Source organism: Heterocephalus glaber, unplaced genomic scaffold, assembly GCF_053883595.1.
Source record: "Heterocephalus glaber isolate CG9 unplaced genomic scaffold, H.glaber_assembly_v1.0 deba00001472, whole genome shotgun sequence".
Lineage (NCBI taxonomy): Eukaryota > Metazoa > Chordata > Mammalia > Rodentia > Bathyergidae > Heterocephalus > Heterocephalus glaber.
The window spans coordinates 70653335-70797513 of record NW_028258315.1 but is presented as its reverse complement, the minus strand read 5'-3'; the positions used below and the strand labels follow the sequence as shown (position 1 = coordinate 70797513).

General features: G+C 38.0%; 1 long non-coding RNA gene across 1 annotated transcript; it reads right to left on the bottom strand.

Moving 5' to 3' along the window:
• Positions 1-63543: 63543 nt before the first annotated feature.
• LOC110344506 (uncharacterized) lies at positions 63544-122491 on the bottom strand. The gene is made up of 5 exons (XR_002387105.2): positions 122366-122491; positions 120086-120194; positions 92525-92694; positions 90362-90606; positions 63544-63851 (listed from the first exon to the last, which is right to left on the bottom strand). It is a non-coding gene; the product is annotated as an uncharacterized LOC110344506 (long non-coding RNA).
• Between the last annotated feature and the right edge of the window lie 21688 nt (positions 122492-144179).

The window sequence follows — 144179 nt, the reverse complement described above, 5'->3', positions numbered from 1 at the left end:
AGAGTTCTTAAAATGGCAGAACAAGATCTTACAGGTATTTTTCCTAGAAAAATTTTGGGTTTTACTGTGAAGTTTGGGAGCCATTAAAAAAACAATGGCATGTTCTTGCATTTCAGACAACACTATAGCTAACATATTACCTCCTGGAGGTGTAAAATGGAACCAGGTAACAGACAAACCAGGGGCAAGACAAGATAGGAATCTGTAATTCATTATAAAGATTCCAGATGTTAGACTGTAAGAGAGAAAAACCTTCCAGAGAGTTTTGAGCAAAGGTGTAATATAATCAGACTCATTTTAAAAGGAGCACTCTGGTTGCATGGAAAAAATTCTGTGTGGGAATGAGAGGCAAACACAGAAACAAAAGAAAACAGCCTTCAAATGCTAGCAGAAAAGTTCTAGCTCCTTTCCCTGTCCAACTCTGTATGGCTTGTGTTTAGATGGACCAGATAGGTGAGAAAATGACGTTTTCTTTCTCTGGGCCTGTAAATATTAGTAAAAATAAGTTGGCAAATTTCCTCTTTGTTTCATCTTGGCTTCACTGGACCACATAGAAGCTTCTTTTGCCCAGAGAAAAATTGGATTACTTGACCCTTGGACTTTAAGGAAGAATGAAATCTCCCAGACAGTCTCTACCAGATTCTAAAGTTGTCTCTAACCATTCTTGGGGATGATTTGTTAGCCTTGCTGAGGAGAGCGATCTACACATGAGGCTTTTTAAAGAAGCAAAACCTTGGAAGTGCTCCCTGTTATCATTTGTTCCTTTGTCATGAATTTTTTTCAACAGCATTGTTCATTAATGTCTGATCCTAAAGAAAAGAATTATATTTGCTCTAGACAGACACCTTGACATGATTCAAAGGTTTGAGGTTTCTGAAATAAGGACAGAATCCAAACCACAAAAGACTTCATCAATTCTGATTCAAAGAAGATGGAAACTCATGACCAAGCGAAGTATCAGATTCCTTAAGGATTCCTTTCAAGGACTTAAAAAGATTTTCTTTGGTTTAACAGTCAATTTTGAGAAATGAAATCCAAATCTATCATCTTTTTGTTACATTACTTACTTCGACTTAGTCGTTATCATTTTTTGAGGGCTGAACTTGGTTAGCAGTGATTGGAGTTTTATGCCTCAACATGCATTTATCACAACTCAGGAATAAAGCATGATGGGAGTATCCACAGACAGGCACATAGCGCAGATGACAGGAGGACCCAACTCTTGAATTACACACCAGAGAAAGGCGAGTATTCAAAGGAAAGGCCTGGATTCAGAACAAACTCCAGACGTGAACAGAGATGGTGATTCTAGCAGTGATGGTGAACCTTTTAGAGCTTTCAATGATACAGCCTGGTGTGGCATGCACACTATGGGTTCACCACCACTGGTCTAGAGGAATAGTTTGGCTAAAAGCGCTCAGATAGACACAGGGGTTATAATCGAGCCCTATAAATCCCCACCTAATTTTCTAATTTTATCATCACTGTTTGACAAGGCCTTCTTACCACCTCCCTTTTGGATGCCTTTGCTGATCTTTAAAGCCTATCTCTGATACCCCCTCTGCCACCATGACACCTCTCAGATGCACTTAGTCCTTCCCTTGGCCCTTTCCTTAAGGTCTGATCTTTAAAAATACATAGTCTTCCCTTGTTACCAGCAAGCTATCAAGTTTCTCCCTAAGACCCAGCTTTATTATCTGTGAAATAGTGAGGCCATCTGTGTTGCTGCTTTCACAAACTGTACTAAAATGAATGATAGATGTGGAAACACTGTGAAAACTGAAAGATGCTTTGCAAATCAGATGAGGACATTTACAGGAACTTCTGTGCCTTCTAACCATAGCCAGGTGAGATTTTATTTTAAGTTTTTAAACTCTGAAAATATGACTATGCTTTCCAAATATAAAAAATCTATAAAAATAAAACTAATAGTCAAGTATAATACAAGTAGTAAGCATAAGTAAAGTTGGAGGATGACTAACTCGATGTTTTATTTCTTTTTTTTTTGAAAAATCAGATTTTTTTATTTGCCTTTTCAGTTTGTTTTGCATCTTGGCTTTACTGTTTCCCTAAGTGCAGTGGTTATTTAGGGCTGTATTTTATTCCATTTACTACATCAGTTTTCCTTGAAGCCTCTGTCTCAGCTAGCTCATAGCCAGTGTTCAATAAATATTTGCCAAATTAAATTCCTCTTCTTGACACTTAGCAGTATTGCATCTTCTATGTAAGCAGGAATGTGCCACAAATAACAGGAAGCATAAAAGGCTCTGAGCAGCTGTACCTCAATCACTCCACAGGAAATTATCAAAAGCAAAATATAAGTATAATCCAGAACTTAATGAAAAATATTTTTAAATGAAAGTAGTCCTTAACCTCAAAAACTTAAAGGAGTGGAGGGACTAGAAAATGATAGAGTCAGAGGAAGAAGTAATTGAAACATAACTGGGGGAGGGGATAGAAAATAAAGAAATTTTCCAGTTATAAAGTTAGAATTAAGTTGAAATGAATCTTAGATGATATTTTACCTAACCCACCCAAACTTTAGCTTTTATCCACATTCAACAAAAGGGCATAGAGTCAGCACGTGATGTATCATGGTCTCCAAGGAGTCCCTCACTTGGTTTTCAGGGGTTGGTCTTTGCTTTCTGTCTGTATTGCTCCTCATTTCTGGAGAGGAAGTCATGACTCAGAGCTGTTTTATGGTTATATTCTGTTCTAGGAATCCATGGCATTTTGCTTTCCAGAGGGATACACATGAAAATTCTCAGTGCCATAATTTCTCCCTCATTTCTTTCACTTCTTTCAATTTCCTTTCACCTCTGGTCCTTCCATCATCTGTATTTTATATTTTATCTCTCCAACATGGTTCTTTTATAGTTTTCCCTAGGCTGTCCAGGCTTTTAACAAAATGCATTCTCCTGAGGTTTACAATCTCCAGGGAATCATACTCGTCTGCTAGGAGTTTTCCAGAGCTACTCTATCATAGATAAATGAATTTAGTTTTAAAAAATAATAAAATAAAATGAAATCAACTTCCAACCAAAGAATTACATTACAAAAACTTTATGGCACTTCTTTCGACTTTACATTTGCATGATCTCTTTGATTTTTTACTGGAGGCAGCAATTAATGAGTGTAGTAGTTGCCATAAAAGGAAACTCCACTGCTTTCTAGCTGTGGACTCTGAGGAAACCACTCCACCCTCCCAGCTTTAGATTTCTCTTCTGTAAAATGGGACTGACAGTGAAATACTCCAGAAAAACACTGAGCCAGATGCCAGGCCATTTTGAACTTCCCTGCTTCCCTAATGTTGTTTTCGTTCTCTCCCCAAATAAACTAGTTTTTCTTGAATTCTTGTCTCACCATCTGTTCCTGGTGTAAAGAGAGACTGGCGACCCAGAAGGAAGCTCTCTGCCTCTATCCCAGGCTCCCAGGGCAGTGAAGCTCAGCCGGACCGAGCACCCGGAAGGAAGCTTCCCCGCTGCCACCCCAGGCTCCTAGGGCCAAGAAGGTGAGCTGGTCCCAGCACCTGAAGGGAAGCTCCCCAGCCTCCATGCCAGGCTCCTAGGGCAGTGAAGCTCAGCCAGTCCCAGCACCCAGAAGGAAAATCCCCCCGCTGCCATCCCAAGCTCCTAGGGCAGAGAAGGTGAGCCGCGTGGGGGCCAGAAGCATCCCACCCCCCGTGGAAATGAGAAAACACATAAACAAGCCTCAAAAACAGACTTCCAGATTACCTACAGCACCCGCAAAGGGAAACGAGATGGAACAATCTGATAACCACCTGGAATCTCTGAACTGGCAACAAAAGAGGATCTGGGAAAAATGAAATCAGAAACAATTACTCAGATAACAGCAAAGATTGTGCTCATGGTGCAAGACATGATTAATAAATCTAGAGAGGACACAGATAAAAAAATAGAGGATCTGAGATACATGATGCAATCCCAACATAGGAAACAAGTGGAATCCATAAAACAGATACAAACAGATTTCTAAGAGATTAAAAACTCCATCAAAAATCTGTGCAGCAGAATGAACCAATGTGAGGATAGAATGTCACATATAGAAGATAAGATTGCAATTAGTGACCAGAAAAGGAAAAATTGCTTTGAAATTCTAAGGGAACACAAGAAATCAATCCAGCAGCTGCTAGACAATGCAAAGAAGAATAACATAAGACTGATTGGAGTCAATAAAGAAACAGGAGAGAGTGCAGATGACATAAAAAAAAACTCTTCACAGAAGTGATGGCAGAAAACTTCCCAAGGAGGGGAAAAGAACTTGTCATACAGATAAGTGAGGCATATAGGACTCCAGCTAGCCTTAATCAAAAAAAATCTACACATAAGCATATAATAGTTAGGATTCCAGAAATCCAACAGAAGAACAAAATTCTACAAGCAGTGAGAGAAAAGAAACAAATCACATACAAAGGAAAGCCCATCAGGATCACAGCAGACTTCTCAATGCAAACCCTCAAGGCAAGAAGAGCTTGGAGCGATGTATTCCAAGCCCTAAAGAAAAACAGCCTCCAACCCAGATTGATGTACCCTGCAAAACTATCTTTCAAAATGGATGGAGAAATTAGATACTTTCATGATAAAGAGCACCTCAGGAACTTCATGAATATCAAACTGGCACTCCAAAAAATTTTAGACAATACCCCGGGAAAAGTCAATGAGGATCACAACCCCAGGAAACCCAGCAGAATGAATCCATTGGGTGTGACAAATTAAATGCAAAGGGGGAGAATCCAACAAAAAGAAAAAGTCATGACAAGGCTTTTAAAACTTTTGACTTCATCTCCCTAATGAGTGTATAATTCAATCTTGTTATTGTACTGATTAGTATTTTTCTGATTCTAGAGTTGCACACCTTTCCTTGTGCTATACTGGCTATTTATCATCTTCTTATGTCTACATTTTAATTGGATTGTCTATTAATGAGCTCTAATTCTTTATATATTCTGCTCATAGGTTATATGCATTGTAAATATGGTCTGTTTAAGGACTACTTTTCATTTTAATGATGTCATTTAAAGTTCTAAATTTTGATGGAATCTCATTTATCAGTTTTTTTCTTTTATACATCATGTTTTCTGTACCCTAGGTAGTTCTTGCCTACCCTGAATTCATAAATATTTTCCCTTATAATTTCTTCTTAAAGTTTTATACTTTTAGGCTTTCTTATTTAGGTTCATAGATCCCTTCAAGTTATTTTCATGTATGGAAAAAAAGGGTTGAGGTTAATTTTTTATATGCAGATACCAGGTGTTCTAGTGCCATTTGGTGAAAACACTATCTCTTCCTTGGCTCTTGAATTGAGTTTATATTCTATAAAATGCTAATGTTCTATAATCTTTCAAAACTCAGTGGACCATATATGTGTGGTTCTATTTCTAGATTCTCTGTTTTATTCGAATGATCTATATGTCTTTCCTTACACCAACACTGCCTTGATTACTGTAGCTTTAGAAGAAGTCTTAAAATTAGGTACTAAACGTCTTCCAACACTGTTTTTGGTTTTGTTTTTAACTTTTCTAGGTCCTTTGTACTCCTACATAACTTTTAAATTTCAATATCCAATTCTTCATTTATAGCAAGATCATTATAACAGATCTGAATTTTTATATATACCTTGTGTTTTCTAATCCTGCTAAATTCAAGTACAAGTTCTAGGGGATCCTAGAGATTTCTTAGTATTTTCTCTGTAGATGATCATTTCATCTACATACAAAGATTTTGCTTCTGCCGTGCCAATCATATCCTAGTTGTGTCATTTTATTGCCAGACTATTTTGGTGGGGACTAGGTTTCAAAGTTTAATGGACAGATAAAGAGTAAGCATATCTGCCCTTGTTCTCCACCTTAAGGTGAAAGCATTCATTGTATCTTCTCCGTTTATATAAGGCGGTCTCGCTGGAAGTATGGAGTACATGTCTTTAATCTGTTGAGAAGTTTCTGTTCTACTTCTAGTCTCCTGATAGCTTTTACCATGAAGAGCTGTAGAATTTAGTCCAATACTTTTTCTCTAAATAGTGACAGGATCATATGGCTTTTTCCTTTCCTCTGTTTAAATGATGACTTTTGGGGGTGGATCTTCCAATGCTGAACCAACACTGCCATCCCTGTAACAAAACCACTTTCTACATACGGCCAGATCTGACTTCTAATAGTTTGTTTTGTTAAACAAATTTTTATCTATGTTCATACTTTTTTCTTCTATTATCTTTATCCAGTTTTAGGATTCGCACAATGTTGAGTTCCTAAAATGAGGGGAGAAGTGCTCCTTCTTTTTTCTGCTTTAATTGTTTGACATAATTTATCAGTTAAAATGTTTATGAGCCTGCTGTTGTCATATAGGTAGGTTTTCAAGCTAGGAATATACTTTCTTTAATAGGTGCTATTCAAATTTTATATTTCCACCAGAGTTAGTTTCATTAATTTGTCTTCCAAGGTACTTCTTAGAAGTTGTCAAATTTATTTCAAAAAAGATTTTTGAAATATGCTTTCTATATCCTTTTAAATTCTGTGAAATCTGTGGTAATGTCTCCTAGATCTTAATATTGTAATTTAGAAAATGTATAACTGATATTGTGTAACAGGAAGAAAAGGTCTAAAAGAGCAGGGGAATTGGGAGGGGTAGGAGAAGGGAAGAAAGGGAAAGGAAAAAATATGAGAAGAGGAAAAAAAATGGAAACAAGGTATTTGCAAATGGGGAAGGGTGGAGGGGGTGAAGGGAGGGCAAGGGAAGGGGAAAAAAAAATAAGAACCAAGACACTCATGTAATGATACAAGATCCCAATGATGAATGTGATTGTATTTTATACCTAAAATGTACCAATAAACTTAATGGGGAAAAAAAAGAGAGCCTGGCATTAGCAGGACACATTGGAGCAGGGCCTGGTGGCACACACCTGTAATCTCAGAGCACTGGAAGGCTGAGGCAGGAGGATTGTAGCCATGGTAATTTAGGAACTTAGTGAGACTCAGCCTCAGGCAGTTGAAAGGTTTTACTTTATGGGCCTCTCCCCACACCAGACTTGGAGCACAGTTAGGAGGGAGCTATAGTCAAGGACTCAGAGCCAGACATGCTTTCTTGGGTCTGTATTCCCAGCCCAGGACCCTGCATTCAAAGATCTCACTAGGGAGCTCTCCATTACGGTCTTTCTTGAGTACCTCTGCCAAGATCACCTTGTCTAGTGTGACTTTAAGACACTTTTCTGACTCGATATTCAATACTTTTCCAACCCTACCCCTCCTGCTTTTCCCCACCAAGCCATCTGGTCCATAGTCCAGCAGGTGACTCTTTGTTACAATCCCCACATCTATGCTGGTTTACCTAACCCTCAACAATCTACACTGCTCAAATGGTACACAGCAGGGTCTGGAGCGTTTTGCAACTTAGCTCCCTGTTCACACTGTGGCAGTAAAGGCTTGACTGTGACCTTCATCTTGTTACTTTAATTAATCAACTCAACACCTAGCATCTCAGTGCTTCCTCACTCTATGCCTGACCTAGAGAAAGGTCATAATGGAACTTTCTGAGGTCCAACACATACAGGCCTCTTTTTATTCAGAGGTGGTCAACACAGACTATTTTGCATGAACTCTTGGTCTTCAGAAGATGAAAAGAAACAGATTCCAACCACTGCTTCAAGTCTGCCAGGATTGGTCAGAGTAGTCCTACCTGTGACATTCAGGTGCAAATGGCCACCAATACTCCAAAGAGGAAATCAGCAGGACTGGACTCATGACGTCTGGACTAGTGATCCAAGATTAAATAAAAGTCAAAGGGTCTTGGGAGAGGACTAAAATCTGGACCAGCAACATTCCAAGTCTCTTGGGATCCAGGCAGACAGCATGCTTTGGAGACCAATGCCTGAGCAGGCAAGAACCAGCAGACCTGTAATTTAGGAGTTCAAGCAGACACTGACACTGGGCAGATTTTACTAAAGATAGGGAACACTCCAACAGCAGGCCCATATGTATCAGATAGTGCAGAATTCAGGTTCAACAACTGAGATAATGGTGCTCATGAACTGACACACTTTCCTCTGTATGGACATATGTTTGCAAACATGCACATGAGCATGAATATGTGTATGTATGCATGTGAGTTTTCTGTCTGTTCTCATGATCAAGTCCTGAAAGAGAATTCTGCTGATTCTAAATGCAGTGCCCTCTCCATTCCATACACTGCTTTCCAGGAAAGGCAACAACCATTACCAAGTTTTAGGACACATCTAGATTTGGTCCAATTAACTACAAAGCCAAGAATTCTGTTCTGTTCCTTCTCTCTCTCTCTCTCCTCTCTCTTCTCTTTCTCTCTCTTTCTCTCTCTCTCTCTCTCTCTCTCTCCCCCTCTCCCTCTCCCTCTCCCTCTCCCTCTCTCATTATTATTTACCTTTATTCCTTAGAACAAAAAGTAATATATCTTCATCACACAGATTCTATGGAAAGCAAGAAAAACATAATAAAGTTATTGATAATGCCACTATGCATAGGAAAAACACTGGTGCCACTTTTAAGTAATTATTTTCAGTATTTTCTTTTTTCCATAAAATTCAGGTCACAATATGTACCTAAAATTATAATGTGCTGTGTTAGTTAGAGTCCCAGCAAGAACACAAGGTATGCTTAAATTAAAATAAATTAAGGATAGTCTAATAAAAGGGTATTTGCATAGATATGAGCAAGGTATCAAAAACCACAAGGGATAGTGCAGGGCCTAAGGGCTAATTACAGCAAGAAGCTGTTATCCCTGGGCCTGAAGGTGAAGGCTGGAATGAGTAACAGAACCCAAAGGCAGGGAGTGCTGATTGAAGAGGGGCTCCAGAGAGCAGCTCCTGAGAAGAGCTTAGATATTTTAATCCAGAAACAGAACCATCCTTTGACAGTCACATAAGGAGGCAATTAGTGGTAAAAAGCCCCTATATCCCTTTTCCCTATCCCTCCTCCAGTTTCCTGCCATGATCCCCAGAGATGAACCCAATAGAAACCCAGAGGGCAAAAGAGCCAGTGATATAGACCAGCAGATGGCAAACATTTCTGTAAAAGAAGAGATAACAAATAGTTTGAGCTTCTAGGCTACATAGTTTCTGTTACAAATCCTCAAATCTGCTGGTGTAGCATAAAATAGCCATAGACAATACTTAAAAGCATGTGATTGGATTTCACACCATGGGCCATATTCGGCCTTTAAGTTATAGTTTGCCAACCTCTATTATAGACCATATGAGTCAGTCTCTCAGCCACAGAGCAAGGTAGAAAACATAGAGAATAGATCTAGAATGCTTAAGGAAAGCTACCCAGTATCTTGCTTTATTAGTTTAGCATATTATAAACATTTACTATATTCAAATTTTTGTTAACTTTGTAATAAGATAACTTAATTGGAAACAGGAGCAAATAAGTTAGCAAACATTATAAAAGTAATATCTATATATTACTATATATATTGATAGAAGATAGATAGATAAGATAGATAGATAGATAGATAGATAGATAGATACATAGATCCCACTTTTATCTCCAAGGATTATGTTACAAGACCCCTAGTGGATGCCTGAAATCTATGATAGTACCAAAAATTATATACAGTATGGTTTTTCCTATGCATGCATACCTGTAGTAAACAGTAATCTTTTCACTTAAAGGAATAATTTTATGGCTTTTCTTTGTCTTATCTGAATTGCCAGCATCATTACTCTTGTACTTTGTGGCCATTATTAAACTAAAAAATGAGTAACTTGAACATAAGCACTATAATGTTATGACAATCAATCTCATAATGGAGACAGCTGATAAGTAAATAATGGATGGGTAACATATGCATGATGGATACACTAGACAAAGGGATGATGTGCTAGGCAACAGAGGATAATGCAAGATTTCATCATACTACTTAGAACACCACACAACTTAAAACTTATGAGTAGTTTATTTCTAGAATTTTTCTTTAGTATTTTTTGAATCACAGGTAATCCAGGGTAACTGAAACCACAAAAAGCAAAACCATATATAAAGGGAAACTACTGTGGATAAAAATGATCCTATTCTTTATATTTTACTTATTTGTATATCATAATGTTATGAAAACATTTTAAAGAAGTTAAGTGTGCAATATAAGCTGAAATTAAATATGAAATAAACAAAAAAGTTATAGGAATTTACCCTGTAGATACAATCATTTATGTCCACAGGACTTTATATAGTCAATGAGTTCAAATTTAATTAAAAATAAATGAATGAGTTTGTAGGAATTTACCCAATAGATATAAGCATGTATGTGCACAAGGATATATGCAAAGGATATTTATTACAGCACTGCTCCTAAAGACAAAAAACAAAATGGAAATTATTTAAATCACTTGGGAGATGATTCAGTAAATTAAAGCAGATTCACAGAATGTATACTTTTTCAGCCACTACAAAGAATTCGACAGGAACTCATGTGGAATGATTGCTAGGATGTGGTGTTAAACCTTTTTAAATACAAAAAATTATAAAGCTACACTATTCTTTGTATATTATAGAGATATATATTATAAAGATATTTATGTACATATGCATGTGCATATTATTCATACCTTTTTCTTTAAGACATTATTGATGGATAGATAGACAAAAAAATTGGGACTAGTAGTTGTCCCTAAGAAGGTGAAACTAAATGAGTAGGGAATAAAGTAGCAACACTTTTAACTATAAATTATCTTGTACATTCTAAATTTTTTTGCTGCATACCTCTGTTAACTATTCAAACTAAGTCATTCATTCATTTAAATTTTTTAAATGGATAAGAAAAGATCATTGGTGGTATGTATATATTATATGCACAGCAGTATATATTCTCTGGATTGCACTAATTTTCCTGCTCATTATCCAGTCTGAGGGCCTTGAGTATCCAGGCTTTCTAGAGTACCATCCTCAGCCCCTAGATTGATAATGTCTTGCCAATTGAACCTGTACCTTCTACTCCGAAAGAGCCTTAGTAAGATATACGCATATCTAAGGATGAAAGACAAACTCCACTGAGCCAGGGGCCTATCTGTAAAGTGATGTCCCTGGAGGTACAATGATCTGGAGAATGGTGATATATTTTCTTTACAGTGAAATATAAATTGTTATATTTCATGCAACTCATCACTGAGAAGGTCCAATGATTGTTGGGCCTCTTTGAATTTGGGAAGCAATAAACAGCATGTTCCATTTATCAATGGAAGAAAAAAATTGACAATATTTATTGGGGCCCAAAGCAAGAGAAGACTATATAACAAGTCCAGGCTACGATGCAAAGTGAATTGCTATTTTGGCCTCAAAGTGCAGGAGTTACAATAGTATCCACAGTGTTGTGATAAATAGGGACAAGTAATAAAAGTTTTGTTACCCTCAAACAGGAAAATTAAAGGGATACCCTACAGAATGTGGTGTAACACCATGCCTTCTTTGGTCAGTAATTACCCTGATTCTGATAAATAGCTTTTAGTTACTATTATGTCTAAAACATCTGACTAGGGAATATCAAGTGACTATGTGGTCTGACCTTCTCATCATCTTCTGACACACAGACCATAAAGTTGAGCATACACAGAAGCAATCTATCTTTAAATGAAAATGGTGTGTCCAAGATCAGACTTAATCAGGTTCTAAAACCACATGTAAGTTGCATAGGATTAGACAGTCATACCAACACTTTTGCTCCATTGTCATTTATCCCTCAATTCATACCTACAACCTCAGGAAGTTTCTTAGGACCATTTGACTGAGGAAGATAAAACTCAGCTCTGATTTACAGAAGATCTGTTCACTATTCTGGCAAAAACCAGAATGTAGGGAACAGGGAAAGAAGGCATTACCAGAACCCCTGCAGTGAGTCCTGGTCATCTGTGAGCCATGACAGCACAAGGTAAATTAATGAATAAAGAAAAGAAATGGGACTTAGAAAAGCTGAGCTTTGAGCCTGATCAATGCTGCTCTGGGCAGCAAAGACAAAGGCACTCCAGCTTGCCACACCTTTATTCAGTACATCAGGAGTAACAGATGACTCAGAGGGTGGCAGTAACCCTAAGACAATGAGGAACTTATGCTGATGAAGATCCTAGGTTGATGAGGAACTTATATTGATTAGGAATTTGTCCCTTCCCAGGTGAAACCTTTCTCTTACTACTTGATTCTCAAGAAACCAAGATATCAGAAGACCTTATTCACCCCACTGCAGACAGGCAGGTCTGCCCATGCCCTATCTAGGTCCTGAGTAGCACAGAACACGCCAAATCAGCCCACTGCAGACAGGCAGGTCTGCCCACACCCTACCAAGGTCCCCAGTCACACGGAACACACACTGAATCAGCCTGCTGCAGACAGGCAGGTTTGTGCATGCCCTACCTAGGTCCTGAGTCATGCAGAAGACACTGAATCACCCTGCTGCAGACAGGCAGCCACCTGATTCCACACTACAAAGATGCAGAGGACACCAGACCACCAGACCAAGGTACTGAGTCCCACTGTTCCCGGCCCAGAGGTAGGGGCTTCTAAGCTGTCGTCTCACTGCTCCTGGTCCAGAGGAAGGGGCTTCCCGGTCACCATCCCTCCCGCTGCTCCCAGCCCAGAGGAAAGGGCTTTTGAGCCACCTTCTGTCCCGCTGCTCCTGGCCCAGAGGAAGGGGCTTCCAGGCCAACATCCCTCCCACTGCTCCCAGCCCAGAAGGAGGGGATTCTGAGCCACCATCCCACTGCTCCTGGTCCAGAGGAAGGGGTTTCCCGGCCACCATCCCTCTGGCTGCTCCCAGCCCACAGGAAAGGGCTTTTGGGTCACCATCCCTACTGCTGCTCCCGGTCCCTGTCCCACCTCACCCAGCTCAGAGGAGGTAATCCGTGCAGGCGCTAACAGATGCCCGCCCCAGTCAAAATGAGAAAACACGGAAATAAGTCTCAAAACCAGATTTCCAAATCACCTACAGCAACCCCAAAGGGAAATGAGATGGAACACTCTGATACTCAACCACCTGGACCCACTGAACTGGCAACAAAAGGGGATCTGGAAAAAATGAATTCAGAAATAATTTCTCAGATAACAGGAAAAATTGTGCCCCTAGTGCAAGACATGATTAATAAATCTAGAGAGGAGCTGAGGAACATGAGGGAATCCCAACATAAGAAACAAATGGAATCCATAAAACAGATGCAAATAGATTTCCAGGACATGAAAAACTCCATTGAAAGTCTACACAGCAGAATGAGCCAATGTGAGGACAGAATTTCAGATATAGAAGATAAGATTGCAATTAATGACCAGGAAAAGAAAAATTGCTTCAAAATTATAAGGGAACATGAGAAATCAATCCAGCAGCTGCTAGATGATGCAAAGAAGAATAACATAAGACTGATTGGGCTCAAAGAAGAAACAGGAGAGAGTGCAGATGACTTAAAAAATCTCTTCACAGAAATAATGGCAGAACACTTCCCAAGCAGGGGAAAAGAGCTTGACATACAGATAAGTGAGGCATATAGGACTCCAAATAGCCTTGATCAAAAAAAATCTACACATAGGCATATAATTGCTAAGATTCCAGAAACACAACAGAAGAACAAAGTTCTCCAAGCAGTCAGAGAAAAGAAACAAATCACATACAAAGGAAAGCCCATCAGAATCACAGCAGACTTCTCAACACAAAAGATCAAGGCAAGAAGAGCTTGGAGTGACATATTCCAAGCCCTAAAACAAAACAGCCTCTAACCCAGATTGATGTACCCTGCAAAACTATCTTTCAAAATGGATGGAGAAATAAGATACTTTCATGACAAAGAGCACCTTAGGAATTTCGTGAATACCAAACCAGCACTCCAAAGAATTTTACACAATATCCTAGGAACAGACATTGAGGATCACAACCCCAGGAAGCACAGCAGAATGAACCCATCTGGCATGACAAGAAATTAAATGAAAAGTGGGAGAACCCAACAAAAAGAAAAAGTCATGGCAATGACAAGTCAATATGTTTCAGTTATAACCATCAACATTAATGGTCTCAATTCACCAATCAAAAGAAATAGACTGGCAGAATGGGTCAAGAAGTAAAATCCAACAATATGCTGCATACAAGAAACACACTTAATTCAAAAGGAAACTCATAGACTGAAAGTAAAATGGTGGAAAACAATACTGCGTGTGACAGGAACCCAGAAAAAAGCAGGAGTAGCTATCTTCTTGGCAGATCAAGTAGATTTCAAAACAACACTGATTAAGAGAGACAAAGAAGGACACTACATCCTTGTAAAGGGAAGAATCCAAGAGGAAGAGATGACAATCATAAATATCTATGCACCAAACACTAGTGCACCCAACTATATAAAACAAATACTAATAGACATGAAAACTCATATATGCACTAATACAATTGTAGTGGGGGACCTCAACACCCCACTGTCACAAACAGATAGATCAACTAGACAGAAAATAAGTAATGAAATACTAGAACTCAATCAAACTCTTGAACAAATGAACTTAACAGATGTTTACAGAGTCTTCCACCCCACAAAATCAGAATACACATTCTTCTCAGCTGCACATGGGTCATTCTCAAAAATAGACCACATACTCACACACAGAACATGTTTAAATAAGTGCAAAGGAATTGAAGTTATCCCCTGTATATTATCAGACCATAGTGCAATGAAATTGGAGATCCATAGCAAAAGAAACTGCAAAGATTTCATAAACACGTGGAAATTGAACAACACACTTCTGAATAACCAATCGGTCACAGAGGAAATTAAAGAAGAAATCAGACAGTTCCTTCAATTAAATGACAATGACAATACAACATATTGGAATCTATGGGACACAATGAAAGCAATCTTACGAGGGAAATTCATAGCAGTGAATATGCATATTAGGAAAACAGAACGAGCCCAATTAAACAACCTGATGCTGAACCTCAAGCTTCTAGAAAAAGAAGAACAGGACAACCCCAAAGCTCATTCAAGGAAGGAAATTATAAAGATCAGAGCAGAACTCAATCCAATGGAGACTAAGAGAACAATACAAAAAAATCAATGAAGCCAAGAGTTGGTTCTTCGAAAGAATCAACAAAATTGACAAACCTTTAGCCAACCTTGTCAGAAAAAGGAAAGAAAAGGCCCAAATCCATGCAATTAGGAATGAAAAGGCTGAAATGACAACAGACCCAGCAGAAATCCAGATGATCATCAATACCTACTTCCAGAACCTATACACCAATAAGATGGACAACACAGAAGAAATGGACAGATTCCTAGACACATATGAATTATCACAGTTGAATGAAGAATCCCTAAAAATTCTGAACAACCCAATATCAACCAATGAAATTGAAAATGTAATCAAAAACTTATCAACTAAGAAAAGCTTGGGCCCTGGTGGCTTCACTGCTGAATTCTCCAAGACATTTAGAGAGGAACTATTACCATTACTGTTGAAGCTCTTCAATGAAATTGAAAGGGAAGCAATACTTCCAAATTCTTTCCTGGAAGCAAGCATCACCTTGATCCCCAAAGCAGAGACAGACCCAACTGAAAAGGAAAACTATAGGCCAATCACACTAATGAACATAGATGCAAAAATCCTTAATAAGGTACTGGCAAGCAGAATGCAGAAGATCATCAAGAAGATCATACACCCTGATCAAGTGGGATTCATCCCAGGGATGCAGGGATGGTTCAACATACACAAATCAATCAATGTAGTACACTACATCAATAGAGCCAAGGACAAACACTATATGATTATCTCCACAGATGCAGAAAAAGCATTTGAAAAAATCCAACATGCGTTCAAGATAAAAAAACCCTACAAAACATTGGAATAGATGGTCTCTACCTCAAACGCATAAAAGCCATCTATGAAAAAACAACAGCCAATATCATACTAAATGGTCAAAAACTGAAATCCTTCACACTAACATCAGGAACAAGACAAGGATGTCCACTATCACCACTCTTATTCAATATAGTTCTGGAAACATTAGCCATGGCAATTAGACAAGAGAAAGAAATAAAAGGAATAAAGATAGGTAATGAAGAAGTCAAATTGTCATTATTTGCAGATGACATGATACTCTATACAGAAGACCTCAAGAACTCCACCAAAAGTCTTCTAAACTTAATAACCAAATTCAGTCAAGTAGCTGGTTACAAGGTCAACACACAAAGATCAATAGCTTTCCTCTACACCAATGACAGACTCACTGAGAGAGAAATAGGGCAAATAATTCCTTTCACAATAGCATCCAAAAAACTGAAATACCTAGGAGTCATCCTAATGAAAGAAATCAAAGACCTCTTCTCTGAAAACTATGGCACCCTGAGAAGAGAGATTGAAGATGATATCAGAAAATGGACAGACATCCCCTGCTTCTGGGTAGGAAGGATTAATACAGTGAAAATGGCCATACGTCCAAAACTCCTATATAGATTTACTGCAATTCCAATTGAGATCCCAGCAGCATACTTCATAGACCTCGAGAAAACAATCCCAAAATTCATTTGGAACAAGAAGAGACCCAGAATAGCAAAAGCAATTCTAGGTAACAGAGACATGGCAGGGAGTATCACAATCCCCAACCTGCAACTATACTACAAAGCTACTGTGATAAAAACAGCATGGTACTGGCAAAGAAACAGACTTGAGGACCAGTGGAACAGATTAGAAGATGCAGAAACAATGCCAGACACACTCAGCCATCTCATCTTCGACAAAGGAGCCAAACACCCTCACTGGAGGAAAGATAGCCTCTTTAATAAATGGTGCTGGAAAAATTGGGCTTCAACTTGCCAAAGATTAAAACTAGACCTATATCTCTCACCATCAACTAAACTAAAATCAAAATGGATGAAAGATCTAAATATTAAAATAGAAACTCTGAACCAGTTGGAACAGAGGTTAGGTAGAACCCTTGAAGACACCCGTGTAGGAAAGGATTTTATGAACAAAACCTCAGTTGTCCGTGAACTAGCACAAACAATCAACAAATGGGATCTCTTCTTATTAAAAAGCTTCTGAACAGCAAGAGTAACCACCAGCAGTGTGAAGAGACAACCCACAATGTGGGAAAAAATCTTCACCTGCTCTTCCTCAGACAAAAGTCCACTATCTAGAATCTATAAAGAACTTAAAAAGATCAGATCTCCCAAATTTAAAGACCCAATGCAAAAATGGGCAGCTGAAATGAACAGACATTTCTCACAGAAAGAAGTAGAAATAGCAAATAAATACATGAAAAAATGTTCAACGTCACTGGTCATTCAAGAGATGCAAATGAAAACAACACTGAGATTCCACTTCACTCCAGAAAGAATGGCTGCTATCATGAAATCAACCAATAACAAATGCTGACGGGGCTGTGGCGAAAGAGGAACCCTGCTCCACTGCTGGTGGGAGTGTAGACTGGTGCAACCACTGTGGAAATCAGTATGGAGATACCTCAAAGAACTAGGACTGGAAGTCCCATTTGACCCTGTTATTCCACTGCTGGGGATCTTCCCCAAAGAATTAAAAGAATCATACCACAGTGATATATGTGTGCCCATGTTCATAGCAGCACAGATTGTGATAGCTAAAACTTAGAAACAGCCCAAATGCCCATCAACTGGAGACTGGATAAAGAAAATGTGTTTTTTTTATAAAATGGAGTACTACTCGGACATAAAAAATGAGAAATTAATGACATTTATAAGTGTATGCACATTGAGGCGATACTCTTAAGTGAAATAAATAGGACACACACGTATAAATAATGAATAGTTTCTCTGGTGTGAGAAACTGAAAGTCTACATAAGGACTAAATGTATAATAGGTAATGTGAAATAGGAAGAAAAGGGGCAATGGGGAAGGAAGTGGGAGGGCTAGGGGAAAGGATAGAAGGGAATGGGATTAATATGAGAAAATGGAAAAATAGGAACAAAATCTTTATAAATAGGGAGAACTGGAGGGGTTGAAGGGAGGACTGGGCAAGGGTGAAAAATAAGAACCAAGAGAGACTATGTAAAGGTGCAAATTTCCAATGATGAATGTCATTATATTGTATACCTAAAATGTACCAATGATTAGAATGAATAATCGAAAATGTAAAATAGGAAGAAAAGGTGAAAAGGGGTAGGGGTAGTGGGAGGGGCAGGGGAAAGGAAAGAAGGGAAAGGAAAAATGCTGAGAAATGGAAAAAATGGAAATAAAGTCTTTGTAAATAGGGAAGGGTGGAGGGGGTGAAGGGAGGGCTAGGAATGGGGAAAAAATAAGAACCAAAATGCATTATATAAAGGCACAATTCCCAATGAGAAATGTAATTGTGTTGTATACCTACAATGTACCAATAAAAGAATTTAATACAAAAAAAAAAAAAAAAGAAACCAAGATGTCATCAGCTGATGTAATCCTGACCTGAAGTGGCCCAGCATCAGAGAACCATTGAAGTTTTAGCTGTGACCAGAGGCAAAAATGAAGTTATGTCTTGACATGCCATCGCCAGCTTGTAGGTAGGAAAACTAGGCCTAATCATAATTTAATTGTGAAATGATATTTCCCCAAAATTATGTAGAATTGCTCCTGACACCAGAAGAAAATATTTGTAACTCACTTTAAAGCATTTGTGAAAAATATTAAGAAGCACTTCCCTGGGAAAAACCTTAAGTAACACATTTCATTATCTACTTTGCCTAGACAGAGACATGGTGACAAAGGATGGTTCTTACCTGATTTGGGGGTAATGGTTAATGGTTTAGACACATGGTCCAAGAATTGGAAAAAACAGCCCTAGAAGTGGATTGAGACTTAAAGAAGAAATGCTAGCACATACATTTCAGCAAATACTGCAGTAGTGGAATCAAAAATATAAGTTGGAGAAGTGTCAGTGAGAATGGTGGATTAAGGACTCTAAAAATCTGCTTCTCCATAAAAGCAATAAAGGACATTTATAATTATAAAAATCAACTTTTTAACAACTCTGGAAATTAACCCATGACTTACAACCATCTAAGGAATATTTATTTAAAAGAGAGAACTGACTCTCAGTAGGAAAAGCCAAGCTAGTGATTTTTTTTAACTTGCTCTATTCCCATGTCCCATCTCAAAAAGCCACAGTAGCTCCATAGTAGGTTTGATAACCACCAATCAGTAATGACAGTATAAACTAGCAGTTTGGCAGTCACTGAAGCAGATCAGTGTTGGAGCTCCCCAAATTCACCACTCCAAAAATATGTCATTATTTGTCCTTTCTGGCATTTCCCTGGAAACTCTCACTACCAGGTCTTTTTGTGACCCAACTCAGACCTTGCTCAATGTGAGTAATCTTTTCCCTAGAAACATTTGTCAAAACCAATCAACAACAATTGTTTCATATCACAGCTGCCTGAGATGAAAATAATAGTGGTACAAATGAAAAGGTGATAAAGAAATTTGAAAAGTTAAGTCTATAAGGAATTTTGGAAAGCTCTGATATACTTATGGGAATCTAGAAGGTCATTCATATATGGAAGGATGTCCACATCCCCAGGGCTTCACACACATCTGGGAAAACCCAGAGAAGGTTTTAAGCTTTCACCCCTGGCTTACCTTGAGGCATTGCTGAAACATGAAGTGCAAGCTAATCGTAAACAGTCAGTATGAGCATTTAATGCACATCCCAACATGCATGCAGTCTTTCTGCAAAGGCTAGGAGACCTATTGGTTCAAAGCATTGACAGAAGTCTCTACATAATCATTAGCTAACCTCTAAGCTCTGTGAGCAGAGATTTCAGGGACTACACACAACAAAGAACACAGACTTTGCTAAATTAGTTCAGGAAAGTCACTAAATAAACAAATAGCATTTCCAACTACAGCCACAGCAACAAACTGCCACAGCTACAAATCCTAAGAAAGAAGGTAATCTGATTTCCAGAGTTGCCAGACAATATTTAAAATGTCCATTTTCAAAGCAACAACAAAATTATGACATACGTATGGAAATAGGAAAGTATCTTACGAGAAGAAAATAATTTCAATAAAAACTGTCCCTGAGGAATACAAGACATTGTACTTTCAAAGTACAAAGACTTTAAGTAAGTCTTTTTGGGGGAAAGGGGTTGAAGTGGGATTTTGCTATGTAGTTTAGGCTGGCCATTACTCACTATGTAGCCCAGGCTGGCCTCAAACTCATGGCAATCTTTCTGCCTCAGCTTCCAGAGTGCTAGGATTGCAAGCATGCACCACCATGCCCAGATTCTGACTTTAAGTAAGCTTTTAAAAATAAAGAACTAAAGGAAACCATGTGTAAAGAACTAAAAGAAAATATGTGTATGATATCTAGCCAGAGAATAGTGACAAAATTATGAGAAAGAACCAAATAAATATCTTAAAGATATTTACATTTTATAGATATAAAAAGTGCAATAACTGGAATTAATATTTCACTTGGAAGATCTCAACAGATTTGACCTGGCAGAAGAAACAGGTTAAAGATAGATCAATTAAATTATCTAGTCTAAGTAATAAACTTTTAAAAATATTTGAAGAAAAGAGGACTAAACTTCAGAGATCTGTGAGATACTATCAGACATACCAACAGACTCACACTAGGTGTTCCAGGTGGAAAAGAGAGAGGAAGAGGGCAGAAAGAATACTTGAAGAAATAGCATGATCCACTGGTTTTAATATGTTCCCCACTACCTAGAAGCAGCATGATAGAATGTTGACATGAGAGAAGAGTGACCTAAGAAGGAAAGAGAACTCACATACAAAAAAGAGAGAGAGAAAGAGAGAACTCACAAATTTTGGAAGCTATAATGTACCAAACAGTTATAGGGCTTATGTTATCTCCTTTAATTTTCACAATAATCCTTTGAGGCAGGTGATAGTTCCTACTCTGAAAATGAGAAAACAGTTTCAGAGAATTTCTGTAGTCACTTACAAACACATAAATGATTAAATGACAAAATTGGAACTTGAACCCAATTTTGTGTGACTCCTTTCCAAACCAAAATAACTATTCACAAAGTAAATAAAGTATAAATTAACATTTTAACTCTAAAACAAAATATTTAAAATTATTAATTTATGCAAATAATACTGAATACACTCTCATTTTAAAGAAATCATCTGACATAGAAAGTTCCATTGCCCCAAGTCTCTCTTACCTTCACAGAGGCAACTCTTATAATTTGTTTGGTGAATATTACACTGAGATATATATATGATAAGCCTTGAAGTTAATATTAAATATAGTGTTCTGAAACTTGACTTTTTTATTATATATGTCTGTTCTTACCTGTTCTTACATATTTACCATATTCATTTTACTGCTATATAATATACCATAAAATAAAAACCACTCCAAATTAATGGATTTGTTAGACTGTTTCCTGTTTTAATTTCTATTAATAATGATAATTTCTAATAATCTTATGCATTGTGCTTCTTTTTGTACATTAGGCAGATTGCTTAAAAATAGCTCTAAATGGAATGGCTAGTTAAAGGATATGCATAATTATTACAATGTAAATACTGCCATATTGCCTTCAAAAATGTTTTACTTCACTATACTTGAACCAACTTGGGAGGATATATCTTTTCTCTCACCTTCACAACTTTAATTTTAAACAAAACTAAAAGACTGATAACAACCAGTCAGATGAGAGAGAGAGAGAGAGAGAGAGAGAGAGAGCTCTCCACCCCCCTTCCTCCTCTCTCCCTGGTTTCTCCTAATACTTGGTGAAGTGATGTATGATTATCAGATAGTTGCTTTTTTTAACCTTTTAAATTTTCCTTACACTTAGCATCAATTTTTTCTATTATATCCTAAGTATTGTCTACATATCTGTGAGATACTTTTTAAACTTTACTATACCTCTTTAAACAGAGAAGTTTTTATGTATAACATAGTGAAATTTACCAATATTTTCCTTTGACACTTCTAGATTTCCATTGAGTTTTTTGTTACAAACAGAAAATGAATACCATTAGGTTTTTATCTGCATTGAGTTTTTATATCTTACATTTGGCTTTTTAATTTATTATTTCTTTTAAAGCAAAACATTTATTGATACATTTTAGATATATATAATATTTAAAGAACACTTACCATAGGGAATTTGCACCTGTAGGTGATATATCTTGCCTCTTTTTTTCCTTCCCCCCCTCAAACTCCCTTCCCTCCCTATATGAAAAAGATTTGTTTCCATTTTTTCATTCTATTTTCACTTTTTTTCTTGTCCTTTCCTTTCTCCATCCCTCCTCCTTTGTTTCCCTTTCCCATTTGAATATTTTCTTCCCATTCCCCTATATTTATTATTATTATTATTTTGGTTATGGTGCAAGCTAGAAAGATAGCTTTTATTTTCCAAATGAATAGCAAAATGTGCTTGCCTATACAACAGTATTTCCCCCAACATCTGCCCCTTTGACTAGTCTTCTAGGACACTGGGGGCCAGTTTAACTTTTGCATAAAAAAGCTTTGAAATCTGTAAGGAGAGTTCATTAAAATAACCACTCCAAAGCTCTATATTCTAAACTAAAAGTTTCCTCCCTGCTAGATTTACTTCCTTATTTTATGTCTAGCCATAGGGCCCAATATAGAGCGCCAAAAGTTACAAGATCAAATGACAATATAATAATATTTTATAATAACTGTCCAATAGTCAGGGTCGCATCAACAGGTTCAGTCTGGGTTTCATCCATTAGAATGAGAGCAGCTGCTTCCAGACTCCAAAGTTTTGTAGCGGAATCCAAATTCTTCATGCAGCTCTGTGTTAAAGAATCCCAAGGGCTAATTGAGTATAGGAGTTATTTCAACGTTAATCACACACCCCAACATTTAGAAAACTCTCTACCAAAGAAATTATTGTATCTATGATGATATTCCAAGAAGCCAGTATTTAGGCTTATTTTTACTCTTCTAATAATGATCAAAAAAATAGCACAGACTCAGTGTCATCTGAGGGCCTGACAAAAAAATCTTGGTCTTTTCATTGCCTGAATGACAGGCATTCTATTCCATTGTACAGAATCCATGAGCTGTGAGCCTACAATCAAATGAGGGGTATCACTCATGCATCAAAAAGATAACTAGTACACTGTACAGTATTTGTCTGAGGAGAAAGAGTCCACTTAAGCTCACTGTCTTCTTGGAGAGTAACCATGGCAACACTCCCAAACACTAGGTCTTAACAAAGGTAACTTCTTTTCCTTCTTGCATATTCAAACTCATCTTTTGCATCCCCTCTGTATCTTCTGTCACTGTCATCCAAGAGATACATTGAGTAGGGGCTTCTAGTAAAGACATAACCTTGATATTTTTGTTATCAGCTACTTACAATTCTTGTGACTAGTGTCCTGCTAAAGAAAGGCATAGACCCATAAAACCTGCTCCCTGGGTCCATTGTAGTGGTTAAGCCTGATTGTGTCAAACTGACTGTCTTGGAAACCCACCAGGGAATTAGTAAACCACACTTCTGAGTGTGCCTGAATGAGTCATGACCTTGGCATCTATATGTGGTCCACCACCTCCTCCTGTCGTGTTAGTTTTTTTCTCTGCTTCCCAACCATAATGAACTAAGTGTCTTTTGTTTAGCCATGTCAATTTACCGTGATGATTCTGCCTTAGAGCCACCAACCTTGAATTGAATCCCATGAAACTGTGACCCAAATTAAACCTCTTCTTTAAGTTATGGACATTGGGTATTTTGTACCAGTACCAGAAAGCTAACTTGTACAGAAAATTAGAACCAAGTAAGTGTAGTCATTGCTGTGACTACACCTGACTTTGAATTCAGAAACCTTTGAAACTGGTTTGCAGGAGGAGTTTGGAAGGCTTAGAGATGCAAGCTAGAGAAGCCTTAGAAATTGTAAGTAGAGCTTGATGGATGATTTTGTCCAAGCTCAAAGAACCAGAATGGTGATATGAGTATAGACAGTGAAGGCCAGGTTCACAAGGTTTCATTTGAGAATGAGTATTCTTTGGGGAGTTGTACTAGAGGCCACATATGCTCCACTCTGGAAAAATATGTCTACATTATTCCCAAGTCTTAAGAATGTATATAAGGCTGAGTTTAAGGGTTTTGAAGTAACTGATCTGGTGGAGGAAACTTCAAGATAGCCCAATATTCTGTACAGCTGGCTGCTTTCAGTCAAGTTTATAGTGAGACTCAGGTGTAAGAAGCAGATCAGAAAAAATTGAAAAACTTAAATTTGGGCCCAGAAGAAACCATGTCTAAAGTTGGGAACAAAGGAAGTGTGACTGTTGAATAGATTAGTATCATTAAAAAGAATCAAAGTACTCTGTGAAAAGAAGCAAAGTACTCTGTATCAGGAAAATAGGAAAGATGCCTTAAGGACATCTCAAAAATGGCCAAACCTTACCCATCACAAGCTTAAGGATGTAAAAAGGTAAACTCTCTTGAAAGACTTTGCTTTGATAAGAGAGCCCCAAGATACACTGCTCATTCAGGGCCGCCTAAAGAAGTATTTCTTTAAGTTCAGCCATCTAGGTACTCAGAAACTGTTACAGCAGTGATCCAAGGGGGCATGGCTACTGCCCAAACTGATAGTAGACCTTGGCATTGTTCACATGTTACTGCTTTTACTGGCACGAAGAATGGAAAAGTTGTGAAGTCAGGGAGCTTCCACTCAAATTTCAAAGAAAGCCTGGGAGACTAGGAAAGGATAATCACCTGAGAGGGCAGTGTGTGAAGCTGTGTGAATGAAGCCAAAGGTGAGTGGAGACCCCAGGAAGTCAAGAATATGGTACATAAGCTAAAGAAAGCTGCAATCAAAGCCAGCCCAAGAGAGGCCATGAGGATGCAACTAGCAAGACCACAAGGATGGGTCTGCCCAAGCCCTATAAATCTCACATCTCACCACCATGTGACCCAGATGCGGGATATGGAGCTACAGGACTTGATGTTTTCCCTGCTGGGTTTCAGTCTTACTTTGGTCTTTTCTTTTCTATCTCCCTATTCCTCTCTTTCAAAATGGGAATGTTTACCCTGTGCCATTATACCTTGGGATTATGTAACTTGTTGTTGGTTTGGTTTGGCTTGGATTTACAGAGGTTCATAGCTAAGAATTTCCTTTAAGTCTCAAAAGAGACTTGGACTTGAAAACTGCTGGAACTACTGAAACTGGTAGGGGTTATTGCATTCACAATTGTACGAAGTAGAATTGCAACATGTTAAGCAGGTTCTTGTGCTTATTCGGAAATTAACTGTGACTTAAGGTTTTAAATCAACAAGGATTGGAATATAGTGGTTAAACTTGATTGTATCAACTTGTTTGATTTGAAAGCCACCCAGGTGTGTTTGCTTGGGTCATGGAGGTATGGCCTTGGGTACTATCTTTGTTCCTTCATCTTTTCCTCTCTATCACTGTCCCTCTCCTCTGCTTCTCATACACCATGAACTAAGCCTATTTATTCACTATGTCCTTCTACCATGCTGTTTCTGCCTTGGAAACAGTCAACCATGGACTGGATCCCCTGAAGTTGTGAGTCAAATTAAACTTCTCCTTTAAATTGTAAGTTTTAAGTATTGTATCCAAGAGATGAGAAAGCTGACAAATTCATCCACTCTTGATAAATGAGTGTATAAATGAACAATGGCCAAACAATAAGCAATTATAGAATTTTGATCCACAACTTTTACAACAACCAGGCCAGGAAAGGAAACCAAAATACAACCTGTGCAGCAATCTATCAAGAATGACCAGGGCTTGGGATTTAGCTCAATGGTTCTGCCACCTGCCTCACAAGCACAAGGTCCCGAGTTGAATCCCCGCTACAAAAAAAAAAAGAATGACCAGGACTTGGTCAGTGACTGCTAGCTCCTAAATATTTTTGCCCTGGTTTCCAAGTTAGTACCAAAGCCCCACAAAGCAAGGATGTGCAATGCTCCAGTTCTGGTTAGCCTACCTCCAGGTTCCCCATGTCAGCAACATCTGCCAGGAGGACATATGAAGCCTTCCCAATGCTTCACTAATATTTTCCCATCTCCTGCTCACTTTTGAGTTTCTGTTAAACACAAATGACTAGACCTGATTCAATTGATATAGCAAACATGAAAAAAAGAGCCTCTGCTTTCACTCGAGTGATCTCTGTTTATTTGCACAACCTCAACACGTCAATGGTGTCTACCATTTTCATCTTTAGTATCTTCATAACTATTCATGGGTGGCCCTGAAGCCTGCAACCAGGTTTCTAGTGACAGAAAAAATCTTCATATCATGTTCCTAAATTCTATCCTTCTATTTCTGAAAGTTCTGGCCTTTAATATTTCCTTCTATCACACCTATCTTCTGCAGGATGTGAGAGGCCTCAAGTGTTTTGTGTCCTACTCCATCAGAAGTCTCAGCTGGGATTTCAGCTGTTTAACCTGTTCCTTATTATTTCCTATTGAGTAGGATGAAAATCATGTGTTGTTTTGTGGTGCCTTCCTTCCATTTGCTTACCTACTGCTTTTCTGGCCCACATATGTGTCATTCTAACTAATTCTAGATTTTGTCTTAAGGGCTTCTCCTGAGTATCCAAGTCAAGGAATGAATAGTTTTTCAAAGTATATAATTTTTAAACAAATCTTTTCTATTTTCACTTCCCTGAGTTGTTTAATCCCACATCAAGGGCATCATCTCATCAGATCAGTATCCAACTCAGGAATAACCTGAGTTAATTTTTTACCTTGCCTGACTCTCTCATAGTATGTTTTATTTGCCCCATACCTTCCTTTTGGAGATCCTAATTCCATAAATTTCACTGGCAGTTATTCTCAAGGCCCAGGAAACTCCTACTTCCCTATCTATGATAACTGCATCATTTTCCAACTCACAACTCAATCCCATTAGTATTTTATCCTGGCCTCGCAGGCTTCCTTGTTCACATCTGTCCAAATATAGTAGATGACTATCTTAGTCCTCAAGGGCTGCTTACCCAATTGTTCATATTAGGAAATGTCTATCTGTAGTTTTATGGGGATATTACTCAATAGTTTCCTAAATTCAGAAATCCTCTGTGGGGTCATTCCCATCTCCTCCCTGAGATCAGTTATCCTTTCTGATCTTAGAGCCTTTGTATAACAATCCCTTTGTTGTAAAGGAATGGATGTGATTCTACTGCTAATTCTCAGATACAGTCTAATCTGGCCTTCAATATCTTTTCCCCTTCTATGTCTGCTTAGACTATGTGTTAAGACTTCAGTTGTCTTTCTAAAGAAATGTTTCCCTTCTGTCTCTTAATATTTATCATCTGTCTTCCTTTATTTTTCTATCATTCTCCTACTTCCTCCTATCTTGATAGAAAGATCAACATATAATTTAACTAAATTCAATTTCTTCTTAATTTCCTGAGCAAAACTGATCACTAAACAAAGTGTTATCACTAAAAAAGGGGATATCGACCTTTGTAATTTTTTTCTTGTCTTTGAATGTATAATACTTCAGTTACTTCTTTTCTTTGACCCAAAAATTTATCCCATCATTATGTAATAAAAGCTCTTATCCAAATTTATGGTGTTCAGTGAAACAGATGACCCTTCTCCACATGATACTAAGGCCTAGGTTTCCGAAATATAAACTGAGATTGAACCCCATGTAATTAACAAAACAGACCCTCTCATATAAATCCCTGCCTCTCACCATGACCCTGAGGTTAGAAAAGAAACAGAAAAAGGTGGCTTAAGGCCCTTGCTATGTTTCTTCAATTACATTCCAGACTTGTAAAAAAGGACTTGAGTTTAGTCCAAGTTATGCCAGTACTGTCTGTATTGTTCCCATCTTTGGCACCCAGTCTTGCCCTGGCTCCTGTCTGGAGCCCCCACACCTTGACTGTTCCATTTTCACTTACCACTGATCTGCCTGGTGCAAACCAATATTATTGGTTTCCCAAACATGAAGGGAAACTTGACTGCACCAGACATCCACTCTAATACCATCTGCACGGTGACATCTACGCATTCCTGCACTGGCTGTGGGCAGGCTCTTTGCTTCTTTTACACTGCTTGCTCTAGGTTCCAATTCTGTCATGAAGCAAAATGGTGCAATAATAGGTGTATTACTCCTAAAATTAAACTATTATTATTATAACCAGTATAATTATATTATTACTATATATTAGTTATAAAATAGAGATTTTAAATAGAAATTGTTTTGCTATATGTTGCTTTTATGTGTTGAAGAAGTAATTGATTTAGAGCAGAGACTGCAGACAGAATTTGGGTTCAAATCTAGGTGCCACTATTTACTAGCTGTTTAAGCTTAGGTGAGTTAACCTCTCTAAACTTCAGTTTTCTCTCTGTAAAAATGAGGGTAATGTTAATGGATATAGTTGTGATGTGGTGTTAAGTAAGCCCGTACACATAAAGAGCTTGGTCATAGTGCTTAACCCGGAATAGGAGCCAAATTAATGCTGATCATTATTTTTCCAACTGAATAATGAACAACTCCTCCTGAATACCTCACAAGAGCATCTCAGCCTTCAGATGTCCAAAGTTGTTTTTAGTATCTAATTATCCACACATTTTCCAAATCTACAAAGTAAGGAATTCTCTTCATTTGCTCCCTATTCCCCAATTCTCCTATTCCTCTGTGGGCACATAAAGCATTAAGACAGATTGTTCTAACATGTCTCTCAACCAATTACCTTTTCTTAGCCCCACTGGCCAGGTCAATTTTCTGTGTCACCTATTATATGGATCAGCATGGTAAAGCCATCTCTCTCACACAGCCTTTGTCACATTGAGTAGATGTTGACTAACTGGCTTGCTCCCCTCCCTAAAAGACAAGCTTCTACCTTGTGTTATTCTTCCTTAAGTAAATTAACACACTACCCACCTTGTCTAGTTTCTAACAAATAATTTCTCAGAAAATAATGCTAAAAAATACTCTATAGTAGATACTACAAGATAACTGGCCCAGCTTCCATTTCTAACCTTATTGATCTATGTCTACCTCTACTGTTGAAGCTACAAAAGCCAAAGGCTGGATTTCTTAGCCTCTTCCTGTGGTTGGGAGTCCCCAAATAAAATAGTTGTATCCAATCAAGCAAAAGTAGAAAATAATTGGTCCCAACTCTTCCTTTTTGTTATGGTTTAAATCTAAAATGCCCCCCTCCAAGTCTCATGTGTTCATAGGTTGGGCTTTTCGAAGGTGAGTGGGTCACAAGGGAACTATATTCTTCATAATTAATCTATTGATGAATTCCTAGCTGAATGTGCTGGGGTTAGGGGGGGCTGGTTGCAGGAGGTGAGTCACTGAGGGTGTATCTTTGACTCTTTCTCATTCTGCTTCCAGCCACTATGAGGTGAACATCTTTCCTCTGTCAGACCCCTCCACCATGATATTTGTGCCTTAGAGCTGGCTTGCCATGGACTGAACCCACTGAAACCAAGCCAAAATAAACCTATCCTCCTTTGAGTTGAGGCTGTCAGGTGTTTCATCCCAGCAACAGAAAAGTGATAAATATACTTTTCTTCTTATGTAACACATGAATGAGGCCTGCAGGAACAATAATGAGATGAATTGAGAATCAAAGCAACATGTTAAGCATGGTGGAATAGATATAAAGACTATGTGTCTCTTATGGTATTGTTCAAACTGGAATTGCATAGGAAAAATAAACTTATTTGTTTAAGTCAGTATTAATTGGATTTCCTGTTTTAGTACCCAAACACATTCCATCTGGAACAGGGGCAACTGTGGAATGAAACTCAGTCCATCTTGACCTTGCCACTACCCAGGAGTCCCTGTGTCTTGATTGTATCGTGTATACAGTATTTGCCACTTACATGGCACAGAGAAAACCTTAAATCTAGAGAAAAATCTAGTTTTGTTTAAGCCAAAAGTAATAGCTGTATTCTTATCTGTTGTAATAGAACCTGCTTTGGACCCATTTCATTATTCTTTGCTAGCTGGCATGCCCCTTCCTTTGGTCCATAGTTTACCTAAATAACTTTGTCGGGGAAGTGTACTCAGCTGGAAAGAGTTAGCTGGCCAGGAAATGCCTAGAAATTTATACAACTAAGGGAGATACTGACAAACAGGGTCAAGAAAAAATTTTTTTAACTAAAAACGCCTGGCCCTTGCCTGAAAGTGAGGCAACTCTGTGGCAGTGTATGTGTCCAAGAGCCCACATGGGTGAAACTTAAGCTAGACCGAGATTGCTGCTTTGTTCCACTCCCTCTTTCCATCCTGCTTCTCTCACTTCCTAACAGCTATTCCTGAAGAGCACTCTTTCAATAAGTCACATGTACCCAAATCCCAGCCTGAGATTCTACCCCAAGGGACCTAAACTAAAGATGCTCATCTGAAAGTTGTCTATTTTAAGAGTATCTTTTCCTAAAAGGAAGAACAGATATGCCAATACCAAAATCCCCGTCCAGAATCTTAGGCCTCCCACTGGAGGTGCCTTTGTCTTCCTGCATGTTGTTGCTTTATATCAATGAGAAAGCCCATGGTCTAGTAGCACTAGCAGAAAGCTTGAAGGCAGAAATTGATTAATTTTTCACACCATCAAAGTTTAAGTCATCGGGGACCTCAGAATATAGCTAAGGGATTTTGAGATTAGATTCCAGTCTGTAAGCAAACATGGTAGGAAAATACTTATTTGCTTGATGTATAAAAAAAGGCATCTCTTTTGGTCCCCAAATCTCACTTGTATAGAACTGAGCTACAAAAGTTCATAGAATATTCCAGAAAACTCCAGGAAGTATGAATTTGAAGAAAATTTAGTGACAATGTTGAAATGTTTATATTTTAAAAGAAGGCCACTTTCTTTTATAAATATCCCATCAAGACCAAGTAATTGTAAGAAAAATAAAACCTTGGTAAATAATGTGTGATAAATAGTCCACTTCTTCAAGTGTGCATGACAGAAGCCATTTTATACAAATTAAACATAGATGTGGGTAATGTAAATACCAATTTTCAAAATATCAGAAACTGACAGGAAGCAGAAAAATAGAGAAGTAAGGTCATAGAGGAAAGGATATAAATAAAAGAAATTAAATAAGATTTGTTTTTTTCTAGAATACAAAATTAGACAAAGGAGTTTGTGGAAGTTACCATGACAGTTCCCCCAGAAAGAAAAATCAGGGGAAGAAGGTATCCACATCCAGGAACTTGAAAGGTGAGAACATGAGCTTAGAGCCTGGAAAGTGTCCCAGAAGAGCCACTTTTGTCCCAAAGAGAATGCCTAGAAAATGGCCCACAGCATCCTTGACTTTCATGTCCTAGTAGGACTTTCATGTCCCCAAGGTAAAGGGGAGAAAAAGTTTATAGACATAGAAGTTTGAGCTACCAAAAAAAGAGTAGAATAAAAAAGAAATGAACCAAATCTTTAAGTTCAACAAAACTAAATTCTGTAATTTTTCTGTGTACATTTAATTTGTGAAACCAAAATTTTTTACCGTTTGCTTATCCTATAGGTAAGCAGTATAGTACTATTGCTGAAACCACAAATTCTGTATTTGTCTGGTTCAAATCCAAGTCATGCCACTAATTAATCAGTGAAATCAAAGTGATTTAACCTTTCCAACTCAGTTCCATCATCTTATCTCATGAATAAGAATGTTAATAATGCCTCAGGAGGGGCCTTGGGAGGATGAGATGACTTAATCCACATCAAGTAGCTAGAGTGGATGCTGGCTCATGACAAGCACTCAGTTACATACTAGCAATGCACAGCAAGTGAGCTCCATCAAGTCATAGAGTGTGCACAATGGAATAAAAGAGCTGAGCTTCAGTCACAGAGTTGGCACTTGAGAAAGGGAAGATCTTGTTCTCTCAAGTGGTAGCAGGGGTAGAAAAGAATCTTCCATGTGTAGCCTTTGAAGCTGACCATGAGTGGAACTACCAGCTATAAACTGGTTAGTTCAGTTGGTTCCTTGTGCTCATATAGCCCAAACTGTCTATGATCTGATCTTCTAATGGGCTTTTTGCTATAGTTTGGGTGTTTAATGTTCTCTCAAAGGCCCCTGTGTTGAAGGCCTTGTCCCTAGGTCAGCATCTTGGGAAAGGCTTCACCTGTAGGAGGTGAAGCCTAGTGGGAGATCTTTGTCATTAGGAGTATCCCCTTGAAAGATATTGTTGGGACTTGGTCCCCTCATCACATTCTCTTTTGCAACCTCACCATGAAGTGAATGGTTTTGCTCCACCACATGCTGCTTTGCCACAGGCCCAAAGCAGTGAGGTAAGCCAATCACAGACTAAAACTGAACCAAAATAAATCCTTTCTCTTTACAAATTGATTAGCTCAGGTATTTATTACAATGGAAATCTTGCATACTTTTTTCCCTCTTCTCTGGAGCCACAGACTGCAACCAATTCCTGATAAGCTATTGTGCACATAATTATTTTCAGTTTAAGGGAATTGAACAATGTTTTTCAGAAAAACATTGGTTTCCCAGCATCCAACTCACATTTACTTGTGCCCCTATGAAGTGTCAGGCATACAGCAAGAAGCAAGCATGGCACTTTATGAGCACAACCTCATTTAATCTTCATGTCAATCTTACGATGTCATTAGCTCTATTTTAGATTTTAATGCCTTTCCAATTATAAACATGAACATACAGTCATTGTAGTAAAATTGGCACTTCTGCTGCACTCCTTTGGTTGAAGTACAGATCAAAGGTAGAAGACTACATGAATAAGTAGTCTACTTATTTAGGAATAAAGATACCTTGGAGGACACTGAGTAAGAGACTATCACAACCTGTTTCTGTGCTTTCTTCTAATTCTTTGGAGAATCAAATTCTGGAGATCCTGGACTTGGGGTCCATCCCAGACCAACCAATTGTGCCAAGTAAAGGAAAGGGTTATAGGACATCAATGTGACCTCAAAAGCCATTAGAGCAATGTGGTGAGGGGAGGGGAGCAAGGTGTCTTAGAAACAGACAAGAGCACAAAGCCTCAGTTTTGCTTTTCATATTTCCTTTGATATTGTATTAGCTCTCTATTGCTGCTGTAACAATTCACCATGAGCAAACAGAATAGAAACAAGATGAATTTCTCTTCCAGTTTTGTATATTAGAACTCTGGATGGGCTCAGCTGGTTCCTCTACCCTAAATCTCACAAGGTACAAGCCAAAAGAGCAGCTAGCCTGAAATTTTATTTGAATCCTCTCAGAAAGTCTCCTTTAAAGCTCACTCAGGTTTTTTAGTGTATCCAGTTCTTTGAGGATACAAAGTTAAGGTTTCATTTTATTTACTGGCCTTCATTGAACAGCCTCTCACAGCTCTCTTGCCACCTGACTATTTGTCATACTGCTCCCTGCATCTTCACGCCAGCAATGGGAAACTGAGTTCTTCTTATATTTCAGATTTCTCTGGCTTCCTTGCCACATTTATTCTGCCTCCAGCTGAAGAAAGTTCTCTGCTTTTATGGGTTCACATGATTAGATTGGGCCCATCCAGATAATCCAGGATGATCTCCCTATGTTAGGGTCTAAAGTTTAATGATACCCACAAAGTCCTTTGGCCAAATGTGATATTGTGAAATAAATATTTGATTTTCTTCTTGTTTCTGGCATATAGCTTCTAATATCCTTGACATTTTCCAAGTGATAAGTGTACTTTTGCATGCTAATGAGTTGATTCGCAGCTAGATATCTCTAGGTAGCTTTAGGATGGAGTGGGTCTTTTCACCAGAAAGACCAAGGCAGGATTAGAGGGTTGAGACTTACTGGCTCACCTCCAATCTCTAGATAGGGAAGATGCAGGTTAATTGATTACCAATGACATAATTATGCACACACAGTGAACCTTCATAAAAACCAGCAAGGAAAGGCTTTGGAGAGCTCCTGGACAGCTAAACACGTAGTTATTCCTGGAATGGATAACCCAAAAAAGAGCCACTTCCCTCAGATCTAGAGTTTTCCATCCTTTATCTCGTGTTCATTGATATCTTTCATAATAAACCAGTAAATGTAAATGACTGTTTTCCTGAGTTCTCTGAGCCACTCTAGCAGATTAATTGAACTTAAGGAGGGGATTATGGAAACCCTGATTTATAGCCAATTGGTAAAAAGTACAAATAAAACAAATTGGGGCTGTAATTGGCATCTACGGTGTGGGGGGCAATCACATGAGAGTGAGCCCTCAACATGTGAGATTTGATGATATTTTCAGGTAAATAGTGTCGTGATTGATTTTAATTAGAGCCATCCTCTCATGTCTGATGCAGAATTAATATCTTGCTTAGTATATGGAGAAAAAAAACCCTCAAACATTTGGCCACAGAAGTCTTTTGTGTTGATTAATAAGTGAAAAAATAGGATAAATCGGGTTTGTGGGATTTTCCCACATATCTTCAGACCATGTAACATGACATATTCACAGAAAGTAAGGTGAATCCCGCCACTCACAGCCCAGAGGTAGGGGCTTCTGAGCTGCCGTCCCACCACTCCCTGCCCAGAGGAAGGGGCTTCTGGACCACTGTCCATCCCGCCACTCCCAGCCCAGAGGAAGGGGCTTCTGAGCCACTGTCCCACCACTCCCAGCTCAGAGGAGGTGAGCCAACAACACAACCCCACCGCCAGGGCGAAATGAGAAGACACGTAAATAAATCTCAAAACCAGGCTTCCAGATCACCTAAAGCAACCCCAAAGGGCAATGAGATGGAACACTCTGATATTCAACCACCTGGACCCCCTGAACTGACAACAAAAGAGGATCTGGAAAAAATGAAATCAGAAATAATTTCTCCGATAACAGGAGAGAATGTGCTCATAATGCAAGACATGATTAATAAATCTAGAGAGGAGCTGAGGAACATGATGGAATCCCAACTTAGGAAACAAATGGAATCCATAAAGCAGATGCAAACAGATTTCCAGGAGATCAAAACTCCATTGAAAGTCTACACAACAGAATGAGCCAATGTGAGCACAGAATTTCAGATACAGAAGATAAGATTGCAATTAGTGACCAGGAATAGAAAAACTGCTACAAAAATGTAAAGGACCATGAGAAATCAATCCAGCAGCTGCTAGATGATGCAAAGAAGAATAACATAAGACTGATTGGAGTCAATGAAGAAACAGGAGAGAGTGCAGATGACATAAAAAAAACTCTTCACATAAGTAATGGCAGAAAACTTCCCAAGGAGGGGAAAAGAACTTGACATACAGATAAGTGAGGCATATAGGACTTCAAATAGCCTTGATCAAAAAAAAATCTACACATAGGCATATAATTGTTAAGTTCCAGAAACTCAACAGAAGAACAAAGTTCTACAAGCAGTCAGAGAAAAGAAACAAATCACATACAAAGGAAAGCCCATCAGAATCACAGCAGACTTCTCAACACAAACCATCAAGGCAAGAAGAGCTTGGAGTGACATATTCCAAGCCCTAAAAGAAAACAGCCTCCAACCCAGACTGATGTACCCTGCAAAACTATCTTTCAAAATGGTTGGAGAAATAAGATACTTTCATGATAAAGAGCACCTCAGGAATGGATGATCCAGCACCTCTCTTTAGCTGCATGTGCATTTACACTTTCATCTCAGCAGCAGCTCTGAAATAGAAAGGCATTCTGTAACACAAATGAAATTTTATTTCAGTAAATATCAAACAACTTTCACACTTTTATCAATACTATAATAGAAAACATAGTTCTTAGCAAAAAAAAAAAAACCTTTAAAGTTTTAATTGTGTGAAGTTGCTCATGCAAAATGCCTATTACAGTTTATGTTATGGTGGACTGGTTCATCAAATCAAAATAACAATCTACTACCTAGAGAGTATAATAAAATGGAAATAACTCATTCATAAGATTCTAATTTATAGATCAACTCCACTTACAAAATAGTATCCTAATAACTGTAATTCTATCAAGTTTCAATTTGAACAAATATACAATCACTTCAACAAGAGCTGATAAACTATAAAAGAATTCAAAATTATTTGAGAGGAATGACAGTGGCATTATTGTTCTAATTCAGATCTTCAAAAGGAGACTCTCTGGAAGGCTGACTCAGCCCTGGGTAATTCATTCCTTTACAGCAATAATGACATGGAAATTCCCTTAATGAACAGATGTTCCTCAGAGCCAATGCAGTATAAAAGGACAAGGAAAATCTTCTATAAAAAGCATATTGAACATCATACAGATTCCTTGAAATAGGAAGAGACAAAAGAGGTCCTTATTTCATAAAACACTTCCATGGATTCATTGCCAGAATGGAAACTTCAACTGGATGATGTGGTTGAGGAGTGAAGCTTACTTCAATTTCACTTTCAGGTAGTGAAGATGGATCAGAATTACCTAAATTACCAAAAGAACTTTCAGGATGTGTCCCAGCAGCCTCAATTTTCTAAGATGTGGAAAAATTGCTCCTTTAAAAGCAGGTCAGTTCAAACTTGTGAATCCTGCTCTTTCAGAATAATGACCAGTATCCAAAGCAGAAAATAAATCCTGTGTTATCCATGTGGAGAAAGAACTGGACCACAGTAAAGTTGGTCTGGTAAACACTATCATTTGGGAATCTAGATTCCATGGAGGTGATATCTACTGATACAGAGAAACACAGAACCTTGAATCCCCAAATCATCCCATTCTTCTATCTTGGTGATCTGGTGATCCAGAGTATTGCCAGGATCCTATGGCATTTTGTGGATCTTTTTGTAAAACTCTCAAATTTAGTGTCTTCTTTGTTTGCTTTTGGTCTTCATTGTACATTTTCTTCTCCTAGGTGGTAGATATTACTTTGACTAGCCTAAACTCTCACATGTAGTTTAAGTCTATTATCAAGAGCATTTATCTGGTTTTTCAAAAGACAAATAAGTCCTTTCATTTCGTATCCTAAAGCTTTGATCTGTTTTTTAATTTGTTTTTGTTTTTGCTATCTATATCTTTAGGACATAGCTGATGTTTATATCTGCTGTGGGACTGTCCCCTTAAATATCAAACTATCTCCCTCTCTGTAGAATAATTTCTTGGGAAGTTTATCACTATTGTGCTATGGTTTGAATATAGTTTGAGTGTTGCCCCCAAAGTTTCACGTGCTAGAATCTTGGTTCCCAGTGGGGTGCAATGGAGTGATGGAATATTAAGAGATGAGCCCAGAGGAATGTAGTTAGGTCTTCGGTGACATTGCCTTTGGAAGGGATTGATGTAGTTCTTGCAGGACCCTTGTTGCTTCCCTCAAGAGAAAGTTGTAAAGAGCAAGTGTGGCCCCTGAATCCCTCTGGCTTCCTGACTTACCATGTGATCACCCCCTCTTTCCAATACTCCCATGATAATCCTATCTATCATGCTGTGATATAGTCTACAGTTCCTCACCAGAGCTTTCACCATGCTCTTTAACATCCAAAACTGCAAGTTAAATAAACCCCTTTTCTGATCAAATTACCCAACCTAGGTGTTTTCCTATAGCAATAAAAATGGACTAATAATACATGTCTTGACACAGCTTAGCCTTTAAATTTATGCTGAAGTTTTTCATCTCATTTTAGTATTTGCATTTTCTGATTACAAAAATGTAGATTTTGTTGTTTTCTTTTCATAAAAACAAAGCAAAACTGCATAGTTTGTTAGTGGTTACTCTGTCTTCTCTATCTAGTTGAATATACATTTAATAACTTCTTATTTTAAAAGTTTATAAGGAAGCATTTAGCTTGGTAACATAAATCAGTTCCCTCAAAGTTCATACTGACTGATCAGTGAAATGTTATTCAATTCATGACTTTTTCATTATCTTCATTTCTTTTTAACCTTCATTTTTTCCAAGGATAGTAGTCAAAGATATTATCCTTTATAGGCAAATTAGTCAGATTTAGTCAGACTCTTGGTCTAATGTTTCTTCTGATATAGAACATTTTTGATTCATGTATTTGAGCACTCATTCTTTTTTTTTCCTTTTATTTTATCAGTACACATTTCCAGTACATGCATTTTATAATCATCTTGGGGAGTTGGTACATGTACAATAATACAGCTTATTTCTCTTTTGTAAATCCTCTTCCCTCCCCTCCCTCCTCTTCTACTTTCCTGTTGCCCCATTCATTCTTGTTGATATTATTAACCTTGTTAAGGCATATAGTGTCCACATTTATTGAGGTTATTAAGACCTTGTACATGGCATATCTTCATTCTACCTGTTTCTCCATTCCCTCCCCTTCACCTCTCATGCTTGGTCCCCTGGACCCCTTCCCAACTACAAGAGATCTATTCCCTGTTATCTTTCTATCCAGCTTTTATTTTTCACTTAGCTTGCATTTTGCCTTACTCAGAAGAGAGATACAATACAGTATTCAAGTTTATGTGTCTGAGTTATCTCACTCAACCTTATATTTTCTGGTTACATCCATTTTCTCTTAAATGTTTCAAATATGTCCTTCTTTATATCTGAGTAGTATTCCATTATATGAGTGTTATGGCTTGTATCTGGATGTTCCCCCAAAGCCTCATGTGGTCCTAGGTGGGGCTTTTCAGAGGTGACTGGATCTAGGGTATTTGATGCTGGGATCAAGGATGTGATGCTGGGACTGATTCATGGTGTGATGCTATGATTATGACTACCTCACCCTGGATGTGAGTGCTACCTGCCCTAAGGGTGGGTAAACTGGATAAGATATAAGGGACAAAAAGAGGGTCACTGTTTTTCACTTGTCACTTGCATCTTTGCTTCTTCAGTACTTTGCTGCTTTGTTGCCTTCTGCCCACCATGAACTGTTTCTTCTCTGTGATGCCTTGCTGCCATGCCACACTGCCTTGGAGCTAGCCAACTATAAACTAAAAGCTTTAAAACTATGAGCTAAATAAACCTTTTCTCCTTTAACTTTACATGTCAAGTATTTTGCCTCAACAATGAGAAAAATGGCTAAGACATATAGATATCACATTTTCTTTACCCAATCATCTGTTGTCGGGTATACAGTCTGTTTCCAGGATTTTGCTGTTATGAATTGTACTGCTATAAATATTGGTATGCATATATCACTGTAGTATGATGTCCTAAGCTCTTTGGGGAAGATACCTAGCAGAAAGACAGCTGGGTCATATTGAATTTCTAATTTTAGTTGTTTGAGAAACCTCCATACTGATTTCCATAATGATTGTACTAGTTTACATTTCCACCAACAATGTAGGAGGGTTCCCTTTTTGCCACACCCACACCAGCATTTGAATTCATGATGATTACCATTCTTTCTGGAGTAAGATGGAATCTTAGTGTTGTTTTAATTTGCATCTCTCTAATGGCCAGATATATTAAACATTTTTTCATACATTTGTTGGTCATTTGTACATCTTCCTCTGGGAATTGTGTCTGTTCATTTCACTTGCCCATTTCTTAACTAGGTCTTTAATTTTAGGTGATCTAATTTTTTTTTGAGTTCTTTATATATTCTTGATATGAGTTATCAAGGAGGAGGAGCTCACAAAATTTTTTCCCATTCTGTAGGTTGCCTGTTCACTCTAATTGATTATTTTCCTGTACAGAAGCTTTTTAGTCTGATACAATCCCATTTTTTGATTCTTACTGTTATCTAGCATGCATTTAAGATTCTGTTTAGAAAATCCTTTCCTACACCTATGTCTTTAAGTGTTTTACCTATTTTATCTCAAAGTAGTTTAATGTTTTCATTTTAATGTTTAGATTTTTGTTAATTTAGTACTCAGTGAGAAATATGGGTCCAGTTTCAATCTTCTGCAAACAGATATCCAGTTTTCCCAGTGCTATTTGTTGAATAGGCTGTCTTTCCTCCGACATATGCTTTTGACCCCTTTGTCAATCAATATCAAATGGGTAAATGTGTCTAGGAATATTTCTATATCTTTTATTCTGTTCCATTGATCCACATGTCTGTTTTTTTCATTGCCATCCTGTTTTTATCACTATTGCTTTGTCATATAGCTTGAAGTCTGGTATTTTAATGCCTCCTACTTTACTCTTTTTGCCCAAAATTGCTTTTGCTCTTCTGGATCTCCTCTGGTTCCATATGAATTTTATGATAGTTTTCTCTAGTTCTGTAAAAGTATGCTGTTAGTATTTTGATTGACACTGCATTAAATCTGCATAAAAGTTTTGGAAGTAAGGTCATTTTGACAATATTGGTTCTGCCTATCCAGGAACAAGGGACAACTTTCCATTTTCTAATGTCCTCTTCAATCTCCTTCTTCAGAGTACTGCAGTTTTCTTTGTACAGATCCTTCACTTCTTTAGTTAGGTTAATTCCTAGGTATTCCATTTTTTCTTGAAGATACTGAGAATGGTATTGTTTTCATAATTTCCTTCTCATCAAATTCATTATTGGTGTACACAAATGATTTTCCTATGTTGATCTTGTGTCTTACAATGTAGCTGAAATTCATTATTAGTTTTATGAGTTTTTTGGTGGAGTTCATTGGGTCTTTTAGGAAGAGCATCATGTCATCTGCAAATAATGATAATGTGAGTTCTGCCCTTTCTATGTGTAACCCTTTTATTTAGCTGCAGTGGTACCTCAGTTCATGAATTTAATTCTGGTTCTTTGATTCTGATTGCAAACCAAATTGGTCACAACTGAATCAAATTACCCCATAAGGTTCAATGTAAATGAAGTTAATCTGCTCTGCACCATATGTATTTTTTAACAATGAGAATACAAAACAAAGCACAGTAAAGTATAGTATGAAGAAAGAGAACATTAATCGTGCTTGAAGTGAAGACAGGAAGGTGGGTGGGGAGGTTATTTTTTGAAGGGAGAGTCCCCCTCCATAAGCACATCGGGAGATCTCTTTCATGAGTTTCCTCTCTTCTGTCTCTTAGTTGCAGGGTCAGTTTTGATGAAAACTCTGTCTAATGTCACCTGTTTTTTCCTGCTCTGCATAACCCTCCAGAAATGAGAGACCACGCTATCATTCATCAGATTCAGCACTCTGTTCATTACAGTTATGTTGGGGTGGTGCTTGCAAAGAAATCCTGCCACTAATTCCATTTTTCCATGATGGATTTTATCACAACACTGCTAACCTCCTCCCTGTTTTCCTCTTTCTCAGTGGAATTCTGCTCAACAAGCACCTTCTGTTGCTCACTCTGGAGTTCAGCAAATTCTTTTGTCATCATCTCCCCCAGTATGGTCTCAACAAGCTCCTCTATGTCTGCACCATCAACATCCAGACTCATACTCTTGCCCTTGGACACAATCTCCTCCCTACCTGTGCATCAGACCCTTCAAAGTCACATTCAGTAACACATTCTGTCCACAGTTTCTTCCAGGATGAGTTTAAGGTCCAGTAAATGACATCTTCCTGGGCTTTGTCAATGAGGTTGATGAATGGAAGACATTGAAATGTTTCTTCCAGAACTCTCTCAGAGTCAAGAATGTCTCTTCAGTGACATTAAAATACCAAGTGAAGAGCTCCTTTGCGTACAGCTTCTTGAAGTTGCAGATCACTCGCCAGTCCAGGGGCTGCTGAAGAGGTGTCATGTTGGGGAGAGCTGACCTTTATAAAGTCATAATCAGCAGCCATATCATCCACCAAGGCTTGAGAGTCTGCTGAGGCATTGTCCATCAGAAGAAGGCACCTTTCAGGCAGTTGGTTGCCAGAAAGATATTTCTTAATGGTGGATATGAACACCTCATGTAGGGATTCCATGAACATTTTCCTTGAGACACAAGCTTTTTCACAGGGTCTCCACATGACAGACAGTCTGGCCTTTTCACATTGTGTTTCTTGAACACATGAGGGATCTGAGAATGGTATACCAGTAATGGCTTAATCTTCAGATCGGTGTTTGTTCAAACACAGCAAAAGGGTCAATCTGCTCTTCATGGGCTTATGCTCCTGCAGAGTCTTTTCCTCCTGCATGATATAAGTTCTGTTTGATATCTTCTTCCAGGAGAGCCCTGTTTAATCATTTGTTAACCATGTGAACGGTTGTTGAGTGATGTGTTCTTCTGCCTTCATGAATTCTGCAAATTCTTTCTTGTAGGCTTCTGCAGCAGCCTTGTCAGAACTGGAAGCCTCGTGATGTCTTACCACACTGTGGATGCCACTTCTCTTGTGAAGTTTATCAAATCACCCTCTACAGGCTCTAAATTCATCACTTATTACATCTGTATAGGGATTTTCTTATAGTGCAATTTCCTGGCTTTTTCACAGATCATAGCTTCACTAACTCTTATCACCTATCAGCTGTATCTCATTCAACCACACTAATAAAAGTATTTTCACCTCTTCCACCACTTGTGTCCTCTGCTTGATTAACATCATTACTCCTTTTGCCATATCTGCTCCTTTGATGGCATCTTAATTCTTCAAAATAGTTAAGATTATCAACTTCTCTATCTTGTATTCCAAGGCCAGATCAGTCACACCAATACCATGTTTTTTACAATTTTCTTCTTCAATGCAATGCTTGTTTTCTTCAAAACCTTCTTCTTACCATTCTTGCTTTGCATAGTGTTGTTACCTCCGTTATTGTTCTGCATATTTTGGTCACCTTCATTACCACTCTGCATGTTATTGTCACTTTCATTACTGTTCTGCCCTTTTTTTTTACCACCATACTTGTTCTGCCCTTTCTTTGGAGCTATGTTGGACTGTATAATACTGTAGAGTACTGTATGCACTAGAAATGACACAAAAAACTTCACAGAAAGTGTGCACCGATCTGTATCCAAGCCATGATCTCAACTAGAGCCACAAAAATAAGTCAGAGTGGAGAAGATGGCCATGTTCATGTTCATGCAAAGAAGATGGTGGTGGTCATGTTCATCACCCAATGCAGAGTTTGTGAATGGAAGCAAGATTTTGCTGAACTGAATTGTTTGCAGAAAGAAGTATTCATAAACTGAAGTATTACTGTATCTGAGACATTCTCAAAATGGCTATTCCTGGAGTTGGTGAGGGTGGAGACCCTGCGGGCCAGCCCTGTTGGAATGCTTCTCCTCTTTTTAATTCCTATGCATATGGGGTTTTTTTTATCTACAAGTCTCTTCTTTCAAATTGGTTTTTGTGTCAGGGTGTATGTCCCTCCTCTTTCACCAATTACCTGTGTTTTTAGTTGACCTTCTCTGACATGACTCCTCTCTAAGTGTACTTCATAGGTCATTTGTGGGGTTCCCAAAACTCTCTCGGTAGACAGAATTTCCTTTATCTCAGTTGACAGTTGTATGAGGTAATATGAAAACCTTGATGGGTAAAACTTATGACACTTAGGTATGAATAAGGTAGAAGTGGCAGCTGGTACTAATAGTCATATTCTTCTCCATGCAAACTCAGTTTTTTTCTAAGCCAGCTTTTTGTCCTCAATGGAGAAGAAAAAGAAACAACTAATTTTATTCAACCTTAATCCCTAGATATAAGTTGCTCTAATATCTTGAACAACAAAATGAGAAGTCCATATAAAATATTTCTGTTTCATCCTTAGGCATAATGGTTGTCAGGAGGGAAAGTATGTGGGCAATTGATTGAGTTGCAAGCTAAACTAGCCACATTTTTATAGAAAACTGTTTCCACTTGAAAGAAAAACTGACAAATTACAGATTTAGATATTGGCAGACATTTTCATAAAAATAAAATAAGTCTGTCACTTAAGCAAAAACTGATAGTATGTCTTTGCCAATGATAAAATTCAACTTTTGAAGTAAATGTTGATGTTGAAATGAATTTTTATGTTGGGAAAAATTCTCTCTCCAAGAGCTTGACATGTTCCCTATACTTGAAGACTTTTTGATTAAATCAATGGTGTTGTTAACACATATAATATTTTGATATTTTATAATGAAATATGTCAACATTTGGAAGACTGGAATAAATCAGTGGTCTAATATTTTTAAATGGCTAATATATGATGTTTAAAATCATATAAAAGAAAAAGATTCATTCAAAGTGCATGATAGTACAGTGAATTTCAATGTAATAAAATATGAAAGTGTCATTGATATAATGTCAGATTCCACACTGTAACTATCCTTTGATAATTTTCAATAGATAATTTTCAAGTAGTAGTAAAGAATACTCATAATTATTTTAAAAACTCAATAATTATAAAGACTCTTAACATTATCCTCTCTTTTTCAAGTACATATTTGTGTGAGATACATATTTCTTTATATACCTGAACTAAAACCTCATACTGGAACATAACAAGTTCCAGTATGTCCTGTATATTCTGTTCTATACTGGAACAAGTATAAGAATACAGCTATCTTCTATTAAACTAGACTTTCAAAAACTTTGCACAACTATAGAACACATAATATTGTTTGGGGGAAATTTGGTGATGTTTCATTAAAATTTTCTACTCATTTCAAAATTCATAGTGTTTATAATAATAAATAAAGGTAAATAATTATATAAATATTTTGATAAAAACAATGAATATTTTCTTCAAATTTCTCCATTTTAATTTCTAATATAAAAAAAGCAATAGATAAAATCCACATAAACAAAAATCCTCAATAATTTTTAAAGTTATAAAGGGATCTTGACCTGAAAAAGTTTGAGAATAACTGCTTTAAAGTCCTCAAACTTTTTTTCCTGTTCATTTTCTCATTCTTTACAAACTCATCCTCTTATGAAAGTAGTTTTGAGATTTCTTGAAGATGCCATAGTTTAGATCTTGAATGTGCCCCAAAGGCCCATGTGTTAAAAGCTTGGTCTCCAAGGTGGCAGAATTGGGAGGTTGTGGAATCTTTAGGAGGTGGGGTGCATTGCAAGGTTCTCAGTGCATTGGAAACATCCTTGGAAGAGATTATTGAACCACCACCCCCCCTCCTCTCCCTTTTCCCTTCCTACTGAGGATATGAGTACTCACTCCAAAATGATCTCCCACCATAATGTGCCACCATCACAAGAGGCCCAAACCAATGGGCACCATCCAATCTTCGACTTGAACCTTCAGAACTGTGACCCAAAAGAAAACTATCTACTTTTTAAGTAGCCTGTGTCAGAAAATTCATTATAGTGATTTGAATTTGACTAACATATTCACCTACTCCTTTCTCTAATACAATGATCAGTTGCTCTTCACTTTTCTAATATAATTTTAAAGATGTTTTTGTTCCAGCCACATAGGACTGAATCTAGTGACTGTGAATCCTTGGGATATAAGGCCTTGGGACTCACAATTTAGACATCTAGATTTTTCTTGCCTCAATTCTATCCTGACAAGTCTATTTTAACCTCAACAAGGTTCTCTTCAGTTTAATATTCTTTGCCTCCAGGTTCAGCATTTCTTTTGTTTTTTTTTTTTACTGTAAATAAAATATTTTTACTTTTACCGTTACCTTCAAATGGGGGTGCAGTACAGTACAACTGTAAATAAACTATTTTTACTTTTATAGTTACCTTCAAATGGTGGTACAGTATTTCCATGATTTGTTCACAGCTATGAATGTTCATAATCAAGGTCTGTTCATATCTGTAAAAGTTTGCAACTCGAATGTTCACAAATCAGGGACTTAACATATAGCTGGTTTATAGCATTGATGAAATCCTTCATTTGCTTATAGATCTTCAATCTAGTTGTACTATCCACTATTGAAAATGTCATATTGAAGTCTCCAACCATTATTGTAGAACTATGTATTTTTCTATTAATTCTGCCAGATTTTACTTCTTACCTTTGGGGGTTCTCATGTTTATAATATTCACATATTCCTGATGAACTATCTCCTTATCAGTACATAATGGGTTTTTTTGTAACTTGTAAGTTTTTTATTTAAAATTAAAATGTGTTTTGTCTGATAGTATAGCCATTCTTACTTTCAATTAGTATTTGCTTGTATGTTTTTCTATCTTTCACTATGGTTCTATAGTTAATCTTTTGTAGATAACTTAAACATAGGTCATGACTTTTTATCCATTCTGGCAATTTGAGACATTCAAGTGGATAGTTTCAAAGAATTATTCATTAGGAAGGACTTCTGCCATTTTGATCTTTATGTTTTCTTTTTATATTATATCCCTTATATTCTTCAATTTGGGTTCAGCATTTCTAATGAGTTGTTCTCAAGGCTGGCCTCCATCAAAAGGATTCCAGTGTTTCCTAATCTCCCTCATTTTTTCCTGAGCTCAGAAATTGTACTTTTTCATTATGTAGACCAGAAAAAGTTATGCCAACTCTTTCTCCCCACATTTAATGGTTGGCTTTTATGCACAAGAAAGCCCATACCACCACCTCCTGTGGAGAGGCACTGAGAACTGACCTAGACTTGCACCTTAGGTGTTTCTGGGATGGCCTTCAGGAAAGCTTTGTAGCCCTTGACAGGCCCTCCATGGCTCTAGAGGCTGCTAAAGAACAGTCCCAATTTGTCCCAGGCCTACTGTCCTTGACAGATGTGGCCCCCAACCTCATGCAATGTTCTGTTCAGAACATAAGCCAGGATCCAGCAACAAGAACAAAATAAGAAGTAGGAAAGAGTCAGGGAGGGCATGAAGGAATAAAATGACAAAAGAGAGCTTTTCCACATTTTCTATATCATGAAAAACAAATACATTGCCAGCAAGGGAAATAGGCAGCTCTTTATGGTCAATGGGACTGACCACATCTGACAGCTGGGAGGACTGAGTATCCCCATCCTTCCACCTCTCTGAGCCCTTCCAAGATTTTGGATGACAGGAGGTTCTAGACTAAAAGGGTTCTTGCTTATGTCATGAGATCAACTCCCTCTTGTTCCATACCCTTAGAAGTGTGATTCTTCCTGCAAAAGTCACAGAGACCCCTCTCCCCACAGCACCTCCAACCCATTTATTTTCATCAGTATGAGGGCTTCCATACTGAGGCAGAAGTACAAAGGGCTTCCCAAGAATTTTCAATAACCATTATGGCAGCAAATTTGTCTACTTCTCCCTTTGATTCTGTCAGTTTTGCTTCAACTGTTGTACTGTGCTTCATTAGATAGGTATGTATGCATTTAAGATCACTGTGTCTTCCCTTCATCATCACAGCAAAGTCACCCTTTTCATCTCTGGAAGTACTCTTTCTTTTGAGGTCTATTTTCCTAAATTAATGAAACCAGACCAATATTCTTTTGCTTATATACCTGCGTGGTATATCTTTGCCCACCCAATTAGCAACCTATTTTTTTTCAGATATTTGAATCTTTGATTTAAAGTTACTATTTGATTGAAGTATTATAAAACCAAATTACATAGTACTATAAAACACAAAGTAGTATGTAATCTTTATTACTAACATTACTAATAGCCATCAAATTTACCCTGAAAGTTCTGAGTGTTCTTTCTTGGAAAGTCTGAGAAACATTATCCACCCTGTAGGTCATTGGCCATTTTTGGTTTATTAAAATGTGTAAAGAGAGCTTGCAATTTTCTCTGAGGTGACATTAACAGCCCCTTTCACCTCTGTTAGTGTTTGCTGAAAGAATTTTGAAGTCTTTGTTGGCATAAGAAAAGTCAAAGAGCTGTGACTGTTTGATGGCTATTTGGTATTTGGCCTTTTTTAGTGAAACAACTGAAGTCTTTATATATTTATACATTATTAATATTTTTTGAATAATGGTGTTTACAGATTTGTGAAAATGAAATTGAAAATAATCTTTTTGACTGCATAATATTGTGAGCATACTACATGCTTCTGAATTGAGCACTTTAAAATGGTTAACTATGTTATGAGAATTTTACTTCAATAAAACATTTTGATGTATCTTTTCACATTGAAAAATTTAATTGACTATAATTTCACCTAGATACAAGAATATTTAAAAGATTTCTTACTACCTTCTATAGTTTATCTTCATGCTGAGAGCCATTTCAAATATGTTATCTAGGATTTTTTTAATTCTTTGGTTTGCTCTTTATTTATATTTTGGGTTTTCTCATATAGGAGAAACCATGTGATATTTAAGCTTGTATGTCTGATTTATTTCACTTAACATTATGGCCTCCAGGTGAATCCATTTCCCTACAAATGACTAAGTTTATCCTTCTTTATGGCCGAATAGTACTGTGTTGTGTGTAAATACTGCATTTTCTTTATCTGTTCATCTGTTAATGGACATAGAGACCACTTCTAAGATTTAGTTATTATGAATTGTGCTGCTATAAATATGAATATGCATGCATCATTATAAGATAATATTTTTAACTTTTTCAGGAAGATACCTAGAAGGGGAATAGCTGGGTCAAATGGAATTTCTAGTTTTAGTTTTATGAGGAATCTCCATACTCATTTTCATAGTAGTTGTTCTGTACAGTACTGTACTCTACTGTACTGTACTACCAACAATGTAGAAGGATTCCTTTCTTCCCTGCAGCCTCTCCAGCATTTGTTATTATTTTATTTCTTTTGATAGCCATTTATTCTGGAGTAAGATGGAATCTCAGTGTTGTTTTAATTTACATTTCTCTACTGGCCAGTGATGTTGAGCATTTTTCATGTATTTATGGTCATTTGCATTTCTTTTTCTGAGAAGTGTCTATTCATTTCAGTTGCCCAGTTTTTGATTGCATCTTTTACTTTGGAGGGGCCTAATTTCCTTTAATGCTTTATATATTCTAGACATTAGTCCTCTGAGCAATAGGTGGTAAAATTTTTCCCACTCCATAGGTTGTCCCTGTACTCTGTTAGTTGTTTCCTTTGCTGTGCAGGAGCTCTTTAATTTGATTAATCCTATTTGTTTACTATTGGTACTATTTCGTGTGCCTTTGGGGTTCTATTTGCCTATGTCTCTAAGAGTTTTGCTTATTCTATCTTCCAGCAGATTGTCTCTGTTTTAACATATAAATCTTGATCCATTTTGATTTTAGGTTACTACATGGTGAGAGATATGGGTCTAGATTCAATCTTCTTCATGTGGATAGCTAATTTTCTGAGAACCATTTGCTATGGAGGCTATCTTTCCTCTGGTGTATGATTTTGGCCCCTTGTCAAAGATTAAATAGCTAAATGTACTTGGGGCTGTTTCTGCATTCTCTACTCTGTTCCACTGATTCATATGTCTAGTTTTGTGCCAGTGCCATGCTGTTTTTACCATTGTAGATTTGTAATATAGCTTAAAATCAGGGATTGGGATGCTTCTTGCTTTGCTTTTATTGCTTATGATTGTTTTTGCTATCCTGGGCCTCTTCTTGTTCCATATGAATTTTGGGATTGTTTTCTCCTATTCTGTGAAGAATGCTATTAGTACTGGGTCCATTACATCTGTATTGGTTTTGGAAGTATGACCATTTTTATTATACTGGTTCTGCTTATCCAAAAACAGGGAATATCTTTCTATTTTCTGTTCTCTTTGATCTCTTTTTTCAGAGTCCTATAGAGTAACTACTACTGCTTATTTTGGGGTTTCTGTTGCATAGAATGTTGTTTTCCATCATTTGATTTTTTTTTTTAGTCTGAATTTTTTTTTTAATTAAATGTGTTTCAAGCCATGCCACAGCTGCCAGCACAGAGGAGGCCTCCAGGTTGGCATGCCACGGCTCCCAGCCCAGAGGAGACTTGCAGGTCAGCATGCTATAGCTCCCAGCCTGGAGGAGGGTTCTGGGTAGGTGTGCCACTGCTCCCAGCCCAGAGGAGACTTCTGGGTCAGCATGCTGCAGCACCCAGCCAGAGGGAGGCTTCCGGGTGGGTGTGCCATGGCTCCCAGCATGCAGGAAGCTTCCAGGTAGGCGTGCCACAGCTCCCAGCCCAGAGGAGATTTCCAGGTCAGCGTGACACAGCTCCCAGCATGGAGGAGGCTTCTGGGTAGGTGTGCTGTGGGATCCAGCATGCATGAGGCTTCTGGGTAGACGTGCTGCAGCTCCCATCCTGGAGGAGGCTTCTGGGTAGGTGTGCCATGGGTCCCATCATGCAGGAGGCTTCTGGGTAGACATGCTGCAGCTTCCAGCCTGGAGGAGGCTTCCAGGTAGGTGTGCAACAGCTCCCAGCACAGAGGAGGCCTCCAAGTCAGCATGCCATGGCGCCCAACCCAGAGGAGACTTCCAGGTCAGCGTGCCACAGCTCCCAGCCTGGAGAAGGCTTCCAGGTAGGCATGCCACAGCTCCCAGCACAGAGGAGATGAACTGCACGGGCACCAGGACCAACATCCCCGCCCCTCACCCCCCCCCCATCAAAATGAGAAGACAGGTAAACAAGCCTCAGAACCAGACTTCCAGATCACCTACAGCAACTCCAAAGGGAAACAAGATGGAACACTGATACTCAACCACCTGGACTCCCTGAACTAGCAACAAAAGAGGATCTGGAAAAAATGAAATCAGAAATAATTTCTCACATAACAGAACAGATTGTGCCCATAGTGCAAGACATGATTAATAAATCTAGAGAGGATACAGATAAAAAAAATAGAGGAGCTGAGGAAAATGACAGAATCCCAACATAGGAAACAAATTGAATCCATAAAACAGGTGCAAACAGATTTCCAGGAGAAGAAAAACTCCATTGAAAGTCTATGCAGCAGAATGAGCCAATGTGAAGACAGAATTTCAGATATAGAAGATAAGATTGCAATTAGTGACCAGGAAAAGAAAAAAATTCTTTAAAATTGTAAGGGACCATGAGAAATCAATCCAGCAGCTGCTAGATGATGCAAAGAAAAATAGCATAACACTGATTGGAGTCAATGAAGAAACAGGAGAGAGTGCATATGACATAAAAAAAACTGTTCACAGAAGTGATGGCAGAAAATTTCCCAAGCAGGGAAAAAGAACTTGACATACAGATAAGTGAGGCATATAGGATTCCAACTAGCCATGATAAAAAAAAAATGTACACATAGGCATATAATTAAGATTCCAGAAACCCAGCAGAAGAACAAAATTCTATAAGCAGTTAGAGAAAAGAAACAAATCACATACAAAGGAAAGCCCATCAGAATCACAGCAGACTTCTCAATGCAAACCCTCAAGGCAAAAAGAGCTTGGAGTGATGTATTTCAAGCCCTAAAGGAAAACAGCCTCCAACCCAGATTGATGTACCCTGCAAAACTATCTTTCAAAATTGATGGAGAAATAAGACACTTTCATGATAAAGAGCACCTCAGGAACTTCATGAATATCAAACCAGGACTCCAAAAATTTTTAGACAATACCCTAGGAAAAGACAACAAAGATCATAACCCCAGGAAGCCCAGCAGAATGAATCCACTGGGCATGACAAGAAATTAAAAGCAAAGAGGGAGGATCAAACAAAAAAAAGTCATGATAATGATAGCTCAATACATATCAGTTACAACCGTGAATGTTAATGGTCTCAACTCACCAAACAAAAGAAATAGACTGGCAGAATGGGTCAAGAAGCAAGATCCAACAATATGTTGCATACAAGAAACACACTTAATTCAAAAAGAAACTCATAGACTGAAAGTTAAAGGGTGGAAAACAACACTCCATGTGACAGGAAACCAAAAAAAGCAGGAGTAGCTATCCTCTTTGCATACCAAGTGGCTTTCAAACCCACACTGATTAAGAGAGACAAAGAAGAACACTATATCCTTGTAAAGGGAACAATCCAAGAGGAAGAGATGACAATCATAAATAACTACATGCCAAACACTAGTGCTCCCAACTATATAAAACAAATACTAATGGACATAAAAAACCATATAAGCACTAATACAATAGTAGTGGGGGACCTCAATGCCCCATTGTCACAAATAGATAGATCAAGTAGACAAAAAACAAGCAGTGAAATACTAGAACTCAATCAAACTCTTGAACACATGAACTTAACAGATGTTTATAGAGAGTTTCAACCCAAAAAATCAGAATACACATTCTTTTCAGCTGCACATGGGTCGTTCTCCAAAATAGACCACATACTCGCTCATAGAACATATTTAGATAAATGCAAAGGAATTGAAGTTATCCCCTGTATATTATCAGACCATAGTGCGATGAAACTGGAGAGCAACAGCAAAAGAAACTGCAAAAATTTCATAAACACATGGAAATTGAACAACACACTTCTGAATAACCAATGGGTCACAGAGGAAATTAAAGAAGAAATCAGACAGTCCCTTCAAATAAATGACAATGACAACATGACATATTGGAATCTATGGGACACAATGAAAGCAGTATTAAGAGGGAAATTCATAGAAGTGAATAATCATATTAGGAAAACAGAGCGAGCCCAATTAAACAACCTGATGCTGAACCTCAAGCTTCTAGAAAGAGAAGAGAAAGACAAACCCAAAGCTCATACAAGGGAGGAAATTATAAGGATCAGGGCAGAAATCAATATAATGGAGACTAAGAAAACAATACAAAAATCAATGAAGCCAAGAGTTGGTTCGTCAAAAGAATCAACAAAACTGACAAACCCTTAGCCAACCTTATCAGAAAAAGGAAAGAAAAGGCCCAAATCCATGCAACTAGGAATGAAAAGGGTGAAATTACAATGGACCCAGCAGAAATCCAGAGGATCATCAATACCTAGTTCTAGAACCTATACACCAATTAGATAGAAAACACAGAACAGACAAATTCCTAGACATATATGACTTACCAAAGTTGAATGAAGAAGACCTAAAAATTCTAAACAACCCAATATCAATCAATGAAATTGAAAACATAATTAAAAACTTATCAACTAAGAAAAGCCCGGGTCCTGATGGCTTCACTGCTGAATTCTACAAGACATTTAGAGAGGAACTACTACAACTACTGTTTAAACTTTTCAATGAAATTGAAAGGGAAGCAATATTCCCAAATTCATTCCTGGAAGCAAGCATCACCTTGAGCCCCAAAACAGAGAAAGACCCAACTGAAAAAGAGAACTATAGGCCAATCTCACTAATCATCATGGATGCAAAAATCCTTACTAAGATACTGGCAAATAGAATGCAGAACATCATTCAGAAGATCATACACCCTAACCAAGTGGAATTCATTCCAGGGATGCAGGGATGTTTAAACATACACAAATCAATCAATGTAATACACTATATCAATAGAGTCAAGGACAAAAACCATATGATCATCTCCATAGATGCAGAGAAAGCATTTGACAAAATCCAACATGCATTTATGATAAAAATCTTACAAAAATTCAGAATAGATGGTCTCTACTTCAATCTGATAAAAGCCATCTATGAAAAAGCAACAGCCAATATCACACTAAATGGTCAAAAACTGAAATCCTTCACACGAAAATCAGGAACAAGACAAGGATGTCCACTATCACCACTCCTGTTCAATATAGTTTTGGAAACATTACCCATGGTAATTAGACAGAAGAAAGAAATAAAAGGAATAAAGATAGGAAACGAAGTAGTCAAATTGTCATTATTTGCAGATGACATGATACTCTATATAGAAGACCCCAAAAACTCCACCAAAAGTCTTCTAGACTTAATAACCAAATGCAGTAACGTAGCTGGTTATAAGGTCAACACACAAAAATAAATATCTTTCCTCTACACGAACAACAGACTCAATGAGAGAGAAATAGGGCAAACAATTCCTTTCACAATAGCATCCAAAAAACTGAAATACCTATGAATCAACCTAACAAAGGAAATCAAAAACTTCTTCTCTGAAAACTATAGCACTCTGAAAAGAGAGATGGAAGATGATATCACAAAATGGAAAGGCATCCCTTGCTCCTGGGTAGGAAGAATCGACATGAAAAAATGTTCAATGTCACTGGTCATTCGAGAGATACAAATCAAAACAATGCTGAGATTCCACCTCACCCCAGAAAGAATGACTGCCATCATGAAATCAACCAATAACAAATGTTCACGGGGCTGTGGGGAAAGAGGAGCCCTACTCCACTGCTGGTGGGAGTGCAGATTGGTGCAAACACTGTGGAAATCAGTATGGAGATACCTCAAAGAACTTGGACTGGAAGTCTCATTTAACCCAGCTATTTCCCTGCTGGGGATCTTCCCCAAAGAATTAAAAGAATCATACCACAGTGATATATGTGCACCCATGTTCATAGCAGCACAATTTCTGATAGCTAAAACTTGGGAACAACCCAATTGCCCATCAACTGGAGACTGGATAAAGAAAATGTGGGGGTGTTTTATAAAGTGGAGTATTACTCAGCCATAAAGAATGAGAAATTAGAGACATTTATAGCTAAATGGATGCACATTGAGATGTTACTCTTAAGTTAAATAAATACGCAATGTGTAAATACCAAATAACTTCTCTAGTGTGAACAACTGAAAGTGTAAATAAGGACTAAAAGGTATAATAGATAATGTGAAATAGGAAGAAAAGGGGCAAAAGGGAAGGGTAGTAGGAGGGGTAGGGGAAAGGAAAGAAGGGAATGGAATTAATATGAGAAAAAGAAAAAATGGAAACAAAGTCTTTGTAGATAGGGAGGAGTGAAGGGGTTGAAGAGTGGGCAGAGTAATGGGGAAAAAATAAGAACCAAGATGGATTATGTAAAGGTGCAAATTTCCAATGATGAATGTCGTTATATTGTTTACCTTAAATGTATCAATATAATTAATAAAAAAAGAAACCACCCTATAACACCACCATTAACCATGGAAAAAAGATCTATTACTACAGAATAAACACTAAGACAAACCAAATATTGACCTACAGTAAATATCTACTAAATGGAACTTTATCTCCACTAATAATAGAAGAGCATTTAACAGTAATAACAGAGTTATCTAACTATTTAAATATTCATAAAACTTAATGGTTGTACTAGTAAAGATATAGGAGGTGAGGAACTAGAAAATGGGAAAAATAAAATTTGAAATATTTATCAATGGAAGATATCAATGAGAAGGAGGATAGAAAATGAACTAGGGAATCCTATTGAGGAATAAAAGAAAATTAAAAGTATTACATAATGGTAACAGAAAAACTAATGAACAAGAAAAAGAAGGGAAAAAAGGACAGCAAAATAAAGGAAAAGAGAAAAATAAGAGAAAAAGTCAAAAGGAGAAAATAAAAACAGAATAAACCCCAAATCCCAAGAAAGCAATAAAGGAAAAAGAAAGAGAAAAAAATGAGTTGGTAAAAAAACTCCCTCTGTTTTTTTGAATGAGTTGTTCCTTTCCAGGATCTGCAGTCTTGGAATCCAGCAAGTCATGATTTTCACCATCTATGTTTATGGCCTGTAAGTTTGTAATGCGCCCTCCCTGCTCCAGGGCCCCCCTGACTGTACACCCCAGACTGTGGCAACCTTGCAAGCTAAGGCATGTCCTTGCTCACATTGGTAGATGGGAAAAGCAATCAGCCCTCTGATTTCTGCAGGATGTAGGCTATGGGGCAGGGATTCAAGAAGACTCTTGAATTTAATGCCAACACTTTTAGATGCAGCCTCCTCTGAAAGCCACATTCGGTAGGCCTGGTTTCCCACTACAGAGGGCAGAGCTCTTATCCTTCCTACCCTGAGCTTAAGCTTTTCAGGGGGTCTATGTATAGCCCACACTTTCTCTGTGGCTGTCTCCCATGGTTGTCTCTGACCCAGTCACAGTGGGAGGATAACATAGGAAACGCTGAAATGGAGTCATTCTGTGGCTCCATCTCAAACTACCCCTCCCCAAATGGAAGCTGATTAAACACTCTCTAGCAATATGGCAGGCACTGCACTGGGCTTCTTCTCCAACTCTAGCCTCCCATGAAGGAATCAGTTTCAGTGTAAAATCCTATGCTGATTTTGTAGTTTACAATAGCTGTGGGCTTTTCTTGGGGCTAGTGCTGCTGGCCATGTCCATTATTTCTCCCTGTCGCTGCTGACTCTCCAGGGCTTACCTTCTCTCCTGGGGCATTGGTCTCATTCATGATCAGGTTTGTCAGTTAGTTCATATCTCTGCTACCTGGTGCCAAGGGGAAACAAAATTAAGTAGGCTTGGAGTTGGTGGGTGGCCACAGCCAGGGCACAGAATCCATAGGCCTGGAGTTGGCCAGCAGAGAACACTATACAGGGGCAGTTCCTCCACTCACATAGGGCATGAGGGTGGGCTCCTCTGTCTGTACCAGGGTGCAGAGCATGTTCCTCCCTCAACCTATTTGTATGAAGTTTGTCTCATATAAACAGTAAATATTGGGTCTTGCCTCTTTTTCCTTATCTGAGATTATTTATCTTTTTATGGATGTTTAGTCTATTTCATTTAATTATTGATATGGTAGAATTATTTCCCTTTTCCTGATTTCCTATCTTGGATTATTCAGGTTTTATTATGTTTTGCTATTGTTGTTTTGGTATTCCATTTTGTCTTTTGTGGGGGTTTTTTAGTGATTAATATAAGACCAAAAGATGAATCTTTAGCTATCATGGTTAAATGATATTAAACTAATTTGTGAATAATTTAGAAAACGTAAGTGTCTAATGTATCTAGCTTCTCTCCTCCCCTTATAAATTATTTCTACATGTTATAATCCCATATTACATTTTAAAAGGTCAATAATATTTCAAATAGTTTATTTAAATAATATTTTAAGGAAGGTGTATATATATTATTTCTGATGAGAAATCTGCTATCATTCTCTTAATACTTTTTCTTCTGCCTGTTTTATGATTTTTTTTCTTTATCTTTGTTTTTCAGAAGTTGGCCAATATTTGCCTATGGTTTATTTTTAACTTATCCTCCTGGGGCTTATTGATATTGACATAGTTCACTAATTTGAGGACATTTGTGACTATTATATCTTCATATGTTCAAATGTCTCCTCTCTCTCTCTCTCTCTCTCTATATATATATATATATATACATATATATGAACACAAACACCCTATTACATTAGAGCATTTGTCACCAAAGCCTCAGATTTCCTTTTTTAGATTTTTCGTTCTTATGTTCTTACTATTTTTAGCTCATATAATCTTTATTAGTCTTTCTCCATGTTCAATGATCTTTCCTTGTCTTTTGGCCTATCAGCTTGATTAGCAAAATCAATTCTGATAGGTATTTTCAATTCTACCATTTCCATTTGATTCCTTTAATATCTTCAATTGTTTTCTAAAAGTTTGCATTTGTTTGAGTAGGTTATCCATCCTTCCCACTAGATTTTTAACATATTTAAAATAGTAGTTTTGAAGTCCATGTTTGTTAATCCCAACCTCTGAATCATATATGCATCTAATTATTTTTAACTCATTCCTGCCTGCCTCTGGATTATAAGTCACATTTTTCTATTTTATCTCACGATTTGTTTTTGTTCTGTTTGGTTTTTTGTTGTTCAAGTCATGTACCAGAAACTGTACAAAGGAACCACAGAGGGTCAGGTAAACAAAATTTGCCCCAGAAAACAGCTCGCACTTCCTTCCTCTGTTGGGCTACAGGAGTGAGTACAGGAGAGGAGAACAGTGGTGAGCCATCTGGTCTACACTGAGCTGAGTCTGAGCTTTCTTGGTAGCTCATTTAGCAAGATTGAGCCCACACACTTTGAGGTGGGGTCAGATCCCTTCAACAATGCGTGGGTTCTAAAAGTAAAATGACACTCCAAAGGTCTTGCTGTACTTTGACCTCCCTGTCCAGCTGCTAGCTTTTGTAGTTGCTCGAGAGATCTATTTGCTCTGACACCAATTTCTCCAGTTTTTTAAATTGGCAACTATTTAGTCAGGCATGGTGGTACATGCCTGTAATCCTCGCTACTCAGGAGGCTGAGGTGAGAGGATTTCAAATTCAAGCCCAGCCTAGACAACTTAGCAATTTAGTGAGTCTCAAAATAAAAAATAAAAAGAGTTCAGTGCAAAAACCCTGGGATCAATAAAAAATGGTTATATTAGTCATAGGAAAAACCAATAATGAAAGTGTATGTCCCACTTTATAAAATAGTTCTGAGGAAAAGGCAAAATTCTTAACATATAATATTAAATTTTATAAAGAACATTAAATCAGTTAAGAGCTAATAAAAACTACTCTAAAAAGGTCCGGGAATTTAGCTCAGTGGTTCTGCTGCCTGCCTTGCAAGCGCAAGGTCCCAAGTTTGATCCCTGGTACCCTGGTACCAAAAGAAAAAAAAATTACTGTAAAAATACCCATAGCATACAGGAACAAGTCCTAGAAGAAAGCTTCTACAAATGGAATATTTGAGCCATGGGTGCAATAGGATCATGAGCAACTTTGTCTTAATTTTTTATTTCCATTAACATCATTAATGCATTGAATTAAAAGAAAACCTATGTCATTTGTGGAAAATTTTAGACAAATCAGAAATAACAATAATAATCTCTTAGTCTAGGAAAGATCAACCAGATCAGAAAAGAGTGAGCTGCCCACTTTTACCTAAACCCCAAGCAACAACGATCTAGTTTAAAATACAAGAAGACTGCATTAGGTGACTTCCAAGGACTTTAAGGTTGGACTTCCAAGGTTGTGAAATGAAGGCTAAATTGAAAACAGTAAAGAAGAAGAATAAACTTAGAAAAACCCAGATGCTAACAGATTCCACTTAACAGTAATGCTGTCAGACAGCTCAGAGTAAACCATCTTCATTTCCATCACTGTTATTAAGGATTGAGACTGGTTACCAAGGGAAGCTGTGGCATTTTCCCTCAAGGCCATTTCAAATCAGATACAGACAACCACGTGCCTCAAATAATTCATTTCTCTCCAGCCTGGAAACAGAGGATTGAACTAAATGGCCCTGAAGGTCCTTTTAAGCCCCATAATTTTGTGATTCAAGCATTAATATTAAGAAGGATTTAATGACCAATTTTTTCTAATCCTTTTCTGTGTGCTCTCTGCTTTTTTTTTTTTTTTTTTCAAATTGGGAAGGGAAATTTTTTTCCTACAAGCATTCTATTCATCCCTCTCCCCACTAAAATAATACTGAAATTTCAGTGTGGCAAATATCCCTAGGGAATAACTCTGGCTGCTGTTGATTCTCTTTCACTGCCATGTGTCACCTCACCTGGAGGGGATTCACTGAACAAGGGAAGGGGAAGGCAGTGGGCCGTAGAGTGAAGAAATAGCAAATGGAGAAGCAGGTGGGTGGGCCTGGGAGGGAGGGGATGGGGAGAATTCACAGGAAGTCAGTGACACACGGCACATGTGGGAGATTGGACATAAAAAATCTTCTCAGCCAGACTTGTGTGTTTATATTGTTTTAGGACACAAAATTCTACACTATCTCACCAAAGCTGTTTGACCAAAGCAATTAAAAATACTAACACAGGCCAGGGAGGTACCTCAGTAATAGAGCGCTAGCCTAAGAGGTGCAAGGCTCTGGGGGCTCCATCCCCGACATTGATATATATAATCTCCAAATCCTTCAGAAGAAATCATCTCCAACTCCCAGAAAGGGGGAGAAGTTTCAGGCAAGATTCATATGTAAGAATGAAAAATTATCCTCCTGAAATATAACAAAATAAATCTGTGTTTTACACCTGAATTTCTCATCTCTCCAATTTGTTAGTGGTCAGCTCTGGACATTCTTTTTAAGAACTGCCTTTTGCCCTCCTTTGGAATGTGATTTTCAGCCAAAGCAGAGATGTCTGAGGACAGGAATTATTGAAAGCTCTATTTCAGATCAGCATTAACAATTCATGGAACTCATCTCTAGTTCTACCTCAGGCATTGGGAAGGACACCTGAGGCTGGGTAAGGGCTTTTTCAAAGTGTCTCCTAATCTGCTTTGAAATGCACAGTGGATTGGGGCCAACCCAAGGTCAGCCAGTTGCTCACCTAGCCTGCTGCCTGGCTGTGCTATGGCAGTGGGCAGAGGAAGTGAGAAGACAGGCGGCGGCAAACCCGTGACAGCCTCAGCTCTGTGGCTGGTCGCTGGAGAGTCTTGAAACGCAACCGTCTAGAAGTGAGGAGCATATTTTCTATTCTGGGCCACTGGCTCACACACGGTAAAAAAACACAACCTCTGAAAATAATTTAGACTGAGTGGTTTACAAAGTGACATGGATCAAAGATGAAACACACAATTAATTCAAATGCTGAGAATAGGGAGTTTTCAACATGCTTCACTAACTATGCCCAATTTGGGGAAGGTATTCCAATTGCACATTAGGATTAGGTGAGGAAGCCTTTAGCTCCTTCTATCCCTCCACGCTTCTCACAGAAAGATGTACATGTTCTGTGGTCATGTACCCTCTCCTTGCCCCTTGCCCTCTCCCCTCTGGCCTCCTCAGCGATGCTTTCCAGGTCTGCTTCCTCTTCTCTTCCTCGAGGCTTGGCCCTAGACCTGCTTTTATTCTCTTTCTGGACTTCCATCCATTCAACTACACCCCACCCCTATTCCTCACTGTCTCTGAGCAAGTGACACTTTTGATCTCTCTCCAAAGCTGCCTTCAGAGCTTCAGGCCTTAAATCCAGCTGCCAGCTGACTGTTGACCACGCCTCTTGGGTATCTCCCAGGCAACCAGATGTGTCCACAGGGACTCTGCCCCTTCCTCCTGTCCTACTCTTCCTCCAATATTCCTTTCTCAGTGAGAGCAAATCCATCCACTCAATTGCAAAAGTCAGAAAACTAGGAGTCAGTCTTGAAACTTTCTCTGCCTCACACCCCATCTAGTCCATCTCTGACTCCTAAATATCTACTCCTCTCTCTCCTTCCAAGATCAGGTGTGCTAGCATCTCTCCAACAAAAATGACAGTGACTTATTAGCCGGTTTCTCCACATCCATATCCCATAGCCACAGCCAGGGGGCCTTTCTGCAGGAAAAAGTGATCATGCTTTTCTCCTGCTGAGAACTGTTTCATACATTGTAATGTTTTAAGTGCAAAGATCACGTCTTTAACATGGTCCATAACATTGTAAAAGACTTTGCTCATTTCTGCAGCTTCATCTCTAGATACTTTCCTGCCTCTCACACCCTCCCCCAGTTCCACTCTGAAAACTACACAGGTCTTTCATTTCCTCAAACTCTCCCTGCTGCTCTCTGCCTCTGCACCTTCAAACCAAGCTGGGTTTTCTCTGCCCATTCATACTTACTCACCCTGAACCTGCTTGGCCAATTTCTTCTTATCTTCTGATCCCTGAAGACCTCTACCTCAGAGACATCTTCCTGAATCCCTAAGCTTAGGTCCAAATGTCTACTGATCCAGGTTCACAGTGTCTTTGACTTCCTATTTTTGGAGAATTATACTTTTTAATTAAATGGCTATACCGCCTATTGTTTTCTATCTTTTGTATCATACTTCCCCCCCACAAGAATCTGGCACTGTGTCCTGCACATATGACACAATCAGTAGGCTGTTGGATAAATGAATAAAGGAGTAAAAGAAGCAAAGATAAAATTACCTTAAAAAGGAAAAAGGTCATCTCTGGTCAAATTAGTCAAAATATGTGTTTTTATTTCCATGAATTAAGTAAAAAAAAAAAAAAAAAAAAAAAAAACTTCTCTCTCTCCCTCTCTCTCTCTCTCTCTCATTGAAATTAGTGCCAAGTATCCCCTCCATAGGTTTTGTCATAGTACCTGATGTCAAGCAGGGTATACCTCTCTGCTTAGTTAATATATTTCATCTAAATGTAAAGGTTTTACCTTTGGAAGAGATAATTTATGAAACCAAATTCTGAAGTTCCATATATTTCATGTCCTCACCAGCTGTCATTTGCAAATACTATAATCATGACTTTCATGCCTTTTCAAAAGTTGTTGATAAAGGTCTTCTTATGCTAGCACACAAAACCCAACAAAATACCTGCCTCTTTCCCAGTAAGGTAGGAAAAATATTTGCAATTTATCCAATAGCCATTTCCCCAATTTTCTTGTTCCTTGTTCTCTTTTTGATATAAAGTTTTAAATAATCCAGAAATCCATTTTTTCAGCTTCCTTTGCAGGTAATGTGGGCTTGACACATAATAAGATATCTCTAAGGAAGAATGAGGGAAATCTCTTGCTCCTATTTTTTTTAAAAGCAAGATTGACCTAAAACGTGATCTATAAACACTGATTATTTCATAACATCTACCTCTGAATGTGGTTGTAATGTGTGGATCCATGGCAATCATCTTATGACCACATAGTAACAAACATGAAGGCAAGAACAATATGCTGAAAGTGGAAGAGCTTCTGAGCCAGCTTGTTGTGACTGTCTCCAGAACTCTATTCATGAGAAATAACTGTGTCTTTATTGCCTAAGCCAGTATTAGGTGGGTTTTCTGGGATTTTCAATAAAACGTCTTAAATGATGTATTTAGTTAGACTAGGACCACTGACTAACATTCCAAGTATAGTTGATCAAACAAACACAATTCTAGCTGCAGTGAATTTCAATCTTCATTTCTTTGTCTTATTCCCAGAGCTTTCATGAGAGATTTTATCTCAAATTCCTTGCCCAAGTTAAGGTACTGTGAGACTATGAGATTTTCCTCTCTTGACAGTTCAATAAGTTTACACTATAAGCATTGCTCTTCTTCTGAAAAAATATATATAGATACAGGGCATAGCGTGCTTAGATTTTGTTTTGTAAGATTTGGTCTGGATTAATATTAAGCCTCTTAAGAACTTCCTATCAACTTCGTTCTATTTTTTTCCATAATCATTTTTTAAGGTAGAAAAGTACAGCGATAGCTCAGTTTTCAAATGGCTCCAAGTTGGAGCTTTCCACTACACAAACAACAAAGTTTGAAAAAAAATCTGCTCAGTGTTCATAATTTTGCTTGGTGGTAGAGCCAAAAATCCAACTTGAATAAACTGTATGGTCCAAGAGTAAGTTATGTGTAAAGTCTTGCCACGGACACAACGTAGTGATGCTTCCATCTAAGTGCCACTCTCACCCAGACAACATATGGTGCTTGTGTTAGTGTGTCAAAACTTTCAATTGTGCTTTTTTGTGCTTTATTTGCATAAAATATTGTAACCATGGCTCCAAAGAAAGTTAGTGATATCAGCAGTAAAGCTAAGATAAAAACTATGAGACTCAGGATAGAGTCAAAGAAAGAAACCATTGCAAAATTTCTTAAAGTTCTGGAAAAATGAATTTATAAGTGTAAGCTTTGGGCCTCAGTACCAATTATTTGGTTTTCCATTATTTCTTATGGGAAAAATATGTTCAGTTCTCAAACTTCTCGGTATTTGAACACAAATTTGGGACGAATTCAGTTCGACAACCAAGGTATCACAACAGTTTAGATCTAAAATGTCTCCAAACATCTCATGTGTGAGGAAGTATATTGGACTATGGAGGAGCTATACTCACAAGTAGATTCATCCATTGATGAGCTCGGTAGCTGAATGTGCTGTTAGGAGGTAGGGCCTAGATGGAAGTGGGCACTAAGAGAGTGACCTGGAGGTTATAGTCTCTTCTCCAGCTCCTCCCTTCTCTCCCTCCTTCCTGGCTGCATGGGATGGGCAGCTGTCCTCCACTATGCTGTTCCACCATGTTGTTTCTGCCTTGGAGCCAGGCAACCTTGGACTGAAAACATGAGCTAAAATAAACCTCTCCTACTTTAAGTTGCAGGTTGGATATTCTGTCCCACTGATGGGAAAATGACTAAGATATACCTAATCCAATGGGAATGTAGCCTGGAAGGGTACATGCCTGTCCCTGGCTTCTCCCCTCTCACTCTGCTTCCTGGATCCCATGGGATAAGCAGTTGTTCTCCACCCAAGCCCTTCCACCATGCCATTTCTACCTTGGAGCCAGGTAACCAAAATAAAATTCTTCTTTAAGCTGTGGGTATTGGGTATGTTGGTTATTTCAGTAATGAGAAAGTAACTAAGATGCATAGTTTTTCCTTCTGAGCAGATACAACTGAAAAAAAAAAGACAAAATAAATAATTTCTGCTGTTCTTCCAAGCCCTTTATTTTTTTTTTTATCCTGAAAGCATCTTCAGAGGCTATCTCCAGTAAATAGGATAGTCATAATGACCCTGGTATTAGGTAAAATGTTATTTAGACTTCTGTAATGTAGCCCCAACATAACAGTGGCCTCACTAAGAAAGGTAATCATTCTAACCCAACAGATCAGCCAGCAGCAGCCAGAGTGGTAGCTCCATAATGTCAAGTAGCAAGTCTTCCTTCATTTCTGTGTTATAGCATACTTGGCTGATGTCTCCTCTTGGTCCAAGGTGGTACTCTCTTCATTTGCATCTAAATCTGTATCCAAAGCACCAAGATAAAGACAAGAAAATAGAAGATAACTGTCTTTTTAAAAGTGTAATTCAAAAATTCCAGCACATCTGCCCACATCTACTTGATTAGAACGTATTCACATGGTTACATCTAGGTATAAGAAAGGCTTGGAAATGTAGTCACTATTTTGGGAAGCCATGTGCCCAACTAAAGATCAAGGCTTTTACTACTATAGAACAAAGAGAAAAGAGAGTTTTGCGGGACACCTTACAGTCTCTATCAGAATCCCCCTTCCCAAAGCAATCCTATTTCCTGGGCTGAAGTTGCAAGCATGAACAATAACATAACATTCTAAATGGAAATCAAGTCAAAGGCCAAAGCTGGTTCTTGAGCGAGACAGAGGTCACGTGAATCAATTGGTGAGGCCCACTATTTAATAGGAAAAGTTTCTGTAATAGCAGTTCTCAAAGAATGCCTGGCACCAGCATCATCAGTTGTCAGATTGACCTGAGAATTGTTACTAATACAAAATTTGTGGCCCTACCTAGACTTACTAAATTGGAAACTCTGGAGATGGAACCCAGTAATCTGTGAATTATGAACTGTGCAGGTAGCATCAAAGCATGTTCAAGTTTGAGAACAACCCCATCATAGAGTATAGCACTTTATAGGCCCATATTAAGCATTTATTAATTCTATAAATGACACCAGGTATCTGAATAATTCTTATGTACTCAGGTGAGCAACAAATTGCTCAGTTAAAGAAATATTTTGATCATAAATTATATTCTAAATAATATATATTTATATCAAGGAATCTTCAGTTTTTCTTAAGGATTCTGAATATTTAATTTGCCTTTAACCTTTTCAGAAACAATAGTTATCCAGCAGTGGATTTAAGAATCAACAAAGGACAACTTCTCCTTACTGTATTTACTGTGGTCCACAAAGTCATGGACTAGCTCTCCTGAGCAGCCTGAATAGCATGTCTCTTAGGGACATCCCTCCCCAGGGAAGGGATGCCAGTGGCTGGCTCAGCAGGTAGAGGAGACGAGAGTCTCTGGAACATCCCCTCACACTTTTCAATAGTTTCCTTTCCTGGCTCATAGATCTGAACTATTACTTATTTACTCACTCTTGCCTTTCTTTTCAAGTTGTATTACTGGTAGGAAGTAACACATTGTCTTTATAATCATTTCCAGCAAAGCCTTTTAAACTTTAATGTGCATATTAATCACCTGGGAATCTTGGTAAAATGCAAATTAAGATTCACTAAGTCTGGGACTAGGTCTGGGACCACTCTGAGAGCCAGCATTTCTAACAGGCTCTCTCACATGAGGCCTCTGTTGCTGCACAGACCATAATCTGAAGAAAAAGAATGTGTAGTATTACAGGCTAGAGAGTAGGGGAGCTGCAAAGAAAGCCTCCCAAATTTAGTCCAAGAAGTCAACACCCATGAGGACTGTTAGGCTTTCATAAGCACATATATATTTGTTTTTTTTTAAAAAGACATATGTATATTAGGAAAGGAAACAAGATGCCCATTCCCTTCCTTTCAGGGTAGGACATCTTCCCTGGGAATCATTACTGTTGGTGAGGATATTCCTCATGCATGTATTCACACGTTGAACATTTGCTAAGCACCTACATGTCCAGGGTGCTAACTCAACCCTCAAAGCATCATCCAAATCAGCAAAAGGGAACTGTCATGGCCCCATCCCCTGGCTGGGCTTTTCAGCCTCTTGAAGATCTCCTCCACTCCTTCTACTCATCAGAACCCTGGATCACCTCAGAAATGCATCTCACATGCTATTATTTAATAGATTGAGTGAAGCATGGGGGCTCTATTAGATTTTTCTCCATTACACTATTTTGCAGGCATCTTTCAGGAGACAATGTGCCCCAGTGGCGAAAGATAGTGTCATGGCCACTTTCCTCCTCTGTCCACTTATAGTACTAGTATTCAGCATTTCTCCCATCAACTCAAATCATTCTTTTAGCTAGCTATTAATGACAGAAAAGCTCTCTCTGATTTACTTTACACTCTAAGCCCAAACATTTTCAATGTCTTAACTGAAGGATTGAACATGCTTCTTCTTTACTATTCCTTAAGCAAGATGAACTTCTAAAACTTCCCTGTGTGTAGCCTGACTCTCCTTTCCTCATTCTCCACAGAACATCATTTAAAATACTTTAAGAATTCTTCTATTCATAAAAAAATCTAGAAACCATGAAGACCCTGGGCAAATTGAACATATTTTTTCAAGCCAAAAAAAGAAGAAACATGCCTAGAAAATTATAAAGTACTTATGAGGACAAAGGAATGAAAATATACAGACAGGCTTGTCCTAAAAAGCTTTAGACATACATTCTTCTTGGCACTGGGTAGCTGAAAATGTTCTGGAGGTGATATAGAAGAGGGAAATGACACATAGTAGGAACAGACTATATGCTTCATGATTACAGCATTTGGGGGAAGTTAGAGGGTTAGATCTATATATCGCAACCTATATTTCATTATCATCTTCCTTTTTTAGACATTTTTTCTTATTCAAATCCCATGAATTTCTTTTGTAAGATTTATTTTTGATTGACAAATCGAAATTGTATGTTTTTGGAACACAAGGTAATATTTTGATATATGCATACATGATGGAATAACTAAATCAAATTAATATTTTCATTGCCTCATATTTATTTTTGTGGTAAGAACATTTAAAATCTACTCTTTTGTTACTGTTCAAATATACCGTATTATTATTAACTATAGTCTCTATGTTGTATAATACATTTCCAAAATTTATTTCTCCTAAGTGAAAATTTGTACCCTTTGGCCAACATGTTCCCATTCCCACCTCTTTCTCATGAAATTTGAATACCACAGATATGGCAGAAGGAAAAGAGTGCTCTGGAAGGTCTCACACCTTCAACTAAATGCTCCAGCTCACAAAAGACCCATGTCACTTTTCATGTCTGTTCTTTGGTCAGAATTAGCCATTTGGCCTCCTCAACCACAAGAGGGCCAGGGAATTAATTTTATGGTATATCCTAAAAGTGGAGAACAGAAGAAAGGGCACCAAAGATTCACAGAACAACACTGCCTTTGCCCAGCCCTGCTAATCAGAGAGTATGCTGCCAACCATGTACAGAGACACTTTCAGGAGCATAGAATGGAAACTTTCCTACTCCAAAGCTCAACTGAGTTCTTGCCAGAAAGAATCAGCAAAGACACTTCCTCTTCTCTCACTATCCTGTCCAACATCTAGTTCACTGGTAAATCAATTGTGGCAGAGCAACATGCACCACATTCTGCCTTTTCTCACACAACCACTTCGCCTTTGTCCCCCTCACTGAAGAGCAAAAGCCAGCAATAGGAAGTTAGGAGGCTAAGAAGACTGTTAGAGCAACTCTATCAATTGCAAAATGGTCCAACTGAATACCTTTGGAGAAGGGCAAGATACAAATGGCTCAACACACTAGCATGTGTCATTGGACTAAATGAAATAAAGTAAGTGCTCAATAATTACCTGGTAATCCATGGTTGGACAAATCAATGAATGTAAAACATAATGTTTGCTTGTTTTTCACAGTCCTCAATAGTACATTTTCCCTTCTATTACTCATTGTCTTATCTTGACCTGGACCACTGGTGTTCTTCCTTGCCATGTTCCAATCTCAGCTGACCCATGAGCTCTGCTCTCTTGTGGTCACATCATTGGTTTGACAACTTGATTTGGATTACCTGTGTTTATTACTGTGCTTCCTCTTTCCTTCCTTCCTATTGGCAGGCAAGCTCTTGGCCCCTTCTCCAGATTGTCTCATGCCTGATTTGATCCGTGACTAACCAGGCCTTGTGTTAATCCCCCCCAAAATATTCAAGAGGAAAGGACCTCGTGACATTGACAGTGAAACAATAACTTTGATAAACAAAAAAACTTGTGAAATGCCAGATACGTGCACAGAGACATTCATCCAGGAGCCAAGAGTTTTTGTACATTTTCTGGTTCTCATTTCAAAACACGCTAATGAATCAGGGGATTGACAGTCAGTAGTTTCATCATTCTACACATAGTTATGTTGTAAAGCATTCCTAACACAAAGCACTATAGCTTCTCTTGAAAACTGTGAACTGTGAGTAAGAATCAATCAGGCAGTTGGCCCATTTTAGGTAGTTCAAGTGTCCAAATGAAGACTTATTGCAAGCCAAAATGCCTAGGGTATTTAAAAATATGAATATGTTATTGAAACCTCTCTGGGGATAGGGGCAGGAACTGAGTGAAGATGTAAGGATGGGAACCAGACTTTATGTTTTATAAGTAATACAGTGAATAAAAATACCATTGAGGAAAACAAGAAGAAGAAGAGAATCCCAGCCCATCAGAAAAGGTTTGTTTTAAAAATTTTAGAACCAAAGTTCAGAAGGGTCAACAGAGACTTGCTGTGAATACAAATCCAACATCATTAACCTGCCAGGTGACCATCTGAGTTGTGTGTATCTTGTCATGTTTCTTGTGTGTGCTTCATATAAATCAAAAACTTCTATTTCCATCTCTATTACTCCACTATTCTTTACAAACAACATAATGGAGAAGAGAGAGTACAGATAGCCAAGAAGGAAAATGGGCTTAGTTGCCTTCTCAAGGAAGGCAACACATAATGCATGTATTTCTTGAGCACCATTTGGGGCAGGCACCGAGGATATAACAGTGAACACAGATGTCATTCCTGATCTCATCCAACATCAAAATAGAGAGAAGAGATGATAAGCAAATAAACAAACAAATGGAATGTCATATGACAAGGCTAGGTAGATAATAAAATAAGATTATTTCTTTTATAGATATGAAAGTTGGATGATACTTTAGAGTAGTCCGGTGAGATTTTTTTGCTAAGCTAATGTCATTTGAACTGAGTCATAAATGAGAAGAGAACAAGAAGTACAAAGACCTTGGGACACTAATGAGTTTCATGTTTTTAAGGAACTAAAGGAAGATCATGCACCTGGAGAAGTAAAAAACAGAATGATAGAGAATGAAGCTGCAGCAATGTACAGACTTAAGGACCAGGGTAGAATGTTTGAACTTCTCGGTACACGAAGTGTGACTGTCACACATCCATTAGGAAAGTCGGGTCTGAGTTGTCGCCCCTCTGTCTGTTCTACCCCATACCATTATGTAGTAGCTAGGTGAGTGGGGTCTCGATTCTAGTTATGTAACAATTACTCTGTTCTACAAGTTTCCTAGAAGCAGACCATACGGCAAAGATTCATGTTCAAGAGATTTGTTAAGTATATCCAGAAGAAACCAGTAAGGGAGAATTGTGAAGTAAGATAGAGAAGGCAAGGAAACTAGGGGAGGGGGGATTCTCAGGTACACTCCCAAAGATGGGAGCTAGAGGCAAGCTGGAATTCAGAAGTGAAAATTAGTTAATACTGCCAAGTTGATCCAAGTTAAGGTAAGGAAGCTGAACTTTTTGTAGTCTCATATCTGACGATCACTGATTAAAAGCCATCTCAAGACAAGTGAATTCCAGTACTCTAAATCTTCCAAAAGAGAGCTGCAGCTGGTAACTATTGAAAGCAAAAATATACTGAAGTATATACAGACACACAGAGATAGGCACATACACACACTTACTTGGAGCAAAATCGGATTCTAGAGGATCTGGCAGAGCACTGATATGACCCAATACACATCCTAACCAAACTTCCTAGTTTCAAAATATGGTTGACCACTTGTTGTGGGTGTGGCCTGTTTTCTCATCTAAAAAATGTATATAATCTCTTAAATTCTTTATAGATTTGAGATAGTAGACCTTTGTCTGAGGGACCACTGGTGAAAATTTTTTCCCACATTGTAGGTTGTCTCTTCACACTGCTGGTGGTTTCTCTTGCTGTGCAGAAGCTTTTTAGTAAAAAGAGATCCCATTTGTTGATTGTTTGTGCTAGTTCATGGGCAACTGAGGTTTTGTTCATAAAATCTTTTCCTACGCCAATGTCTTCAAGAGTTCTACCTAACCTCTGTTCCAGCTGGTTCAGTGTTTCTGTTTTTATATTTAGATCTTTAATCCATTTTGATTTTAGATTAGTGCATGGTGAGAGATATAGGTCTAGTTTTAGTCTTTGGTAAGTTGAAACTCAATTCCTCCAGCACCATTTATTAAAGAGACTATCTTTCCTCAGAACTTAAAAAAAACTCTAAGAACTTAAAAAAATCAGACCTCCCAAATTTAAAGACCCAATCCAAAAATGGGCAGCTGAAATGAACAGACATTTCTCACACAAAGAAGTAGACATGGCAAATAAACATATGAAAAAATGTTCAACATCACTGGTCATTGGAGAGATACAAATGAAAACAACGCTGAGATTCCACCTCACTCCAGAAAGAATGGCTGCTATCAAGAAATCAACCAATAACAAATTCTGGCGGGGCTGTGGGGAAAGAGGAACCCTGCTCCACTGCTGGTGGGAGTGTAGACTGGTGCAAGCACTGTGGAAATCAGTATGGACATACCTCAAAGAACTAGGACTGGAAGTTCCATTTGACCCCGCTATTCCCCTGCTGGGTATCTTCCCCAAAGAATTAAAAGAATCATACTACAGTGATATATGTGCACCCATGTTCATAGCAGCACAGTTTGTAATAGCTAAAACTTGGAAATAGCCCAAATCCCCATCAACTGGAGACTGGATCAAGAAAATGTGGGTTTTGTATAAAATGGAGTACTACTCAGCCATCAAAAACAAGAAATTAGAGACATTTATTGCTAAATGGATGCACATTGAGATGATACTCTTAAGTGAAATAAACAGGACACACATGTGTAAATACCAAATAGTTTCTCTAGTGTGAGAAACTGAAAGTGTAAATTAGGACTAAAAGGTATAATACATAATGTGAAATAGGAAGAAAAGGGGCACAGGGGAGGGGGAAGTGGGAGGGGTAGAGGAAAGGAAAGAGGGGGATGGAATTAATATGAGAAAACAAAAAAATGGAAAGAAAGTCTTTGTAAATAGGGAGGGTAGGGGAAGAGGAAAAAATAAGAACCAAGACAGTATGTAAGGGTGCATATCTCCAATGATGAATGTCATTATGTTGTACACCTAAAATGTACCAATAAAAGGATATACAAAAAAAATTTTTTTAAATGTATATAATCTCATAATGTATTTAATATCCTTAAAACAATGCCTAGCATATAATAGGCATTTGATAAATTTTATTATATTTTCACCTAATCTGGCACCCCAAAATTACTGTGACAATCTAATGGACTGTCTTACCATTTATTACTTTCTCCATATTCATGTGAGATCATAAAAACTCCACTGACTTCCAAGAGTATAAGAGCTTTATAATAAAGTGAGGTGGCAAGCTAGAAGATTATCCTCAAAACCTTCGAAGAGAAATATAACTGATTCCCACCTAATTATACATCAAGGTATCCTTAAGAGTCATTCTTCCCCCTGGGGAAGACTAGGAATGTTCTTAATAATAACCAAAGAATGTTATTAGCTGTCATAAATAGGTTTAGAAATCACAGATGTCAAAAAACTGTAATCAAACTCTTTATATTTTAGTCTATTACAGGTGGTAATAGACTTGTTGCTGCTTCTTGGATTCATGGATGTATTTTACTGCTTCCACAATTGTAGTACTTCAAATGCTGTCCTACTCTCTAAGAACTGAGGTACATGTTCACTTCAGCAGAAGTTTTTAAAATCTTGATTAAAGGACCCAATGTCAAAGAATCTCTATTTAGCACTCAAAAGGACTATGAACATTTAATTGTATTCACACGTCTTTCATCATCCCACTTCCCAGCCCCTAAATTCTATGCTGTTTCCAAATTGGCCCATCTCTTTCCATCCATTAAAACACACCCTCAAAAAGCAAGGCATGACCTGCAGTACAGGAATTAGAAACCAAACTCAATAAGCACAGAGTCCTCCACAAAGCAAGATAAGACTCAGCTCAGAGTCTGGTTGGAAAGGAAAGTAATATATTCTACCCCTTAAGGTCAACACAGTTTATTTAGATGGAAATTAGGGGGACTTGATTGATAAAGATTGTTTGTAAAATGTAGTTGGCTTAGACTTCTAGATAAAGATTGATTGTCCTCCATGGTTCTCTCCCTTTCTGTCACGGTTGAGATCTAGAATGGTCCCCAAAAAGTCTCATGTGTTCAGAGGTGGGGTTTTTGGAAGGTGACAGGATCATGGAGGTGCTATACTCATCAGTATGTTGATCCAAGGATGACTTGATAGCAAAATGTGCTCTTTAGAAATGGGGCCTGGTTGAAAGAGGCATGTCGCTGGGGGCATGCCTTTGGAGGCTGTATGTCCTTTCCCAGTTCCTCCCTTCCCTCTCTTCTTCCAGGCTGCCAAGAGGTCAGCAGTTTTTCTCTGCCATGCCCTTCCATCATGATATTTCTAACTTGGAGCCAGCCAACCATGGAATGAATCCCCTGAACTGTCAGCCAAATTAAACCTCTTCTCCTTTAAGTTGTGAAGGTCAGGTATTGTGTCTCAGTGATGAGAAAGTGACTAATATATTTCTTACTAAACTCCAAGGAAATTCCAGTAAAGGAATTTTTTTTAAAGTGTTAACACAAAAGGACAAAGTAAAAGAGGAAATAGCAAATGAATGTAGCTAGAGGTGGGACTGAAAATACAACAATTAAGTGAAAATCCACATATTGAACCAGTGAAAAAATCACACACACACACACACACAGAACCTCCAGTCTTCTTTCTAGAATTTCACTCTGAAAAACTAAAAACTAAAGATCACAGTTATGAGAGCAAATTTCTGGCAGGAAAGACACCAAAACAAACAGTAGAGAAGGATCTAAAGGAAGCAGAGATAAGAAATGGAGAAGAAACACTTGAAAATTCTGTATTATATAGTTTTCTTCAACTTTTTTAGTGATTATACAGATTAGTGGGTTTCATCTGGCACATTCAGGCATGCGTGGAACACATATCAATCATTCTCACCCCGCCACACCCTTGTGCCACCCTTCCCCTCAGTTTCATATGGGGTGCAATTTGTGTAACATTCATAGCAAAACATGGTGTATACCTACAGAAAACTAAAACAGGAAGGGTTTTTCCATTTGTGAAACAAGAAAGATGCTACTTTAAAAGTATGGATCATTTTCAATGAGCAAGATATGTCATATGCATGTACCAATTCCCCAAAATGAACATCACTATTCTGTAGTATAAATATGCACTAGTAAAAATATATTTTAAAAGTGCCTACAAAAAGTAGAAATCAAACAATAACACATACAATCATTTAAAATATCAGTGACACTAAAATTTTGATGGGAAAAAAGTACCTTAAAATGGATGGAGAGTTTAACAGCAAATTGGATCTCTTTTTTTTTAAGCTGTTATTTCTTTTCTGTGCTAATTACACTTGAAAGTTGAGCATACATGGTATTATTCATTCATAAATTAATTCATTTATTCTTTTATTTTTCTTAATTACTTGTAAGTTTTATTAATGAGAGTTGATAGTTGAGGCGAAGATTTATTTTTGAATGGAGAAGACTACAAAGTTTTGCAGTGGAAGGGAAAACACAGTTTACAAATGAGCTTTCAGCCCTTTTCTTTTGGAGGCCTCTTGGGTTTTCCCCATAGGTTCTAAAGTCGTCTCTACTCTCTTTCTTATGAATTCTGGCGATTCTTGTTACATACCTGCAAATGTGATGGTATCAAAACTATATTCTGGTAAACAAAACATAAATTTATATTCTGTAACTCTAACCATACCCTTATAACAAACAAGGATTTTAAGAAACCACTTTGTCAAGTTTCTTATGTCTGAACTAGTTTCATGTTCATGTAACTTTCCTTTAGGATACTCTATATTTGTTTCTTTAAATGATTTACCACTTAGTGTTATTGTTTCATTCATTAATTTATTCACCCGTTCTTTCAGTTTTATGTATTTATTTGTTTATTGTTTCTTTCTCTAGTTAAATTTTTGGCACATACACAATTTTTTGATGGAAAGGCTATATAAAAAAATTTGAGAAACTTACCCAGAAAATATAATAAAACTTACTCAGAAAGCGTGTCAATTTTTCAAAGATACAGTAAATGGGAAGGAAAATAAAAGTTGGTGATCAATCAGCAAAGTCAAATATCTAATTAATATGAATTCCAGAGAGAAAGAGCAGGTAAAAAGGATTAGAAAATTATCAAAGTCATAATAAAAGAAGACAGCTTATAACTGAAGACCTCTGAGTGACAAATACATGAATAATAAGATAATAAGAGACTCGACCATAGGTATGTCATCATGAAAAATCAGAATATCTAGGACTCTAAAAGCCTTCTGAGAAATAAAATATGCCACACAGAGATGTTAGCAAAAACAATAGCAGCACTAGATGTTAAGAGAGATTAGAGTGATTCCTTCAAATTTTGGAGAGTCATTATTCTAATCTAGAATTCTACGCTAAATCTAACCACCAGTCAAGTACAAGGAGAAAATAAAGACATTCACAAACATGAAAATGTTTAACAAAACACCTCCTGCTTGCCCTTTTTATAGGAGCTATTAAACAATATGCTGCAATAGAAGAAAAACTGTGAAAATCTGACATGCAGAGGGTGTAACAAAAGTGGATGAAACAGAAGATTCAGGGTGATAGGCTGGACATGGGGAAGCTCCATGGAGAGGAAAATGAAATAAATAAATTAGGAGATGTGCTTTGTCATTTTTTTTTAAATCCATATCATTAATGGATCAATAACATTTGGGGAAAATTAGGAAAAGTATAAACAAAACTAATTAAAAGGAAAATGGAAGCAACTATTAACTACAAAAAAATTAAATTGCATGAAAATATAATCACAAAATACTAGTTATTTCATCAGTAAAGGATATTTATAAACTTGGAACAATGCAAACAGTAATTTTTGATTGAAACAAAACTTAATAGATTGGAGATATAGTAGAGAGGGAAGGAGAGAATTAGAGAAGTCTAAAGCAGGGAAATTTTCAATTATATAGCAAGAAATCAAAAAATGATGTTAAGAAATAACAACAACATCATCTGTTTCTGACTCATGCCAAAACTGAAAAAGTTGATCTAGAAGTAGAGATTAAGTAGAAAGACAGTTGTCAGAGGCTGGATGTTTGGGGGACTGAGACGCACAATTGTAGTTAGGAGGAACAAATTTCGAAGGATCTATTATACAAGAAGGTGACTATAGATGATGATATACTATATTCTTGAAAAATATGAAGGAAGTGGATATTATAGTCAGTCACCACATAGATTATAACTATGTAAGGCAATGCATTTGTTAATTAACTAGATTCAACCACCATTGCATTTTTAACCATTTAAACCAGATTTAACCATTCCACAATACAAATATTTATGTACTTCTAAAACACGTAACATTGTTTGCCAATTGTTTAAAATGTTTGTTTAAAATGCATAATATAAACATACAATGTTGCCTGTCATTTTTTTTAATTTGAAAAAAGTGAGGTTTTTTTGAAATGTAAAAGAGTAAAACTATTTCTAAAAATGCTAAATGGTTGTTTCTGGGGGATTTAAACTAGGGAATAACAAAGGGGATCCAGAAGGTCCCTCTTTGTCATAAATATCTTAGCACTATTTTTTTAGAATGTAGATATAAAACTTTCATAAAAATGGAGCTTTTTAATGTGAGGAAGGGATAAGAAAATTAATTGGCCTTGTGACCCATTCTCTATCAACAAATGTTCACAGATGTAAAACTCTTCTTTTTGAGATGGGGGCCAGGTCAAGAGATTTTGTAAGGAAACCGAAACCCACTCAGAAAGCCATTAAAGCCTAAGCCAGTTTGGAACCAAAAATCAAAAACATACTCAGATTTGAATCCAATAAATAAAATATCAAGTTCAGGCTCAAATAAAAAAATATGCATAATGGTCTTGCAGCTTTGGTTTTCTCTGATCATTTTGGTATACACACATATAGCACTTTACTCAAACTTCTCAGACTTGTATTCTTATTATTTATATTTGACTTTTGATCCTTTTGAGTCAGAATAAACATTGTAACCTAGTTGTTGTTCTTTCTTTCTTGTAAGGTAAAGTTACAAAATAAAATAAAGTTGCCCAGTAAATTCAAATTTCCAATAGACAACTAATTTTAGTATAAGTATAGCCCAGATAGTCCCAGGGATTACACTTATACTAAAAAATATTCCTTGCATATCTGAAATCCCAATTTAACTGGGAATCCTGGGTTTTTACTTGCTAAATGATAATTCTATTTGAAGAGTTACATCTGGCTATGTCCCTCGCACAACTGCTTCTGAGTTAGTCCATGCTGCAGCTGGCTTTCCTCACCACTTGCTTCCTCTCTGCTGTTCGGTGCCACCTCGAGCCATTGTTTCTTTATGCTTGGTCACTGGAACTGGAAGGCTCCGCCTCACCCTGAATAAGGTGAAGCCACTGCCTTGCTGTCATCAGTCAAGGGATGGGAGCTGCCGGCCTTTTCCTTTGCTGCCCTACCTCTTGACAACTGTCACTAACATAGAGTCTGTGCCATTGTGAGATTTGGTGACACAGAGCACAGAACATAAGCATGATTTTGGATGAAAAACAAAACAAAACAGCTTTCACTTGGAGTCCTGTCATGGAAAACTCCAGGACCTGGCTCACTTGCTTATCTTGTGGTCAACGAATGTCACAACCTCTTGTGAATGATGAAATCTTCCCCCATTAGTACTTCAGAATATGAATTCCTTTTTTCTCCTCAGTAGGATCTAATTCCCACTCATGGAAGTAGGTCTCACCTTTCTCCAACAGAGGACTTGGTCAAGTTAAGAATCTCCCTCACTGCCCAACAGTGATGAAAATACTCTGAATCCTGATTGTGGTGGTATGATTCTATGAATATGCACATCTACAAAGATGCATCAATAGTTACACATGGAATGGATGTGGTGAGCACTGTATAAATGATATGTCAAGGAATGATTTTTTCAAGGTATTGCCTGATCATGTGTGCGTGTGTGTGTGTGTGTGTGTGTGTGTGTGAGTGTGTGATGTGTATGTGTGCTTTTACTGGGGACTGAATCCAGGACTTTCACACTGAGGTTTCACATTGAGGTACATCTCACCCCTTTTTAAATTTTTATGTTGAAACAGGGTCTCATTAAGTCAGCCAGGCTGGGCTCAAACTCAAAGTCCTCCTGTTTCAGTCTCCCAGAGTGCAGAAATGACAGATATATGCCACCCCATTCAGTTCTAGGAATGCTTTTACTAAAAGAGGAATTAATCATTTTGAGAATCTTAAATCACATCACAGGAATTTCAGCAGCACAGCCCAGGACTTCACATTCCAGGTTTGGATTTTCTTATATTCTGGCCATCAGTGTGAAGAGTGAGAATATACCTCCACCTATTTCTTTTTTCTTTTTTTCTTTTTCTTTTTGGTACCAGGGATCGAACTCAGGACCTCACATTTGCGAAGCAGGTGGTGGAACCACTGAGCTAAATCCTCAGCCCTCCTATCCATTTTTGAATCACACACACACACACACACACACACACCTCAAAAACAGCACACAATATGGTCCATTAAATATCTTATAGAAAGAAAAAACTATTAAGTAACAAACTCTATGTGGCCTAAAATGTGCAAGATACAGCTTGGTAGAACAATTTAGTCAAGACTGGCTCACTGACCTCTACATGAATGCACTTGCATATGATGCAACATTAAAAATAAAATTAATAAATAAGAAGTCCTCTGAACTACTGCAGGTGAGGTAGTGGGGTGGAGTTGAGGAGGTGCTTAATGTTGTTTACAGGAATAGTATTGACTTCCATGGTTTCCACCCAACAAAGGGAAAATTCCATTTTCGGCTCAAAACTCAATCAGGAAATGAATTTTCCTAAAAAATGGGAACAGCTCAAAAACTCCTCCCTAGTCCATGGCTCAAAATATACAAACCAGACAGAGGGCTTAGCTCAGAGACGGGAAGAGGCTGAGCTCCACCCAAGAAAAGTCATTTCTGGGTAAGGAATTATTTGGAGCCAGGCATTCTGCAAAGGACATAAGAGGGAAGTAAACCTCTTAAGCAAAGAGCAGGTACTTACAACACAAGCCTCCTGAAAGCACGCACACAGATTCCAGCAACTTTCTGCAAACTTTAATAAAGAAATGCTTTGGTACTAAAGAGAGCAATAGAAGAGAGGAAATAAAATAAGCTAATACCAAATCTAGACAGCCAAAGGTCAAAAGAAAGAAAAGAAGATGGTGGTCAGCATTAAAATAATAGTGGTAGCAAGGAGTGGTGACCAATGCCACCACTTAGCACTCTGGGAGGCTAAGGCAGGAGGATCACAAGTTTGAACCCAGGCTGAGCAACTCTGTCTCAAAATTTAAAAAGGCTGGGGATGTAGCTCAGTGTGAAGGCCCTGCGTTCAATCCCCAGTACCACATACACACAGAAAAGAATAATAATAGTAATAATGGCAACTAACTCAAGTAGTCACTAAGTCACTAAGTCACTAAGACCAGTCCTAAACACTTTATGCACATTTAATCCTTATAACAAGCCTAAGAGCTATAACTATTACCAATCCCACTTGGCACCTGATGAAACCAAGGGATTGAGACCCAAGCAAATGGCGCAGTCACACTGAGATTAGCAGGGTCCAAGTCTGAGTCCACCTCTAACTGACTGAAAATCCTTAACCCTTAGTCACCTCGACCTGATGCCTTGCTCAGCAGAGTGCATTCCCCAGGCCAAGAGAGTTGAGACTGCCCTGATCTGGTTAAAACTCAGAGTCTCAGAAGGCACCTGCAGATCTACGGAATCTGAATCTGCATTTTAACAAATCTCCAGATGATTCTATGCATATTTAAGTTTGAAAAGCAGATAATCATATTAATTTTTTCTGGTTAAGATTCTTCACCAATTCCTTTATGAGACTATCCTAGAAATGGGTATAAAAATCTATTCTATAGAATTCAAAATTAAATAAGCTCTGTTCTTTTTTGAAAAAATACATATTAGTTAGGTTTCTTCAAGGTTACAGGGATGACGTACCCACAAGTTACTTTACAGCTATGCTTTTAAAATTTTTCCACCAAATACCCCTAATAGCTAAAACCTCAGCTCTAGAAGTTCTGAGAATCATAACCTTTCTTTTCTTTCTATCTTCCTTTTTTCTCTCTCTCTCCCTCCCTTATTCCCTCTCTCCCTCTTTCTATCTTTCTTTTTTGGTAAACTACTATACTGAGTTGTAATTTTCACATTATAAGATTCATCCAGCAAATTTATAATTCAATAATTTTTAATTAATTCACTTATTTGTATAATCATCACCATAATACAGTTTTAGAACACTTCTATCATCCTAATATGATCCTTCATGCCTGTTTACAGTGAACCTCCATTTTACCACCAGCCTCAAGCCACTGCTAATCTGTTTGTCTCTATCGATTTGCATACTCTGAACATTTTATATAATTAGAAGCATACACTATGTGATTTTTTTATCTGCTTTTTTCACTTAGTGTAATCTTTTTGAGGATCATTATATTGTAGCATATCTCAGCAGTTAATTTTTTTACTACTGAGGTGTTTTCCACTGTATGGAGCCGTACAGCACTTTGCACTATTTAGCAAATTTGAAAAAAATCGAAACCTCAACACCCACAAGCCACCCGGGGAGCCCCATGGGCAGAGTGCTCCGGGCTGACTGAGCCCAGCTCTGTCCGGCCGGCCACCCCCACTTGTGACCAGGAGCCAGTGAGGACCCCCGGGCACGCCCACCAGCCATCCGCCTACTCCGGCAACAACAGAGGCCACCTCCCCACCCCTGCCTCTGGTCTCTTCGCTGTACAGCTACCTGGTTCCACACTACAGAGGTACAGGGGGCATTAAAGCCATTGTCCTGAGCGCCAGAAGTGAACAGGTAGAGGGCCTCCCTCAGGCTCCTTGATGAAAACTGAAGCGCACTGGAAAAGTGAAGAGAATTTCTGCAATAAAGGCACACCAGACCACCGTACTTGGTAAGTTGGAGGGATCATCACCTCCCACTGGAACCTGGACTATCTTCAGGGGAAGGGCAACTGGAACCTGCAATAGAACCTTGCACAGTTCAACCCTGCAGGAGGACAGGGAGCTCAACTTGGGACTTGCAGCCAGAAATCTGCCTGAATCTCACGGGTCTGTGACTGGCTTACTGAGACTCTTTGGCTCATAACTGCACACTGCTGCCCTTGTCGTCCATTGTGACAGCAGAGATATACCCTGAAGGAATCCCTTCACTTTTATCTTTTTATTTGTTATTTTCAAAATAACCAATTTTTTTTGCTCTTTTTTTTGTCTAAATTCTTTTATTGGTACATTTTAGGTATACAATACATTTACATTTATCTTTGGGTGCTTGTACCTGCACATGATGTACCTTGGTTCTTATTTTTTCCCCATTACCTGTGTGCCCTTCACCCCTCCACCCTTCCCTATTTACATACTTTGTTTCCTTTTTTTTTACTTTTCTCATAAATTTTCCTTTCCATTCTTTCCTTTCCCCATCTCTCCCACCACTCCTACCCTTTTGGACCTTTTCCTATTTCAAATTATCAATTATTAGTTATTAATCCTTTTGGTCCTTATTTACACTCTCAGTTTCTCACACTAGAGGAATTATTCAGTATTTACACATGTGTGTCCTATTTATTTCACTTAAGAGTATGGCCTCAATATGCATCCATTTAGCTATAAATGACTCTAGTTTCTCATTCTTTATGGCTGAGTAGTACTCCATTTTATTAAAAAACCACATCTTCTTTATCTAGTTTCCAGTTAATGGGCACTTGGGCTGTTTCCAAGCTTTAGCTATTACAAACTGTGCTGCAATAAACATGGGTACACATATATCTTTGTGCTATGATACTTTTAATTCTTTTGGGAAAATACCCAGCAGGGGAATAGCTGGGTCAAATGGGACCTCTAGCCCTAGTTCTCTGAGGCATCTCCACACTGATTTCCACAGTGGTTGCACCAGTCTGCACTCTCACCAACAATGGAGAAGGGATCCTTTCTCTCCACAGCCCCACCAGCATTTGTTATTGGTTGATTTCTTGATAGCAGCCATTCTTTCTGGGGTGAGGTGGAATCTCAGTGTTGTTCTCATCTGCATCTCTTGAATGATCAGTGATGTTGAACATTTTTTCATGTTTATTTGCTGGTTTTACTTCTTTGTGTGAGAAATGTCTGTTCATTTCAGATGTCCGTTTTTGAATTGGGTCTTTGAATTTTGGGAGTCTGATTTTTTTTTAGTTCTTTATAGATTCTAGATAGTAGACCTTTGTCTGAGAAACAGCTGTTAAAAATTTTTTCCCACATTGTAGGTGGTCTGTTAGCTCTGTTGGTGGTTTTTCTTGCAGTGCAGAAGATTTTTAATAAGATGAAATCCCAGTTGTTGATTCTTTGTGCTAGTTCCCATGCTACTGAGGTTTTGTTCATAAAGTCTTTTCGTATGTCAATATCTTTAAGAGTTCTACCTAACTTATCTTCTAGCGAGTTTAGTGTTTCTGTCTTAATATTTAGATCTTATTCCACTTAGATCTTAGTTTAGTGCATGGTGATAGATATGGGTGTAGTTTTAATCTCTGACAGGTTGAAATCCAGTTTTTCCAACACCAATTATTAAATAGGCTATCTTTCCTCCAATGCGGGTGGTTGGCTCCTTTGTCAAAGATGAGGTGGCTGAGTATGTCTGAAGTTATTTCTGCATCTTCTAATCTATTCCACTGATCCGCAGGTCTGTTTCTTTGCTAGTACCATGCTGTTTTTATCACAGTAGCTCTGTAGTATAGCTTCAACTTAAGTATTGTGATACTCCCAGGCATGTCTCTGTTGCCCAGAATTGCTTTTGCTATTCTAGGTCTCTTCTGCTTCCAAATGAATTTTTGGATTGTTTTCTCTAGCTCTGTGAAATATATTGTTGGAATTTCAATCAGCATTGCATTAAATCTACATAGTAGTTTTGGCAGTATGGCCATTTTCACTATATTGATTCTTCCCACCCAGAAACAAGGGATGTCTCTCCATTTTCTTTTTTTTTTTTTTTTTTATTAAATTCTCTTACTGGTACATTTTAGGTATACAACACAATTATATTTCTCACTGGGAATTGTACCTTTACATAATGCATCTTGGTTCTTATTTTTTCCCCATTCCTAGCCCTCCCTTCATACCTTCCACCCTTCCCTATTTACAAAGACTTTATTTCCATTTTTTCCATTTCTCAGCATTTTTCCTTTCCCTACTTTCCTTTCCCCTGCCCCTCCCACTACCCCTACCCCTTTTCACCTTTTCTTCCTATTTTACATTTTCAATTATTCATTCTAATCATTGGTACATTTTAGGTATACAATATAATGACATTCATCATTGGAAATTTGCACCTTTACATAGTCTCTCTTGGTTCTTATTTTTCAGCCTTGCCCAGTCCTCCCTTCAACCCCTCCAGTCCTATTTACAAAGATTTTCTTCCTATTTTTCCATTTTCTCATATTAATCCCATTCCCTTCTATGCTTTCCTCTAGCCCTCCCACTTCCTTCCCCTTTGCCCCCTTTCTTCCTATTTCACATTACCTATTATACATTTAGTCCTTATTTACACTTTCAGTTTCTCACACCAGAGAAACTATTCGGTATTTACACATCTGTGTCCTATTTATTTCACTTAAGAGTATTGCCTCAATGTGCACCCACTTAGCTATAAATGTCTCTAATTTCTCATTTTTTATGGCTGAGTAGTACTCCATTTTATAAAAAAAAAAACAAAACACATTTTCTTTATCCAGTCTCCAGTTGATGGGCATTTGGGCTGTTTCCAAGTTTTAGCTATTACAAACTGCACTGCTATGAACATGGGCACACATATATCACTGTGGTATGATTCTTTTAATTCTTTGGGGAAGATCCCCACCAGTGGAATAGCAGGGTCAAATGGGACTTCCAGTCCTAGTTCTTTGAGGTATCTCCATACTGATTTCCACAGTGGTTGCACCAGTCTACACTGCCAACAGCAGTGGAGCAGGGTTCCTCTTTCCCCACAGCCCCACCAGCATTTGTTATTGGTTGATTTCATGATAGCAGCCATTCTTTCTGGAGTGAAGTGGAATCTCAGCGTGGTTTTCATTTGTATCTCTCGAATGACCAGTGATGTTGAACATTTTTTTCATGTATTTATTTGCTATTTCTACTTCTTTGTGTGAGAAATGTCTGTTCATTTCAGATGCCCATTTTTGGATTGGGTCTTTGAATCTGGGAGGTCTGATATTTTTAAGTTCTTTATAGATTCTAGATAGCAGACCTTTGTCTGAGGAAGAGTAGGTGAAGATTTCTTCCCACATTGTGGGATGTCTCTTCACACTGCTGGTGGTTTCTCTTGCTGTGCAGAAGCCTTTTAATAAGAAGAGATCCTACTTGATTGTTTGTGCTAGTTCACGGGCAACTGAGGTTTTGTTCATAAAATCTTTTCCTATACTGATGTCTTCAAGGGTTCTACCTAACCTCTGTTCCAACTGGTTCAGAGTTTCTATTTTAATATTTAGGTCTTTAATCCATTTTGATTTTAGTTTAGTGCATGGTGAAAGATATAGGCCTAGTTTTAATCTTTGGCAAGTTGAAGCCCAATTTTTCCAGCACCATTTATTAAAGAGGCTATCTTTCCTCCAGTGAGGGTGTTTGGCTCCTTTGTTGAAGATGAGATGGCTAAGTGTGTCTGGCGTTGTCTCTGCATCTTCTAATCTGTTCCACTGATCCTTAGGTCTGTTTCTTTGCCAGTACCATGCTGTTTTTATCACAGTAGCTTTGTAGTAGAGTTGCAGGTTGGGGATCGTGATACCCCCTGCCATGTCTCTGTTACCTAGACTTGCTTTTGCTATTCTGGGTCTCTCCTTGTTCCAAATGAATTTTTGGATTGTTTTCTCAAGGTCCATGAAGTATGGTGCTGGGATCTCAATTGGAATTGCATTAAATCTATATAGCAGTTTTGGAAGTATGGCCATTTTCACTATATTAATCCTTCCTACCCAGGAGCAGGGGATGTCTGTCCATTTTCTGATATATCATCTTCAATCTCTCTTTTCAGAGCACCATAGTTTTCAGAGAAGTGGTCTTTGATTTCTTTCATTAGGTTGATTCCTAGGTATTTCAGTTTTTTGGATGCTATTGTGAAAGGAATTATTTGCCCTATTTCTCTCTCAGTGAGTCTGTCATTGGTGTAGAGGAAAGCTATTGATTTTTGTGTGTTGACCTTGTAACCAGCTACTTGACTGAATTTGGTTATTAAGTTTAGAAGACTTTTGGTGGAGTTCTTGGGGTCTTCTATATAGAGTATCATGTCATCTGCAAATGACAATTTGACTTCTTCATTACCTATCTTTATTCCTTTTATTTCTTTCTCTTGTCTAATTGCCATGGCTAATGTTTCCAGAACTACATTGAACAAGAGTGGTGATAGTGGACATCCTTGTTTTGTTCCTGATTTTAGTATGAAGGATTTCAGTTTTTGACCATTTATTATGATATTGGCTTTTGGTTTTTCATCGATGGCTTTTATCAGATTGAGGTAGAGAATATCTATTCCAATTTTTTGTAGGGTTATCATAAAAGTATGTTGGATTTTGTCAAATGCTTTTTCTGCATCTATGGAGATAATCAAATGGTTTTTCTCCTTGGCTCTATTGATATAGTGTATTACATTGATTGATTTGTGCATATTGAACCAACCCTGCATCCCTGAAATGAATCCCACTTGATCAGGGTGTATGATCTTCTTGATCATCTTCTGCATTCTGTTTGCCATTATCTTATGAAGGATTTTTGCATCTATGTTCATTAGTGAGATTAGCCTATAGTTCTCTTTGGCAGTTGGGTCTTTCTCTGCTTTGGGGATCAAGGTGATGCTTGCTTCCAGGAATGAATTTGGGATTATTGCTTCCCTTTCAATTTCACTAAAGAGTTTAAACAGTAGTGGCAGCAGTTCCTCTCTAAATGTCTTGTAGAATTCAGCATTGAAGCCATCAGGGTCCGGGCTTTTCTTAGTTGGTAAGTTTTTAATTACATTTTCAATTTCATTGGTTGATATTGGGTTGTTCAGAATTTTTAGGTCTTCTTCGTTCAACTTTGGTAATTCATATGTATCTAGGAATCTGACCATTTCTTCTGTGTTGTCCATCTTATTGGCGTATAGGTTCTGGAAGTAGGTATTGATGATCCTCTGGTTTTCTGCTGGGTCTGTTGGCATTTCACCCTTTTCATTCCTAATTGCATGGATTTGGGCCTTTTCTTTCCTTTTTCTGACAAGTTTGGCTAATTGTTTGTCAATTTTGTTCGAAGAACCAACTCTTGGCTTCATTGATTTTTTGTATCGTTCTCTTAGTCTCCATTGCATTGATTTCTCCTCTGATCTTTATAATTTCCTCCCTTGTATGAGCTTTGGGGTTGTCCTGTTCTTCTTTTTCTAGAAGCTTGAGGTTCAGCATCAGGTTGTTTCATTGGGCTCATTCTGTTTTCCTAATATGCATATTCACTGCTATGAATTTCCCTCGTAAGACTTTCATTGTGTCCCATAGATTCTGATATGTTGTATTGTCATTGTCATTTAATTGAAGGAACTGTCTGATTTCTTCTTTAACTTCCTCTGTGACCCATTGGTTATTCAGAAGTGTGTTGTTCAATTTCCATGTGTTTATGAAATTTTTTGAGTTTCTTTTGCTATGGATCTCCAATTTCATTGCACTATGGTCTGATAATATACAGGGCATAACTTCAATTCCTTTGCACTTAAACATGTTCTATGTGTGAGTATGTGGTCTATTTTGGAGAATGACCCATGTGCAGCTGAGAAGAATGTGTATTCAGATTTTGTGGGGTGGAAGACTCTGTAAACATCTGTTAAGTTCATTTGTTCAAGAGTTTGATTGAGTTCTAGTATTTCATTACTTATTTTTAGTCTAGTTGATCTATCTATTTGTGACAGTAGGGTGTTGAGGTCCCCCACTACTATTGTATTAGTGCATATATGACTTTTCATGTCCGTTAGTATTTGTTTTATATAGTTGGGTGCACTAGTGTTTGGTGCATAGATATTTATGATTGTCATCTCTTCTTAGATTCTTCCTTTAACTAGGATGTAGTGTCCTTCTTTGTCTGTCTTAATCAGTGTTGGTTTGAAATCTAGTTGATCTGCAAAGAGGATAGCTACTCCTGCTTTTATTTGGGTTCCCGTCACATGGAGTATTGTTTTCCACCCTTTAACTTTCAGTCTATGAGTTTCCTTTTGAATTAAGTGTGTTTCTTGTATGCAGCATATTGTTGGATTTTGCTTCTTGACCCATTCTGCCAGTCTATTTCTTTTGATTGGTGAATTGAGACCATTAACGTTGATGGTTATAACTAAAACGTATTGACTTGTCATTGCCATGACTTTTTCTTTTTGTTGGGTTCTCCCCCTTTACATTTAATTTCTTGTCATGCCAGATGGATTCATTCTGCTTTGCTTCCTGGGGTTGTGATCTTCAATGTCTGTTCCTAGGATATTGTGTAAAATTCTTTGGAGTGCTGGTTTGGTATTCACGAAGTTCCTAAGGTGCTCTTTGTCATGAAAGTATCTTATTTCTCCATCCATTTTGAAAGATAGTTTTGCAGGGTACATCAATCTGGGTTGGAGGCTGTTTTCTTTTAGGGCTTGGAATATGTCACTCCAAGCTCTTCTTGCCTTGATGGTTTGTGTTGAGAAGTCTGCTGTGATTCTGATGGACTTTCCTTTGTATGTGATTTGTTTCTTTTCTCTAACTGCTTGTAGAACTTTGTTCTTCTGTTGTGTTTCTGGAATCTTAACAATTATATGCCTATGTGTAGATTTTTTTTTGATCAAGGCTATTTGGAGTCCTATATGCCTCACTGATCTTTATGTTAAGCTCTTTTCCCCTGCTTGGGAAGTTTTCTGCCATTATTTCTGAAGAGATTTTTTAAGTCATCTGCACTCTTTCCTGTTTCTTCATTGACTCCCGTCAGTCTTATGTTTTTCTTCTTTGCATCATCTAGTAGCTGCTGGATTGATTTCTCATGTTCCCTTATAATTTTGAAGCAATTTTTCTTTTCCTGGTCACTAATTGCAATCTTATCTTCTGTATCTGAAATTCTGTCCTCATATTGGCTCATTCGGCTGTGTAGACTTTCAATGGAGTTTTTCATGTCCTGGAAATCTATTTGCATCTGTTTTATGGATTCCATTTGTTTCCTATGTTGGGATTCCATCATGTTCCTCAGCTCCTCTCTAGATTTATTAATCATGTCTTGCACTAGGGGCACAATTTCTCCTGTTATCTGAGAAATTATTTCATTTCATTTTTTCCAGATCCCCTTTTGTTGCCAGTTCAGTGGGTCCAGGTGATTGAGTATCAGAGTGTTCCATCTCATTTCCCTTTGGGGTTGTTGTAGGTGATTTGGAAGTCTGGTTTTGAGACTTATTTTCATGTTTTCTCATTTCGACTGGGGCGGGGGGCTGTTACCGCCTGCACGGATTACCTCCTCTGAGCTGGGAGAGGTGGGACAGGGGCCGGAAGCAGCAGTAGGGATGGTGGCCCAAAAGCCCTTTCCTGTGGGCTGGGAGCAGGGGGTGGGATGGTGATCAGGATGCCCCTTCCTCTGGACCAGGAGCAGTGGGACAGTGGCTCAGAAGGCCCTACCTCTGGGCCGGGAGCAGCGGGACTCAGTACCATGGTCTGGTGGTCTGGTGTCCTCTGCGTCTTTGTTGTGTGGAACCAGGTGGCTGCCTGTCAGCAGTGGGGTGATTCGGCATCTTCCACGCAACTCAGGACCTCAGGTAGGGCATCCACAGACCTGCCTGTCTGCAGCAGGCTGATTCGGCATGTTCCGCGTGACTCGGGACCTCAGTAGGGCCATCTTTCCATTCTCTTATATCCTCCTCGATCTCCTTTTTCAGGGTGCTGTAGTTTTCAGTGCAGAGGTCTTTTGCATCCTTTGTTAGATCGATTCCTAGATATTTCATTTTTTTGGATGCTATTGTAAAAGGAATTATTTCCCTAATTTCTCTCTCAATGAGTTTGCTATTTGTGTATAAGAAGGCTATTGTTTTTTGAGTGTTGACCTTATATCCAGCTACTCTACTGAATCTGTCAATTAAGTCTAGAAGTCTTTTGGTAGAGCTTTTTGTGTCTTTTATGCTTAGCTTCTACCTATACCAATGGTTCTCAAAGGATGCTTTATAGATCAGAAACACCAGCATCATCTGTGAACCTAGTATTCAAATTTCCAGACCCTGGTCTAGACCAACAGATTCAGGAAGTCTGGAACTGAAGCCCAATCATCTGTTTGAAGCAGCCCTCTAGGGGATTGTGAGGCAGGCAACGTTTGAGATCCATGGCTCCATGAGGTCCTGCTTTTTGGCCTTTGGTAGATGCAATGGTAGAAAGTAGGAAGCAGAGAGGGGATGGCAAGGATATTCTCAAAGGCCATCTACTCTAGATTAACTAAATTTTCCTTAAGCTTAGAAACAAAAAGCCTTAAAAAGGAAACCCGCTAAAGTATGTCAACTTTGCAGGCTGGTTACCTGTAGAAATAACATCATTTTAACTATAGCACTTCAATGAACAAATGAAAAAATTGACATTTTTCCCCTTATAAATATAGTCAATGATCATTTTGTCATGTTGAAGTGTCTTCTGGAAATATCCCTGAGTTCCAAAGTCCTAGGTAGAGATTTAGCTGCATGACTCCAATTAGGCTCCATAAGGAAAGGAAAGAGGCAGCTGGAGCCATTGCCGCACAACACTTGGAGATGGTTACCTCTGGTAAGCAGTACTATCCTTCCCTGATACATCCTCTGATGTTCTGAAAGTGGTAGAAAGTATCTCACAGCCCTCTTCTTTCTCTTGATTCTATGGCCAATGCTCTTGATTCTGTGATCTTTTTCTATGAGGCATACCAGATTGTCAGCTTACTTTCTTAAATTAAAAAAAACAAAAAACAGAAAACTCCAGGCTAAGATATTCAAATTGCCAAACCAATGGTATCACGGGAGACTATTATAAAATCCTCTCTGAGTTAAGTCTGCATGCCTCAAAGAACAAAAAATTAATATACTGTCGTTACACAGTTGAGAGGGGAAATTAATTTATACAGAAACCTTTTCTAAGGCATGTTCAGACTGCCTGGATACTGCTCCAAATTGGAGTATTATCTGCCTTCCAAAAATAATACACCATATGCCCTAATCTGGCAGACTCAAAGATAATTATATGACTCTGGCAGAGCCAATATGCTTGCTAATAAATGGAAAAATGAGAACAATGCAAATCAAAGTTAAGTTTGACAGTAATTCAGAATTGTGGTAGGGAAGCTACCTGCTACAATTAAACATGGTGACAAGCAGAAAATAGGTCTCTCACATAGATTAAAGAGCCAATGCTGCTGTGAAAAGACCCATTTTTATCAAGGAATATTAACACAATAAAGGTAGTTGATAGTGGGTATGTGAGGCAGACTTATATGATTCTAAGCCATCTAGTACTTCCCTTTCTAATAATCCACTCACAGGGACTCGATGGGGGCTCTTCATAAAACCAAAATGAAAATGCCAAATTCCACACAATTACTTTCAGTTTTAAGCAAAGAAAACTAAATGCAAAATGTACTCTGGAAGTTGGATTTGCTTTAGCACAAATCTACTCCTGATATCAGACAACAGTATATTCTTCAGAGGTCTCATCTTTTTAGGGGAGTGGTTTTTTTCTAATTATTTTCTTGCAAAGCTACAAGGAATTTCTAACCTATATGGTCCTGACATGCATTAAAAAGTGCTAAACAACTAGAATTGTCAAATGTGACTCTACATGACTACAGAAAAAAAGATGTGAAGACCAAATAAAGTTGATGTTTATTGTACCTTGAAAAATAACTAATTTTTGATGAGAAAATTTATTTTCCTACAATTTTCTCTTTATCTCCCCCACCACAAACCCTCTGTTCCAGCCCCAACAAGTCTTCCTATCTTTAGAACAGAAGAAAAAACAGTGTCCTAGTAGTGAAAGAAAATTGGTATGGGGAACCTAAATTCTACATTTCAAAGCATTCAGCCTCTGGTGTGCTTTATCAAGAACCACCCAGAGTCCCAAGACACTCCTGGGGTAAGACATGGGTGCCTGGCAAGCCTTGTGTGAGGGGCTTTAGCTTAGAAGTACCTCTTGTCAGCCATGGGGGAAAAAAATCACTCATTGAGAACATGAACCCTTAGAGAAAGAGTCCCTCCCAGAATGCTAACAATAAGGCCCCACGAGTCACTCTTGCCAATTAAATTCCAGGAGAAAGACAGTGACAGATGTAGGAGTGCCAGTGGATTTGAGCCCTGACAGTACAAACTCTTTCACAAAGGAACTTGCATTGTACAGAGAAAAGCAGCAGTGATGAAATATTTACATATTTATAAACATCAAGACATTAACAAGCTTACCAGATTCATTCCATGCATTCTAAAGAGTAGTCCCAGGAAAGAGGGAGCAGAGATGTAGGCCTTGCTCAAGAGATGGCTACAAATGGCAAAGTCCAACCAGGATGCCCATCCCAGGAGGGCACCTGTCACTGACATTGCTTCAGGGATGACCTTTGATGTTCCATAGAAGAGATTATTACAAGCCCAGAACTTATTTAATAGAACACATCCTGTAGTATTTTCCAGTTCACTCCCAAGAGATGATCCTGGAAAGGAAAATAAGTGAGCATGCAGACCTTTATTTTCAGCTGAACTTGGGAACCTTATTCTCAGAGACTCAAAATGACCACAGGCTTAAGAAAAGCTCTGAGAAGTCCTGCAGTAAAGAAAGCTGATAAATGTTGTTTAACTCAACATTTTCCTGGACTTTTTTTGGCCATAAGAATCCTTTTATTCACTGATACATCTTATGTAGTCCCATCATCCTTCATCACACTGTGTAACATAGCGGAATTTAGAGAACCCCCTGTATTTGCTTATTCAGTATTTTCATGAATTAAACAATAGCACATTCCTTTTCTTGTGTGGAAGGTAGACAGTTTCCTTTGAGAGGAAAAAAAGAACTAGACTGGAGTGCTAATGAAGTTAAGTTTGATTCCAATCTTTTTTTTTAAATTTATTGCTCCTGTGCCAAGAGGCTAAGGTCAGACTTGTTTTTCTATAAAGACAAACATAAAAAGTACACCTACACTTTAGTTAATTCTCTGACACTTGGAAATAATGATAGAAAGTCAGGGGACAGTTCTGGGGTGAGCAGGGAGCTGGAAGTATTTCTGAAAAATGACTGAATCTGATTTCTGCTCCAATCTGTCTTCCTGCTATAGTTTTGGATAAGATACCTTTTTCATAAAGTGAAGCCGCTGAGTTGCTTATGAATTGATTTCCATTTGGGCTAATTTACTTATGAGCCACTCAGTATGGGTCACCTATCCTTATCTACCACCTCTAGGATCAGCCCTAAGTTCAGGTTGAGATGCAAAATATATCCTGGCTGAGGCAGGAATAATCTTTGAATACTCCCTTAACTTTTCTATATTAGCCAGTTGTTATCACAATGATATCACACAACAAAGAACCCAAAAACACAGGAGATACAAGGCATGTGTATTCAGTGTTCTCTGAGTCTGCTGGAATGATTCACTTTCAACTGCTGGTTGGCTGGTATGACTCCAAGCTATGGCTTGGGGCTGCTCTACTTGTATCTTCATTCTGATCCTTAATCTGAAGAGACAGCATTTTCTCCTTATAGTGGATCACTGGAACATAAGAGAGCCTGCTCAAAGACCCAAACACATGTAAGCTCTCTATGTCACATCTGCTAACAGCTACTGGACAAAGAAAGCTATACAGCCACAACATCAATAAGGTAGAAAACTGAATATTGCTGGACAATAATTCAAACTAGAAATCAGTTAGTCTGTTTTCTGTCTCTATAACTGAATATCACAGACTGGGTAATTTATGAAGAATAGAGATTTATTTAGCTCATGGTTTGGGAGGTCAGAAATTCAAAAGCATGGCCAGCATCTGATGAAGGTCTTCTAGTGCATAATAACTCAGTTGAGGGCTTCAGCTGATGATTCAGAGCAAGCTTGCTAGTTAGGGTCTCTCTTTTCATAAAGCCACTAATCTGTCTTGGAGGCTCTACCTTCACAGCTCCATCTAACCTTGGTCACCTCCCATAGACCTCACATCCTTTACATCCTGTATGAATTTTAGTCATATTTTCTACCCTCTTAATCTCATAAGAATGGCAAATAACAACATGACTTGGGGGCAAAGGGGACATTAATACCATAGTAAAATTCAATGTGGAAAGAATGGGAGGATGAACCCTGATGCTGGGGAGTGGCAATATTGATATGAGGAGACTCAATTCCATTTTCCAACCCAAAGGAGCCTGGCAGAGAAGATAATAAGAGATGAACCTCCGTAATAAGAAGTCCAGAAGCAAAATGGAGATCAAAAAAGATAAGTAGCAATGTATTCTCCTGGCTGGTTCCTACTTAGCCATCAGCCTTATTCTGGACTATTTCAGGCCAAATTTGCTAGAAAAACACAATGACCCACCACAGAGCTCCAAGGCAGCAGGCTAAGAGTAACCCAGCCCAACTCCCTACTTACCTTCAGACTGCAGGGCAGAAGCAAACGGTGCTTTTCAAGTCCCTTATTCTGTATCAGTTCAGCATTCTTTGTAATGAGGAGATACATGCCACCATCCTTCCAAATGGTTTCCCCTTTTTGAAGTCAGAAGTTTGTAAACTTTGCTTGAAGTTGCAATAACCTGGAGATTTCTGAAAAGTGGCTCTCATGTCACAGGTATTCTGATTTAATTGTTCTGGGGTACACCCAGGTACCAGAATTTTTAAGTTCCTCAGATAATTCTAATGAACAGCAAAGTTTAGAGCCCACTAGTTTGAAAATCTAATTTAACGTATCAGGCTTGCACAAGAGTTCATTTCAAATCAACAGCACAGTTTGGGATCAGCAGAACGGGATCCCAAACTGAGTGCGTGCATGGGAGCTAGAGAAATCCCAGGAGTCTTGCAGGAGAAATACAGGGGACTGTGGTGTAGCTCAGTGGTAGAGTACATGCTTAGCGCATGCGCGCGCGCGCGCGCGCGCGCGCACACACACACACACATACAATCCATTATCCCTTTTCTGAAACTTGAAAGGGTCTGAAAACAAAGTTTTTTTAAAACTCAGGGCAGTAAACCCTGACCTGACTTGAACTCACTTGGTACAAGACTCATGTATTTATAGTCTCTGTTCGTCTCACTTAGTGTAAATATCCATGCATTTTGCCAGGAATATATTAATATGTTTAATTACAGAGTGCTCTGCCAAACCCCAGTGGATTTGTTTTACAATACAGGGTATGCATGCCTTTCTACATTCTGAAAATTTCTGGATTCAGAAAACAAATGTGTGGCTCAAGCATTTAGGCTAAAGAAATATAGATTTAGAGAAGAAATTTTTTTTGTAATGTTCCTTGGCTATGAAGAGCAGAGAGAAAAGGGAAACAAAAGAAAATAAACCAAACAACATAGCCCCTGTGTGGTTTAGATAAAAGTGCCCATCTGGCTGGATTAATTAGAAAAAAGGAGCATTTGTAAGTAAACATAGCCCTTCACTAGGGATCATAGCAGAGAAGATAATAAGAGTCAAACACCAGATCAAAGGCTGAATTTTATATTCACTCACCTTCCTTAACCAGATCCTTTTTGTGCAGTGCACATACTACACAATCATACAGATGGCCTTAACAGGAAATTTACATAGCAGCTGGTGGATTTTTATAGCACAGCTCTTTCTAAGAACAAGGATGTCTAATACTCAACTTTTAGTTGTTTGTGTTAATGAAAAGAAAGTGTTTTTGCCTCCCAAAACTTTGGCAATTGCCTATACACAAAAGCTTAGGGATGAAATGTATGGAATGACCTATTAGGGTACATGCATGGATGATATGTCTAGCAGCATGCACAGGAGGGCATGTATAAGGTGGTAGGTGTGCTAGGATACCAAGCAGAGGAGGGTCAGAGTTCAAAGATAGAGCACTGGATTTTCCATAAACTGGCAATTGCCTTCAAGCTAATTTCATCCAACTAAGAAGGGACAGCGGTCTACTGTGACTCCAGCCAATGTTTGAGATACAGTAGCATTTAATTTATAACTAAACATAGTTACACTATCCAAGATGAGCCTCACAAAAACTCTAGGAGAATAGAGGAAGCTAAAGGAGGTAAGGTTATTTGCCCAATAAAAGCAGCCAAAACATAGCAAAGTCAGTTATTCAATCCAGGTATTTCTGCTGTTAAAGCCAATACTTAAAACCACTACTCTACTCCTACCTCATAGCAGAAATAACAGAACTGAGGGCTCCAAGGCCACTCTAACAAAAGCAAAAACGGTGTTCACCCAGTCCTTTTCATATGCAAGGGTACTGTTAAAACTATACCTAGAATACTACCCCATAATATTCTACCAGATTAACACAAGCATGTGAAACACTTGGCTAGGTCTTGCACATTTGTCTGTCTCCCAGTTCACCTTTATGTAAACCCTACAGTACAAATGTACTCAAAATTTCAGCTGCAATTTAAGGAGATGTTTTGCTTTGGGCATTTCATTTGTAGGATCCATAAAAATGAACCTCAAGTGTAGTTACTTAGAATGGAAAAAAAAAATGCCCTCATGTACTAGGTGAAACTGAAAACATTCACACCATTGTTGACAGTATTTGTAAGGGTGTTTTCCATTACCTAAACTTTTGTGAATATGTAATAGGCCCAAGAAATTCAACCAATCAGAATGCAGCAGTATTCTAAGCCTCTGGCCAATCATACGTGTGATTGTTTGCCTAAACTTTGTCAAATCCAGTCATCAAATTGTGCTGGTGATTGATATGTCACTTAAGAAGTATAGATAAATTGAAAATATAAATTTCCTACTGATAGCGACTGTGGCAGACACTGCTGATTGTCAACAGCTAATTAGGCATCAAAAATTTATTCTCCCCAAAGGTGATGCTGGGCTACTACTTATAATCTATTTCCAGATCTGGATGTTGATCTTGCAGCTGTGTTAAGTTTGTGAAAATGAACTGGGCTGTCTATTTATCATATGTACTATTTTCTGACTGCTTGCTATGCTTCAATTAAATTTTTAACCAGTTATCCAGTCTATACAATATAAGCAAATGAAAAGAATAAAAAAGAAAAATGTGAGAGCAGCACCAAACCCCCATGCCAGTGCCCAAGCAGGCCCCTACCTGATATGTAGCACCTTTCTCCCAATGTAAACAAGCAGGTGCACCAGACAAGCAGGAACTCTTTTCCAGTGGAAGCAAGCAGACATGTGCCAGGCAGTGCCTCCCAACCCACTCAGACAAGTTGGCACAAGACAAAATATGGTCGCTCATGTGATGTTAGGGCAAGACCATCCACTAACTCCTAGCCAGCTCAGTATTTCCCCTTGGCACAGGCAACAGAAGTGAAGACTAGCAACCAAACTGATCCAACCTGATCCTGCATGAAGACAAAGTCCATGGACAGAAGCCAGCAACTAGACCCTGTGGCCATGAACATTAAGTCCAACCATTCATTTGAATGTACTCCCTGTAGCCTACATACAGCAGAGACCAGAGGGCTGGTTGCCCTTCCCATCTACCTATGGGAGCAAGGACACACCTTGATTTGGACAGTAACCACAGTCTCGGTGAACAGATAAAGGAGCTTCTAATGCAAGGAGCGCACCTCCAAAAACCAAAGGCCCTATGGGCTGGGGATTTAGCCCAGTGGTGCAATGCCTGCCTCACAACCACAAGATCCTGAGTTTGATCCCCAGTACAGAGGGGGAGAGAGGGGACCAATGAAGCTAGGCAGAGAAAAAGGAGACTGGCTGGATACCAAGGCTGCCAATCTTGGAAAGAAACTACTTATTCAAAAACACAGGAATTTTTTGTTTAACTCATTCTTTTTTATTATTATTATACTATTTTTTATTGTTTTTATCTTTCTTTCATTGGGTTTTGGGGGAGTTGGAGTTTTTTTCTCCTTTTTTCTCTCTTTCATTTTTTTCCTCCCCTTTTCTCTTCTCCTTTCAACTTTTTAAAAATCTTTCTTCTTTTTTATTTTTTTGCCTTTGGTTTATCTTTTTCTTTCTTCTTCACTCTTTCCTTTAACTGTTCTCTAACATTGTTCATTTCCTTTTACTCCTCAATAAACCCCCTACCTCACTTTTCTATTCTTCTCATATCCCATTGATTTATTTCTCAAATTTTGATTTTTTTCAAGACCCAAACCTCAGCTTCTTCTCAGTCTCATTTTTCTACCTTTCCTGTAATTTGTATGTGCTGCTGTGGCTCGCAGGAGACTAGGACTTACTGCAGAGGTTCTGGTAATGTCCCCTTCCTCTGTTCCCTACATTTGGCACCCAACATGGATGTGAATCGGATCCACAAGTGAACTCGCCTGTGAGACAAACTCAGAGTAAAAGAGACAACACACGGATCTCCCAGGACGATTTCTGGACTCGGACTCGCACACTGGTGGTCCCAGCACCCGGAAGGAAGCCCACACACACACACCCCCTGCCATCCCAAGCTCCTAGGGCAAAGAGTCTGAGCTGGTCCAGCACCCAAAAGGAAGCTCCCCCGCCACCATCCCAAGCCACGCTGGTGCCAGAAGCACACCCCACCCCCCACCCCATAGAAATGAGAAGACATGTAAGCAAGCCTCAAAAACAGACTTCTGGATCACCTACAGTAGCCCCAAAGGGAAATGAGATGGAACAATCTGATACTCAACTACCTGGACTCCCTGAACTGGCAACAAAAGAGGATCTGGGAAAAATGAAATCAGAAATAATTACTCATATAACAGCAAAGATTGTGCTCATGGTGCAAGACATGATTAATAAATCTAGAGAGGACACAAATAAAAAAATTTTTGATTTTTTTCATTCTCCTATTCCACACCCACTCTACCTTCACTAGTATGGCTACTAGGCTTTATGAATCTCTAGATGGCTACTTAAATTTACATTATTTCAGTTCTATTCTTAGCAGAGGTAAAGTTGTTCCATTTAGTAGATATTTAGGTCAATGTTAGGTTTGTCTTAGTGTTCACACTATACTTATAGATCTCTTTTCTATGGATAAAGATGGTATATTATCAGTCCTTAGGTTTTGTCAATACTCAGTTTGCATTTGACAGTATAATTAATGTTGATTTTATTGCTATATTCAAGGTGACATAGCTGTTGCTGTTAATTGGTTTTCATGGGATGCCAATATCTGAATTGCCATGGAGTCATTAACGATACTGTGGCTATTTCCTGGAGAACTTGGTACTGAGCCAAATATGCTGCATCCTTGCATCCCATGAATGGACATGCATGAGTGGATCCTAGGACAGAGGTAAAGGCCAAATATTAGCCATGCCCATAGGACAACACTGAAAAGGAGACAAAACAAAAGAGGTCTTCAACTAGAAACAAAGCTTTTTACTACAATGAACCAACAAGCTTCAACACTAAAAGCAAACAAAAAACAAAAAAAATAGAAACATGAGGAGGCGTGTCAACAAAATGGCTCCAAAATCTTCCAAATCCCCAAAGCTGATCCATGGGACATTGAAGGGGAAGAAACCAAAAGCCTTGCACCCCAATTACTTGAAAGGATATCAGAGGAAATAAAACAGATCAACAAGGCATTTAGCAAGCTTACAGAAGATATAAGTAACAAGATATTGGACCAAATTAAAAACATGATCAGCAAGTCTATAGAAGATACTAATTTGAAAAACAAAAAACCTGAAGAGCTTTTCAAAATAATGAATGACCAACATAGAAAAGAATTAGATCCATAAAAAAGGATCCAAATAAACATTCAGGAGATTAAAAATTCTATCAAATGTATGGGCAGCAGAAGTGACTAAGGTGAAGACAGTGTCAGAACTAGAAGATAGGACTATGGTCAGTGACCAACTAATGAGAGATGGTGAAGCCCAACCAACCTCCAATGCTGCTTGACAAAGTTCCAGCTGGGAGGCATTGGGCAGAACATGTTTACATTTTAAGTTGCCTTAGCAATTTCTATTGAAGTAAAGGTTATTTTTTTGCTAAACAAAGTACAATTCCTCTAAACTGTTTCATCATGAATACATATTTAAAAATTACAATTGTCCCCTTATTTACCCACACCTAAACAGAACAGAAAGTAACTTAATCAAAATCTTTATATCAGCGGGGGTACAAGCAAGGTTTAATCAACTAAGTGTCAAACTTGTGGTCACCAGCTGGCCCTTGAGAAACTACACAATGGTTAATATAGTTTGCTATTAGCTCTCTATTTTTCTATACCTCTATTCATCTTAACTGAATGTCATTTAGGTTCATAGTCCATGAGCAGGAGATATTTACAGCTTGAGTAACTTGTCTCCTTAATTCATTTACCTGTCTTAACGTTCTTTCTATTTCCCATTTTCCACTATTTCTTACATCTAAAGTCTGTCCTTCCAATCTCTTCATAAGACCCCTTTAGTAAAAAGAATGTCAACAATAAGAGGGGGAGTTATAGTAGTGGGGAAACAGAGGGGGTTTTAGGAGAGGTTTCTTTAGAAGTGGGTGTGGCAATAGAACTAAGAGAAACTGGAATTTGGGACTTGTGAGCCAGATCAGATTTCAATATATCATTACCAATTTGCCTCATGGAGAGTTTGTTGTTAGTCACAAACACAATGACTCCTGTGATCAGAGTAACAATTATAAACATTATGGTAAGAAAAAATAAAACATGAGGGTACGATGTGTTCCACCCTTTCTTTCCCCCAGCTGGAACTTTGTCAAGCAGCATTGGAGGTTTGTTGGGCTTCGTCATCTCCCCCTTTTTTATTTTTTTTTAATTTGGCAACGTGGAGTTTAAGTTGGATATTCTTGAGGGCTTGAATTAATTCCAAGATGACTGGAAGACAAAATAGGAGGATTAATATGACTAAAATGGTGATTCCCAGATTGATAATGAAGGAAAAAAAGGTTTTTGTTGAAATAGAGGAGAGAGAAGACAGGAAGGAACTAGCTATTACTTCTGCTGAAGAAGTTTGTAGTTGTGCCTGACTAATAGCACTAACTTGTGAATGTAAATGTTGTAAATCTATGGACAGAGGAGTACTTTTCCATACTCCTTTTAAATGTACCTGTACCTGTTCCCATGTCATATGACTGTCATTATAGGGTGATGGCGTAACACAGATCCAACGGAAACCAGAATGGCAGGCTGTCGCTATGACCATGATAGGAAATATTATAAGAAAGCTTATGTAACAAAAAGTTATTTTCCTCACCCCCCAGTAACTTAGAATGGTTGGTGACCACCTTGAGGACATCGTGGTCCCAGGTGGCAGGATGTAACACGGGGGGATCAGGCATATAAGTCTAATACATAGACTCCTCAGCTTTACACAAGAGAGGCATAAATAATACCTGGGCAGCAATTATAGCAAGCATAGTTACAAAGAGATTTTCAGCAGTAGGTGAAGCCTCTCGTTCAATGATCACTGCTCTCACCTTTTTGGTCAAGCTCTTAAGCTGGCCCCAGGTTGGAGGAGGAATGGTCCAAGTAGATCTGGCCTGATGGAGATTTTTTTGGCACTCATCCCTGAAGCCGCAGCCGTTGGAAAGGAGGAATGATGTGGGCCACTAATGAATCTTGAAAAGGAGGCGAGGAGGAATGTTAGGGAGGAGGAGGCGTTTGTTCTTTAAAGGTGAAGTCTTCATATGGTGGGGGTGGCACCCAACGTGGGGCAGGTAAGGGGGGTAATCAATTATAGTTCGGCCTTGGGTGGACTTCACCCCATAGGGCACTGCAGGCCTCACACTCAGAGAAAGGAGTAGGCGATTAAGAGAGGGGTGAATAGTCAGAACTTATATAGAGAAGATAATGGGCCACAAGGGGTCTAAAGAAAGAAGACTCTTTGTTGATATTTTACAACACTGTTTACAATCTCATAAGGTTAAGGTTGCTACCAAAGATTTATCAGCCTTCCTGGATTTCATTCAGGAATGTTGTCCTTGGTTCCCAGATGCAGGAACTTTGGACGCAGACACTTGGGGATGTGTGGGAAAAGACATACAGAAATATCATACTGAATATGGGCCAGAAAAAACTCCTGTTAATGCCTTCTCTTATTGGTCTGTGATCAATCAATCTTTGGGTTCTTCTATGGCTAATTCTTGTCCCTCAGATACTTTCCCTTCAGCACCCAGAGAGGAAACTCCATTGTTAAAGACTAAAAAACCTCCTTCCATTTATGGTGTATTAAAAAATGAAAATGACTCAGATGAGCCATTATCTCCCTCGGAGGAGAAGGACTTAGAGGAACAAGCAGCTCGATATCATAATCCTGATTGGTCACCTTTACAAGCTACTGCCTTGTGTAGCCCAAAAAAGGCTAAAGGTAGGCTTGCTGGCATCGGTCTCCTCCACTGCCAAATCAGGTCAGCTTCACAGGGGCTGTTCGTGAAGCTACTGCAGTGGGCAATACCACTTTCTCCTGCTTTCCTGTCATCTTTGACATGGACTGGGACTATGAGCTGGTATGGGAGCCTTTACCTTTTAAACTACTAAAAGAAATCAAAGCTGCTGTACATTCGTACGGGGCCTCCTCTCCCTACACTATGACTCTGCTAGAAAACTTAGGGGAAAAATGAATGACTCCATATGATTGGCAACAGGTAACAAAAGCCTGCCTACCAGGAGTGGATTATTTACTGTGGAAAATGGAATATGAAGATAAGGTCAAAACAGAATTAGGTCATTCACGTAGACAACAGAAGGAAATCACTATGGATATGCTCTTGGAAATGGGGAATGGGTAACTGCCCAGGAACAGATGCACTTACCTAATGATGCCCCCAGAGGAATAATAATTATAGATTTATGGTAAAAAATTTAAAAAGGGGGGGACAACTTCAAAATGCTCTTTTTATATTTATAGGTATAAAAGCGCTTTCATTCTTTCTGATTCTAATCTCAAGAGATCTCTGTTATGACTATTCCAAAGTTTTTGACCAGTCATACAATTATAAATCTAATAATCATAAAGAGGATATTATAATTCAATTTGGCCAAATATATTCGAGTGCACTCTAATTTTATAAATTGTCTTATATGTTTGTCTGTTGTCTGTTTGTACAGTGGAGCTCAATAGTTTTTTTCTTTTCTTTTTCTCTTTTCCTTTTCACCTTTTAAAAAAAAAAATCTTTTTAAAAGATATTCACCTATTGTTAAATTGGCTTACAGATAAATGTTATTAAATTAAAAGCATGCCCTCCTTCCCAGGTTGCTAATTGGTCAAAGTTTCACTGAGATTTATTTTATAAAAGTATTATGTATTGTCACCTACATGCAATAATCAAATTACAATAAACAGTTGTAAAATAAAAAGATATATATATTAATATTATTTGTTTGTTAAAGTAAATAGAGACTGTGGGGACTCCCTTTGATGAATAAAGAAGTAGCCACCCAGAAAATAATTATTCTGGTCTTAATTCACTGAAGAGACCCCCTAGTAAATTTCATAATCTTACGGGAGACAGACCACAATAAACATTGTCTCAATATGTTATTATAAATTGATTATATTGGTTATCCTTGAAGTTTAAATTCTAAATATGTTATTATAAAATGTTCACATTGGTTAAGTTCTAAATATGTTATTGTGATATGTCTACATTGGTCATCTTCAAAAGATTAATTTCTGTGCCACAAACAAGAGTGTTATTACAAAGATGCTTTTGGTACCAAACTACATTAAAGAACATAATGTTTTATATAACTGTAATATTATTGCTCCTTTTCTGGTGTACAAAATGTATTTATGCCCTCTAATTGTATGGGTCTTCTAACATTGTTTATGGTAATAACCTTTTGATTCAGATATTTGCCTTTCTCTTATGCTCCAGCCACCTATGATAATAAGCACAGTTGTAGGCTGATTTATTTTCCTTAGATAACGTCCTATAAAAAGATAGCTACTCAGGGATCCAACCACAAGAGCAACCATCATTGGCAATAATAACGGTTTAACAATATTTTTATTCCAAAATGCTCAATATCCAGGTAAAATTATAATATTTGAGTTCACTACTCCTCTTACAATGCTAATGTTATTGATCTTCTCTTCTGGGTGTTTGGCAACCAAAGTTTAGAGACCAAAACTAGGGAGGTATCTGGGCTGGGAGGGCAGCCAATATTTTGGCCCTGGCCCTCCAAGGTCAACTACAACAAAAAGATCCAGGTCATGAGGGAATCATCTCCAAGATCCTGCATCTTTGAATTCTGACTCACCCATTTGGCGGGCCGTCCCCCTTACCAGCCTCCCAGAACATCGCCTCCCCCACCGTATGAAGACTTCACCTTTAAAGAACAAACGCCTCCTCCTCCCTAACATTCCTCCTCGCCTCCTTTTCAAGATTCATTAGTGGCCCACATCATTCCTCCTTTCCAACGGCTGCAGCTTCAGGGATGAGTGCCAAAAAATCTCCATCAGGCCAGATCTACTTGGACCATTCTTCCTCCGACGTGGGGCCAGCTTAAGAGCTTGACTGAAAAGGTGAGAGCAGTGATCATTGAACGAGAGGCTTCACCTACTGCTGAAAATCTCTTTGTAACTATGCTTGCTATAATTGCTGCCCAGGTATTATTTATGCCTCTTTTGTGTAAAGCTGAGGAGTCTATGTATTAGACTTATATGCCTGATCCCCCCGTGTTACATCCTGCCACCTGGGACCACGATGTCCTCAAGGTGGTCACCAACCAAAAAAATAACCTTTACTTCAATAGAAATTGCTAAGGCAACTTAAAATGTAAACATGTTCCGCCCAATGCCTCCCAGCTATTGCTTAAAGATATAAAAATAAATCAGACCCTGACATTTCTCAGAGGGAACCTGAACATTGATTGTGAAGGTTCTTTTCTCATCGCCGGCCCAGGACATCTCCCCTTCCTACCCTACATCGACTGCAGCTGATCTGTGGAAGAGAGATCCCTTAAAATCACTAGCAAATGTGAAAATTTGCTCTAACAGCTCCTAGGAAAATGAAGGAAAGAAGATCAATCTAATATTAATTGGTGTAAGTGAACTTGGTCTCATGTCCCTGTTCCGGAGTCAAAAGTAGGTGAACCCAGGTCCCAAGCCTCACTCTGGGGTACCACCTGTAGCTGACTCTCCTGGCAAACTTTGCTCTGGAATCTGGACCAACTATTTTGTTCCTCCCTGACCCAGAGGTGAACAAGAATGAAGAACAAGAGAGAAGCTGAGCCGGTCCCAGTACCCAGAAGGAAGCTCCCCCACTGCCATCCCAAGCTTGTAGGGCAGAGAGGGTGAGCCACACAGGCCCCAGAAGCACACACACACACACACACACCCATGGAAATGAGAAGACATGTAAACAAGCCTCAAAAACAGACTTCTGGATCACCTACAGCAATCCCAAAGGGAAACGAGATGGAACAATCTGATACTCAACCACCTGGACTCTCTGAACTGGCAACAAAAGAGGATCTGGGAAAAATGAAATCAGAAATAATTACTCAGATAACAGCAAAGATTGTGCTCATGGTGCAAGACATGATTAATAAATCTAGAGAGGACACAGATTAAAAAAATAGAGGATCTGAGGAACATGATGGAATCCCAACTTAGGAAACAAATGGAATCCATAAAAGAGAACCAAGCAGATTTCCAGGAGATTAAAAACTCCATCGAAAGTCTGCACAGAAGAATGAACCAATGTGAGGATAGAATTTCAGATATAGAAGAAAAGATTGCAATTAGTGACCAGGAAAAGAAAAATTGCTTTAAAATTGTAAAGGAACACAAGAAATCAATCCAGCAGCTGCTAGACGATGCAAAGAAGAATAACATAAGACTGATTGGAGTCAATAAAGAAACAGGAGAGAGTGCAGATGACATAAAAAAACTCTTCACAGAAGTGATGGCAGAAAACTTCCCAAGGAGGGGAAAAGAACTTAACATACAGATAAGTGAGGCATATAGGATTCCAAATAGCCTTGATCAAAAAAAATCTATACATAGGCATATAATAGTTAGGATTCCAGAAATCCAACAGAAGAACAAAATTCTACAAGCAGTAAGAGAAAAGAAACAAATCACATGCAAAGGAAAGCCCATCAGAATCACAGCAGACTTCTCAGTGCAAACCCTCAAGGCAAGAAGAGCTTGGAGTGATGTATTTCAAGCCCTAAAGGAAAACAGCCTCCAACCCAGATTGATGTACCCTGCAAAACTATCTTTCAAAATGGATGGAGGAATAAGATACTTTCATGATAAAGAGCACCTCAGGAACTTCATGAATATCAAACCAGCACTCCAAAAAATTTTAGACAATATCCTAGGAAAAGACAATGAGGATCACAACCCCGGGAAACCCAGCAGAATGAATCCACTGGGCATGACAAATTAAATGCAAAGGGGGAAAATCCAACAAAAAGAAAAAGTCATGACAAGGCTTTTAAAACTTTTAACTTTGTCTCCCTAATGAGTGTATAATTCAATCTTGTTATTGTACTGATTAGTATTTTTCTGATTCTAGAGTTGCACACCTTTCCTTGTGCTATACTGGCTATTTATCATCTTCTTATGTCTATTTTTTAATTGGGTTGTCTATTAATGAGCTCTAAGAATTCTTTATATATTCTGGTCATAGGTTATATGCATTGTAAATATGGTCTGTTTAAGGACTACTTTTCATTTTAATGATGTCATTTAAAGTTCTAAATTTTGATGGAATCTCATTTATCAATTTTTTTCTTTTATACATCATGTCTTTTGTATACATCATGTCTTTTGTATACTAGGTAGTTCTTTCCTACCCTGAATTCATAAACATTTTCCCTTATAATTTCTTCTTAAAGTTTTATACTTTTAGGCTTCCATATTTAGGTTCATAGATCCCTTCAAGTTATTTTCATGTATGGAAATAAAGGGTTGAGGTTAATTTTTTATATACAGATACCAGGTGTTCTAGTGCTGTTTGCTGAAAACATTATCTCTTCTTCAGCTCTTGAATTGAGTTTATATTCTATAAAATGCTAATGTTAAATAATCTTTCAAAACTCAGTGGACCATATATGTGTGGTTCTATTTCTAGATTATCTTTTATTCAAATGATCTATATGTCATTCCTTACACCAACACAGCCTTGATTACTGTAGCTTTAGAAGAAGTCTTAAAATTAGGTACTAAATGTCTTCCAACACTGTTTTGTTTTGGGTTTTTTTAACTTTCCTAGGTCCTTTGTACTCCTACATAACTTTTAAATTTCAATATCCAATGCTTCATTTATAGCAAGTATACACAGACCTGAATTTTTATATATACCTTGTGTTTTCTAATCCTGCTAAATTCAAATACAAGTTCTAGGGGCTCCTAGAGATTTCTTAGTATTTTCTCTGTAGATGATCATTTCATCTACATATAAAGATTGTGCTTCTACCTTGCCAATCCTATCCTAATTGTATCATTTTATTGCCAGACTATTTTGGTTTGGCCCTAGGTTTCAAAGTTTAATGGACAAGTAAAGAGTAAGCATATCTGCCCTTGTTCCCCACCTTAAGGAGAAAGCATTGTATCTTCTCCATTCATAGAAGGCATTCTCGCTGGAAGTATGGAGTACATGTCTTTAATCTGTTGAGAAGGTTCTGTTCTACTTCTAGTCTCCTGATAGCTTTTACCATGAACAGCAGTAGAATTTAGTCCAACACTTTTTCTCCAACTAGTGACAGGATCATATGGCTTTTTCCTTTCCTCTGTTAAAATGATGACTTTTGGGGGTGGATCCTCCAATGCTGAACCAACACTGCCATCCCTATAACAAAACCACTTTCTACATCCTGCCAGATCTGACTTCTAATAGTTTGTTTTGTTAAACAAATTTCTATCTATGTTCATACTTTTTTCTTCTATTATCTTTATCCAGTTTTAGGATTAGCACAATCTTGATTTCCTAAAATAAGGGGAGAAGTGTTCCTTCCTTTTTCTGCTTTAATTATTTGATATGATTTATCAGTTAAAATGTATATGAGCCTGCTGTTGTCATACAGGTAGGTTTTCAAGCTAGGAATATACTTTCTTTAATAGGTGCTATTCAAATTTTATATTTCCTCCAGAGTTAGTTTCATTAATTTGTCTTCCAAGGTACTTCTTAGAAGTTGTCAAATTTATTTCAAAAAAGATTTTTGTAATATGCTTTCTATATCCTTTTAAATTCTGTAAAATCTGTAGTAATTGATAGATTACTTGTAGATCTTGATATTGTAATTTAAATATGTATAATTGATATTGTGTAACAGGAAAAGGTCTAAAGGTGCAGGGGAAGTGGGAGGGGTAGGGGAAAGGAAAAAAGGGAAAAGAAAAAATATGAGAAAAGGAAAAAAATGGAAACAAAGTCTTTGCAAATAGGGAAGGGTGGAGGGGGTGAAGGGAGGGCAGGGGAAGGGGAAAAGAAAAGAACCAAGATACTCATGTAAAGGTACAAGATCCCAATGATGAATGTAACTGTATTTTATACCTACAATGTACCAATAAACTTAATGGGAAAAAAAGAATGAATAAGAAACAGATATGGAGTCAGCTTAACATGTGAGCAGCCAAGGGACTGTCTACCTCACTTTTATTCACCCAAACACAAGCACAAGAAATCAAGGTAACACAAGATTCATCTGGATTCCAATATCTATTAGTGCATACTCTGGTAAACAACTTAACCTCAGCTGTCTTAACTTTTCCCTAATAGTCAATCACCCTTGAGTTCAGCCTTTCTCCTTTGTGCTCAGAGAGGAAACCAATTAGGCTTTAATTCTCCTCTGGTCCTCAACAAATTGAAATTAGTGAAAAATCAAAAGACAGCACAAATGGCATTTTAAAAACCCTGTTTACTGAAATAATAGTAGAAAAATTTCCCATAAGGGCAAAGAATTTAACATACAGGGAAGTGAAACATATAGAACCCCAAATAGCCACAATCAGAAAAGAACCTCTCCAAAACACATCATAGTCAAAATCCCAGAAGTCCAATACAAGAGTAGAATCTTAAGTTAGAGAAAAACAATGAATCACTTACAAAGGTAAACCCATTAGCATTACACAAACCTTCAAAAAACTGAAAATAGAAATTTTATTTGACCCATCTATTCCTGTTCTAGGTGTTTTCCTGAAAGAGTTAAAGACATAATATTATAGTGATACATGCATATTTTTGTTTATAGGAGCACAATTCATAATAGCTAAATCTTGGGAGTGGAATATATGTCCATCAACAGATAAACAAATAGTGATGACATCATAATTACACACAATGGAGTACTACTCTGCCATAAAGAAAAATAAACTTGAGTCATTTGTTGGAAAATGGATACACTTTGGAGCCACAATGCTAAGTAAAATAAACCAGACACACAAGCTTAAATATTACATGGTTTCTCTTATATGAGACACCCAAATTATAAGTAAAGACTAAAATAAAAGACAGATCATAGAAAGTAGGGAGATAGAGCTTTCTCAAATGGGAAAGGGATCAAGAGTGGAAAGAGGAGGACCAGGGATTTAGCTCAGTGGTTCTGCTACCTGCCTCGCAAGCCAAGGACCTGAGTTCGATCCCCAGTACAGAAAAATAAATAAAGAGTGGAAAGAGGTGGGAAAGGAAAGATGAAAAATGGAATTAAGATGTGTTATGTACATGTACCAGCTCCACATAAGTAATGTAAACATTATGGACTGCAAACATGTATTAATAAAAAAAAAGTAAAGGAAAAAAATGTTGTATTCCTTTCCAGGTATATAATTGTCACTGGAAGCAGATGCTCAAGCATTTCAGACCCACTTGCTCTGAGATACAACCATGTGACTAGTTCTCACCAATGAAATGTGAACAATAGTAATGTGTATCATTTCTAGTCCATAGTGGCTAAGGCATTGTGTACTTTTCTCCACCCTTTCTTCCCTCCTGCCCAGTGAAAAGAGGGGTTTCATTGCTCTAGAGAATAGCAGGATAACACTATGGAATGTTGACCACTGACTGGGAATAGTCACTTTGAAATTTTAGTAACATAGAAAATCATTTTGTATTGTCACCAAAATTTTGGAATTTCCTTACTAAATAGGCTAGCATTACCCTAACATATATCACCACCCACAATCTGTTCACTGTCTTCCTGACTAATGGAACTCTGTTAATCTTCAGAGTGGCAGTATGTCCACTTAATTTAAAATATTCCACTCCCTACACTCCCTTCCAACACAATGTGCCATGTGATGCAGTCCTGGTCAATGAGGCATAAATCCAATTTTCCACAACCACTAGGAAAGCCCTTTAAAAGATCCAGCTTTATTCTGTGTGGAGCCCAGACCTGATACCTAGAAGTACAGTAGCCATTTTACAACCATGACATTATACTAAAAATGGCTATGAACTCTTCCGTGAAAGCTACTCCATGAAGAAATTGAAAACTGCTACTGTTCCAAAAATCCCTCATGTATACTTTCCTGATCAAAATACTTTCTCTTCCCCTAGGAATTAGCATTATTCTGCTTAATCTCTCTTCTTTCTAGCATTTCCCAGCTCCACATACATATACATCCAACACACATACATACAAACATTCCTTTCCAAAATAGCTTGTGGGCATAAAGAGAAGGGTTCTGATGGTTCTGGCATCTGAATAGATGGCAATGATACAATGGTGCCCTCAGATCTGAACAATGTCCTTCACTGGTGTCCCTCATCTTCATGATAGTTAAAATCATCTCCAACTCCCTGTTCTGCCTCAGTCTTTCCCTATGTCTGCCTCCTCTTTGACACTTAAACATCATACTAGCTGAAAATGTCTTTCTCCATATTCATTTTTTCTTCAATTTTTATCTTTGAGACCAAATTTAAATGGAGATGAATATTTCTTTCTTAACTAAGTAAAAGAAACTCTAGGAAGATTGGCTTTTGCCATGCAAAAAATGAACTAAATGAATTTAGAAAAAGCTCCCTTCTCAACAATGCTTAATGGTTGAAACTGTCTCTTGCTAAAGAAGTCGGGAACCCAACCTGTTCTTGCTCAATGTCTAAGTTTCCAGGCTAGTACTTCAAGGAGAAGTTCTTAGCTTAAAATAACAACCATTTATTCTACTCATGGGTCTGCAAGTCAGCCAGGCAGGTTCTTTTGATCTCAACTACACTCACGCATGCATTCATAGTCCAGCTGTAGATTGTTAGTTGGCTCTGCTGCTTTTAGCTTGACTCCCTCATATGCCCATGGGTCATATGAATATCAACTGCTCTGCAAAGGCCTCAGTTGCTCCATATTTCTCATTATCTGTCAGGTAAATTGGCCATGTTCTCAGGGCAATCACAGAGGAGTAGGACAGAAAGTAAAAATGCACAAGAGCTTTCCCAAGCCTCTGTTTACAGCAAATCTCCTGCATCTTCTAGAGCAATGAAAAATCACATAAGCCCAATTTCCATGACACAAACAGCCTCTCTTTAGTGAGAGACCCTGCAACGTCAAAAGGCAAAGGGTATTTTCAACACAAACAATCCACCATATCCAGTAGTCTCATCTGCCATTGATTTAGAACAGTTCCCCAGCACTGCCAGACTGCCCCCACAAACTTGGGTCGAGAGAAAGCCCTCAGGCAGACAGGTGAAGATACTTGGGTAACACACTATTGGCAGTTAACTGGAATGCTGAACACTGAGGAGATGAGATAGGACTCAGTAGTTTGGTAGGTAATCCATGATGGAATTAACCCATCAGATTCTCACTCAGGAATCTGTACCAGTAGTATAGATAGTTGTGATCAAAAACGAAATACACACTACTTGCAAGACAGAGAAAGAGAGTTTCTAGGTCTAGGCACAGATGCAAACTATAAAATCTAGCCACATGTATTTTATAGTGAACCTTTTCTCTTGAAGATTCCTATGTATATGCATATTGATTACCAAACTGAGCCAATTTCATCTCTCTCTCTGTATCTATGCTCCTTTGCAATGTGACTTTGTAGGTCTTCTGGATCAAGTATCCATTTCCACAGCTTTTGAATCTGGGCTGTTCTTTGACAACAAGATGCAATGCAAGTGACAAAGGGCCAGGGCTAAATCTGAGTCTCAAGAGGTACAAAATTCTGTACTTTTTGTTTTGTTTTGTTTTCCCAGCACCACAAAAACAAACCTGCTGAAGAATGAGATAAAATACATGGAGGAAAACAGTCATTTCAGCCATCCCAGCCAGTTATCCTAGACTCTCCTAAAGCAGCAGCACCCAGACATGTGAAAAGCCACCTAAGGGCAGGAGAGTGACCCACCTCCTGCATAGCTGATCACAAGCATATTAAGGAGCTGAGCCTGAAAACTCATCAAGACAATTTATAGGCTTTTTTTTCCCTTTAGTGTACAGTCATACCTTGGGACTCAATTGCTTTGAAACTTGTTGAAACTGGTACTCTGCATTTTGATGTGAGCATTTTCTTTCAGTACTCATTTGTTTGATACTCAAACACAAGCTAAAACTTTAGTGTCAGTTGTCTCAAGACTCACTACTTTTTTTTTTTTTTTTTTTTTGGGTACCGCGGATCGAACTTGGGACCTTGGGCTTGTGAGGCAGGCAGCAGAACCACTGAGCTAAATCCCCAGCCCGTGACTCACTACTCTTTCCAGCCAAAATAATTTGTTTGGTATTCATTGTTTGTGGTAATCATGGTGCCTTCCAGAACCAATAATGATAAGTATGAAGGTACTGCGGTATTAATAGGGAAGGTTATGAGATTGATTTTCAAATACTGAGTCATCCTTGCAATTCTCAGGATAAATGTCACTTTGTTGTATTGCATTACTATTTTTGTATATTGTTGGATTCTATTTTCTCATATTTTGTTAAATACTTTTATTGTTTACTTCATAAGGTCTATGTTTTCTTCTCTTGAACTTTCTGCTTGGTTTTTTAATCAAAGTAATGCTACCTTCGTAATATGAGTTTGGAAGTGCTCACCCCTTGCCTATATTACAGAAGAGATGTAGAAAGATGTCTGGGCCAAGAGTTTTTTGGTTTTTGCTTTTTTAAGGTTTCTAAATGTAAATTAAATTTCTCTAATAGATACAAAACTATCTAGTTTATCTATTTAAACTTGAATGAGTTTTACTCCTTTTTTTCTTTCAAGGAATTGGTCTATATCATCTCTATTGTGTAATTTGTGTGCATAGAGTTAGTTTTTTCTTGTTATCCTTGAAAGTCTGTAGTCTGTAGTGATATCCCCATTTCATTCCTAATATAGTAATTTCTCCCTCAATCTTTTCAAAGAAATGCTTTCATTTATTACTCTTCTCTATTTTTCTGTTCTCCATTTTATTTATTTCTGCTTTTGTCTTGGTTGTTTCCTTCTTTCAGCTTTCTGTGCATTTATTTTACTCTTCTTTTACTGTTTTTTACAGTGAAAGTTTAAATTACAGATATGGGATTTATCTTTTTTTTTTCTTTTTAAGTTCTTTTATTGGTACATTTTAGGTATACAATTCATTTACATTCATCATTGGGTGTTTGTACCTGTAGATGATATATCTTGGTCCTTATTTTTTCCCCATTACCTGTGTGCCCTTCACCCCTCCACCTTTCCCTACTTAAATAGACATTTCCATTTTTTTTCTTTTCTCATAATTTTTCCTTTCCCCTTCCCCTCCCTTCACCCCTTCGTCTTTGGACCTTTTATCTTATTTCAAGTTATCAATTATTCATTTTAATCATTTTAACCCTTGCTTACACTATCAGTTTCTCACACTAGAGAAACTATTTGGTATTTACATGTGTGTCCTAATTATTTCACTTAAGAGTATGGCCTCAATATGCATCCATTTAGCTATAAATGACTCTAGTTTCTCATTCTTTATGGCTGAGTAGTACTCCATTTTATAAAAATACCACATCTTCTTTATCCAGTTTCCTGTTGATGGGCACTTGCACTGCTTCCAAGCTTTAGCTATTACAAACTGTGCTGCTATGAATATGGGCACACATACATTGCTGTGGTATGATTCTTTTCATTCTTTTGGGAAAATACCCAGCAGGGGAATAGCTGGGTCAAATGGGACCTCTAGCCCTAGTTCTTTGAGGTATCTCCATGCTGATTTCCACAGTGGTTGCACCAGTCTACACTCCCATCAGCAATGGAGAAGGGTTCCTTTCTCCCCACAGCCCCACCAGCATTTGTTATTGGTTGATTGCTTGATAGCAGCCATTCTTTCTGGGGTGAGGTGGAATCTCAGTGTTGTTTTCATCTGCATCTCTCGAATGACCAGTGATGTGAACATTTCTTCATATATTTGTTTGCTGCTTTTACTTCTTTGTCTGAGAAATGTCTGCTCATTTCAGATGCCCATTTTTGAATTGGGTCGATCTGATTTTTTCAATTCTCTATATATTCTAGATAGTAGACCTTTGTCTGAGGAACAGCTGTTAAAAATTTTTTCCCACATTGTAGGTTGTCTGTTAGCTCTGTTGGTGGTTTCTTTTGCAGTGCAGAAGCTTTTTAATAAGTTGAGATCCCAGTTGTTGATTCTTTCTGCTAGTTCCTGCGCTACTGAGGTTTTGTTCATGAAGTCTTTTCCTATGCGAATGTCTTCAAGAGTTCTACCTAACATCTCTTCCAGCAGGTTTAGTGTTTCTGTTTTAATATTCAGATTTTTAAACCACTCCAACTTAGTTTAGTGCATGGTGATAGTTATGGGTCTAGTTTTAATCTTTGGCAGGTTGAAATCCAGTTTTCCCAACACCATTTATTAAATAGGCTATCTTTCCTCCAATGAGGGTGGTTGTCTCCTTTGTCAAAGATGAGGTGGTTGAGTATGTCTGGAGTTGTTTCTGGATCTTTGATTCTATTCCATGGATCCTCAGGTCTGTTCTTTTGCCAGTACCATGCTGATTTTATCACAGTAGCTTTGTAGTATAGTTTCATATTGTGGATTGTGATACTCCCAGCCATGTCTCTGTTGCTTAGAATTTCTTTAGCTATTCTAGGTCTCTTATGGTTCCAAATGAATTTTTGGATTGTTTTCTCTAGTTCTGTGAAATATATTGTTGGACTTTCAATCAGCATTGCATTGAATCTATATAGTGTATGGCCATTTTCACTATATTGGTTCTTCCTACCCAAGAGCAAGGGATGTCTTTCCATTTTCTTGTATCCTCTTTGATCTCTTTTTTCAGAGTGCTGTAGTTTTCAGTGTAGAGGTCTTTTCCTTCCTTTTTTAGATTGATTCCTAGATATTTCATTTTTTTGTATGCTATTGTAAAAGGAATTGTTTCCCTAATTTCTCTCTCAGTGAGTCTGTTATTTGTGTACAAGAAGGCTATTGTTTTTTGAGTGTTGACCTTATATCCAGCTACTCTACTGAATCTGTCAATTAAGTCTAGAAGTCTTTTGGTAGAGTTTTTTGGGTCTTCTATATAAAGTATCATATCATCAGCAAATAATGACAGTTTAACTTCTTCCTTACCTATCTTTATTCCTTTCCTTTCTCTTTTCTAATTGCTGTGGCTAATGTTTCCAGAACAATATTGAACAGGAGTGGTGATAGTGGGCATCCTTGTCTTGTTCCTGATTTTAGCATGAAAGTTTTCAGTGTTTGACCATTTAGGATGATGTTGGCTGTTGGTTTTTCATAGATAGCCTTAATCAGGTTGAGATAAAGACCTTCTATTCCAATTTTCTGTTGTTTTTTTATCATGAATGGGTGTTAGATTTTGTGGAATGCCTTTTCTGCATCTATTGAGGTGATCATATGGTTTTTGTCCTTGACTCTGTTAATATAGTGTATTACATTTATTGATTTACAAATGTTGAACCATCCTTGCATCCCTGGGATAAATCCGATTTGGTCAGGGTGTATGATCTTCTTGATGATCCTCTGTATTCTATTTGCCAGTATCTTGTTGAGGGTTTTTGCATCTATGTTCATTAGTTATTTGGATAATATCAAGGGGCCATCACAGATGATTGATGTATACCTTTTCAGGTTGCATTTAGAAGTTGGCATTCTGTGTGGTACTTTGCGATACACACAGATGAAATTGCCTAATAACATATTTCTCAGATTATATTACCATCACGTGTCACATGACTGTATTGAAATTTAAATCAAAAAAAATTTGACCTATGTGGAGTCTACTAGTTAATTAGAACTTTTTCTCCACACCACTATTTGTTCAATATTAGTTTTGAAAATCTTTTGAAAACAAACCACATCTTCTGATGTCTTGTTAATGCTTGAGAGGTTTTTTTAATTATGTGGAAAAATGTTTAAGTACTCTTCAGTTTTGCTTTGGTTGACTATTATATTTGAATATTATTATAGTTTTTTTCCCTTGCATTGTTTTTCTTTGAATAATTTTAATTTTTGTATATATATATATATGTGTTTAGTGAAAGATAATAAAGTTATACATTAATTTAAAAAAATAAGAACCAAGAGAGATTATGTAAAGGTGCAAATTTCCAATGATGAATGTCTTTATATTGTACACCTAAAATGTACCAATAAAATTAATTTTAAAAATACAAGTGATAAAGCTACCTAAGAAACTTATAAGCATCAACACAGAAAACAAATTAAAATTTAAAAACAGAAAATGAGAAAACACAGAAACTAAATGCAACCCCAGACCTGCAGCCCACCCAGGATAAATCCAGGGGACAATGAGATAGAGGAAATCAGAAGCCACGCACTGGAATTTTCTGAAATGATGACAGTAGAAGTAAATAAACAGATGAATCAGGCTACAGACAAAATCAGAGAAAAAATAATCTCTCAGGTAAAAAAAAAATGATGATCATATTGAAGGACCTGCTCAGCAAATCTAGAATAGACATAAATTTTAAAAATAGAGGAGCTTAGAAAAATAATGGAAACTATGAATGCCCAACATAGGAAAGAAATGGAATACATAAAACAGATTCAATCAGATATCCAGGGAAATAAAAATTCCACTGAAAATGTGCAGAGCCAAACCAATGAAAATAAAGGCAGAATATCAGACCTAGAGGACAGGATTGCACTTAGCAATCATGAAAAGAAAGATCTCTTAAAAATAATAAGGGACCATGAAAAAACAATCCAACAAGTGCAAGATGATAAAAGAAGAACAATATAAGATTAATCAGAGTCAAAGAAAAAGCAAGAGTCAGTGCAAAGGACATAAAAAACCTGTTAACAGAAGCAATGGCAGAAAACGTCCCAAGCATTGGGGCGTGGAGGGGGGGGCGGGAATGCACATACAGATAAGTGAGGCATGTAGAACACCAATTAGCCATGACCAAAATAAATCTACATCAAGACATATAATAATCAAGATTCCAGAAATTCAGCACAAGAAGAGAATATTACAAACTGTTACAGAAAAGAAATAAGTCAACTATAAAGGAAAGCCCATCAGAATCACAGCAGATTTCTGAACACAAACCCTTAAGTCAAGGAGAGTTTAGAGTGAAGTATTTCAAGTCTTGAAAAAAATAACCTCCAACCCAGATTGATGAACCTTGCAAGACTATCTTTCAAAATCAATGGAGAAATAAGATACTTCCATGACAATGAACAACTGAAGAAATTCAAGACCACCAAACCATCTCTACAAAATTTTCTGAAAGGTATTTTAGAAAGAGATAACAAAGACCACAATTCTAAGAATACCAACAGAAAGCAGCCACCAGGAAAGGCAAGAAATTAAACAGAAGGGAAAGACAGGGAACCAAAAACAGGAAAATAATATGACAAGGATAAGCCAATACATATCAGTAATAACCATCAATATAAATAGTCTCAATTCACCAATCGAAAGAAACAGACTGGCAGAATGGATCAAGAAACAAGATCAAACAATTTGCTGCATAAAGGAAACACATTTAACTCAAAAAGAAATTTAAACACTGAAAGTCAAAGGATAGAAAAAAGTACTTCATGTGACAGGAACCCAGAAAAAAGCAGGGGTAGCAATTCTATTTGCAGACAAAGTGAACTTCAAGCCAAGACTGATCAAAAAGAGACAAAGATGGTCATTACATATTTGTTAAGGGAAAACTCCAAAAAGAAGATATAGCAATCATAAAATATATATGTACCAAATACTGACGCACCCAACTGTATAAAACAAATTTTGGGGGGGTACCGAGGATCAAACTCAGGATTTGCACTTGCAAGACAGGTGCAGTACCACTGAGCTAAATCCTCAGCCCTATAAAACAAATATTAATGGACATGAAAAGTTAAATAAAGACTAACACAATTGTAATGGGGGACCTCAATACTCTACTGTCACAAATAGACAAATCAACTAGGCAAAAAAAAAAAAAAAAATCAACAAAGAAATATCAGAATTGAACCACACCTGTGAACAAATGGATTTAGTAGATGTCTACAGTTTGCTCCACCCACAACATTAGAATACACATTCTTCTCAGCTGCACGTGGGATCTTCTCCAAAATAGATCACATACTAGCTCATAGAACATGCTTCAGTAAATGCAAAGAAATTGAAATTATCCCGTGCATATTATCAGATCATAATGCAGTGAAATTGGAAATCAATGGCAAAAGAAACCACAAAAACTTCATAAACACAAGGAAATTAAATAATACCCTCCTCAACAACCAATGGGTCAGAGATGCAATTTTTCAAACATTAGACAGTTCTACAATTAAAGGTACAACATACCAAAACTTCTGGGACACAGTCTCCAAGGGAAATTTTTAGTGGTGAATGTTCACATCAGGAAAACAGCGAGCTCAAATAAACAGCCAAATGTTGAACCTCAAACTTCTAGAGAAAAAACAAGTCAAGCCCAAAGCTTGTACAGTGGAGGAAATTATAAAGATTAGAGCAGAAATAAATGCAATTCAGATTTTAAAACAATACAAAGAATCAAAGAAATTAAATTAGTTAAATCAAATTTGTTCTTTGAAAGATTAAATAAAATTGATAAAACCATAGCCAACATTATCCAAAAAATGAAAGAAAGACTCAAATCCATACAATTAGGAATGAAAAGGGTGAAATCACTATAAATCCTACAGAAATCCAGATCATCAATACCTATTTTGAGAACCTTTATTCTAATAAGACAGAAAACACAGAAGAAATGGACAGATTCTGAGATACATATGAATTACCAAAGCTGAATCAAGAAAATATAAAAATTTTAAATAATCTAATAACAGTCAATTAAATTGAAGAAGTAATTAAAAACCTACCAAGGAAAAGCCCAGGTCCTGATGGATTCACTGCTGAATTCTATAAGAAATTCAGAGAAAGTCTAATACCACTACTTCTCAAACTCTTTAATGAAATCAAAAGGGAAGCATTACTCCCAAACACATTCCTAGAAGCAAGTATTACCCTGATACCAAAACCAGAGAAAGATACAACCAGCAAAGAGAGCTACAGGCCAATCTAGCTAATGAATATAGACACAAAAATCCTCAGTAAGATACTGGCAAACAGAATGCAGTAAATCATCAAGAAGATTATACACCACAATCAAGTAGGATTCATCCCAGGGATGCAGGAATGGTTCAACACATGCAAATCGATAAATGTAATTCATCATATTAACAGAGCCAAGGACAAAAGTCACATGATCATCTCAATAGATGCAGAAAAGGCATTTGACAAAGTCCAACACCTATTCGTGATTAAAAAAAAAAAAACTCTACAGAAAATTGGAATAGATGGTCTTTATCTCAATCTGATGAAACCCATCTATGACAAACCAACTGCCAACATCATACTAAATGGTCAAAAAACTGATAACTTTCACTCTAAAATCAGGAACAAGACAAGGATGCCCACTGTCACCACTCCTATTCAATATAGTTCTAGAAACAGCCAGAGCAATTAGACAAAAGAAAGAAATAAAAGGAATAAAGATAGGAAGGGAAGAAGTTGAACTATCATTATTTGCAGATAACATGCTACTCCACATAGAAAACCTCAAAAATTCTACCCAAAGACTTCTAGATTTAATAACCAAATTAAGTAGTATAGCTGGATACAAAGTCAACACTCAAAAATCAATAGCATTCCTATACAAAAATAACAAACTTACTGAGAGAGAAACTAGGGAAAGCATGCCTTTCACAACGGCATCAAATAAATTAAACACTTAGGAAAGGAAGTAAAGATATTTACAAAAGAATATTTATATTTAGATATTCAGCAAAGGAAGTAAAAGATATTTACATTGAAAACTACAGTACTCTGAAAAAAATGATGGAAGATGTCAGAAAATGGAAACATAGCCCTTGCTCATGGATAGGAAGAACTAACATAGTGAAAATGGCCATATTCCCAAAACTGTTATGCAGATTTAATGCAATTCCAATGAAAATACCAATAGCATACCTCACAGAACTAGAGAAAACATTCTCAAAATTCATTTGGAACCAGAAGAGACCAACAATACCAAAAACAATTCTGAGCAACAAAGGCAAAGGAGGGAGTATCACAATCCCTGACCTGAAATTGTACTACAGAACTACTGTGATAAAAACAGCATAATACTGGGAAAAAAAAAAAAAAAACAGGTCCAAGGATCAATGGAACAGAATAAAAGATGCAGAAACAACTCCAAACACTCAGTCACCTTGTCTTTGACACTTTTACTGGAAGAAAGATAGCTTCTTTAATAAATGGTGCTGGGGAAACTGGCTTTCCACATGTGGAAGACTAAAGCTAGACCTATATCTCTCATCATGCGCTAAACTAAAATCAAAATAGATCAAAGATTTAAATATTAAGACAGAAACACTAAATCTGCTGGAAGAAAGCATAGGTAGAACTCTTTAAGACATAGATGTAGACATAGGTGTAGGTGAAGACTTTAATAACAAAACCCCAGTAGCATTGGAAATATTACAAAGAATCAACAACTGGGATCTTATTAAAAAGCTTTTGCACAGCAAAAGAAACCACCAACAGAGTAAAGAGACAACTAACCGAATGGGAAGAAAACTTTGCCAGCTTTTTCTCAGGCAAAAGACTGATATCTAGAATATATAAAGAACTGAAAAAATCAAAACCCCCCAAATTTAAAGCCCAATCCAAAAGTGGGCATCTGAGATGAATACACACTTCTCAGACAAAGGAGTACAAATGGCAAATAAACATATGAAAAAATGTTCAACATCACTGGTCATTTAAGAAATGCAAATTAAAACAACAAGATTACATCTCTACACCACAAAGAATGGCTATTATCAAGAAATCAACTGATAACAAATTCTAGCAGGGCTATGGGGGGAAAGGAACCCTTCTCCACAATTGATAGACTGGTGCAACTACTGTGGAAATCAGTGTGGAGATTCCTCAAAAAATTAGGACTAGAGGTTCCATTTGACCCAGCTATCTGCCTTCTCAGTACCTTCCTGAAAGAATTAAAAGCATCATACCACAGTGATATATGCACACACGTGTTCACAGCAGAACAGTTTGTAATAGCTAAATCTTGGAGGCAACCCAAATGTCCATCAACTAATGAATGGATAAAGATGTGGAATTTTTTTATACAGTGGAGTATTACTCTACCATAAAGAAGGATAAATTTGAGACATTTGTACCTAAATGGATGCACCTAGAGATCATACTCTTAAGTGAAATAAATCAGACACACGTATAAATATCACATTGTTTCTCTGGTGTGAGAAACTGAAAGTGTAAATAAGGACCAAAATATATAATAGATATTGTAAAATAGAAGAAAATGTCCAAATGGGAAGAGATACAAGGGAGAGAGGAGAGGAAAAGGAAGGAAAGGAAAAGAAAAAAAAAATGAGAAAAAAAAAATAGAAACAAAGCTCTTGTAAATAAGAAGGAGAAGGAGGGTAGTTAGTGGGGAATGGAAAAAATATGAATCAAGATATATCATGTACAGGTACAAATTCCATGCAATGAATGTGATCATTATGTATACCTAAATTGTACCAATAAACTTGGTGATAAAAAATACTCTACTACTTTGCATCCCTTATATTGCTGCCATTTGTGTCACATTTATCTGTAAGCTATATTATCCAATATATTATTTTAAATAAGCTATTATATCATTTAAGAATAAGAAAATATTTTACCTTTATATTGTTTCTCTCTTCCTTCCTTTATCTAGATCCAAGTTTGTGACTTGTATAATTTCCCTCTCTCTGATGAAATTCCTTTAACATTTCTTACAAAACAGGTCTACTGGAAGAAATAGACAAAAAAACCTGTTAGTTGTTTTGTCTAAAAGTATCTTATTTGTCTTTCATTTTTGGTTTTTTGTTTTTGTTTTGTTTTGTTGATACTGGGGATCAAACTCGGGTCCTTGCGCTTGCAAAGCAGGTGGCAGAACCACTGAGCTAAATCCCCGGCTCTATCCTTCATTTTTAAAAGACAGTTTTACTGGATATAAAATTTTCTGTGGATGGCTTTTTTCTTTCAATGTTTTAAATACTTTATTCTATTCTTTTCTTCCTTGCATCATTTCTAAAAAGAAGTATAATGTAATTTTCATCCTGATTTCTCTACAGGTAACAGATACTCTTCCTCTGACCTCTTTTACAATTTCTCTTTGACTTCCCGTAGTTTGAATACACTGTGCATAGGTGGACCTTTTAAAGTATTTATCCTCCCTGATGGCCTCTAACCTTCCTAGATCTATGGTTCAGTGTTTGTCATTAACTTTGGAAAATTCTCAGCCAGCATTACTTCAAATACTTCTATCCCTTTTTTTCTTGTGGTGTTCCCAATATGGGTATACTGCATCTTTTGTTGTTGTTCCACAGCTCTTACATATTCTGTTCCAGTTTTCCGTTTTTATTTTTTGCTTTTTAGCTCAGAAAGTTTCTGTTGACCTATCTTCAAGCCCACTGATTCCTTCCTCAGCCATGTCTAGTTTACTAATGAGCCCATAAAAGGCATTTCTTATGTCTGCTACTATGTTTCAACTTATTTCTAGAATTTTATTTTGATGCCTTGTTAGACTTTTTCCTTCTCTGCCTGCATTATCCATCTACTCTTCCATGTAATCTACTTTTTTCATTAGTGCCTGTAGCATATTAATTGTAATTAATTTAAATTCTTTGATGTGATCATTCCAAAATTTCTACTACCTCTGGATCTGATGCTGTTTGCTTTGTCTCTTCAGACTATGGTTTTGCTGCGAGCAGCTTCCTGACTTCCAGGCAATGCCATCTTCCTTATGTGGGTTCTCCAGCCATTCCAAGATTTTGCAACCAATCCCCTGCTCTGTATCCCTGTATATGAACTCTCTAGAAGGATTTGTATTTTCCTTTTAGATGTTGCCTTGGAAAATCAATGGATTAGGGTCCTCATGTGTGATCTCTGGGGTACCACACATAAGCAGCCATAAGAGTTTTCATTAATGCAATCGGAGCAGAATATATTTAGAAAATGTGCCTTGAGGAGCAAAAAGAGATCAAGTTTATCACTGCTATACAAATGAAAAAAGGAAACAGAAGCTTAAATTTAAAAATTTGCTTGTGCTCATGTCCCATGTTTGTGCTATTTAGTCTTAACATGACAGACAGAGCTGCTAAAAATTAAATGTGGAGCCTGTGTCATGTAGTCTGGTGAGTAAACTCTTGCCACCATCACTGCCACCAGGGAAACATTTGCAATATACCATCCACACATCTATGGCAAGTATTCTACCCACAGTGTTAAATATTTAAATTGAAAAAAAGGTACAAATTAAAAGGAAAAATCAGAATTGATGTCCTTCAAAAGGTGAATTGATAAACGATAGTACATCTGTACAATGGAACATTATTTGGTGCTAAAAAGAAATGAACTACCAAGCCACAAAAAGACATAAGTGACCTTAAATGTGTATCATTAAGTAAAAGAGGCCAATGTGAATAGGGTACACACTGTATGATTGCAACCATATGACACCCTGGAAAAGGGTGGGGATAGTAAAAAGGATAATGATTGCCAGTAGTTGGGGTGAGGGAAGGATGAATAGGTGAAGCACAGAGGAATTTTTTGGACAGCAAAATTATTTTGTATGACACGTAGTCAGAAGTATTGGGCAAGGGAATATATTAAATACAGGACACATAATTTATAAGATTATTTTATGGTAATTACCCAAAGTCAAATGCAAAGGAGTGCAAGAGATTAACCGCACACTAGAAGCCCACAGGATTCAGCTGAGGGCCTAGATCCCAGCAGTTTCCCACATAAGTCCAGCTTAGCATCCAAGGCAATGTCCCATGCTTGTCTGTATTGAGGATCTGTACCTGGAAGGCCCAAAGGCCAGCGGTGGAAGCCAGAAAATCTATGCCAGTAAGATGAAGGATTGGTGCCACCAAGCTGAGGGATCCACATTGGAGCCAGGAAGTGATACTCACAGTAAAGATCAGAGCTCCCCTGATGAAAACAGCAGCCATTCCCAGCAACAGTGAGGCCCTGAGCTCCTCCGATGAGAACATCCTAGTTTGCATCAAGAAAACCATCCGCAGCAAGCTTTTCCTAGAAAATCAACAGGCCAAGATTTTCTCCTCCAGTTCTCTTTTTATGGCTATTGGTAACAATCTTCAGGTGGATCCTCCACGCCCAGACCATGCTGATTCAGTTCAGCTGGGCATTACAAGTTGACCATTAGTCAATCCACCACAGTACTATAATGGTGCATATATATCATTATTACAACCATAGAATGTCACAACCCATAGAATGTACAACACCAAGAAGGAAACTTTATGTAAACTATAAATTTAGGGTTATAATGTTATAAAATGCTGGTTGCTTGATTTTAACAAATGTATACTCTAAGGGAGCAGTTGTGCCAGGGTATAAAATGGAAATGCTCTGTACTTTCTGTTCAATTTTTCTGTGAACCTAAAACTACTATACCAAATAAAGTCCATTTGAAAAATAATTGTCACACTTAAAAGGATATTTTACCAAAGGTGTTCAATTTAGGAATGGAGCCATTAGTTTATTAATCCACACATCAAGAAAAGAAACAGTGTTTTGTCACGTATTTCATCCTTTTATGCATTTCCATGAAAGCCAAAAAGTTAAGACATTATTATATCAGAATAAAAAACAAGGGTTATATTACCCAGCAAGTGGGACTAGTCCTCAGGCAGGTTTTAAATCTTCTATTTTGTAGAAATTAATCCTTCCACAAATGTCACAGAAACTGTAAGCTTAACTCCATGTTTATATAAAGAACAAGAGAAAAAGGAACACAGGCCACCACACATGTGCCTTCTTAGAATGTAATTTCCTTCAGACACAATCACATTTGCTTCTTCATACTAAATCAAGATTTCAGGGACATTCAGAAGTGAAATTAAATAAGAGAATGATAACGTGCTTGAGTAATTTATTATTTATGCCAATCTGGAAAAGTACATTAGACCTCAAAGGAAGAAAAAATAGTACAGCTGAATGGTAGTACATTTATTATTTATTGCAAGAAAAAAATTCATTCTAATGCCATGAAACTACATTTGATAAATATTTTTAAGTCACCAAAAATAAATAAAAATTTGTTTATGATTGGACCTTACTCCAACTATGCTTAGTCCTTGCTTCTGTCACAGTTAACAGTAGCTAGACTCAAATTGAATAAGCAAAGGAGGGTATTTGAAGGGTGGTGCACCCTCCTCTGGAGAACCAAGTTTGAGATGAGCTTCTAGAATCAGGAGTTTCATAACCCACATGGCAGAACTATCTTGATGATAAAACTATTGCCATCACCACAGCCACAGCCATGCTGAGAATTTGACCTTAACCTCTAAAAGAGAGAGAGATTTATTTTAAAGAATTGGCTCATATGACTGCGTAGGCTTGGCAAGTCCAAAAATCTGATCTCAAAGACCAGCAGAGAAGAGCTGCAGTGGAGTACAAAGCCCATCTGCTGGCAAAATTCCTCTTGCCATAAAGAGATCAGTTTTCCATTCTATTCCAGGCTTCCATGGATTGGATGAGATCTCCACACATACATTATAGATGTAAATTAATTTACTCAAAAGTCCACAAATTTAAATGTTAATATCATCTAAAATACCATCACAGAAACATCCAGAATAATGTCTGACCAAGTATCTAGATACCATGGCCCAGCCAAGTTGATACACAAAATTAACCATCACATTGTTCTAACCCTGTTCTGTCATCAGCTTTGTTGCCAAAGTTCAGCAAAGACATGTCTGACTGACAGAATGAATCAGTGAGAGTACAGGCAGAAAAGAGATTGCACGTACTCAGAAGATAAATGGAGAAAATTATTTGGGAAACGATTCACCATGCCACAGGTAAAATGGTAAAGCACCCAAGGACTAGCAACAGGAGGAAATGAGCTATTCCTGGCACCTGGTAAGAACTTCCCTTCACAAGCTGGGGTCTCAACTATGGAAATGAAGCAACAGTCAGAACACTTGCTGGCACAGAAGGATCTAGGGGATCAAGGTCCTCACTGTGCTTGCTTCTTACTCTCCATCTCTTGCCACTATCTGCCATTAGCTAAAACCAACAGAAACAAGCCACAAGGAAACCTTGGAGACATGGTCCACTCCGGGCAACCTCCTGGGGTACAAGGCATGTGGAAAGGGGTGGACAGTTGATCCAGAAGGGCAAACAAAAGAAGCTTGTCACACAGAGCCTAAATCATAGTCATGATCACTGGTTGTAAGAGAGACCAGGAAGGTGAGATCTACCCTCTACTTTTGAGACAGGCTTGAAAATGAGGTAAATTTCCAACATAGGAGAAAAGTGTCTGGTGGTGCTGGGTGATTGCAAGCAAAATAATTGTCCCCTTTAAACACTATCTATTGGGCACATCACCAAGTCATAGATATCTTCAAACAGCTACTACTGTAGTACATACCTGTCCAATCTTAAAAAACAATAAAAACAAAAAAGGTGAAAGCAAGAACACTGCCCCGTATCTAGGCTCCTCTCTCCTCTTCCAGACCTTTCCCTGTCCTGGTACTCCAAGCCCTTTGCATCTTCATCCAAGCCAATATCTTTTCCTTTGGAGGACATTGGACAGTTCCTAATAATATCTGAGAGAAAGAAATGAACATGCTTCCAAAAAATTTAAACTTTCCATTTCAGCAAGTACACTCTGAGTATAATTTAGTACCCAAATCTCCAAATTAGTCTTAGAAATACTCAGCCAAAAGACCTTGGCCTAAATCAAGGAGAGACTCAGAATGAATGAACAGCAGCCTCCTGCAGCTGGAATGATGAGTCACAAGATGTGGTTTGGGGATAAGGGAAATGGCATCAGCATCCCTCCAGGTGTTTTCTAAAAACCATACACATGCATACCTTTATGCAAATATGATATTAAAGTCCAGCAGTTTTACACCATACACCATATCTGGAAATTAACTGAGGTCAGTTGTAAATAGTGGCCTAAAGGTCAAATTTGTCCTCCAAAGGTGTATTGTTGGGCCTACATGGTGTTAATCGTGGGTGTTTTTAGTTATTTTAAAATGAGAGAATTCAAAACCCAAATCCACATTACCAGCTTCTCCCCAAAATTAGGATTCTCAGAAGAAACTAGGTCCATGTTCCAACATGGCAGCACTCAACGGGAGAAACACTTTGCTTTTGACAAGATGTGTATGCTCTTCGGGTCACCACTTTTGTCCCCTAGAAGCTGAGGCTGACTATGAGTCTGTCATTATGCTTGTGCTTTTGTTTTTCTTATAGAGAGAAAAATATGCCCACATGCACATCTCTATCAAAATGTGAGGAAATTAAAAGTAGACTCTGGGAACTACCTATTTTGAGAAAAATAGCAAGGCTTATACTTTTGTACTGAAATGGTTCAGTCTGCCTCACTCATTTATGCTTTATCCATAGGCCTGAGTGGCATTTTGGGTTGTGATACCTGGTGTGGCTCTCACCAACTTCCTTATTAGACTTAACTTGTTTTTTGTTTTTGTTTTTTGGTACTGGGGATTGAACTCGGGACCTTGCACTTGCAAGACAGGAGCCAGAACCACTGAGCTAAATCCCCGGCCTTAACTTGTTTTTTAAACCCTAAACATGAAGTAAATTTTTTTCAAATCCAAAATGTCATGTGCCATCTATTGGAATAGAGATGTTCAATTTCTTATTTGTTCAATTATTCAATATTGATTCAACAAATAATTACCAAACCCTTAGGAGCAAGGCACTTTACTAACCCCTGAGATACAGCAATGGGCAAGATCAACGTGATCTTGGCCTTCTGAGGGCATCCACTCTCTGCCAAGCCCTTTGCTAGAAAATAACTGGAATATGTTATGATGCTGGAGCCTAACTTTTAGTGAATGTTTTCACAGCTTTTTCCTGGACCAGCACATTGGCCTGCAAAGTGCCCTTGCATATGGCAATACTGGTGTGCATATGACAAGTAAGACAAAGAGAAAGACAATTATTTTCACTAACTAGGTCCCAAAGGTTTTCATAGCTAGATCAGTGAGGCTAGGCTGTGTTGCTGCAGTAACAAATGGCCTCAGGCTTCATTGGCCTTCTGTCTGGTTCAACTACATGTCCATCACAGAGCAGCTATATAGTGCTTCTCTCCAAGTCAGCTTTAACTGGAACTCAGGCTGATAGGGCCAACTATGATCTGGCTGGTTCACAGCAGAAGGAAAGAGGCACAGTAGAAACACACAAGAGCTCCTAGATTTTCTGCTCAGAGGTCTCATGAATCATTTTTACTCCTACTTCTCTGAGTAAAGCAAGTCTCGGGACCACCCTTGAGTTCAGTGGAGCAGGGATAGATATCCTTCCAACAGGACAGGCACCACAGGAAGGACATTTTAGAAAAGCCAATTGATATTTTGAACAATAACACAACTTAGCATAAACAGCAATAAAGCAGTCACTGGATCCTGGGGGAGGGGTTTCTAGACACCAAAATATAAGCCAGGTTTTGACATAGAAATCGTACCTGCAAGAAATTGAAAGTTTCCAGTGAAAAAGTCAAAGAGCAGAACAAGAAAATGGAAATTGCAGATTTGTGTGCTCTCTCGCTCCTCATCAAAACACCCCAGCACTTTTTCCTCACAAAATAGATGGATGTTTATACCATATGTCATGGCCACCACCACCACCCACCCACCTCTAACCCACCTTCTGAGGTAGGTTCCCCCACCTGTCATCACAACAGTGACTGAAACAGGAAGCCTAAAAAATTGTTTGGGGAGGGGTGATTAAATAACTTCCTGGCTTAATTGATTGATGAATAATAACTTCTAAAATTATCTCTGCATTTCATTACAGAATATCTGAAATGAAATCCACTCAGCTTACTTGAAACTCTGAACAAACTCCCCTTTATTCCTAAAATCATTTTCTTCTCCAGTTTTTTTCTAGGCTTTACATTCAGGCCAGCTTATTTCCATTCATATATAGCCTTTCTTTCCAAGAGTCCCCACAGGTTTACAGTCTTAACCATCCAAAAGCCTTAGCTCTTTTTTCACCCCCTAGGAGATAATGACTGGGCATTGACAACTACAATTACTTCCTAGTCAAGCTAACTCATGCCATTTCTCCCCTAAAATTTACCAGAAGAAATTGTAAAATACAGATGGCAGAAGGCAGCTGCATGATTCCTAAAGACCTGGGGCAGGAACCAGAGGACAGTAAATATACCAATACCTTGTAAGCAGGAAAAAAATCTCCTTTACCCCCAAAGAGGAAAACATTTAACCTCAGTAGGGCAAGGCCTGTGAGGAATCCTGAGGCAATTAGCCATGTCTGCAGACTAAATTGTAGTTTATTTTCATTAGTTTGCTTTCAGCGCCAAAGAGACATAAATTAAAGCTCCTCAAATTATTCTACTAAATGTTAATTCCATGGGAAAATGTCATTTAAAACAGAAATACTGTTAATATAAATCTCAGACACTTTTGTTGAGATCCAAATGTAGGAGGTCAAATGTGCTTCCCAAATATAAGCTTTCTGAGCCCACATTACCACTTCTTTTGCCGCTGATTTCTAACTTCAGCATGTACTGAGCAAGCACTTGTGAGCTGTAGAATGTCTTTAGGTGTAGAATTTACTTAACTTACCAACCAATGAAGGGCTTGCCTGTGTCCATCTCTGGGCAGGTGTCTGTACAGGATATGCTGTAAACAAATAAGCTCCCATGTATTCTTAGAGCAATTCCTCCCATAAAACATGAGAAGATTTGCATGTTGATTAGTTTGTTCTTATTCACAAAAATACCTGGGAGAACCCTCATAGAAAAGCATAGAAGTAAAGCAGGAAATTTTCTCAAACATAGGCTACAAAAATGACTTTATATGGTACAAAAAATAGCACCTTCTAAGATTTAAGTGCTATGGAGAGGAAGAATGTTTGGGTATACAGTTAGTCCACACATGATCAAATAGTAAAGTACTGGGTTACGAGTTAGAGATATAGGTATGAGTAAGACAGAATTCTTTTATCTCATGGAGCTTATAGTCAATGGAGAAAGATGGACAAATATTTAGAAATTTCGTGAACATCATGAAAGAGAAAGTCTAGGGAGCTCTGGACTATAGCACAGAGACATTTAATTTGGTTTCCTTGAGGAAGTGGCTAGGGCACTTAGAACTGAAAGATTGGTAGTCTTTTAATTAGAACACATGGCAACTCACATTGTGCCCACAGAGATTCTCACCATTGTCAGCTCCCCACCTTTACATCCTTTACATCCGAGAACTCCCACCAGGCAGGGCACATCATAGTCATCAAGCTAGCAGCAAACCACCCACCTCATTCCATTAGGAAGACAGTAAGACAAATACATGGAGAAAAAAGTTGAGAATGACTGTCAGTTCAAGAAAATTTAAATGAAAAAACCAAAGTTTCCTAGGTGAGTCATCACAAAAATGAGCAAATGCGGATCCTGTGTAATAGGTAGTCACAAATTCCTGCCCAAGTCACAGTAACTGTACCCTCCCATGGTTGAGAGTAGTGCTTAGCTTTTCTGATAGTCTCTATAAGATATGAAAATGCAGCTATATAAATGAAATGAGGAACTCATCAATCTCTTGACAAATGTACTTGAAAACTTCCCTCCTAGATTGGTGCTAAAAGAAAACTAACAGCAGGTGTTATCAACAGGCAAAAATCACTCTTAAATTTAAAGATAAAATGTACATTTCTAAAATGTCACGCTGTAGTCAGAACTGGAGTATTTAATCCTGTATTTCTCAGAAGAGCAATGAGCAACTATTCAGTTTAACCAGCAGTGATCTAGCTATCAACTAGATGCATGCAATTTGATCTGAATGACAAGGCTGGATAGATATATAACCCTAAAACAAGTCAATTATAAGCAGGACAATTTCGTAAGTATAGTGGTCCCTTGACTTATGAACTCGATCAGCTCCAGAGGGCTGGTTGTAACTCAAGTTGGTTGTAAGCCAATACAGCTGAGCTCTGGTTGTTTACTTGGGTACACACTATAGATAACAAGAGGCAGATGAATCTTCCATTAACGTAATTAACCCAAATTGTTCTATATCAAGCTGGTCGTAACTTGAGGGTCCATGGTATTAATATTTTGACTTTTGAATATGTGTGATCATAACAAATAAAAATGTTCTTTGACATAATTTCCATAATTAGGATGCAAGTTTCTTCTGGAGGTTATTTTATTTGCAGGTTATATCCTCTTCCTGTGTTACACAAAGAGGAAATGGTATTGAAAAGAAGGCTATAAGAAACCCTAACTCCAAACCTGAAATTCACCGCCATCAGCATTAGAATCACAAGAGTATCCTCCACCTGCCTTTTCCTTTTACCTCTAATAGGTTCCATTTGTCCTCATTGCTGTGTAAAAGCAAATTAAACCAAGTTCTCTTTGCTAACCTTCAAGGCATTCTGTGTTTCAAAATCACCTTAGCTGAGACATCTTCTTTTCATCCAAGAGGAAGCGGAGACCCAAGGAGCCCTGACTCTGGAAAACACTGACTCAACTCCTAGAGAGTCTTTTTTTAGGGAAAAAGAGGCCACGTGGGGTACATCATCCCTGGTGTTCTGTGGAGTGTTATAGGCAGAAAGTGCTTCTGGGCTTGCATTGAAATAAATGTAACTTTAACTTTGAGTTTGAGGGTGTACAAGTCTCTACAAGAACCTCTGTGTTGTGTCATATGTTGTGATACCTTTGTTGCGTAAGAATAAAAGTCTGAGTTGTATCTTATTCTTCACAGAATAAGATTTTTAAATTTTGTTTTCTCTTTAATAAAAACAACTAATACTTCTCTGATATTTTTGTCATGAGAAGATTGTGTTTTGCCTTACATATAATGTGACTTGACCAATTATTTCACCATCCATATAGAGATGTTACATTATAGGAATGTTTACAATGTTCCCACTAGGCCAACATTCATTAAACTAATAAAATACACTTTCTTCCAAATATTCATAAAACAATTTTAAAGTTGACTTCTCAATTCTAAATCAGTTAGGTCAAGTAAAACATAAAGAACTTTCAATATACAAGTTAGTTTTCAATAGTCTGTGGTTTGTGACAGATTTAGTTCTTCGTCTAAAAAAATATGCCAGCACATTCATTTGGCTTACTGCATTCCTTTCTAAAATTTCCACGCCTCCTTGTCTCCAACACCAGCAAAACTCCCTAGAAACTCAAATTTAACATATAAGCATTAGCTGATAGATAGAAAATTTTCCTAATGTTGGTATGAGAAACAAAAGGCCACAGATTGTTTACTGGTTCATCTGTCAGAAGCAGGAACATACAGGATGAATACAATCTCTCTAAGGGGCTGTCTATTGTCTACCCTGTCACAGACTTTTTTGAAATTATTCAAGTTGAGATTCTACAAGTCTTTTCTATTAGAATATTTACAAGTCTTTTCTGTTCATGTCATTCTCTTCTTCAGATTGACTAATGCTCTCTTCCTTTTCTCCCATCTATTCCCTTTCTCCACTCTTGGAGGTCTTGTCTTCTGGGAAGTCCATGGCTGAACTACTCAGAAGATTTTTCATGGCTCCAAAGAGAAAACACATAACATTTTTACATAGGGAATTTTCCTTTAGGATATATTCAAACCCTTTAACTTTATCATTATGTTCATAATTACCCATTCTTTCTAAGTGTAGTTCTCTTTTCTGTTCTTAAATATCTTCAATGTTTTTATTCTTCTATCAATCATTTTCACGTAGTATTGTACTTACCACCATGCAGCAGTAAAGATTTCTGCAAGGAAATATCTGTGATGGTTAATCTTGATTGTCAACTAAGTTAGCTTAAGAGATGCCTAGGAGATTAGTAAAGCACACTTTTGGGTATGTCTGTGTGGGTCAAAGGGACATGACATTGGGGATGATAACTGGTTGCTGGCCATTTTCTCTCTGGTTCTTTCCCTGTTGCTATGCTTCTTGGCTGGCATGAGGTAAGCAGTCTTGCTCTGCCACATCCTTCCACTTGATGTTTCTGCCTCAGAGCCAGACAACCATGGACTGAAACATCTGAAACCATGAATCAAAAAAATATTTTCTCCTTTAAGTTGTGTATGTCAGATAAATTGTCCCAGCAACAGAAAACTGACCAATATAGAAAATTGGTTCTAAGAAGTTGGCTCATTGCTATAACCATTCCTGACCATGTGGTTCAGAAGCCTTTAGAACTAGTTGACAGGAACTTAGGAATCTTTGAAGGTGCAGACTAGAGAAGTCCTAGAATGCTATAAGCAAAGATTGATAGGTGATTCTGGTAGGAGTTCAAAAGACCAGAATGCTGATAGAAATGCAGACCATAAAGACTGCACTTATGAGGTTTCAAATGGGAATGAAGACTCTACTGGGAGTTAGACAAGAGACCATATGGGCAAAGAATTTGTCTACATTTTCTCCATGTCCCAAAACTTTTTGTGAGGCTGAGTTTAAAGGCAATTGATTAATTGATCTGGTTGAGAAAATTTCAAGGCAGCCAAACCTTCAGACTGTAACATGGGTACTGATAGCTGCCTTCAGCCAGATTTATGGTGAAAACCAGGAGCAAAGGCAGAGTCAAAAGATTTGGAAAAACTTACAGTTTGGCTATAAAAAGAAGGGCTTGTAAGGCTAGTGTCTAGGAAATTGTGTTTTCTGAAGAGATTAGTGCTATTAAAAAGACAAGTACATTGTCCCATAAATAGGAAAGATGTCTTGAGAGCATTTTAGTGGTTGTCCAGACTCTACCCATCACAGGATCAAGAGTGTAAAATTGTGAACTCCTTTGAAATATTTTGCTTTGAAAAGAGAGCCCCAGGGAACCCTGCTTATTCATGTTTGTGTAAGGATGTATTCTCCCAAGTCCAAACATCCAGGCACTCAGAGGCCACTACAACCTTGGTCCAAGGAGTCTTGGCTACTGCTTGTGCTGATGGCAGACCTTGGAATCATTCACGTGATGCTTGTTTTGCAGCATGCATAATGCAAGAGTTATGTGGCCAGGAAGCCTTCCACCCAGATTTCAAAGAGGTCTAAGAGGTCAGGCATTATGTGACAAGGCCAGAGTACCTACTGGGACCCCTGCAAGGGTAATGCATGAAGCTATGGGAGGGAGGCCAAAGCAACAATGGAAGCTGTAATGGAACCCCAGGAAGTCAGAGAATGTGGAATGTGGAATGTCTGCTAAGGAAAGCCACAGGCAGTGAGTGGAACTAGCATGAAAGAGAGAGAGCTGTCCTTTGTGCTGCAAACAGCATATACAGACAAGGCTGCCCAAGCCCTTTGGAATTCACATTTCATTGCCATGTGTTCCAGATGCTGGACATAAAACTACAGGATTAATGTTTGTCCTGCTGAGTTTCACTCTTGCTTTGGTCTGATTTGTTTCTATCCTTCATTCTTTCCTTTTGGAATGTAAATATTTATCCTGTGCCATTGTACCTTGGAGATATGTAACTTGTCTTTTAATAGTGCTCATAACTAAGAGTTTACCTTGAGTATCAGTTGAGTATCAGTGGAGACTTTGGACTAGAAATTGAACCCAGGGGCTTTGTACTGAACTACATTCCCAAACCCCCCTCACCACCACCACCTTTTTTTTTTGAGATAACTTCATGCTAAGTCACTTGCAATTCTGCCTCAGCCTTCCAGAGTGCTGGGATTATAAGCATGAACCATCATGCCTTGGCTGGATGTGGACTCTTGAGTGATGCTGGAACTATTGAGACTTTGGGGAAGAAATTAGTACATTTTCAGAAAGTACATTTTGAGAAGAATAAGAACCTTTTTATTGTCTCTATTTAGAAATTAACTATGGCTTAAGGAAATGTGTTTTGGTGTCAAGTTGAAAAAGGGTGGACTTGTGATAGTTCATCTTGATTGTCAATTTGATCAGCTTGAGAGATGCCTAGGAGAGCACATGCAGTAGAGATGACTTCTAGTATGTCTGGGAGGGTCATGAAGTCATGACTTTGGGGTCTATATCTGGTTCTGGCCCCTTCCTCTTTTGTGTTCCTCCCCTATGCTATTTCCCAGCCATCATGAAATGAGAACATTTATTCTGCCACATCCTCCCATCATGATGTTTCTGCCTTATAGCCAGCTGATCATGGACTGAAACCTCTGAAGTCATGAGCCAAAATCATCCTTTCCTCCTTTATGATATACATGTATATATCATGTATTTTTCCCACCCATGGGAAGGTAATTAACATAATATCCAAGAAATAGCATTCTTCCTACTCTTTTCTCAAACAAAATTTCAGTTTAAAACATCTCAAATAATAGACTAATGTCTTTCCTTTTTTTGATTTTTCCTTTCAAATGTAGGGAAGTTCTTTCTAAGAAAGGGAAATGGGAGAGCAAAGCACAAAACAGTACAGTAAAATTTTCACTTGTTTTCTTTTCTATCCAATTACAAAAAGCTTCACAGCTTAAAACAACACACATGTATTATGTCAAAATCAGAAGTCTCAATTGACTTCACTAGTTTCTCCATGCAGATTTCATAAGGCTGAAAATAAGCTACAAACAGGGTCATGCTCCTTGCTGGAGACTCTGGGGATGAGTCTGTTGGAAGATCGTTTGGGTTACTGGTTGAATCCACACGGTTGTAGGACTGAAGTCCTCATTTCCTTGTTGGTTGTCAGCCAGGGGCTAATCTCTGAGGCAGCTTGAATTCCATGTGTTTCTCTGTAGCAACAGCTGATTGTATCTTGCTCACATCTGGAATCTCTGCCTTTCTTATTTATTGCATCTCTCGGACTTCAGTCTGAGAAAATCCTTTATTATAAAGGGCTTATTTGATTCCATTTGGCCCACCTAGATAATCTCAGGTAAAGTCTTAATCTTAAAAGTCAAAACTTTAATTATATCTGAGAGTCTCTTTTGCTACACAGTATTTCGCAGAATTGAGCAATTCACATATGGACATTTTAGGAAGGGACATTATTGACTTACAACATCACTGTATGTATTTTTTAATGTTTTGAATTTGTATTAAATGTGTACATTACCTATTCAAAAAATAACTAAAATATAGAAAAGGACATATGAACAAAAAATATGTGTTGTGGTTTGGGTAAGTGCCATCCACCAAGGGCATGTGTTAAATGTGTGGTCTCCAGGTTTTGGGAGGTGGTAAAAATTTTAAGATAGGGTTTAATGGGAGGAAGGTGTGAAACTGGGAGTGTGCTCTTGCATGGGGATTGCAAGACTGTGGTCTCTTTCTGTTCTCTCACCACAAGGTGAGCAGCTTCCTCAATCAAATGTTCCCACCATGATGTGTTGTCTAACCAAAGGTCCAAAATGAACTTGGCCAACTGACCATGGACTGGAGCCTAAAATTATGAGCTAAAATAAACTTTTTCTCATTTTAAGTTTCTTATCTGGGGCACTTTGTTACAGTAACGAAAAAGTGATTGATGCAATATAGAAACATTTATGGAAGTTGTAACTTATTTGTTAAGCACTAACCAAGCACCAGGTTCTGAATATGTATTCTCTAATTGAATCATCACAAAAATATCACCTAGATGTTACAAATGGCATAGATAGGGCTTAAGGAGTTAAATGTTTGCCCAAGATCACACAGCTGGTGTATAGTAGTCTTCTAGACCCAGAAGTATCTGGCACCAGAGAGCCATTTTGAACCACTCTGAATGATGCCTGACAAGTGTCCAGCTTGTGGAAACATATTCTCTAATTCCTCCTTCATCTCTCTGTCCTATGCCATCTCTTTAGGGGAATCAATGAAAGTTTTAGGGTAGATTGTCATGCAGTGATAGATAACTGATGTTTAGATAGTTTGTTATGCACCAGTGGTTGTTAGACACAGGAAGAAACCCAGCAGGTGCAAGATTTCAAGCAAAACCGTACATTGTGCATCTTCAATCTTGTTCCAATGGGAAAACCTGAATTATGCCTCAGAATTCTGGCTTTCTAAAGAGCACAGGCAAGGCCCCCCAGCCCCCAGAGTGCCCCTGCCCTGGGCAGGCACTGACTAATCATTTCAGAGTGTGGGCTAGGAACTCTGGTCTGATATTAGTTATCAATGTTTAACAGAATATACAGTCGAGCAAAAACAAAAAATCAAGAGCAAGGATCTCATCCACAAAGCTTAAGTTGGATCAATTAAAGGTAATCAGAACTTTATTTTACAATAACCAAGTTTGAGAGGAAACTTTGTAGATAAGGGGAAGAGGTAGGTACAGTTTCTTTTTTTTGCAATGTAGGAAAAATAAGCCCTGAAAAATAATGCGGATGAAAATGCTTGCATAGCAAAGCACAGGAAAGCAGCTCTGTGACAACGCTGAATGCTTCCTCCTGTTCGGAGAATCGTGGGGAGGGGAAATGCTAAATCGCTGACAGGTGTGTTTGACATTAGTGTTGTACACCTAACTTCCCAATTTCTGACCCAAGTGAAGAAATGCTTCTGATCTTTTGTTGGGCTTAATTAGAGCACGTCTATGATCTATTTCTTTAAAAAAAAAAAAAAAAAGAGGAAATCAATCAGTTAGAATGCCATTATCATTTCTATGGAGAAAATTAATTTTCAACCGTGTTTTAAAGAATCTGTGTTGGCAGTTTGGAAAGAAAGCTCTTATTTTCTAAATGCAAATTTTGGCTATCCCTGTCTTCTTTCTTCTAACACTTAAAAAAAAATAGTAACTGATTTTTTTACCCATAACATAAAGCAGCAAGTTTTGCAATTTTCCTTCCTAGCTTCAGCTTACATTGGAAAATGATTCCTTACTTGGTATGTGGTTTTTAACCTGCAGATTTTCAGAATGAATGAGCTTTCCACGTTCATTCACTAGGAGCTGGTACATTTCACTTGCACTGATAAAAACATACTGAATCTCTGCTGGGCCCTGGAAACACTGCCTCTGGGAATTTTGTAGGGGGAGGAGTGACAGATTTGGCAGTGCCAAAAAAGCTTAACTGGTGGAGTTAAGCTAGGAATCTTGGTAAATGTTGTCTCAAAGCCAAATTAGCCAAGGAATCAATTGCCCTGACATGGCTGCCACAGAGCTATCATTTCTGAAACTGCTAAGAGAAAAATCCCTGGTCAACCCAGGCATCGGATAATACAAAAGAACAGAATACACATCTATTTGGATAATTGTTTCCTTTCAACAAGCTCCAGCCTGCAGGATGCAGACAGTGTCAACTGACTACAAGTTAGCAGACCTTCCAGCACCTGGTCAGCCTTTTCTCCATTCAGGTGCCTTCTCTGGAAATGATGAAATTTTAATGGGAGATGATCATGCCCCTGGGACTGCCAAGTGAGAGCTGATGGAGAGAGATCTTCTGGGGTCACAGACACAGTTACTGCTCCCTCAGACCTAACTGTGATTGTTCACTGCTGGGGGTGCTGGGATTTGCAAGTTGATTACAGCTGGAGGTTTAGTGGCAGAAATAGAATTTTGCAGATAATTGCTGGAAATAGGCCAATGCCTTTGCTGGACTGAGCTCCATATGGCAGATTATATGCTCTATAACTGAAACCAAATCCACAAAAGATAGAAGAGTTTCTTAAAGAGGAACTTTCAGAACAGGTACTTTGTCTTTGACAAGCAGAACAGATGAGAGCAGAGGATGGGCTATTCCTTGGAAATAAGTCCTAAAGAAAACTAAAACAAAGCAAAGATGACTCTGATTCTGGAAACAGTTTCAAAGGACATCCTTTTCTTCCTTCATTTGAATATTTGGTAATTTCACATTTTTTTCCTTGTAAGCATTCATGTATCTCATGATGTATTTTTTTCTGCACAAGAGCATGTCTGTCCCTCACAGTTAGCCAGGATCTGATTAAAATCATATCCTAGAAAAGCTATTAAAACTTGTGCTCCCAGACCAAGACCCAGAAGAGGTTTATGTCATGCCAAAGTTAAAAATGTTTTTAAATCATGTGCTTGAATATTAAAAAATATTGTACTAGCTGGGGATTTAGCTCAGTGGTTCCACCGCCTGCCTCGCAAGGACAAGGTCTTGAGTTCGATCCCCAGTACCAAAAAAAAAAAAATTGCACCCTGCGAGATTGGTGAGATCTGGGGAAACATGCTCCCAGGCCCTATAACTTCTCCCAGACATTTGCTTGGCAATATTAACAAGTAGTATTAAAAATGTACATGTCCTTTGACCCAGTATTTCTTCCATAACTTAAGCTTTAGAAAATAATCAAGGATGTGAAGAAAGGTTTAGCTTCTCTGATGTTCACTGCTACCTGTCTCGCAAGAGTATGTCAAGCAAAGCTTGTCTAGCAAGAGCTTGGCAGCAGTGTTCAACTCAGAGAACTAGAATAGTGTGTATCCAGGAGCAATAAAAGAGGATGTTTTGAGAGTGGTTGTCTTCACATGGTAGAATGATAATTTTATTGTGCTTATTTGCGCTTTCAAATTTTTCTTCAATGAATATGTTACTCATTTTAAAATATTGTCAAAATTCTTCTTAGAATTGTATAAGTGTTTTGTTGTAGAAATTTTGTCTACTGACTTGGAAAAAATGTTCACAAAAATAATGCAAGTAAAATGGTATTAAACTACATATGGTATGATTCTACTTTATGAACGAGAAATCAATGTATTCTTTCTTCCCCCTCTCTCTCTCACTCACTCTCACATGCACACACACACATACACACACACACAACCTACTTGGAAGCACATATTGCGGTCGCTGTCTGTGGAGATATAATGGTAACTTAATTTATTCTCTTTGTTCATCTGTAAAATTTATCATTTTTCTTCAATGAACATGTAATACTATATAAATGGAAAAATAGAGCTTAATTTCACAGCCGATAGAGAAGACGCTTGGGAGGGGGTGTCAGGTAGCCCTGTCGTTTGTCTGCTTACCACGTGTTGGTATGAACGTGGGATTCCCTTCTGGCTTTAGGTAAAATGGAGAAGGGCAAAACCTGTGCAGAACGCTGATCTATCAGAAACAGAAATCTTTCCTTAGGCTGTCACAAAACATACTGTGCTTCCCTCCTGATTATTTTATTTGTTCATTGTTGCCCTGGTCAGGAGTGAGACAAGGAATGGCAGGATGGCTTGTGTCTCTCGTGATATTTGAAGACCTCAGGTGGAATCGCTAGGGAAATGACTAGGGAGCTGGCTGGATTGGCTTGACTGTTATCATTATTTCTGGAGCTTTGATTGTCACTGTCAGCTGGATTCTTCAGTTCTCTCCTCCACGTGACCTCTCTATGTCTCTTGCTTGAACTTCTTCATAGCTTGGTGGTGGTTGAGGTTCGTACATGGTACTTGGCTACTGGTAGGGACAAGAGGATGCTGCTAAGCCTCTTAAAAGACAGCCCTGGAATTGGCCCACCTCACTTCCACCAGGTTTTGTGTTCAAGGCAAGTGAAAAGAGCAGCCATAATGGGAGGGAAATAGGCACCACCCTGGTGAGTGAAGTGGCAGGTGCAAACAGGAAGGGAAGGAACAGGAAGCTGGCACCTTACTCTCTTCCCTGTCCTGCCTGCTCCCTATAGGCTGCCCCTGAGAGCACTGCCTAAATAAACTCACTTGCACATAAACCCTTATCTCAGGGTCTGCCTTTGAACAGCTGGACCCTAAGACAGGGATTATTCCCAATCCAAGGGTTCCAGCCTCTTCTAAGAAGGTTTGTTACTAGCACAGAACAAATTAATCACTATCTTCAAAACTACAAAACCTCAGGAATAAATATTATATCTCTAAGTCAGGCTCATGGCAAGCAAGTGGGAGTCTGAAAATAAAACATAAACAAAAACAAAAACAAAATCCTCTATGTTTAGGTCTTATGCTAGAGATTCTCAATTAATTGAGCTGGAATGAGATTCGCGCATGGGCAGTTTGGTGTTTATTTGTTGTTTTCCCCAATAATTTTAATGTGCAGCCCAAGTTAAGAACTACAGTCCTAAGAAGTTCAAGCTATGAAGACTGTGTGTGGGAAGAGGAGGATGAAAATGCCACAGGGTATCCTGTAAAGAGAAAAATAAATAACCCTTGACCAAATCACCTCTTGTCCTAGAGAAAAAATCTTATCACTTATATTAGATAACATGGGTTGCAAATCTGGTTTCCAAATCCAGTTGTTTTATTATCAAGTCTAGGAGTTGGGTGGGTTCTTGTAGAAGTCTTGACTGAATAAAAGTGTCCTAGTTTAAATCTCCTAGTTTAGAAAAACAAATTCAAATCTCCTGTACCCATTGCCTATGGCATATAAAACATTGAATGTGATTCCTGGGTCCCACAAGTGTTTTGTAGACATAATAATACCTGGCTTTCTCTTCACAAGAGAAAGAGAACAACCCTGGTAATATAAGCACGTGAGTTGGAAATAAACCTGCCTTCCAGTGCCATTTATTAAACATTGAAGTTGAAATCTGCCTATTAAAGCTCCATCAACTAGCAAGATATTTCAGAGCAAAAAGAACCAGTGAACACATTTTCTTCTTCCCATTAATCTCTAAATGATTCACAAGAGAAGAGTTCTAACTTCCTCTTGTTATACATTCTTGTTAAACTTCATTCTTAGTCCTAATTCTCAGTTTGGCTCCTATAGTTACTGACTTTTATTCTATAAAACTGTTTTGCAATTAGCAAGATAGAGATCACTGTAATGGAAAATATGTGCTAACACCGAAGCAGATTCTGCTCTTCCATGCACAGAAGCCAGCTCCAGAGAAGATAACCTGCAAAAACAGTTCAAGAGAAACTTAATCTCATCCCAGGAATAACAGCCTCTTCTTTCATAGAAGCTGCAATCTTGAAAGGCTGCCTTTCAATATTATACTTCCTCTCTCCCTTCCCCCAAGAACTACAACATCTCTGAAATGAAGATATGTCTGATAACTGTCACGTTTAATTGGCAATGTTTCCCTTTCACAGAGGTAAATAAAATAATGGTGTACCACAAAACTGATGTCTTAGTTTACGTGAAATATAGCAATCCACACCAACACAGCCAGAGAGAGAACAGAATAGATTTCAGATTAAAATGCAAATATTTTTAAATTACAATATTAAGATCTAGGAGACATTACCACAGATTTTACAGAATTTAAAAGGATATAGAAAGCGTGATGTTGTGTAACAGGAAGAAAAGGTCTAAAAGAGCAGGGGAATTGGGAGGGGTAGGGGAAAGGAAAGACGGGAAAGGAAAAAACATGAGAAGAGGAAAAAAATGGAAACAAGGTCTTTGCAAATAGGGAAGGGTGGAGGGGCTGAAGGGAGGGCAAGGGAAGGGGAAAAAAAATAAGAACCAAGAGACTCATGTAATGGTACAAGATCCCAATGATGAATGTAACTGTATTTTATACCTAAAATGTACAAATAAAGTTAATGGGGGAAAAATGCAAATATGGGAAGAGTAAAGAGAAAAAATTAATTTTCTCTGTGATGTAGTTTCTTTTGGAATCCACCAGGAGCAAACTGCTATATTCAAAGCTTGGAATGCTATTTACAGGCCTGTGCGAGTGTGTGTGTGTGTGTGTGTGTGTGTGTGTGTGTGTGTGTGTGTCCCCTGTTGTGATTTCAGGCATATTGACCACATTTAGGATGACTTCTGAAACAGACTACATTGAAAGTAAACTCAGCTGGCATTGATTTTGTTCTTGTAATACAGTTCTCTGTTTCACAAAAAAACTGCTTTTAAGGTTTTAATGCCAGTAAGGTCTCCAGGATAGGAATACAATAGTTCTCAAAATTTAGTGAGAATAATCTTTGGCATTTGCCAATATATTAATCCCACAGTCTCACAGCAGACCATTTGACTCAGAAATTCGAAGGGTAGGGGTGACAAATAAGCTCTTCAGGAGACCTGGATGCATCCTTCCCTGAATAGCCCTGCAGTAGTACTTGTAGGATGCTGGCACAACATGGCATGCACATGGCACATTTCTGGTGACATTTCCTCAGCTAAGCACCTTGTACAGAGCTGAACCCCAAACCTCTGAGCCACCTGCCTGGGGGCTGACAGTGATCTCTGGCCATATCATAAGGCCATCTCCTCTCTCCCCAACTCTGTTTATCTGGGCCTCTGCTTTTCACCCTCCATGTGAAGTCCAACAACCTGACATGTGGCCAGTGCTCTAAAAATGCTTGCTCATTGAATAAAAGGAACTGAGGCCTAAAGAAGTTTACTTAGAATAAGTGATGGGTCAAGAAAACTTGGGTTGTTTAACATGATTTATTTACTAATAGTTTTCATCTTCAAGAGCCACATGAAAGTTGCTTTTCTCTCTAGATGCAGAGTCATAACTGATTTTTATCACTCAATGCCTGCTGCCAATTCCAACTTCACGTAATAGATACTACAGATAGTGGGTGTGGTAGGCTGAATAATGGCCTCCGAAGATGTTGTCTCAGTCCATTCAGGTTGCTCTAACAAAATACCATTGCACTAGGGTGGCTCTAGACAACAGAAATTTATTTCTGACAGTTTGGAAATTTGGAAGCTCCAAATCAAGTTGTCCACAGATCCAGTCTGGTGAGGGCCTGCTTCCTAGTTAATAGACGGCTGTCTTTTTGCTGTCCTCACATGGCAGAAGGACAAAGGAGCCCTCTGGAGCTGCTTTTATAAGGGAACTAATCCAGTCATGAGCTTTTCACCTCATGAGCAATCTCACTGCAAAAGCCCCCACTTCTCAATACCATTACATCAGGGACTAGGTTTCAACATAGGAATTTGGGAGGACATGAGCATTCTGCAGCAGCTGTCTGTGGACGAATCCCTGGAACCTGTATGTTAGCTCACATGATAAAAGAGGCATTGTAGATATGACTAAATTAAAGGTCTTGAGACAGTGAGATTAGCACCAATAATCCAGGTAGATCCAATGTAATCACAGGGATCCTTACAAGAGCGAAGCCAGAGGATCAGAAGTAGGGGGTGGGGTGGAAAAAGAGGTTAGTGAGAAAAGAAGCTGCTACATCATTTGCTTTAAAGATGGAAGGGACCACGAGTCAAGGAAGAAAAGCAGCCTGGATACATCAGAAAAGATGAAGAAAGGGATGCTCCCTACACCCCCCAGAAGGAATACAATCCTGCTGCCACTTTATATTTAGACCAATGCTACCCACCCAAAACAGTAAAATCATGAATTCATGTTGTTTTAAATTTATGATAGTATATTACAGTAGCAATAAAAAATTAAAGCAGTGAGGTTTTTAAATTATCTTTCTTATGATAGAGCTTTAAATTCTCTGAACTAACACTAACCTATGAGAGACGGAAGGGAGCATGCCTCCCACGGAGCCTGAAACACCTGACACTGATTTTTCCTGTTTTTTAAAAAGCAGATGGGATTAACCAACTGTGCCTTTGATTCTTAAGCAACAAATGCCAAGGTCTCTGGCCCATCGCAGGAGAGGAGCAGCACTTTGCATCTAAGTAGGAGTAGACCCATAGCCTGCAAAGCTCCTGTTAAAAATTGCTGTGTTTAAACTGCTTGCACCTGCAATAGGCACACCTTCCTATTAGAATTTACAGGAAAGCTTGTTTCTCAATGTCTCAATAAAAAAGGAGTTGTTCCTTAATTTCTTCCCTACAGCAGACAGTGAAAGGGGCTAAACAGCTCCAGGCCTGGACATTTACTAGGCATCCTTAAAGGTAAGGTCTTTGCTGTCCCATTAATTGTTTTATCTCTTTCTCTCTTCTCTCTTCTCCCACAATCCACCCCAATAAGATCCTGAAGCTCTGGGATTTTGATTTTTAATATGAGGAAGAGGATGGGATTGAACTTGGGATTGAAGTACCAGCGGGTATCTGCTTTCTCCCAGCCCTTCCATGTCCTCTTCTCTACTACCAGGACAAAAGGCCTGTAGAACTATATTTCTCAGACTTGCTTTCCACCTGGCTTCCTGTCAGATGCTACCAATGTGGACACTGTCCAGAGTTTGAAAGGTGAGATAAAGAAAGGAGCCCTTTTTCTGTCCCTATAGCTGTGCTTCTTGCAGAGGAACAACATGAGGGCAGGAGCAATATCAGTAGTGACCTCAGACAGCAGGAGCCCAGCCAAGTGCAGCCTCTGGCTTTCTGCCAGCTCTGCCACCTTCGCTCTGACACCATCAATTTGTGCACTCTGAATAACACCTTTTCTTTTTGCTCCTGATGCAGAAGTGGTAGCAGCTTCCTGCAGTTATTGAGCTTTGGGAAATCTTACCTCCCTTCTTTCTCCTCTAGCTCTGCTAACTTTACAACCAACTTCCCATTTGAATGTCAAGAGTACTTTTTGTCTTCCTAATTAGATACAAACTAAGAATCTTTCACTTGTGTTAACAAGAGACAAAGGGCAAGTAAAACCCTTTTTCCAACCTTTAATATCTTGTTTTGTGCTTTGTGTTTTGGTTTTTGTTGTTGTTGTTGTTGTTGTTTGAGCTACCTTTTCATTGAGATCAAAAGAATCAAAGTAGGGTCCTGCCCAGACAAGAGAGGTTGCTTAACTTTGACAGACTCCTGGCAAACCAGGTTGGAAGCCAATGTTCTTTCTTAGGTTCTCATGGTCTCAGGTTACTTTCTCTGGAAATAGTTCCTGTTATGAGGACTCATGCAACAGTGACTTATTACGGGTGTGCTATTAAGAGAGGCCTATGAAGAGTGGGGTAAGTGGTGTGAGTTAAACCCAAGAAGAGCTGAGGTACAGGTAAGATCCCATAGAAGACAACTCCAGCCTAATTGGTCAGAACAAGTCAGTCCTAGTATATGAGGACAGGCCTCAAGATCCAGAATTGCACAGAGTACAATTTGGCGGCGGGGGGGGGGGGG